This window comes from Malaya genurostris, chromosome 1 (genome assembly GCF_030247185.1).
Source record: "Malaya genurostris strain Urasoe2022 chromosome 1, Malgen_1.1, whole genome shotgun sequence".
NCBI lineage: Eukaryota > Metazoa > Arthropoda > Insecta > Diptera > Culicidae > Malaya > Malaya genurostris.
Genome location: NC_080570.1, coordinates 161,383,908 through 161,500,624, shown reverse-complemented (window position 1 = coordinate 161,500,624; position 116,717 = coordinate 161,383,908). Strand labels below are relative to the sequence as shown.

Here is a 116,717-nt window from a genome sequence, read left to right as displayed (position 1 = left end):
TAACGAACCAGTCAGTACAAGTTCGCCATCACGAGAATATACGCGTTTCAGAATCACAGAAAATAAAACTACTTCTTTTCAAACTAAACCGTTGTGAATCTGTTTGAAATTACGATCTCTGTCCCCACATTGGTGACCCCGACGAAAGCAGTAATTCATTCGTCCGTTTCCGCAAGGAAATTATCGATAACGTCGTCACGTGAATTATAAAAAAGACGCGCTGATTCTAACCTCAAAATGGAACAACAAGCTGAGACTGCAGCAGCCGTGTCGGTTAAATTACCCGAATTCTGGAAGAATGACCCCCACATGTGGTTCGCACAGGCGGAGGCCCAATTCCACCTGGCACAAATAACGAAGGACGAAATGAAGTTCTGGCATATTATCGCTAGGGTTGATCAAGGTGTTATATGCCATGTGTCAGATTTGGTAGCAAATCCTCCGGCTCAGAATAAATACGCGGCTATTAAGGAACGACTCATTGCTCGTTTCGCGCTCTCGTCTCAAGCCAGACTGGAACAATTGCTTGGCTCATGCGATCTTGGAGACCTCCGTCCTACTCATTTGCTCGCCCGAATGCAAGATGTTGCCGCTGGGCTGAACGTGGACGAGAATCTCATGAAAATGCTATTCTTGCAACGTATGCCGGTCAACGTACGAACCGTATTAGCTATAAGCGACGGTAGTCTTTCCAAGCTGGCCGAGATGGCCGATAGAATGATTGATTCTGCGCTTAATAATGTTGCTGCTATTAATGTTCCACAAGAACCCGCTAGTACTGGCAACAGTTTGGAGGCTCTGAAAGAAGAGATACAAGTACTCAGTGCGGAGCTTCGTCGCCTAAAAGCTGGACCAATACGAAACCGAAGTCGATCTGCGTCGAGAACGAAGACTGGAGCAGATATGTTTTGCTGGTACCATCGCAAATACGGATCTGATGCACAACACTGCAGAGAGCCCTGCTCATTCAATCGGAAAAAAACTAGAAATTCGCCCTCCTGACTCGGCGCAGGTGGGCGCTAACTTCACGAGCCGTCGTCTGGTGATTTTTGACAAAACACTCCGCACAAACTTTCTTATAGATACAGGATCCGATGTATCTATAATTCCCGCGATGAGAAATGACAAGATAAATGGGACAGCGTCGTTCTCCTTACACGCTGCAAATGGAACGAAAATCAATACATATACAAGCAGATTTATTTCTATCGATCTCGGGCTTCGTAGGCCGATTCACTTGGCGCTTCATAGTGGCTGACGTCAGCAAGGCGATCATCGGTGCGGATTTCTTGGCGCACTTCGGACTGCTGGTGGATTTAAAATGCAAGCGGCTGATCGACGGGACAACCAAACTCCGCTCACAAGGGAATCTTGTTCCGGTCGATATCCATGGAATCCGAGTCATCGATTCCCAAGACCCGCTCAATAGTATTATGGCCGAATACCGTGAAATTTTGGTTCCGTCATCAATCCAGAAAGAAGTTATGCACGACGTAACCCACCACATTGTAACTCATGGACCTCCCGTGGCATCGAAAGTTAGGCGAATGCATCCGGAGAAGTTAAAGGCAGCGAAGGATGAATTTCGAATAATGTGCGAAATGGGAATTTGTCGTCCATCCTCTAGTAGCTGGGCCAGTCCACTCCACTGCGTTCCGAAACGAAATGGAGGTTCGTCGGTGACTACCGCCGTCTAAATAAAGTCACTGTTCCAGATAGGTATCCCGTGCCACACGTCCACGACCTTCTCAACCGTTTCGAAGGTAAGACCATTTTTACAACGCTTGATTTAGTACGGGCCTATTACAACATACCTGTAGAGGAAAAGGATATAGAAAAAACAGCCGTCATCACCCCATTTGGTCTATACGAATTCGCAAGGATGCCATTTGGCTTGTGCAACGCAAGCCAAACCTTTCAACGGTTTATGAATAAGCTGTTTGGAGATTTGGACTTCGTCATTGTTTTCATTGACGACATATGCATTGCCTCAGCAAACGACTCGGAGCACGGTGATGACGTACGTTTAGTTTTGGACCGTTTGAAGGAGAATGGACTGATGATAAATATTGATAAATGCAACTTTTCCAAACCTGAAGTCGAATTTCTCGGATATTGTGTCAACAAGGATGACATTCGTCCGACGTCATCTCGAGTTGAAGCCATTCTCAATTACGAGCTTCCCACAACTGTTAAGGACCTTCGTCGTTTCCTCGCATTGATCAACGTCTACAAACGATTTATTCCACATGCGGTAACAGTTCAAGAGAATTTACGAAAGCTGATTCCTGGTAATAAAAAAACGATACAAGGGCAGTTGCATGGGAGCCCGGTGCGAAAACATGTTTCGACAGATGCAAACAGTCACTTGCAGAAGCGGCTTTACTTCACTTCCCGGACGCTTCCAAACCACTAGGCCTCATGATCGATGCCTCAAATTTTGCGGCTGGTGCTGTTTTACAACAATTTGATAGCAGCTCTTGGCAACCCCTGGGATTCTTCTCGGCAAAGTTCTCAACGAGCCAGCAGAAATATTCGACATTCGGCCGTGAACTCACGGCAATGAAGCTGGCAGTAAGATATTTCAGATACCTTGACGAAGGACGTAAGTTTACGATCTACACGGATCATTATCCACTCATCACTCACGCATTAACTACCGACCCTAGTAGTCGTTTGCCGCATGAAGAGAGATATTTAAGATACATTGCTGAATTCACGACTGATATACAACATATTAGTGGGAAAAACTACATTGTAGCGGACACTCTATCGAGAGTGGGCGCGCTTGTGGGAAACATAGACTTCCACCGGATTGCTAAGGATCAAAGCAACGATCAGCAACTGAAACAGTTACTGGGGTCAAGAAAAACATCACTGAAGTTGGAACTGAGAAATTACGTAAATAACCCTATTTATTGTGACGTTTCAGCCAACCCTCGTGTACGACCATACATTCCTGAGTGTCATCGTTCGGAAATAATGTCACAGCTTCATGGACTCGCTCATCCTGGTGCGAAAGCAACAAGAAAACTCGTAACAGATCGATTCGTTTGGCCATCAATGAACAAGGATATTAACCATTTCGTTAAAACTTGCCAACAATGTCAGCTATCCAAGGTCACACAACACACGAATGCACCACTCGCGAAGTATGAGGCACCGAAAGCACGTTTTCGTCATATACATATGGATTTGGTAGGTCCTCTTCTGCTGTCAAAGGATTGTAGATATCTGTTGACCATAATCGATCGTTTCACGCGGTGGCCCGAAGCAATTCCGCTTCAGGACATGACGGCACCCACTGTAGCAATGGCACTATATTCGGTGTGGATTGCACGATTTGGTACCCCAAAAACCATTACAACCGATCAGGGACGGCAATTTGAATCAGAACTTTTTAAGGAGCTGGCTCGATTATTAGGTGTACATCACATTCACACAACAGCCTACCACCCGCAGGCGAATGGTATGGTGGAGCGATTTCATCGCACGTTGAAGGCTGCTTTAATGTGTACAGATGCAAAAAACTGGTACTATCGATTACCGTTGGTACTGCTTGGGCTGCGGTCTGCATATCGAAATGAATTGCTGTGTTCATCTGCCGAACTAGTGTACGGACAGGCACTAAGAATTCCTGGAGAGTTCTACGATCCGCCAGATTTTAATGTTGATCGAACGGAGCTAGCAAATAATCTACATCGTACATTCTCAGAACTCAAAGCACCAGCAGCAACCCGGCACATAAATGAACGCGCATTTGTGCATCCCAATCTGAAAACATGCACTCATGTGTTCGTCCGAGTTGACACCGTCAGAAAACCACTTCAACAACCTTACGAAGGCCCCTACAAAATTCTTCAGAAGAACGATAAATGTGTGGACGTCTCAATTGCTGGCAAAAGAGTGACCATCTCAATAGATCGAATAAAACCAGCACACATCTGTGGAGAAAGTTTTGCGAATCATCCACAAGACGTACCAAAGTTACCCCAAGTGGCCACCGCGTCCGTTTCTTGGTGTAACTGGGGGGACTTATGTGGCGCTGCTTACGAGCCACCCTGTTGCCATCCTTCCGAGAGAGAGAAAACGATAGACTCCGAGAGAAAAATAACGAACCAGTCAGTACAAGTTCGCCATCACGAGAATATACGCGTTTCAGAATCACAGAAAATAAAACTACTTCTTTTCAAACTAAACCGTTGTGAATCTGTTTGAAATTACGATCTCTGTCCCCACAAGTTGCTTAGGAGCTAGTATTATTATTATATCGTTTAGGTGGAGCTAGTAAAGACTGTCCCAGAAAGTATGGACGCACTTTGATTTCGCTGTAAATTCATTCACAAGTGTTAGATATTCAAATTTTATTCGATATACTGATCATATTAGACTACAACGACAGAATATTATTCTCAACATTTGCTACTTAGCCATTGTAGACTAGCTGGCGCACCTTCTTGTGAACGTTCCTCATTAAATTCCGTACAGTGGCGACAAGTTTTGACACTTTTTTCCAATCTTTTTCGAACTGTTGAATGGTTTCATCTGCCGAGACATGTTTCCTAAGCTGTGCCTTCGTTAATGCCCAATTTGGTGGATTCATGTCTTTTGGGACGAAAGTGACATTTTTGTAGTATACCATTCTACCGTTGATTTCGAGTAGTGGCAAGAAGCAAGATCGTGCCAGAAGACAACAGGATCCTTGTGAATCATGGGTAGAAGTCGTTTTTGTAAACATTCCTTGATGTATATTTCGCTGTTCATTGAAGCAGTAGTGATGAAGGGTTTCGAAATCTTACCGCAGCTACAAATTGCTTGCCAGACCATAGCTTTCTTACCAAATTTTTCGACTTCTATCGATGTCTCGGACTGGTTTAACATTTGCCCTTCTCGCACCGTATAATATTGTGGTCCCGGCAAGGATTTGTAATCGAGTTTCACGTAGGTTTCGTCGTCCATGATTATGCAGTTCAAATTTCCAGCAAGAATCGTATTGAACAGCTTTCGAACCCTCGGCCTGATCGATGCTTCTTGTTTCGGACTACGTTTTGGTTGTTTCTGCTTCTTATAGGTTCGAAGATTCAAACGTTCTTTAGCACGAAGAACATTTGACTTCGAAGTGCCCACTTTTTTTGCCACATCCCGAACTGAAACCTCTTTCTTTTGCTCGAACGCCTTCAGTATACGTTTATCCAACTGAGGGTTAGCAGGACCTTTTTTTCGACCCGTTTTCGGTTTATCCTCAAAGGTGTTATTCTCACGAACTTCCTGATTGCATTTCGCACGGCTTTTTCACTTACTCCATCCATTTTTGCTATCTTTCTCAGTGACAGTCCACGTTCTATGCACCATTTTTACACAATTTTTTCGACGTTGTCCTGCTGAAAGTCCACGCATTTCGAAACAAACTAATGAAAACGAATAAACAACTGCACAAGTGGTTAGAGAAGAGTGTAAACAACAGGACGCAGCCATAAAAATTGACAGATTCTGAACCATTGCGAAATGGCAGCGGTTTTTGGTCGCGTCCATACTTTCTGGTACAGTTTTTAAGAAGCTCCCCAATTACTTAAAACATCCACTTTCTTGCTGCTTAAAAGTACACGCTGAACTTTTGGCTACTGGAAAGTACAAAACAATTTCTGCGTGAACATTCCCACTGCATAGAAGTTGAACAGTGCAACTTAGAAACAGCTTAGAAGTTCATTCAGTTGCGTCGCGTGAACTTGTGGTCCAAGTGTGGATAAATATTTGAAAAACGGGATGCTAACAGATCGGCTGAAAAGTTCGTATCGTTTCTATGAGAGGGCGCCACTAGAATTAAATCCATACCATTTTCAGTTAGTACCAACCTTCAAAAGATACGTGTATAAATTTGACAGCTGTCTGATTATTAGTTTGTGAGATATTGCATTTTGAGTGAAGCTACTTTTGTTATTGTGAAAAAAAATGGAAAAAAGGAATTTCGTGTTTTGATGAAACACTACTTTTTGACGAAAAAAAGTGCCGCCGATACCAAAAAATGGCTTGATGAGTGTTATCCAGACTCTGCACCGGGCGAAGCAACAATTCGTAAGTGGTTTGCAAAATTTCGTACTGGTCATATGAGCACCGAAGACGATGAACGCAGTGGACGTCCAAAAGAGGCTGTTACCGATGAAAACGTGAAAAAAATCCACAAAATGATTTTCAATGACCGTAAAGTGAAGTTGATCGATATAGCTGACACCCTAAAGATATCAAAGGAACGTGTTGGACATTTTATTCACGAATATTTGGTGTGAGAAAGCTTTGTGCAAAATGGGTGCCGCGTGAGCTCATAATCGATCAAAAACAACAACGAATTGATGATTCTGAGCAGTGTTTGGAGCTGTTATATCGAAATAAAACCGATTTTTTTCGTCGATATATAACAATGGACGAAACATGGCTCCATCACTTCACTCCGGAGTCTAATCGACAGCCAGCTGAGTGGACTGCACGCGATGAACCGAACCCAAAGCGTGGAAAGACTCAACAATCGGCCGGTAAGGTTATGGCGTCTGTATTTTGGGATTCGCATGGTATAATTTTCATCGACTACGTTGAAAAGGGAAAAACCATCAACAGTGACTATTATATAGCGTTATTAGAGCGTTATTAGAGCGTTTGAAGAAAGAAATTTAAAAAAACGGCCTCATTTGAAGAAGAAAAAAGTTTTGTTTCATCAAGACAATGCACCGTGTCACAAGTCGATGAAAACCATGCTGAAATTGAACGAATTGGGCTTCGAATTGCTCCCTCATCCACCGTATTCTCCAGATTTGGCCCCCAGTGACTTTTTCCTGTTCTCAGACCTCAAGAGAACGCTCGCTGCTAAAAAATTTAGAAGCAATGAAGAGGTAATCGCTGAAACTGAGGCCTATTTTGAGGCAAAGGAAAAATCGTACTACAAAAATGGTATCGAAAAGTTGGAAGATCGCTATAATCACTGTATCGCCTCTGATGGCAATTATGTTGAATAATAAAAACGAATTTTGGCAAAAAAAATGTGTGTTTCTATTAAACGATACGAACTTTTCAGCCGAACTGTTAGGATTCAATTCATGAACTTGGCAAGCTGCCTAAGTCAAATCAGTCCCTTTTATCTGCACTTTCGGTTAGTTGGATTAAGTTGACAACAAGTTCACGTCAACGAAGTATCTGTAAGAACGGCTACTACCATTAATTCGAAAGCACACAAGTGCTGTGTTGTTTTGGTCTGATTTGGCTTCTTGCCCATCGTGATAAATCGGCTCGGGAGTGGTATGCGGGAAACAACATTGAAATTATTCCATAGGACTGCAATCCTCTGAATTTCGCAGAACATCGTCCATGAGCAAAGATATTGGACCATTGTGAAGTGAAGCTTTAGGAGATCGAAAAGATAGCAAATAACGAGAAAGACTCTGTTAAAAAGTGGAAAAGGCTTCAAAAAACAGGTGACTTAGGAGGAATCAAACGGAAAGCTAGAATAAGAGGACGAAATGATGATTTTCGTCGGATTTCGAAACAAATAGAAGTAATTTAAATACTGCGAGTATTTTTTTGTTGTTGCTAAATTTTATTGTGCGTATACTTTATATGAGAATGTAAACGGCATCCACACACCAGTAATCCGTTCTCTAGAAAAGCAATGATCATAGTTCGCTCGAGTCAAGTATTCTACAAACACATCAACCGCCGGTAATTGCCCGGTTCCACTCCTCCGACCTTGTTGTCGGCCACACCGAACCGGGCTGCACGATCGTGAAATAGAACGTTCTTACTGCCCGGTTTGAACTCACCGAACATATCGAACACGACCTCACCGTTGGCACCGTGTCCAAACTTGTCGGACAGAGCGACGAAAGCATGCGCAATGTTGTCCTCGATCTGTCCGGTTACCGTTTTGCGCACGTAGATTCCGGCCGGCAAAGTGTAGTCGATGTTGCACGAGGCAAAATTAGCGATCGGTTCCAGCTGAAGATTTGGGCAGACGAGTCGAACCTGGTCGGAACCGAGCCGCGTCAGATCCTGGGCGGAGATAATTTTGATCGGTGAGTTCGGTGTAGAAGCTAGCTTATTCGGGCAATCCTTTCGTTGTCGTTTGTCGTTCAGAAACAGCGCCGCTGAAACGGCCCTTTGGTCCGAAACGTCAAAATCGCTGCGATGAAAAAAAAAAACAAATTAAATCAAAATGTTTTTGAGCTAATTGAAATAGTATTCACTTACAGTGGTGCCTTCAGTAGTTGATCGCGGGTGGTTTCCTTGTCAACGATCGCGACCATCACATCGTCATCGTCGTACTTTTCGAACAGTATCGGCTTCAAGCCGTGGACGTTCGGTTCGGTTTGATGTTCGCCTTTGAGAACTACAACGTCAGCCTCGCCTCGCCGGACCGCGTCCACGCAACCATTTTTACCCTTCAACACACATGCGATCTCCGGACGAACATCCCGCGACGAAGCTGCCCTGCTCATGACGTCACACTTTTCCTGTTCCAGTTCGGAAGACACACACAACTTTATCTTGTACTCGAACGGACCATCGCGTTCGATCACGTCCTTGTATTGTGCCCGATTCAGATGATCTCCCGGCAGTACCGGAACTTCCCGATCGACCAGAACATTCTTCCGATCAACCCACATTTTAGCGGCCTCCGCTGCATTGGCACTATTTTTCGCATCTTCGTAGAACTGTTGCAACCGTTTCTGCAGCCGCTGGAACCGACTGTTGATATCGCCGTTGCCCATGTATGCCTGCCAGGGACGTTGAGCCCAAGAACAGGCTGGACCGGTGATGGGTCGAGTGGTCCCGTTCTCGCAGAGATACACGAAATCATTCGCACGGGCAGCTGGATTCAAGGCCGGTTTAGCTGGGCCATCACCAACCGGTAAACCAAAATACTTGTTGACGTAAATCACCTTCGTAAACGCAACGTCTCCGTTGTTTTCCACCAGACAACGAATGGATCCATCGTAACCGGAGTACTTATCCGGATAGTCACAAATGTCCGGCCGTTCGCAGAGTGCACACAGATTTGAGTAGCGCTTTTTCAACAGCCGGTTCACCTCATCATTGGGAGAGTACTTTCCAACCAGACACGAGCTGCCAAACAGTTCCGACAGACCCTTCAGTTCCTTCTCCAACGGAGACAGTTCCGGATCATCAGCCAGCTTGAACAAACCCAGCTTCTTGAGTTTGGTAATTGGAATTTTGTAACCAACATTTCGACCATACCCGGTGTGACATGATTTTTTACCTTTCAGATCGGCCATACTCCTGAAATTGTCACTCTTCCGGACCAAAACTATTCCCTCGTAGCGGAATTCGGCTTTCGGTTCCTCCACCGTCCTAAACTCGGTAAACACACTGAAGTCTTGATTGGCCATGTGATAAGCCACGTACATATCCTCCGGATCGACGGCTACGAAATCCGCCTGGCGTGTATTCACCTTCTCCAAGCATTCCATTCGATCCCGACCGGCAACACACTGAACCTGCACCGTCGTCGCGTCCGGTTTGGCCATCAAAGCTTTGCACGCGTCCATGATTTGATGCGGAACGCACAGCTTAAACGTCTCCCGTTGGGTCTCCTGCTGTTGTCCGGTGGCAATGGCAATAACGGATGCCACCAGCAAGATAACGTTTCGAAGCAAACCCATCCTGCTGACTGATAGTGGAAACCTCGCTCACCGGGCAATTTTATACACTTGCACTGGGGGAATACCCGCCAGACTGATCGCGAACAGTGTTGACTCTCAAAAACAGGAGATAGTGACCGCATTGTTGACTACTTGCTTATGGCGGTAGGATCGTGTAGTTGAGAATCGGGTCTTTTACCCTGAAAAAAAGAAACGATCGATAACGAACACTTTTAATGTCATTCCGCGGTAGGTGTTCTGCGAAAAACCACCGATTTTACGTCGGCCAATGTGCGGTTCGTCCACCACCGATCTCGATAGGGTGGGCATCGTTACATTTAAGCTATAGAAAATTGATCGCGTTGCTGGAACTTACCACCCCATCAACAGCACAAACGAGACAAATATATTCATAGTGCGTACTTAACTGCTTGGGTGTGATCATTACTGATCAGCACTAATTCTAAGGGTACTTTATAATTAAATCGTGATTGCATTTAGCAAAATATGGCAGTATAACAGAGAAAAAAAAAACCTCTTCGGAATCTATCTAGTGAAATAATAATGCCTTTCTCATAATCGCTGATATGAGAATCATTTTCAGTTTTTTTGACACTACAGAATCGGCAAACGACTCAAACTTAAACGACTTTGTACGTATTTTACATTGATGCTTCAAATGTTTAACACTCTTCACTTCACTGCGAACTCTGGTACCGGAAATCGGATCTAGATAAAATTTCTCTGCAAGCTATGAGGCCATAAGGGCCCCTTACACGATCATTTAAAGTGTCATTACTAAAAAGTAATGTCATTTTTAATGAACGTGTAAGGGTATTAATGGTGAATTTTCCATGCAAATCTGGAAAGTCATTACTCGTGTAAAAGTCACTTAAGACCTGTCGTTTGAGTTCAAGTTTCTGGAAATTGGTTCTACTATCCCAGAGAAATCAAAATGAGTTCCTTTTTTTTCACTGTTTTCAGCCAAGACTAAACAAGTATTGTTTATGACTTTGTAATAAAAAAAAACGTCCAACGGATGTCCGTTGTTGGTTCGGTACGTTAGGCCGTTGGTCCGATGAATGTCCAATAAATTGAGATTTTTGTTTGCCGATTTCAAACTCATGGAACCGCGCTCCATTTTTTTTTTTCTGTTTAACAAATTCGACAAACCGAGGTCGATTGCTTAGCCATTTAAAATGTGAGGAGTTGGAGCCCTGTTGGACTAGTTTTACTGGAGAATTTTTTATTCTAACCAAATGAGTATCTCCAGGGATTAATTGTTAACTTCATTGGCATTGAATTCCCAGATGTTCAGTACGGGTTCGATTTTCAGTATTGCGCAGCGAGAACGTTATGACTGTTCTACACGCCGGGAACAGAAGCATGTTTGAAATAACAAAACTGTTTGTAGACTTTTAAATTTGATTATTGTTTATTTCTAACAAGAATGTGATTGTTTTGAACAAATTTCTCCCTACAAAATAAACAATGTTCTCTCTTTGATTTGAATCAAAATTTTGGTCTAGTCAAATGAAAGAAGTATTTGTGATTTTAGTGTTGAAATAAACCGTTTATTACATGTCAACCAAAGTTGAGTTGATGATATCGGAAATGTCTATGTTGATGCAATCCTGCTTATTTGTGTAATGATACAACATAGTTTACTATTTATATGAATCATATTAGTTTTATTTCTTCCCTGGGCTTTGGTTGACCCTGGGCTTTGGTTGATGAGTTACAGGGCGCGTACCCCCGCTTGGCGGATGGGGGTGGGAGTCAATTTACACTTCGCGTATTGACAAAGTCGGACCATACCGAGATCGATCGTTCGCTTATAAATGTAAAAAAAAAAATGAAAATTATTATGTAGTCTGGATCGACCACGGAGTGGACAGGACTAATAGTGCTTGAAATTGACAATAGGTCATTAGGTGGTTTCGAGCATTCTTATGCCTGGAATTGGTCACCAATTTGAATTATCTTGATCCAGTTGGGATTAATGTTAATATATCATATTCGTCCTGAACTTGGTGAATTTAATTCAAAAAGGAGGACTAGTATTATCAGGAATAGGAGTAAATTGACATCTTATGAACCGTTAAGGAACTCTTAAACCTTTCTGATCCGTTTCGGTATCGGTACTAATGTTTACAAGTTGCAATGACGGCGAAACTGTTTGATCAGGTGTAAATACACGCTCAAATCGGGAAAGGTTTGAATGTACCTAAATTTCTCCAACTTGGACACAGATGTCACCTTCTAACTGAGAGTGTGAGATGTGTGTTTCTGGTGGAGAGCGGTTCACGTGGACCATTTCATACGGACACACCTAGTATTTCTTTGCGAAATTGTTGGAGACGTGACCATCCCTACAACCCAATAGTAATTGCTGGGCTCACTGGTGGCAGCCCGACTGTCACTCAGTTGATGCACCGACCAGCATCCGGTCTATGTGTCAGAATCAGAATGTAATATGTAGTAGAATAAGGAACACGCGTTTTTACCTCTAACTGTGCGTCTATTAATAAAGTCAGTTTTTAATGTTTGGGTCGTGTTATATTCATTATCGGTCACCTCCGAACACACCCACAACAGAAATACATGTAGTTCTTGTTCCCTGGATGCGTGCTCAACACTAGAAGGCCCAAAACTTAGTATAGACCTAAATTGCTCAAAAGCAGTTAAAATGATTGAAAGAAAGAAAGTCATTGACAGACTAACTAAAAGCTAGTGCAGAGCGTCTTAGTGCTTATAGCGTTAAATTAAGAGTTAAATAAAGATCACAGAATTTTAAGCAATCCGTCCATTGTGTACATAGTGTGACTTTCTTGGGCAATCTAGTGTTAAATGCGCACCCTTACATTATATAATTTAACGAAATTACTAACATCTGATTTTATTTTATTTTATGTGCATCATGAAAAACTAAATTAAATGAGACTGCTGAAGCAGAGGATTGTCATCGAGGATTCAAGGGCAAGAAGATGTGAGAAGGAAGACCCATAGAATGTACCACGATAGTGATAAAGGATGAATATGTTAGGTAACAACCTAACTTTAGGTAAGTTATGGTATGCTGAAGGAGAAAGGTGAGTGCAACACTATTTTTATAAATTCACTTTTATTATTATTATTATTATTATTATTATTATTATTATTATTATTGTTGTCAATCTTATTATTATTCCTTTATTCTTGATAATCTATTAGCTTATGATATTAACAGGTTCTTCCGGTATAGTAAAAAGCAATGCAATGGGGCAAAAGGAAACGTAACGTAACATCGACAAAGTTAGAAACAATCAGAATATATTAGATTGGATAGTGTTAGTAGACCAAACATATCAACATTGATTTAGGATCTTTAAAGTAATAATCGTAAGTACCGCTTCAGACATAAAAGACTATATAGGAAAGCAAGGCCAAGACCGAAGCGGATACAATGCGAAATTTTCTAAAGTTTCATCGACGAGAACATTTAAAACACAGAAGCAGCTGGTAGGATGACAAAATACCAATACAATACAGACGCACGACTCAATGATTGACTGGTTACAGGGTGAAGCACACACTTCCTGCTCAAGTGACAAATTCTCTGGCGAACTTGCAATAGAAGATATTCGTATCTTTCGATGCAAATTGATAGCCGTAAAGGAATCTGTCGCTTGGGTTACATGCTGGAGGATTTCCTCCTTCGTTACTAGTGTTCATTTGGGCACCATAGCCTAGTTCGTCTGGTATGGAAAGTGTGGATCGTTGTAACCACTCCCCTCGGCCACAGCAGCCTATAAAGGGGGAAAAAAATCATATTAGTTTTATTTCGGGGCTGTCCATAAAAAACGTCACGCTTTTTTTGACGATTTTTGACTCCCCATCCCCCCTTTGTCACAAATTGTCACAGAAACAAAGACCCCCCACCCCCCCTATGTCACATGTCACGAATAAATCGTCATGTAACGAAATTCAAATTTTCAATATGTATGACAAACCATACAAATATGAGGGAAAAATCGCATGCTGTCATTAGATTAAAAAATATCCTACAAAGTCATCGGAATTATTTTATTAATATCAATTATATAAATTAACAAAAATTGAAACATTTAAATCATCTGTTTTAGTCCTCCTAGGGGTACACAGATATATTATTGTTTTAGGTAACGAATAATATTTCCTTAGTGTAGCATACAGGGCTGAGAAAATAAAGACCAAAACCTCATCAAAACGAGATCACTGCCGAAGAATCTTTTCAAGATCAGTTGATCAGTGAATTTTAAATCACATCGATCAATATCGGTACTGTTCTTCCGTCACACAATGGGTGGTGATTTTGAGCTAAAATGATTCTTGATTTATGTAAGTTCAATCATTGGATGATTCGATAAGCTTTGATGTTGGTGGAGGAAAATCACATGTGATCAAGATAAGACATTACATGATCTACGTCTGAAATCGTTGATCTCCCGCCCTTTTTCAAATGGAGAACAATTGAATAAACTGCATCAGAATCAGATAAGAGAAATTCTTATTATATACTATTATGAATGCTAGAAAATCAAATTATTGAAAAAATTGTCAGTGCATAACTTAAGTTAAACCGTTTGAAGGCATCTTTTTCTTTTTTACTCATATTAGGCAAAATTTATTAATTTCGCTAATTTACTCGCTCCTCCGTGCACTTTTGCTGATCACAACAGAAATGATTTCCTGCATCATTCATTTCCGAATTTACAAGAAGAAGCTTTTACATCAACGAATCTACAAGAAGAAGCTTTTACATTGTGGAGATTTTTTCAAGAAATAGGACAAAGCAGTAATATAATTAGGTATTTCAAAAATGCGCTCATTGAAAACATTGGACGTCACATTCCGAAAACCTCCCCCCGTTCCCCCTGTCACAAAAGGTCACGTTTTATGAAACACCCCCCTCCCCCTTGCGGCGTGACGTCTTTTATGGACAGCCCCTTCTTATGAACCATTGGAATTTTTTCTCCCGCGGATAAATTTTGTGCGCGTTTTGTAAGTAAAATTTCATCTGCTTCTTTCATTTCCTAGATGAATCAATCTAAACATATGTATTTATAATGTTATTGAAAACTCGCTGACCCATCGAACTTCGTCTCGCCAAACTACTTGGACTAAAATGAACGGATTACAACGAATTCAGAATCAACGACTTCGTTTCGGCTTGAAAAAGAAATATCACTAAAATTTAATGTAAAAATGTGCCACTTGTGTTACGCAAAATCGAAGCAAATAATCCTATTGTTTTCTTATCCTTCAAGTTGCATGTGAAGGATGAATTGTAGACTCAAATTCAATGGCAAATCTTTTAATCGGGATAGAAATTAAAAAAAATTAAGATCGGTTATCCGTAAAAATTGGTGATATTACATAATCATGTTTGATAAGTTTTCGTAGCAAACAAATTTAGATTGGTAATTTAACGATAAAACGATAAATTCTGGAGCATTCAATAATTTAAATGAACATGAATTAAATATAATGTCCATTAACTTGTACATTAACACTGAATTCGTCAAATTACCATACCAACAGCTATCTACGTCCGTGTATAAATAATTATCTACACTTGAAAATTCACCCAACCCATCTGAATGAATTGAGCTTACAAACAGCGAGAATTTCGGTCTGAGCTTGTTCTGTATCTTCAAGTTGCCGAAAATTCCACGTCTATTTAGAGCAGCAAAACATTGATTATCTTTCAGGTACTGTGGAACTTTCGGTTGCTTTGAGAGACCACCAATCTCACCAATCGATTCATTATGGTAACCATCATCTAATCACGTGAATGACTCTTAGGATTGAAGCTAAAAAAACTGATAAAAATATTCGACCAATCATTTGGTTTTTACTGTCACTTGATATGTGCACTTAGCTAAATAATTAGCAAGAATTCAAACAAAATCTCTTAGTTTGACCTCATGAAATCAACGGCATAATCATATTATCGATTCGTTCAATATCGTTTTTTGTTCAACTCGGACCCACGATGACCTATATTATTCTCCAAACTGATTCCATTGCACACAATGCATTTACTGGTAAACGATAACAGAACTTTTTCTGCTGCCTACGGTATTGCTATAATATAGCGATATTGCTATAACAGTCATATGAATTACGTCATTGTCATTTGGCAAGCAATGATTTTGATCGTAGTTCAAAATGACGAATCACATTGATCAAGCATGCATGTGAAATCTCCACACAAAACAGCTTGTTGCGCGCCAAAACAATTTTTCCAACGATCTAGTATTCTTTTCTGCGATGGCCGAACATTTATGCAACTCGTTATGCGCCAAACACCTATCGATGATCTAGCAACCATAGGCAAAAGAAAAATTCCATTATCCATACAAAATAACTTTATTGGTTTTTCCCACTTTTCCGGTAAGTTTTCCTAATTTTTTTGATGTACGAACCCGGTGGGGGTAAAAACTGATCAAACAAAAAAAAAGCATCTCAATCCGTCCATCCGTTCTTACGTGATTGCGATTACAAAGAATGATCTCTGCATTTTATATATATATATATATATATATATATATATATATATATATATATATATATATATATATATATATATATATATATATATATATATATATATATATATATATATATATATATATATATATACTACTATACTATCAAATATCATCACTATACCTCTACTCACTCTACTCCTCTATAGCTTTCAGGCAACCTACCCCCTAACAATTTCTCGCCCAAAACCTCTATCAACTCTATCTCTACGTTCATCATAACTCGTCAGTGCATAATATTTTATGTTGAAAGATAATGAAATTGGTTATGTGTCCTAGCACAAAATAAGGTTAATTTCTAAATGACTATCTGAATCGGCCAGTATTAGTCGAAACTTGTTTTCGTTCGGCACGTCAGGAAGGGTTTCGTACTACGGTGCTAATTATAAGTGCATTGCAAATACCAATAACTTTACGCGGTTTATGTTAAACTGCAGGCTAGTGAATTGACTACAGAGATGCAAGGTCGACAGATTTCTCGGTAAATCTGCAGATTTCTTCAACAGTACACCCCGATTCTGCAAATTCGTTCGAATAGGATTGATTCAATCGAATGCGAAATTTTTCATTATGTACGAGGTCTGTTCAAAAAGTACCCGTAATTCTCATTTTTCTAAAATATTTATTTATTCGTCTACATCTATATGGTCCCCTTCAAAGTAATCCCTCCCCTTCAAAGTAATCCCCCCTAGATATAATACACTTATGCCAGCGTTTTTTCCAGTCTTCGAAACACCCCTGATAGTCACTTTTTGTAATGCTCTGTAGCACTCTCAGCGATTCTGCCTTTATCTCTTCAATCGATGAAAAACGCTGTCCTTTCATGGGTCTCTTCAACTTTGGGAACAGGAAAAAATCACACGGAGCGATATCTGGTGAATAAGGAGGTTGGGGCATGATTAAAGCCTTGTTTTTAGCCAAAAAATCACGAATAAGCAACGATGAATGGAACGAATTTTGCTGCCACTCGTTTCATGCCCAAAACATTTGAAAAAATATGATGGCATGAGCCAACTGATATGCCAACTTCATCAGCAACTTCTCTAATAGTGATTCGGCGATCATCCATAACCTTTTTTTCCACTTTTCTCACATTTTCATCGATTATTGACGTGCTGGGTCGACCGGAGCGTTCGTCGTCTTCAACGTTTTCGCGGCCATCTTGGAAACGCTTATACCACTCGTAAACACTTGTTTTTTTCATAGCAGACTCACCGTAGGCTCTCTGTAACATTTCGCACACTTGGTTACACTTTATTTCATTTTTCACGCAAAATTTAATACAAATTCTTTGACTCTTCAATTCTTCCATTGTTTAAACTAACAAAAATCGCCGAGCTCAAAAAAACACGTCTACACCAGCCGCTACAAGACAGAATGTAAACAATGAATACAGCTGAAAATTTCACCATACATTAGGGACATATGTACCAACACAATAAAAAAAATTTGACCACTGGACTCTCCAGACGCGCGCAATTAAAAAATTCCGGGAACTTTTTGAACAGACCTCGTATCTCGAACGAGTTCGAGTTTTCCATACAAAAGTAGAAATATTCCGATGCGATCGAAGTACAGAATAGGAGTGATAGACACTTTCAAAAACGCACCGTATTTCACCGATTTTCGCCAAAGTTTTCAGACTTATACAATCGACGAGGTCTTTTTTTATCGCTCGCTAATCCTACACTTAAAAAAATAATCACAAGCAACGTGAAGTTACATTTTTCAGAAAACTAAAAGATAAAACTTGAAATATCAATGGTTCATGATTTGTGGTCTAGTGTAAAATAACATTTTATTCGCATTTCCAAGAATGGGAACCGCAAGCATCAACTAACAAACCATTCAAACTGTAACACGCTATACCAGATGTCGAGTCCTGCTAAAATTCAATAGCAGCTGAAGAGATTGTGGGAGTGAATTTTGCAGGGTCTCAACTGACCAAACCAGCAAAGTTGGAAAATTTGGACCTTATTATCGGTATCACTTCACGGTGAAAATCGAGTGAAGTGAATTTAGGTCCTTAGTACGGAAGTCGCTTCAGAGATAAAAGTAATTACTTGGATCAACTTGATGTCATTATGAACATCACGCCACCATTTTGTTGAAAAAATGAGTTTTTCCCACTACAATGGAAGTGAGAACGGTAATAAAGGCCACTGTGGAGTTCATACGTTGTTCGTATGAAAACTATAATAGTGATAGATGAGATGTATATTGCAGAGTTATAAACATTATAATAGAGGTATATTTTTCATATTAATTTTTTGAAATGGTGATTTTGGCTATAATTAAACAATATGGCTATAATTAAATTCAACCCTATATTTTATTACACAAATTTTGTTTCACAATGTTATCGAATATAATTTTCATTTTATAATTATACAACCTCATCATTTAGTACGAAAAGTTTTAAGCAATAAGATAAAGCTAGAGACTAGGCGTTGCGTTTTGCGATTGATAACTGATAAGGGCGAGAGGAAATGTTGATGCGTTACCTACATTCCGGAAGTACGACGACTCATTCTCCTCTTCCATAGGTGCCGCGGAGTTTTAGATTTTGGGTGGGTCTGCCGTCTAGGATTTACAGCGTTGGTACCAAGAATGAAAAGTTAGGGTAACAGAGGTATTTTGGCCACTTCATATATTTTGGCCCACCTAACAAACTTTATCGATTTCATCGGATTTTATCGATGTTAAGTAACTCATTTTGCATCAATTTGAAGAATCACATTAAATTACCTATTGCGGAAGGGGTTTTTAAAGATATTACAATATTTGGTGGATATTTTTATAAAGTGGGCCAAAATAAAATCAATCCTAAAGTGGGCCAAAATACCTCTGTTACCCTAGTTCTCATCATGAGGTGCGAAATAATTGAATGCAAATTAGACCAATTTCATCAACTACATTATTCCTGTAAAAATCGAATCTTCATGATCACTAGGTCCATATAATCACCAATTTAACACACAGAAGATCGGTAATGATGAAAAAATTTCATGAGGCAGTCTATATAAATTTTTCGTAACACGAATCCTACGCTTCTACACAAAAAATAAACTAAAATTCCGTTCTACTTAGCGTAAAATCACAATCACAAAGACTCCATTTGCTGCATTTTCAATTAAAATGAGAAAAGGTAGTTTAAAATATTTTTAATGGAGCGAAAATTTTTGACGTTCGACGCGCACGCCTACTGCGATTATTTTACATATTCTAGAGACTATCAGAATGACTTGAATTTTCGAAGAACCATATCAAGAATGCTCAATCGTAAAATTCCTTTTCTGTTTTGGCTCATGAACGTGCTCATAGGTTACATACCCGAGCCTAACGCCCTTATTCTGAATAACGACGTATTGGTTTTTCGATCGAATATGGTTCGGTCGAATCCTAGCTACCTTTGATTTTGCTACCGTTATTAGGAATACCAATGAAATGCGATCAAAAAACGATACGTCATTATTCAGAATAAGGGCGTAAACATCCGTTTGCCTATGTTGTTTTTGCTTGAAAAAACTGAAACTGACCCGGGGTAGTTTCATCAAGCAAACACTTTTCATGAAACTCAGTTGGGTGAGCAATTAGCAACGGAGTTACGATCAAACCTGATATCAGAAGCTGGATTAGGTTTGGCATCATACGAAAACAACATTAGAGTACAATAAATACATTCTGCTAAAAGTTTCGACCGGGAAAATTGAATCGGCCTCGAGATTCGAATCCGGTATTAATTCTGAATATGAGAAGATGAATCTGAGTTACTGGAACACGTTTGCCTTATAACAATTCTTGCTACCCACCTGTTTATAATTTTTTTTGTAGAAATAGTAAGCTATCGATAACCGACACACTAACATATCCGTATCTACCAGATGATTCCAAGTTTGTAACCAGAGCTACCGTATCAATAGTCACCTCATTAAAGAAGCCGTACGGGAAAAGAATATTTATCATAAACTTCAGTGATGGAAGCATTCGCGCGCCGCTCAGTATGTTCCGGTCTCAAGGCATTTATTCATTAAATCTCGTTATTGGATTCACAGGTGTTAAACGTAGACCAAACGAAAAGTTATAATTGCCGTCGCGAAACGAACAGGAGCTTCCAAAAACTTTCCTGATTAAAATAGGTCTTCTGGACTACCAACGGGTGATTATGATTTATGCGATCCGGTTGATTCATAGTTCATGGATAAAGGTAAGCAGAATTCACGAGCGTCACGATTTTCTACTATGACCACTATTCTCCTATTACCACGATCCAGACGGGATAATTGCTTGTATTGGTTTGCATTTAAATTAAAACAACACAGAACTGAAAGCATAAAACAATCTTGTACATCATAAATGCTTCATACATACGTCCGAATTTAGTATCCTCATCGGCGAAAATGACAAATAAATCTGACTGGTTCCGGATAACATTGTTCGCCACAAACAGTGCAACTCAATTTATACCTAATATTTTGAATTTGAACCAGACATTTCAATTTTCAGCTTGACACGAAAAGCCAATACACGTCCATACTAGACTCTTCCATTCGTCCGGGATATTTAAAAACAATTTTTAAAGTTATAACTACAACAAACCCATTTTTAGTCACTATTCGAGACATAATTTTGATCATACATTTCACTTTTAGCTTAATAATTGCACACGAAAACAAAAATTTTTGACGTCCGTCTTTAATCGTCGCCTACTCAGAATATGCTTTTTCAAAAAGCTTGTTTTACTTGCTGCCAAACCAGTCCAGTTTCGACTCTAACTGCTGTCAAACATATGAATTTGACAGCAGTTGTGATTGGAACTGGGTTATGTTGGGTATCAAGCAAAAACGAAATTAGAGAGCTGGTCACGAACGATCTTTTACAACCTGAACTCAAGATGAGGTGTGTGATACCCACAAACGGCTACGGTGCACAGAACAATCTCTCCCATCATGCTTAATAATTGCATACTTTTATTTTCTTTGCATTTTCATGTTTGCAAGTTTACTCAGTACGATATAGTCTATGAATTAAGAATATTAACATGTACGATTTCATTTTTTATATAGTTCACTGGAAATCGAAAATCTACGACCTCAGATGTGTCAATGGTTATTTCATTAGTGGTGGAAGGACAGGCAGCTATCCGACGACTAAAGTGAAATTCAAAGCAAAAAAAATTACTTTAAACCGAAAACTAAATATAGAACAATAAGAACATTATTTGTTTCGTTTACAAAAAAAATATCTTCCTCACAACGCTTACTTATGTTTCATGGTTTATGATTAGTTTAATCCCGCAAATCGAATCGTGTTTAACAAATATGCGTAAGTAGTCAGGTAGTCACATTTCGTGTCGTAGCATTTGTTTTGGTAATGGATAATGATGGACGTATAAAAAAAAGAAGATCAAATTGAAGCAAATGGAAGGAAAAAAAACTATCCGCGCAGTACCAACTACTTCTTACAAACCAAATCGACGGAAAAAAATACTCTAATACTCTGGAGATGTTCTCCATTTGGAAAAGAAATTCTTTACTTTTTTCACTCCGAAAAGTTTCATAAATTCTGAGGCTACATCAAAGTGCGGTGAAATCACACACTTTTCTATACCGGATTTGGGGCCGCCTATCGAAAAAAAATAATCAGGAGGGAACAAGAACAAAAAAACAAAATCTGAATCTACACTCGATGGCGTGGTGGGTTATGACCGTTCCCTACATTGATTGATGCTGTCCTGTAATGGTCTATTTTTTTTGCGTTTTGTTTTTGACTAATTTTGTTTTTGCACTCATGAATGTGATTATTTCATATCCTGTCAGTGTTCGCTTTGCGTTATCGCTTAGTTTTTAGATAATAAATATGCTCAAATGGTTTAAGTAGATTGTTTTTTTCTTTTGTGGGTGATTATTCCTTTTTCTGTTTTCTCCTTGCCTCCGTCTTCTGGCTCAGGCTCAGGCTCGACGACCACCGAAGCAATACTTGCTAGTAGCAAATGATGTAAATCGCATAAAAGAGATGTCTACGTTTGCCTTATTGCTACTAAAACAAGAGTGTTCTTGTCCTTCATTCTTTCGACAGGTAGATTGAGTACACTAAGTATAGTAATTTCTGATTGCTGGTTTGTCGGTTTTCCTTCAAATCCCTCTTCGAACTATCCGCGGTAAAGACAAACCCTAAGCAGCGTTATCCCTCCTCGTGTTGTACGCGCGTGTAGATGGTGTTGTATGCATTTGACCGTGTGAGTAATAGATGTAGCATAATGACGTTACATTTTCCCAATCCAAATTTTAGTAGTTAGGCAAAAAAAATCTGAGGTGTCGAATTGTTACTTTAGCTGCTGATGCTGCTGCTGCTGTTGGTGGCACTGCGACCGGTTTGCCAAATCGGTTCTTCAAAAGTCACGGGCACACAGGTTGACCGGTTTAATGCGACCACCGTCACCCTCGGAGACGAAGCGTTTGCGGCCTCTGAAATAGAAATAGAGAGAAATGATTAGTTTATTCATACCGTTTTTGTTTATTGATCAGAGCAGCCCGAAAGCTGACCCAGAGTCGCCCAAACAACGTTTGATATGTTTGTTTTAGCAACCTGAGGTCGCTCTAGATCGGACTCCAATCGCGTAGTTTCGCTCTGAAAATTTTCTCGGGTCGCACCACGCATCCAGCCGAGTTTGTTTATTTTTATTTTTTTTCATGAGTTGTTGTTTAGGGCGCGTACCACGTGTTCGTTTTACTCGGAGTCAGAGTAGCCCGCGTCTAGGTTCAAAAACGAAAACGGCATTAGAGTCACATTTCAAAAGTTTCATAACCTAGCAAATAAAGGTCGATTGTTACTAGAGCTACGAGTCATAGCAAGCCGTGGTTTCTTGGAAACGTCAAAAACTACAGAAAAAAAGTTATTCAACCGATACAAACATTTCGGTGTTTGATTTGCATAAACAGGAAGCGTGCAGTAACAATCTCATGAAATCTGTGAAATTTCGGACAAAACTCAAAATTAATAGACCTTTTCTTTTTCAGACAGCAACGTTGAGGTCTATTCGGTAATTCTGGTTGAATAACCGGATGTGTTATATCATTTTTTCGTGAAAAAAAAAACAAGTCTTGCTAAGCGTTTAGTGACAACGGATCTTTTAATGGCGTTTTCGCTTGAAGCGAAACCTAACCTGGTTTCGACTCCAAATGCTATCAAATGGAACTTGAGGTATCTCAACGATTTGCAAAGCAAGCTCACAATTGACGGATAGGACTCTCCGTGTTAAGCTCGACTCTGTAACGTCTTCAAATGGATATTTCGCATTCATTCGAAATACAGAATCGAGGTAATTTTCTTTATACTAGAATTACCCAATTTCGAAATCATCGGCAAACAAATGATCATTGATAGAAAGGTTCAACATAACTGGACCTAAATGGCTACCTTATGGAACACTACACACAAAAACGGCCAACCGATTTCGAGCAAAACTTGGTCAACTCCGAGCGCTTGAGCCCACAGGTTCCACATCGAACAACGTTGCCACGTTTCGTCAACTGACACTGATTCTTTGCCGGCCATCAATCAAAGAGAGGTTCGGCTCGTCCGAAAGTGGTGGTGAGTTCGCCGCTTCTCACATCAACAGAAAGTTGAAAGGACGGGGAATCGTCGCAGCTACTGGAGCTACCGTGGGCGCTTGCTGAAAATAATATGTATGTGCAGCAGGCGCGTACCCAGAAAAAAATTTCGGGGGGTGTTTCAGAACATGTTGATCAATTTCCATACAAATGGAACTTTTTACATAATTATTTGAAATTTTTTTTATTGTGGAGTCGTTTGTTGAAAATTATTCATTTTATTTTTTACTTATTTGAAAAAAAAAGTTTACATAATATCATACTTTTTTGAGTTTCGGAGGGGGTTTGAACCCCTAAAACACCCCCTGTATACGCGCCTGATGTGCAGCATACCAGTGCCCCCTTTTGCTCCTTCTTCCTCGTCCCGGCGGCATGTAGAAACCGGGCGGCATCAAAAATTTTGTTTGTCTCGCCGGTCTCGACCGTGTTTTGTTATTCCGAAGCACGCAAATTTTACTGCACTCGTTGAGAAACAAAAATGCAAATTTGTGATTGCCGTCGCTACACACATCAGCAACCGGTTTCCAGTCCCCAAACCGCCAGGGTGTGTGAGTCCGCGCGATTATGTTTAGTTGCGATCTGCTGCAGCAAACCAACCTACGAGTACAGCTTTGAAATTTCCTCTTTCCACTCGTCACTCGCGAGACGGTGAGTGTGTAAGTGAAGAACCGGTTAAGATTTCTGCCCTTCGCTCCACATTTATCCTAGACCCTCCTCTTCCTGTTGTTGCTGCTGCTGCCAGGTCCAGTCTTTCTACGGGTGGACTGTAAATGCAGAAACTAGTTCCGCACATCATTCATCGGACTCTCGCTGTGTAGAACGAGGGAATTAAGCGAAGCAACAAAACATAATGACGGCTGATTTGTAATTACATAACTTTTGGGAAGGGGTTTGTTGTTGTTATTTGTTTTTCCCGTCTTCTGCTATTTTGTTTTTCGAAGCGTAAAATAGCTGTTCCATTGGAGGAGGACTAGAGTCGAGGTAGTTACAAAAAATGTTTAGTCAGGTTCTAGCTTAGTTTACCGAATTAGGAATTGTTTCAAAGCACGTGTCCGAAATACGGACAAACACTGCTTTGCTTCCTTCTTCCTGGTGCCCTTGCTGGCGGCAATGACATATTTTAATTTCGACGATTTATTGCTTGACGCGCGGTCAAATGAAACGAACGAATGTCATTTGTATTCTCAGTAATGATTTCCGCAAAATCAAGCGTTTGTCAGATTTTTCTTTTTTCTCTGGTTTTAACACAAGGAAGTCTGATCTCGAGCTTCACCAATGACCTCAATCACATCATAAATATATGAAAATTCTCTCCTAAACAAACGAACGATCTTTAAATTACATTGTTGAAGGCATTTTGTGATAGACTGAATGAATCCAACAAAATGAATTACAAAATTACTATCGATTTGATACTGTTTGACGTTTAAAATTCTATAGTCCTGAAAAGGACCATTCGGTTTCGGAAGATTGCGTTTGTGTGTATTCTAGGAATAAGAGCAGCAGTTTAAGAAAGTTACTTTTGGGGTCCTGAAAAGAACCGTTAGTGGATTTAGAGTCTTGGGACTGACTATTTGGTTTCGGATGATTACGTTTGTATTCCAGGAAGTAGGGCATTATTCCAAGTCGTACAATCGCTCATATATTTCAATATTTCAAACATCTCAATATTTGAGTGAAAGAAACTATCAAAAAGCTATACGAGATTCATTTCCGCCTTTCAGAAGGGCCAAATCAGAGAATTCTCTACGATACTAAACACTTCTGGAACATTTCTCTCGAACGCGAAGCAGCCAAACGTTAGCTTTATTTGCGCTCGTATGGTGCGAATTCCGCACTACGAAAAGTGCACAAACCTAATCAAATTATTCTAGATTTGCACTTAACTGATGATTTTTTACTCCGATTTGCAATGGAGTAATCGTAATAGTTCGACAGACAACACATGAAAGCGCGTTTACAAAGTCAATCCATGGAACAAAGTAAGTGCGGGGTATAATATATTTAAGCTAAAGACTGTCCCAGAAAGTATGGACGCAACCAAAAACCGCTGCCATTCCGCAATGGTTCAAAATCTGTCAATTTTCATGACTGCGTCCTGTTGTTTACACTTTTCTCTAACCACTTATGCAGTTGTTTATTCGTTTCCATTTGTTTGTTTCGAAATGCGTGGACTTTCAGCAGAACAACGTCGAAAAATTGTGTACAAATGGTGCACAGAACGCGGACTGTCACTGAGAAAGATAGCAAAAATGGAAGGAGTAAGTTAAAAAGCCGTGCGAAATGCAATCAGGAAGTTCGGTGAGGATAACACCTTTGAGGATAAACCGAAAACGGGTCGAAAAAAAGGTCCTGCTAACCCTCAGTTGGATAAACGTATACTGAAGGCGTTCGAGCAAACGAAAGAGGTTTCAGTTCGGGATGTGGCCAAAAAAGTGGGCACTTCGAAGCCAAATGTTCTTCGTGCTAAAGAACGTTTGAATCTTTGAACCTTTCAGCAAGCAGAAGAAGCAGAAAGAATCAAAACGTGGTCCGAAACAACAAGCATCGATCAGGCCGAGGGTTCGAAAGCTGTACAATACGATTCTAGCTGGAAATTTGAACTGCATAATCATGGACGACGAAACCTACGTAAAACTCGATTACAAATCCTTGCCGGGACCACAATATTATACGGTGCGAGAAGGGCAAGTGTTAAACCAGTCCGAGACATCGATTGAAGTCGAAAAAATTGGTAAGAAAGCTATGGTCTGGCAAGCAATTTGTAGCTGCGGTAAGATTTCGAAACCCTTCATTACCACTGCTTCAATGAACAGCGAAATATACATCAAGGAATGTTTACAAAAACGACTTCTACCCACGATTCGAAGCCACGAGGATCCTGTTGTCTTCTGGCGAGATCTTGCTTCTTGCCACTACTCGAAATCAACGGTAGAATGGTATACTACCAAAAATGTCACTTTCGTCCCAAAAGACATGAATCCACCAAATTGCCCACAACTTCGACCAATTGAGGAATTTTGGGCATTAACGAAGGCACATCTTAGGAAACATGTCTCGGCAGCCGAAACCATTCAACAGTTCGAAAAAGATTGGAAAAAAGTGTCAAAACTTGTTACCAAGAAGTCTGTACGGAATTTAATGAGGAACGTTCGTAAGAAGGCGCGCCAGCTAGTCTACAATGGCTAAGTAGCAAATGTTGAGAATGATATTCTGTTGTTGTAGTCTAATATTATCAGTATATCGAATAAAATTTAAATATCTAACACTTAATTATTTAATAAGTGAATTATTTACAACGAAATCAAAGTGCGTCCATACTTTCTGGGACAGTATTTATTAAAACGAAAAATAGGCACTGGTCTATACAGTTTTTAAAGCGGTTTCGATACCATATCGAGGTGATAAGTGTTGAAGATTTCGAACCAGCATTTAGAGTGACGATGCGAAGAACGTGAAGACTCTTCGTAACCAAGTTAATAACTATTCCAATTAGCAGTTCTTGTTAATTGATGACCAATCGAACCAATTTCGGCAATACCGATTTTCAATGTCTGGTTACGAAAATAATATACGCCCTTATTCTGAATAACGACGTATTGATTTTTCGATCGAATGTGGTTCGATCGAATCATAGTTACCTTTGATTTTGCTAGCGTTATGGGGAATACAAATGAAATACGAGAGAGAAAACGATACGACGTTATTCAGAATAAGGGCGATAATAGTGTAAAAGTTATCAAATATTCCTCAACAGAACTGACATAGATTTATTCGAGATTGCTGAACCGACTTCGTCAAACTCAGATTTGAATAAACGGTCTTATGGTCCCATACAAATACTTCCGATTACGGAATTACAAGCTGATGAGGGCCTGAACTTTTAAACCACCGTCGTTCAGAACGGCCATTAGACCGACATCGACTAAACTGGTCCTCGTATTCTGGTACCGGAAGTACCGAAAATATAGTGGTCAAAAACTCTAAAACGGAACGCACTTACGTTTTCTTCGAAATTGCTGTTTACAATGTTAGGAAAACAACCGTTTTTAAATAACTCAAAAGGAGTTTTTACCGCTGCCGTTGAGTGGAAATAACAGAATTAAAAACGGTTTCAATTTGTAGGTTTATGTGTAAGTGGACTTTCAAAAGTTAAAAAAAAGTATTTCATAGAATATCGCATTATTAAAAGTAAGACTACAGAGTAACTTCATGGTAAAGGCAAGTACGTTTTCCTTATCCAAGTATTTCCAAATTTCCAGAAGTTTTGTTGCACGAGCCAATTAGTCGCTTTTCCCCTAGTGCTCGCATTAAACACACCAATGAATGTTCTAGAGGATCTAATTCATTTCCCCTAAACCGTGAGAGCTGGACTATTTTTAGGTTTCACCGAAATAAAGCCACTGAGGTTTGAAAAAACTTCCACAAACACATGGTTCAAATGATACTGAAACTAAAAATGAAATCTGTTTTGGTCGTTTCAAAATTTCGTATTCTTGTTTTTCGAATGAATTTCAGTTTTTCCTCATCTCCATCAGTTTTCAGTAGGCTGAATAAAACCGTCCTTTGGCAATGTTGGATGAATATAGACGCTATTGTCCTAATTCGAAAGTATCTCATAACAGTTATAAACATGATTTTTTTCTTCTTTTCGCCATCCATTCTCTCCATTAGGCGCGGCGGCAATGTCCTTGGGCATTTTACTACGATTGCCGCAGGCGCCACGCGTAAACAAACAACAAACAACCAGCACCAAAACAACAAACCCACGTTCCGTCGGTCACGTAGTCCACGACACCACAGCCCCGTAGTTCGGTGCCAAATATTGCGTGAAGAGGCATCTGCGTACAACGCAACCACGGACGTTTCTTTTCAATGCATCTCGACAGTGGAAAATTCCCAAAAAAAATGCAAAACCCGAAGTCGGCTCCGCTCAGGGCCTAGAGCTCTACGAACGGACCACGTGTTTTTCGTTTCGTATGTTTTGCGCTACGTGCACGGTTTCATGGAAGAAGGTGTTGCTCTAGCTGGCTGTCGCGCACTGATATGCTACTAGGAAATAGACAGGTCACGCACACACCTCTCCGCAACCATAAACGGACAACAACCGGCTGACTGCGGTTGTGCTTTTTTTCGTGGTTTTGTTTTTATCCAACCAACATTCAGTTCTGAGACGCATTTTCTGCCTTTCCGTTTGCTTACTGTATTCGTTGTGATAATGGACGTTTATTTTGACTGTTCACTGAAGGATTCGTGTATGTGTTGGTTGGTTTACCGGCTTCCTATCACAGCGTCGTTATCAGGAGGTACCGTCCATTGTTGTGTTCGTCGGGTCGATCTACTTTATCGACCGTATCTCATCGACGAAATTTCTGTCGGTGTTGGTGTACCTTAACGAAGTCAGGTACAATTCCGATTACCGAATTCGCGTTTGCAATGTCCAGGGGCTGATACACGCTCACACCAACACAGATGGTAGCAAAGGGAACCATAATATTTATTATTGGCCGTCTCCTCGTCTCTGTCTCTGTTGGTGAACCCAATTTTCAACTTTGCGGCAAAACAACAAACAAATAAACTGCGAGTCTGCGCGTTTGTTTACCAGTCTGAAAAATATGGTATTATGAAAATATTATAAAAATATCTTATCGCATTGTTACGTAAAAAAAACATTCGATTTGACAAATTGGCTAGCCCTGTTTTTTCTTTCACTGTACTTGAAGGTAACCGATAGTTACCAATGTAGGCCATCATCTCATGGCTATCTACGATTAGCGTTTATCAGTGGAACATTTTTATAAACAGAACTACAAATACGACCACTTGAGATTTTTTTGACATATCGGCCACTCAACATCAGTTTCATTATCGAGCTTGATGGAACTTTTTATGATGTTTACCAAAATTACCGGAAATTATATACGCTTTTTATCACGCTAATAATGTTTTCAGGATTGCATCAGACGTTCACTTATTTGTTTGTTTACTTTGCACTGTACTTCAATAATTATGGAGTTGTTTTGTTCTGCTAGAATCGGGGAGGACAGAAAAAAACAAGCCTAGACGGTGTACGGTGAATGTGAAGGCGGACTGGGACATAAAAATCGCCGATAGCGCGAGCACCGAAGCAAAAAGAAAATATTCTAGAACATACGACGATGTCGGAGCAGATTTCACTAACACGAGCACACACACGGCCGGTGGCAGGCCTGGATTCACGTATCGTTAGGTGAAAGTCGATACACTGTGCAGTTGGCAAATTACAACGAATAAAATCTATATCTATATTCTTGACAGTTTTTATTTTTTCGTTCGGATACAGAAAAAAAACAAAATGTTTCCAGTCATCTGAAACCAACAAACAAAGTAAACAGGAAAAGACAATTCGGTTTCCTCGGTGACTGTTTTTCGTTGTTGGCAAGTATTTTGAAGTTGCTGTTGTAAGCAATACACTAGAGAGCTTATAAATTTATGAAAATCGAAAATTGAAATGCCTGCTATTGAATTTCATTTGAATCCGCCTTCCGGTTTCGGATTTATAGGGTAATATGTAAAAATTAAGGAAAAAATATGCACTCAACTTTCTCGGAAATGGCTTAACCGATTTTCACAAACTAAGATTCAAGGGAAAGTTCTTGAAGTTAATTTCTAGAACATTCCATCTGGATCCGACTTCCGGTTACGGAACTAGAGCGCAAGTAAAAAATTTCCAAGTGAGTGTTTTTCACAAACGATGACAAAAACAGATACAAATCCCATACAACTGACTGATAATTTTTTCTAGTTTGCAGAACTTGTTAGTTTGTCGGTATATAAACTTAATTCGTCACTACTGGTTCCTCAATTCCTGTTCCGGAAACACCCAAAGTAGTGAAGAACAACTCCAAAAGTAGAGCTCAATTCGATTTCTCAGCGATGGTTGAACAGATTTTCACAAATTTTGATTTAGATGGAAGCTGAATTGTTTTTTTTTTTTTCGAACATCCAAGGAATTGTCGTCAGACACTAGAACCGAACTGCAAGATTTTGCATCGACTTGTCACGGTCATACAATTCTTCCAGAGTTACAGCATTCGTTGCTACTACATCAAGAAATACTGAAAATCGTATTCCGATAAAGACGAGTAATATCAGAGACATAACTGGATGAAGCGAATGTTGATTGATTGTGTGCATTTATAAAATTTTCTATGCTTCACTTGCAGACTTGTATTAGAGAAAATATCAGACGGAACACACTAGAGCGAAAAATTATAGAGTTGTGTACGAACCAGGACCGATTACGATGACATTAAAAATGCAATGTTCAAATTAATAAAAAAATTGATCGAATAAATTGACCGTCTTAAACAATATGCCCAAATGTGTTTCGCTCATGTTAGTCAATTAAAAATACTCATTATTTAGAATCAAACATGAAAAATGATTGTTTTACTAGCGAAAAGAATGTGTCGTAAGCTCGTGTAAATATTCCGATTAATTTATTTTTTGTAACTTTTTCACACATATGACGCTCTTACAACGGAACCGGCTGTCAGATCCAGATAAAATTCTACACCGTTCTATGTGAAAGCATGACCTTTCATATGAATCCGTATGAAATATGAATATGAATTTGTGAGAATCCGCTCAGCCATCTCAGAGAAAATGGAGTTCATTTTTGCCTTTTTCCGCACATTTCTCCCTATAATTACGGAACCGGAAGTCCGAAACGGATAAAATCAATTGCGTTCTGTAGGACCATAAGATCATTCCGTTGCGAGCAAGCAAATTGGGTGCTTATTTTCTTTTTTACATACCCACAGACATTTTGCTGTTATATTAAACTCCGTTCAAAAGTCGGTTTACACAACGATTGCATAGACTTCTTATAGAAGAAAGACAACAACCTCCTGTTAATACACCTACAATCTTTCTCTTGCCATTCAAAGTCTCATTAAAAAATTTCGGCCACGAATTTGTGCTGATTTTTAACACAATTTCATTCTGATTGTTTCGATTGATTCAGAAAAGCGTGATTCAACGTTTACGTCGCATATTTGACATTATTCTGTTTTAAGTTAATACTAAACTTTAAAAGACAACTGTTAAAAATTCATTATATTCTATTCATTAGTTTGTGAGTTATTTTACTAAAAGTGACACCACTTTTATTATTTTTAAAACAATAGATCAAAAACAATTTCGTGGTTTAATTTTACACTGCTTCTTGATGGGGAAAAATACCGTTCATGCGAAGCAATGGCTTGAAAAATGTTATGAACACTCCACTCCATCAAAAAAAAAACAATGAAACGTTGGTTTGCTGACTTCAAACGTGGTCGTGTAGACACCGATGATGCAGAACGCATTGGACGTCCACATGAGGTGGTAACACCGGAAAACATAAGAAAATTCACAAAATCGTTTTGAATGATCGAAAAGTGAAGTTGCGTGAGTTAGCTGACTTTCGTAAAGATATCAAAAGAACGTGTTGACTTTATATGGCATGAGCATTTGACTATGAGAAAGCTCTGTTCAAAAAAGGTTTTGCGTTTGCTCACTGTTGACCAAAAATTGATGATTCTGAGCAGTGTTTGGCCATGTTTAAACGTAACAAACCGGAATTTTTGCGTCGATATGTGACAATGGATGAAACATGGATGGATTCATCACTTCACGCCGGAATCAAAACTATCGTCATCTGAGTGGACAGCAACTGGTGAACCTCGTCCAAAGCGCCCGAAAGCACAACATTCGGCTGGAAACATTATGCCCTTGGTATTTTGGGATGTGCGTGGTGTCATATTTATCAACTATCTTGAGAAATCAACTATCTTGAGAAATACCATTAACAGTGAATATTATATAGGGTTATTGAAGCGTTTGAAGGCTGAAATTGCGAAGAAACGACCGCATATGGCAAAGAACAAAATTTTGTTTCATCAAGACAACCACTCCGATTCGGTATTTCGTTCGAATCAGATTGTTTCGATCGAATACGAAATTTGGCATTCTGTAGCTCGATCGAGTTTGAATTTTTCCATACAAAAGCATCACTCGATCGAATTAGAGAATGAAAATTTTTACATTCGTTCGATAAAATCCGATTCGATCGAAATACAGAATTGGGGTGAACGTACCGTGTCACAAGTCAACCAAAATAATGGCAAAACTATATGAATTGAATTCCGAATTGTAACCCACATCCACCAAATTCGACAGATTTGGCTCCCAGTGGCTACTGACTGCTCGCCGGTAAGAAATTTCGCACGAATGAAAAGGTAATCGCTGAAACTGAAACTGAGAATAAATCGTTCTACAAAAGTGGTATTGAAATGTTAGAGCGGCACTGGAATGATTGCGATTGAATAAAGTAGATTTTGAACCAAAAAATCGTGTTCTCTTTGTTAGGCTCGGTACTTTTCAGCTCATGTGTTACCTCCGGAACCTCGAACTTCATCCACAATCTAATAGAGGCTCTCTAACGATCCTGAGTTTGTTGAAATCGGTTCAGCCATCTCCGAAAAAATGAGCGTATAGAATAAATCTTCGAAAGGTAAAAAAGGAAACAAACATTTTCCGATCTCGTCGAGCTGGGACGTGTGCGGTTTATAACACTATGGGTCGCCGCAGTTCCAATAAAAAGTCGGTTTCTCCAGCAATTCTCTTACCTTTTCCGTTCTACGCATAATTGTCTCATATTCTATGTGATTTCCCATATTTATGCGACAGTTATGCGTAGAACGGTAGTATAGACAAAGGTTAAAAGAGTGACGAATTGGTCGGAAAAGTTCACGCAGAAAATATTATAGTAAAAATGAATAAATTCCGGGTAATTCTAACGATTTTTTTTGAAACAACCAACAATTGTTTTGAATAACCACATTCTATTCGAAAGCAAACACATTTTTTTTAAATCTTCGATATCACGGTTGGAAGCAACCATTTTTTTTTGGTTTGATGGACAACTGATCGTTTTGTTGTATTAAACAACCGGGATTTTTCTGCTTGAGCTTGAGCTTGAGCTTGAGCGACCACCCCTGGTTGCTACTCCGTTACTGATCGGGATTAGCTGAAACTGTACAGGGAATTTCTAGATGATCCAATCTGGGACTGATAAATCATCCTTCAATGTACATCTTCTGGTAACCCTAGAATTCATTCATCAGTACCGGCGCCGGCCAGGCCCGAACATAGATCGTTTAAGGAATGGAGAGGGATGTTAGTCCAACACTTGTTGTCACTAGAGGTCGTATATACTACTGCGCACTCCACAAGTGTCACGGGAGAAGAATATTTGTTAGTAAAAATTTCAGTATTGGCATTACTTGCGCGCGACTCAGTATGTTCCGGTTTCAAGATGCTCAGATGCACCACTAAACTCACTGACCTCCCGAGTTAACGTTTCAACAACATCCTATATTGAAATCCCGGCAAGTCTTGATTCACAGATCGTTTTCGAAATTTCACAGCTCTTTATAAATGAAATTACGTGATACAAAATAAACGAGTGAATAGGATTTAGATAAAATAGTTGATTCATTGCATTGAAATATTCTAAACAGTTGTTATAAAATCATTTTAAATCACCAAATTAAGGTCAACAGAATTCACGCACGTCTTGATTCTGTATTATTTCCGCTTTATTATTTTAATTATTTATTGAAATTATTAATTGGTTATTCCGGTTGATCTGGGCAACCGGCTACCGAGAAAAATAGTAATTTATTGTTTGAAATATTAATATCAAGTATTTTTTACTATGTATTCAATACACCGATATATGTAATCTCTGTTATTAACTTTGTAATATCAACGGATTTGCGCAATAGTTGATTTTTATCATTCAATTTATAATCCTGAAAGACAATCAATAACATGGAAGAAGAAAACATTCCAAATAAAACTTTTCTCCGAAGCTAGACGGAAATTGATAGGTTAAATGAAGAGATAATTTAGTAAAATAGAGTAATCAGAAGTGAAACATTGAAAATATCTGATAACTGTAAGGAAAAAGAAACTCCTGCATTTGTCGCCTTTTACGACATGGAAGCAGGAACCCAGTGGATCTATTCTTGGTTCATTTTTTTCCGCCGGATTCCACACGGCATCTAGGCTGGTACTGTCCGGAGAGAGCTAATAGGTACTATCAATCTCCTAGTGGACCCCAGCCCCTAAACAACCGGGATTTTTCTGCGTGCTAAAAAGATTTAATTTACAGACAACTTTCTAATATAACAAATAGTCATAATAAATCAAATGCACAGAAGTGAATAACTAGTTTCCTTACTTTGCAGCTTTGAAAAAAGTACTGAAAACCAAGAGCTGCCGCACCCGAAATTAATATAATAAAAACAAACCAGTCTACTATGTGTTCTTCCACACGAGTGCGAGAACGAGGACCCACAACAAAGTAAGCAAGCCAAGTTTGTTGATAATAAAACGAATCTACCCGTGTGCTGCTGCTGCTGCTGATAACAGATGAAGCACATAAACTTGCATTTTCCACAATCTAAACATAGCGACGAAGGTTGTTCAACGTTATCAGCTCTACAGTGTTGCAGAACTTCGTAACGCAAAGGGACTATTTTCCGAGAAATATATCAATTCGTCTCTGACGGGTGGTATTCTATTTCATTTCCTTAAATCAGTTGCTTGCTGCGAACTGTCCCGATATTCCACACACTCAAAATCGATAAATCAGAAACGGTGGCCGGTCATACAGAAATTATTCTATTTCTGCTATCCGACCTTGTAAAACCACGCCATAAGCCGGCTCAGTCGATGCCCTGGAAGTTGCAACCGGCAAACGTACGACCGATGCAGCAGCAGTACATATTCATTAGAGAAAACACACCCACCCGCCTTACCGAGTGTTGCGGTCTATCTCCACTCTAACGCAGTAAGTATCCGATGTCTTGCCACTTGCGAAAATGACACTGTTTATACAAACGGTGCAATCCTATTATAGCTCCGGCCAGAATGCAAAAGAAAAACGCCATTCTTCGTTCGTTCCATCTCCGTCGTGTGGTCGTTGTCGCCACCGCATCGTGACATGTTTACCAAACGAGTAACAATGAAAATTTATGACGTGACAAATGTACCGGTTTCCAGGCAACGCTGTCGGTCTACGGATTTGTTATTGCTATTAGCTTTAGCTGTGAAGTGTGTTCAATCAGTCAGTCAAACAGTCTTACAGACAGACAAGGGTTGCTTCGATCTATACGCGAGGAAACTCATTTCGTTCATTGTCTTGGAAGTCTTGGTAAATGGGAAGACTGTAGACTGCCTGCCTGCCTGCCGGTGCGCTTTGCTATTTTTAAACACTATTTCATGCAATATTACTTCAAACACCGGGTGTAATAATGTTGTTGTGTTTACGTTGAACCCATGCTCTACGGGCCACCACACGCTAGGGAACCGGTTTTATTGTTATTTTGACTCGACTCGGAATGCCTGTCAGTCCAGTCCTTTGTGTCATACGGCAATCGACAGACAGCTAGCTAGCTAGAGACAGTATTCCTGAGCTAGGATTTCCTGATGATGATTGTTGCTGTTGAACAGCTTTCCACCAGGAAGCACAGGTTGAAAGATATAAATAGCAAACTCATGAACGCGGAAAGCGTGACTTTGTTGAGAGACGAGAACTAATTTGTGAAAGATTTTCGGACGTGACACATTTCAACAGGAGGAAGAAAGGTGACTCTTACCTGGAGGGCAAATCTTTGATGACGGCATCCGTGAGGAAACCGGCGCGCTGGCAGCGTTGTACAAACCTATCCAGGATGGAGTAGGCAAGTGGAATGTCCAGCACGATGTCGGTCATGTCGTCGTAAACGCGACGGAATCCTTGTTCCATCTGCTCCGGCGTAACCATGCAGGCTTCGTCCAAGGTTTTGAACAGCGTACAAAATGCTTCTTCTGTAGACTCGTTCAGCGCTTCGAGCGCAATTACGATGGCCTGCATGGACAAAGCAAGAAAAAACCGTTGTTGAACTACAATTGATCGAGAAATTCAGTGTTACGGTCCTTCACAACTTACCTCGTAAATCAGTTCATGGTAGAAGTGCGGCACCTCGAGCTCCCGGATCGAGCGCTGCGCTTCCTCGAGATCGCGCGACAGCAGGTACTCCTGCAGTAGCATCGCCATCTGGCGCGTGATGGTCTGCACCGGTCGGAGAGCACCACCGACGCCCCACACGTCATCCAGATGACCCCAGCCCTGGTGCATCGAGAGTAACCCGTTGGCCCGGGTTAGGGCCTCCCGTGCCGGAGCACTCAACGTACCGCCGTCCTTTTCGACGTCGTACGCATACTTTGGCGGTATACAATCGTCCGCGACGGCACGGGCAATGAAGTTGCCCAGAATGTGCGGCGCTTCTGGTGTGTCCAGAATCAGGTCCGGCATGTTCTCCAGAAGTGTGTCGAAACCTGTCGAATGGAAGTAAACATAATCGTATGAACCGGAGACATTTCGATGAGTTTCGAAACAAATGAAAAGCGACGACGATTTGATGGAAAACAAACATAAACAAGACTGATCATAATCAGTGATGCCAAATCGAGTGGAAATTTTCAAAAAGGAATGATTTTTTATAAATTCTCTGGATCCGTGGATGATTACGTCTTTCGATTCTTGAACAAGTCAAATCGGAGAAATGAAACTTGGGCATCTTAATAGATAATACGATCTAATTATTTGAAAACCCGCAGGTGATTTTTATCCCTCAATCTCTAGGCAGCCGGTTACCGAGATAGAAATATGGAGTTATTCTAATTGAAGACGACAGTTCGCTTATTTCGAATTATATTTGATTTTGTTTTTATTTTCGAATGAACCTATCCTGACGAACAACTACTGCTCTAGTTTGGTGATCATCGTTCCGTCTCACGATGAGACTATATGTTCTGTAGCGACTCTCATCCTAACAGTTTCTGGCATAGATTGGTGAATTGAACTCCGATTTTCTGCAACCTTCCTTCTGCGGCCCTTTCCAGAAGCGCTTTCGCTCAAGGTCTTGAACCTTTTTCTAGATATTTCTTGTAGGGCTTGGTCTGAAGTTCAGCCTTCAGAATTAGGTGGAGACTTTGACCCGACATGAAGCCATAGATCTTCTAGTTACTTTTTTACGGACATCCCAACGCGCAAAATTGGTGCTACAGATCGCCATTCCTCTGGCTGCGGCGAGATTAATGAACCTTGACATTTTCTTAAGTTGGTGCGAACGAAATCAACTAACACTCAGTGTTTGGAAATGTTCTTTGATCTCTTTTATTTTTTTGGCGTGATGTTCGACCCCGAATTAACTTTTAAAACTCGTCAGTTCTCCGTTATTGCTCATGCCAGAAGTAACATAGGATTCAACATGAGAATAGCCAGAGTTTACCGACCCGTACTACTTGTACGTTTTGTTCTGGAAAATGCACCTATCATCTGGAGTGGGTGTTTTCCTCGGGCAACACGTGGTACCTGAACAAGCTGCAAGTAAATTCCACATTGCCTTTCTTGGAAGCAAGAAGGCAGGTTCCAACAGGGCCGTAACGTTCCAAGTACCGATTTTCTAATTCTAATTAATGTTCCATCCTCTATTTATTTTTCTTGTTGTTTTATTTTTTATCGTGATGGTGCTGCCACCTTTGTTATAGCTGACGAGACACCGCGTTTCATCATCGTCAGCCACCCGCTTCGAATCGGAGGCTGTTTTGAGCCACACCTAACATGAGAAAAATGCGTTCGTTTGCCCCTTCCTTGCCTGCATACGACCATAGCTTCTACCGTGATTGGTTGCTGGACCATGACATAAACAAGACATCTCCGTGCTGGATTCATTTTTGACGTAGGACTACGTCTTTGTTTTCTATATAGGGGTACGAATTCAGCACAGTGTTTAGGTTTCGATGTGGAACACATCTTTATTTTCTATATAGGGGTGTAAATTACAAACTCAAGGAAAAATACACGTAGAAATGGGGTCAGGTTTCAAACATTCACAGCTCAGTATATTTTGTATCAATTATCAATATTATTTCATTAATCGATTGGAAATATTTCTAAGATTCGATTTGAATGTATCAAGCCACGTATTTTCAATTATAAATGATTGAAATTTTGATTAGTAGCGAGCAGTGTCCTATTTTGTCTGCTAAAAATCTCCGGCATATCGGATTTCCCTGACATAGACGACGGTTTTGAAGGAGTAAGCGATATATCAAAGGGAAAGCATCGCTATGATTGGTGCAAAAGCGAAGTTGTTGGAAGCACGCGAATCTATAAATAGAAGCAAAATTATAGCTAACGTTCAAGTCCTACGCGTAGCATGCTAGAGGTAGGTTGTTGCTAGACAGCAAGACAGGAAGAGCTATAAAACGATTTGAAGCTTTAATTGGTATGCTTTGTTCTTGTGTCATGCAAGCTCGAATGAAATTCTATGTAATGTCGTTTCGCCTGAGAAATTGACATCTACCCCAGGGTAAATTTTGAGTGCTTAAGATTAATTTCTAATTTATATAAGATGAACTCGATTGATAATGAGAAAAAGTTTATCGCTTCAACCGAAATCCCAGAATGGTTGAGAAACTTAACGCTATAAAAATCACTGCTTGCATACAAAACTTGAACACAAGCTTGACGAAGGAAAGCTTTTATATCAAAATCCGTACCGCAAGTATGTACAAAGATATAATTGCATACATTTGAGATATTGGTGTAATTTCGTCGGCTATAAAACAAACAATGTTCGGTGTTGGTTCAAAATAAAAATCAATTTACGCTGACTCTCGTGCAACTGCGGATTCAAAAGTGTGACGATTGACGCACCTTCTTGCAAACGTTCCTCATTAAATTCCGTACAGACTTCTTGGCGACAAGTTTTGACACTTTTTTCCAATCTTTTTCGAACTGTTGAATGGTTTCGGCTGCCGAGACATATTTCCTAAGATGTGCCTTCGTTAATGCCCAAAATTCCTCAATTGGTCGAAGTTGTGGGCAATTTGGTGGATTCATGTCTTTTGGGATGAAAGTGACATTTTTGGTAGTATACCATTATACCGTTGATTTCGAGTAGTGGCAAGAAGCAAGATCTGGCCAGAAGACAACAGGATCCTGGTGGCTTCGAATCGTGGGTCGAGGTCGTTTTTGTAAACATTCCTTGATGTATATTTCGCTGTTCATTGAAGCAGTGGCGATGAAGAGTTTCGAAATCTCACCGCAGATACAAATTGCTTGCCAGACCATAACTTTCTTACCAAATTTTTCGACTTCAATCGATGTATCGGACTGGTTTAACACTTGTCCTTCTCGCACCGTATAATATTGTGGTCTCGGCAAGGATTTGTAATCGAGTTTCACGTAGGTTTCGTCGTCCATGATTATGCAGTTCAAATTTCCAGCAAGAATCGTACTGTACAGCTTTCGAACCCTCGGCCTGATCGATGCTTCTTGTTTCGGACTACGTTTTGGCTGTTTCTGCTTCTTATAGGTTCGAAGATTCAAACGTTCTTTAGCACGAAGAACATTTGACTTCGAAGTGCCCACTTTTTTGGCCACATCCCGAACTGAAACCTCCTTCTTTTGCTCGAACGCCTTCAGTATACGTTTATCCAACTGGAATCAGGAATCAGAACAAATTGGCTCAAATGGCACGTTCCCCTTGATATTTGGAGATTTGTGCGGCTTTTTCACTTACTCCTTCCATTTTTTGCTATCTTTCTCAGTGACCATTTGCGTTCTGTGCACCATTTGTACACAATTTTTCGATGTTATTCTGCTGAAAGTCCACGCATTTCGAAACAAACTGATGAAAACAAATCAGCTGTTTTTCAAAGAACGGCGAATCTAACATTGACAGCAAATGGAGAAAATCATCGATGAATGTTTCGACTTTGGTTTCAAATCGTGTTTAGAAATTATCGTATATTCTCTGATCAATTTATGATTAGTCTATGAATTGTTAGTTTATCTTCAAAAGGCACGCAAATGTTACCACTTTCCTCCTATATCAACTGAATAAATCAACATAAAAAGAGTTTCGCCCTTTTTCGATTTGTTTACTTTTATACTTCCTGTGTGAATTATAAAGATACGCCCTTGCGCATTTTTCATGAAATTGGCTGGTTTTCGCTACTAAGACAAATCTGTGAGTAGTTTTATTGTTTCTTTTACTATTTCCAGTAATAAAAGGTTCGGTAACCATCTAAAATAAAGAAAATAAATAGTTTCGCCCTTCCTTACTAGCAATTGAAGTATCGCCCTGTTTGTTGGCATGGAACACGGAGGGCGAAACTTGCGTAAACAAATGGAATGACAGTTTCGCCTTTTATAGTTCTTTGTATTACTAAGATTGAGATTCTTGTAGAATACGAATTTTCAGACAAAATTGTAGGATTCTGAAGCATTTATTGGTAGGAGAGAGAACCTCGATTTGTTTACTTTTGTAAGATACGTCCTTCTTTGAAAAACAGCTGAAATAAACAACTACACAAGTGGTTAGAGAATAGTGTAAACAACAGGACGCAGCCATAAAAATTGACAGATTCTGAACCAGTACGAAATGGCTGCGGTTTTTGGTTGCGTCCATACTTTCTGGGACAGTCTTTACTTGTCTATTTCAAGCGCCACTAGCCAGCTAAATCAGTTTCTGACTTTCCTACGAGGCTGGTGCAATCGATGTCTGGATCCCAAGCCCGAAATCACAAAAAATCTAAAACCATCGATTCCGGTATGCCATGGAAAGCTTTGGTATTACATTTTTTGTGGAATTTGACCTTCTGTTTCAACAGACTTCGCAGCCGAAATAGAGTGTACAGAACCATTGCATGGCTGGTGCTACGATCCAACTGACAACTACGAATCCTTCCAAGGTCGGGGCTCGAACATACATTCATTACTCCGGTATGCCATGATTGTCCCATATTTTCTTTAAATTTTTTGAAATCACCTTGAGTTGTTAATAAATTCTAATAAAATCCTTCCGATAAACAATTGATTTGGTAAGAGATTTGCAGTTATGGAAAAAGCACAGTTTTTGATTAGTCAAGAACTTAAAGAAGATCATCTCCAGAACGAAATGTTGAAACATATCAATTCTAGTGAAATTCTGAACAGTAATCTAAAATTCATTAGAACAAATTGGAACTAACAAAAATCCTGATACTTTCAATAGAACTATATAGATTTTCGTTTTGTCCAGTGAGTCGTCGATGTGACAATCTGGCATCGCTGATTCTATGACCTTGAGGAAACCAGCCGTAACTGGACATTGACATCCTCGCTCTGCGTCCGATTGACATCAACCTTTTTGTGTATCAATCAAGCAGCGACCACCTGTGTTTAGGCACAGGTACTCTATTCTTTACTTTTTTTTATTGAAAGCTGCTCGTGTTAGTAATGAATTTAGCTATATACTAGTTTTACCCGTGCTGTTTTTTTCCTGTACTTTATGAATTAACTTAGAACCAGATCTTTGGTGATTCGGTAAGAATATTCTGAATTGTTCTAAGGCCTATCAAGGCTGATGGCAGTTCAAGAATAGACAAGAATAAATGCAAATCACTCTAGTACAAATGAAATGTGATGCGGTTTTTTGTTTTGAGACGAAGACTATGACTGTAAAAAACTGTTTGCTCACGATTATAATATTTTAGGCGAAGATTAAAATAAATACCAACAATTATCCAGCCTTACCTTTGCAAATATCCCGGCTGCTGATGGTCCTGCCATACAGGTCTGAGATCAGAACCGACGTCATCTCCCGCTGGGATTGTTTGTGCTCGAAGGCCATCTCGACGGCAATCTTGGTCACCAGCGTTCGCCGCTCGATGCTCATGATGTCGCTCAAACTTTCCGCCACCTCGTTGGTGTCACCGTGCTCGTAATACTCCAGTATGATCGGTTCCACCTTCTTGGTGAACTCCTCATCCGTCATCTCCGGGATGACCTCCTTCAGTTCGATATTGTGCATACTGTTGAACGCATCCAGATCAAAGTTCGGATCGTTCTGATCCTCCTCTTCCAGTTCTTCGTAGATTTCCGAACCGGGTTTGCCCCAGACACCTTTGCCACCGGCACCACCCTTCTTCGGTAAACCACGACCGTAGCCGTTGCGAGATCGTCGACTGTTTTTCCACTTTCGATGTGGTGCTACAAAGTTCGGGGTTCCGGCGACTCCCAGGACACCGTCCTTGCTGTTCGAGCGCGATAACTTGCGAGCTCGCTTCTTATGCTTGTCATCCAGTATGGCAGTCGGTTTTTTCATGAGCCCCAGCGCGGACCCATTGGTGGTGGCTTTCGGACTACCCACCGGACTGGAGGAACCTTCGTGGTGCCCGTTCGTTCCATTGTGGGCAGCATGATCCCCGTTAAACTGCTTCTCGACCTCCATCATTGCAGTCGCTCCCGGGGAATACTTCACGGATTCCTACTTTTTTTTCACCGCCTGCTGAGAACGCAATTCACGCACACTGACGCACCACCACTAAACTAGCCTACTTTACTAGTGCTATTTTCAGATTTTCTTCACTGCCACAAGTTTTTACGCAATGTTCACCTGAGTACAATTTATAGTCAATTGGTAGAAACTTTGCCTAAATTATACAGTTTTATTGCTAGAAACAGTCTTGCCTCTGGTTGAAAACAAAATGTCCTCCGGCCTTGAAAAACAGAAGCCGGCTGGGGGAAAACGTTCCAGCAGCTTCTACCGTTCTGCAAACAGAGCACACCTTTTTCACTTTGTTCTCGATTGAAAAAAAAACGAAACCAACTCCACTTATCGAAAGCCAACCGAAGCTTTTCGATATCACTTGTTTTGCACAACTGGAATCCAAAAGAAGTTTACTTTTCTCTTGCAAAAAAAAATTCACCAACGAAGAATATTACTGCGTAATACCAATCGTACACCGCACCGTTCTACTTCTTGCTGCTCAGCACAGCATACTACTTTTTCAACCGTACCACTGAACAAAACAACACACCCTAAAAAGTGTGCAAGAAAGAGAGAAGAGATGTCAAATCACTAAACAATACCGTTAGATCAGCGCAAAACTTTACGTCCAACTCGATCGACTGCTGCCGAAGGATTGAACCGAGCGGTCGAACGACTCGGGCGGCGAAGCCGGTTTCTGAACTCAGCCAGCCAAGCTATGCGATGCGAGGGCAAACAAGAAACCAACACATCACCACTGCTAATAGTTCAAAATCGAGTACGCGCGCACGCACACCACTCACCATGGTAACTATGTGTAAAGTTGTTTTGTTTTCGTTGGATCGGTTCGGATTTGTGTGTGGAAACGGGTGCGTGCGAGTGTGTTGAATCGAAATTTCCCCTACCATTTTTGGTTGATTACTTTGTTTTTTTTTTCGATCCTCTTTCTTCTTTCTTGTTGTGCTTTGCGGTAGCAGCTGTTATTACGTGTTAAAATTTTGCCGGCTCGTAAATAACAAATTGGATAAAAATGCTTTCCGCTCGAAATGTCAAATGGTAAGACGACGAGCGGCTTCATTTGCATAATGATTAGATAATTAAAGAATGAATTTCTATTAATATAGATATCATAACAGAAAATAAGTTCAGGAAACGCAATAACGGTTTTCGTTGTGTTGGTGACCCTGAAAGTCGGATACAGCCGGCATAGAAAACAAAACAGAAGGAATCAATAATTGCGATGGTTTTTTTCCCCGTCAAGATACATACAAATGAAAGGTTGCACCAAAATTTTCCGATTGGTCGAGAAATTTCCAAACATTTCTCGAGATATTTTCTGTTAAAATTCAGCCGATTGCTACATAATGAAAAATTCAATGCAGTGTGGTTGATACTTTTTGTGTCTAATCGGAACAAATAAAATGAGACATTTTGGTTAAAAATAACCCGCACAAATTATGACTACGTTGACAGCCGTCAGTATCTGACGGGCTAGACGACTGTCAAATCTAAAATAAAAATACATGTTTTGTAATTTAACATTCTATTTTAATCACTTCGCAAGTGGATGACCGCCACTCTGCATACGGGCTGGGAAAAATAGGTCAGTTATTTTTTGTATCATTGTGCGAAAAATATTTGACAATTGTCGCCTCTTTGTGACAACATCTGCAGGATTTCACTTCCGCTCGATTATGAAAATCTTAATAGTGACTTCCAAATAATCGAGGGAGAAAGAGAACTAACTGTTACTGCAGGCATTTGATAAAATTACGAAGAACTTTGAATCAATATATGAAAAAAACCTTTTTTTCAAATCCACCTAGTGGTTTAATGATGCCTTCCTCATATTACTTATATTTTCAAAAATATCTCTAGAATATCTGTCGAGAATTTTTTTTTCAATCTTGAATAAAATAAAAAATTTACTTTGGGTGTGAACTAATATAACCTTTCCAATTTGTAAATAGTTATGTCAAGTTAATAAGAATTTTCCTGTATTTTGCATCATCGCACTAAATGATTAAACACACTAAAGATCTGGAACCGGAAGTCGGACTAAACAGCAACCTATGAGACTATAGGAACTTTTATTTGAGCCTACCCGTATAGCGTTTTGGCTACCTGGGCAGCCATGGCTACCAGACGGCTACCAAAATTGATTCAGTGATGGTTGTCAAATCCAATTTGACAAAACAAAGTCGCCTGCATCTAAGTTAGCCGAGCGTTGTTATCTTCTAACCTTCGCTGAAAATGTCAAAGATTTCAATGTGGAAAATTCCTGGTGGATACAGTTGTATCGTTTGAGTTGTATATCTGGCAGCGGTGAGGCAGTCGGTCACCAGCACCCATCTGACACCGGTATGTGAGCACCAGCCATTTGAAAGTATATCGATAACGTTGAGCCCCTCGCGTTTCGAGCCCCAAACACTGCGATGTTTTGATACTCATCGCGACTCCCAAATTGTGAAAATTATCTCCACTTGATGTCCCAAAACACTGTTTGCTGTATTTTAGGTAAACCGACAAGTTATTGTGAGAGAGTCGACCCAAAATTCGCTAATTTTCGTGCACTAAACAAGGTAAACGTGTAAACCAAATGTATTACTGTTTGTTTGTTTACGTTGCACGATTTTGAAGTTCCGATTTTGATCTCATCAAGATGGCGTCGTGACAGGGAGCCGGTCACCAGAATGTATGCCAGCCATATTTTTTCCAGCTGGCAGCGTTTCTTCAGCCATCTGACAGCCATGCGTATGGGGGTAAGTTTGTGGAAATCGATCAAATCATCTCTAAGAAAATTGAGTGAGTGTCGTTTTAGAGTTTTTGACCACTATTTCCAGTACTTCTGAAACCGGGAACTTGGAACCAGTATAGCCGAAGTCGATTCGTTTATTAAGTAACTAATATAGCCTACAAATTAAATCAAATCTAGAAGAATTTTACGCGGTACCAGCACACATACACGCACAGACACATACATTGCTCAGCTCGATGAAGTGTGTCGAATGATATAGAACACTTAGCCCTCTGGGCCAATTTTCACTAGTCATTTTTTTAAGTGATTGTATAAATCTTTCTATATCAGAAAGGCAATAAATGTACTTTTATAGAAAAGCATCGTTATCATGATTTTGTGATAACACTAGCAAGTAGGTACAAATTGAATAAAAAATTAACAAACTTACATATTTTTCACCTAAACAATATATATATTTAAACGTGGCAACCCTGCACGCTATACGAAAGTGAACAGAGCACGTACCGACGCGTACCGGTTTTGCATCGTCATTTTGAATGACGATTTAAATGTTTTGACACTCATCGCCCTATAATTTCGGAACCGGAAGTCGGATCTGGATGAAATTGTACAGTATATTTAAAGACAATCGCCCTTATTCTGAATAACGTCGTATCGTTTTTTCGCTCGTATTTCATTTGTATTCCCCATAACGCTAGCAAAATCAAAGGTAGCTATGATTCGATCGAACCACATTCGATCGAAAATTCAATACGTCGTTATTCAGAATAAGGGCGAATAAGAGTTTTAATTTGAATCGTGATTCGTGAAAATCGGTTTGACCGTTGCTGAAAAAGTTTAGTTTTTGTGGCTTTTCTTTACTATTATCGGTACTTTCGGAAGAGGAAACCGGGGACTAGTAGTCCCAAAGTAGTTTTACATATTCACCAACTAACAAGATCTGCCTACTAGATGAATTTAGCAGTAAGTTTTATAAAAATGTGCACCTCGATTTGCTTTCGCTTGTAAAAAAGACGTGCCTTATCCACCTAGCAGTGAGATGATACCTTTTTTTATCATCCGCATGTGTTTTTTGCATGATTATTCTTCGGTGTTTTAGTTCTCATGACATTAAGATTTTAATGACCGTCGTTTTAAGCGGCAATTTGTGATTTTAATCACTCAATACCCTGTAATGTCGAAACTGCAAATCGGATCGAATTTGAATCTAAACGTGTAATAATCGATTGAACATTCCATGAGATGTCGAAATAAGTTTTACTTTAGAGTTTACGGTTATTTACGGTACTACCACAACCGGTATTCAGGAACCAGCATAACCGAAAACGATTCGTATGGCCATAAATTAATATGTCGAATAAATTTCAATAGTTTTGAGTTCAACTTTGAAGCTTTTTTTGGATTGTCATCTTCTATATCGGTATGAATTTTAACAACTCATCACCCTGTAATTCCAAAATCGGATAAAATTCATTAATTTTGTATGGGACCATAACTCTTTGTTTTTGAAATTCGATTTGGCCTTTTTTGAGAAAACGATTAAGCTTTGAGAAATGATTCGATACTGGAACCGGAACTCCAAATCAGCCGGTGTAGCCGAATTCAGTTAAATTTACTTGAGAAGTTTGATTAAAAATGTTTAAAAATCAGTGTAGACATCTGTGAGAAATCGTGGCGCGAATTAAATTTCTGAATACCTTCCGAATCGAAAACTGAATATCGCTAAAACTGAAATAAGTTTATTTGGTTATCGACTATCCCAATCTGCAAACCTGATTAATTTATGCGAAATAGACATTTTTATATTAATCACCTTGTATCCCATAAACCGGAAGTTGGATCTGACTAAAAAGCAAGAGGTTTTTATAGGATCTTAAGACATTTCATTTGAATCTTAGATCGGCCCAGCCATCTATAAGAAAAATGAGTTACACTATTTTAATATCGTTTGACATATCATCTACAGAACCAGAATTCGGATCCAGACTTAGTCCAGGAACTTTGTTTGAGAGCATATGACTTTTCATATGAATCTGAGTTTGTAGAAAATGGTTGAGTCATCCCCGAGAAAATTGAGTGAAATTATTTTCCACACACGACATTTGCTCAGTTCGTCGAGCTGAATCAATTGGTACATGACATTTGCCCCTCCGAACCTCGGATAATTTTTCTGAAGTTTGAGCGAATTCTATAACTACTTTTTATATTTATAAAAAAAGTAAAACTAAAACTTTTCACTAATCGCACTGTAATACTGGAACCGGAAGTCGGATCTGGATCAACTTTTCGGGGACTTTTTAAACAATTCAGAGACGTTTTTTTGCATCTTAGTTTGTGAAAATCGGCTAAGAAATTTCCGAGGAAATTGAGTGCACATTTTTGCATTAACTGCACAGATAAAAATAATTTGTGAATTTACATCTATTTTCATGCACATATTTGGAGCAGGTAATTAAACATGAAGTTACTTTACAATTCTGTAGGTTTCAATATAATTTAATCGCAAACTGAGCGTTAATTTAAAGATGCGGTTATATTCATTGAAAATTCAATGCAATCCGATTTAGTTTTGCATCGATGAAAGTTTTCAATCAAAATTTCGATTCAACCCATGTCTATTCCATGTTACTATTGATTTACATGTCGTGTAAATTTCATTATTTTTTTCTGTGTGAGTCGAATGGTATATGAAACTCGGCCCTCCAGGCCTCGGTTGTAAAGTCGGTTTTCACACCGTTTGCATAGCCTTTCTTTATGAGCAATGCAATAAAATAAATATCTAAAATTCATTCCAAGTCCAAAGCTTGCACCTCGAGAGCACCACATTTGACTAAATTATCGGATCTCATTCCCTAGATTGAAGCAATGAGCTAGGATATCTTGAAGCGGATCTACACAGGAACAGCATTTATTCTATAATGCAATTAAAATATCATCCGTTCTAATCTGTTGATGTCAAACTCTTCAAATGTTAGTTCAAACCTACCTGATTTCCAGTGTTAAACAACAACAGTTGCAACAATCTGTTGAGCTTTCCATCGCACCTACAACTGACCGGGTACCAACGAACGAGCAACCAAAACATCACCACAAGGTTGGACACGGCTTAAATCTTATCCAACCTCAATCCCATTAGTTGATTTCAGGGACAATGCAGTGGCGTTGCTTTAGAATGGCACTGAGCTGGTGTCCCGTTCTCGAAGTCTATTCGAACCACCCTAGGCAGGAAGCATTCCACCGCATCGGTTGGACACATTTCCATTCACTACGAAAAAAACCGGCGCTAGTACTCCTTCATCAACACACTGTGATACTACAGGTTCGTCAGAAGTTAAAAGACGAGAGAAAACACTGCAAAATCCTCGATAAACTGATAAGATAGCTCACTCGACTGGTACTGAACCGAACAAAAGGGAATTTCTTCAGAACCGATCGCAGTGCAGAGACAGCGCTTCCTTCAGCACCATGTCTTGTCCGGTGAGTGAATCCAACGAACCAATTCTGACGGTTGTGAAAGCCTCAAATGTGAACAAGTACGAACGATCGTCAACATCTTCGACGCCGACTATGGAACTGCCGGGTCCCGACCCGGATGGTGGTCAAACGGACAAACGGAAGGCCATAATCTGTACCGACGGAGCGTTCAGCATCACCTTGCACCACTATGACAGCATTGTCAGTGAACTGAAGTGCCCGGGCTGTGCTCAACCGTTACATGGACCGGTTTACCTGTGTCAAACGGGGCACAGCGTCTGCTTGCGTTGTTCCAGCAGAATTAGCTGTTGTCCTCTGTGTCCGAAGAAAATAACCGACATGAGAAACTATTCACTGGAGGCGATTGCCAGCAAAGTCCACTTTCCATGCGACAACGCCATTCGGGGTTGCTCGGCGCGATTACCGCTGGATTTGCTGTTCTGGCACAAGGACCGTTGCGGATATAAGGTGAGTTTTCTTTTGAAGGTAGTCAACGTACAGTAGTTGATTCGGGCACGATTTTTATATTCAGCAAATCGAATGTTTCATGGGCAAAGTATGGGAGAACTGTCGGTGGAAGGATTGCGAGAAGGACTGGATCGAGCACTGTATATCCGAGCACCAGGATAAGGTGTACAGTTCACCGGATATCGTTCTGACGTGGAACTTCGCTGCCGACAGTCAGCGATGCATCCAGCTGCAGTCGGTCATCGCCTACTACATGATTCGGGCCTACGGGGAGTACTTCAACGTGTACCAAATCTACGATCAGAACAGTCACCGAACCATTTGGACGGTAATTTGTTCGACCAAGAAGGCCAAGGTCAGCGGCCAGTTCGCCTTCGAGCTGGAGCTGTATTCACCGATCGAAAGTAGCAAACTGTTGGTGCAGCGATTTCCCTGTCACTCCGAGAGCGATTCGGACTTTCTGAAAGATGGCCACTGCGCCAAAATTTCCATCCAGGAGGCGATGCGGTTCATGACGAAGGAGAAGGTAAGCGTGTGCGGGTGTGGATGGGACTGATAGCGGTTTTTTATCGCGTTGGATTATATTGAACCCGTTATCATCGGCAAGGGAATGTTCGATACCGCCTACGAAAGTCACCTGATAGTAATCCAGTTCGATGTGTAGATACAGGGTTTATTTTTATTTGTCGTGATTGTGACTACGATGATGAACTTCAGGCTCTTTACTAAGTAAGGTTAAGTGAACTTCGAACATGCATCCCATTCTAATGGATAAAAATAACGTAGTTTTTCGGAACTGATTTATTGGTCCCTAACTGAACCGAATAATTGAATTTCTTGGTGTGGTTTTTGTGTAGTGCCATTAATACATATCATTGGCACATCCATTTTTAATTTTGTACACTTGAGTGTGACTTTTTGACGAACATAGGTTATGCTTCTTCGTGGTTAGGATTAGCAACGAACTGCGCCCCATACAAAAGTAAGACGTATTCACGACGAAGGGTAAAGGACTTAAAGTACACCAAACAATGTAACGAAACGAAACGGAAAAGGCCACACCAACTGTAAATTTTAACAAATGTCTGCAAAATAATTGTTTCACAGAAGTCTGTAAACGAAAAAAAAAACATGTCTGCAGATTTACGAACAAAACTGCAGAGTATCTGGCATCTCTGGTTGCATGTAAGAGATCAGCATCACTGCACACTGTCAACAATAAGGCCGGTGCTAATGTGAGCTAATATATAACAAATCGGATTGTTCTGTGTGATAGGAAATATCGCAATCAGAACCGACATCCAAGCTAGTACAAACTTTTTCAAAAAAGCTGTGTGAATGCAAGTAAAAATCTGTTAAAAACCACCTTTGTACACGACTTTGCACGCATGAATTACCAACGCAAGAGCCCATAAGGGATTACTGAGCTGCTCGAAGCGCCTCTACAGGAGAACTGCTACTTGGTGATTGCTTTTTAAAACAACCGTTAAATTTCTTACACCAGTTGAAATCTCTACTTGGATGTCTGTTCTCTGTGCCAGTTCCTTGGACACGGAGAACAGACATCCAGTCTTGTACAAACTTTTTTTTCAAAGTTGTACATAGCAAACAAGTGAAAATTCGTTGAAAATCACCGTTGCGTACGATTTTGCATCCATCAAATATCGATTTATGCAAGTTTGAACACAAGAGCTAACCCACATTGTAAGTTTGAAATGAACTCCGAATCACATCCGAGTAGGCGAATAATTTTTCTTCGCGTTTCGCCTTCGGCTCATCTAAGCACTGAAAGCTAGCCTAGACAGGCTCGTATAAGCATGATCAAAAGAAATAATTGAATTCTATTAAGTAGAAGGGAAAACTTGAGGGGGTCGTGATTCAGATTTCAAGCTGAATTCCACATGAAATTTAGAATGAAAATTATTCGAACATTTAGGGGTTTTTGGTTTATACAAAAAGTACATATTTCGTTTCGATTTCTTCGCGTTTCGCCTTCGGCTCATCAGTGCTTAAAGTAGTTCAAATTGAACCGCCATCTCCGTCTAACAGTTTTCGCCCGAGACGTCAGATAGGATATGGTACCTAGTGAAATATCCTTAGAGGGTCATATAAAAGATATGAACTTTGCGTCTGCTTAGCGGTTCAAATTGAACTGTTGGACGAAGATGTCTTTCTCTTCATAAAACTGTCTTTTCTTCTCAATGCATTCAACAGCTGAGCTCCAGTCACAAAATTTCTCGAAAGAAAAAAAAACGGCAAAGAGATTTCCCCTATTTTCTTATTTTGGTATTCCCGTCAAGTTCAACAAGAAATTTTTCGATACTTGAGAAAGAAATAAAAACTCTCTTCAATGTGTTTATGAAAAAAAATCTGGAAGACAGTTCTTCTAGTGATAAACATCAGTAAAACTATTAAAAATTTATTATGTAGGAGACATTATTTCTACAAGAGAGTAACACCGACATGAGAAAATTAAGCTGCTTCATCACCGTCGATTTTTTAAGGGATAACAGCAATCTGTTTGATGTACCGGGTGGTAATTCCGAGAAACTATTTCACCTAAAGGCTAGGCTCAAAAGTTTATTACCTCGTTAGATCAACCTTTCAATGCGATTCCTCTAAAAGATGGAAGAACTACAATAAAACCGATCAATTTACAAGTTCTTACAACTTCAGTAATATTCTAGTAGGGCTAAATCGGATTTAATGTCTTTGCTTCGGTTATAAGAAGCAATACCACAGATAAAAAATAATTCGAAAATTGTTCAATACTGCCAACGTGAAAATTCGAAGCGAATGCACTTATTTTCAACTTAGGGTGAAGCCAGAGTGGGAGCGACAAGCGACGCAAGTAGTCATAGTAAAAGCAGCTAGAAGCGATGCTCAAAAGCACCAGAGGAAAAAATTAACATTTGCATTCGTTGTTAAAGTTTCAAAAGAATGGATTCGGACGAAGAGTTTTTATGTCCGAGGGCGTACGCAACTATTTTTTCGGAAATCATAAAAGAGTTCGGAATTCATCTTATTAATCGAAATAGCAGAAAGTTCTGTGAATATCACCATCTGTATAAAGAATTGCAAAAAGATTCTCAAAAATTTCATGACTACTGGTTAGTGTAGTTCCTGATATTTCCAAAACTTCTTCACAGGAACCCGTTTTCGTTAATTACGATATTGTTGATTAGCGATTAGCGCTTCAAAGCAAAGCCTTGGCATTACATTCCTGTAGTGGAATTTGACCTTCTGTTTCAACAGACTTCGCAGCCGATTCAGAGTGTACAGAACCATTGCATGGCTGGTGCTACGATCCTACTGACACTATGAATCCTTCCAGATCGGGGCTTGAACATACGCGCTTCAACATCAATCTAATTATCTTGTTCCGTCATGACAAAAATCAATTCAACCTCTGTTCGCTCGTAGATCGCCTGAAAAACTTTGCACGTGGTGCTTGGTCGCTTGTCGCGCTGAAAATCGCTCGTCGCTACGCAACGTATCGTGTTTATTGTGGCATGTATGTTTTTTTTTAAATGGACGAAATTCGGTCGTGCTTCGCCATGCGGTCCTTTGATATTCGCGTCGCTTGTCGCTCATACTCTGGCTTCACCCTTACTCTTAATGGCTGAGGCCAGTGTGTTTTAGGGCGTTTTAAAGGGCTATTTTCACGCTTCAAATCTGATTTCCTCAGAAACGGTGACGAATATCCAAAAACCCAACTGACAATCTCTTAGAAAATTAGTTTGGATTACTCTGTGAAAATTTCAGAATGATTAATTGAATTTAGCGGTCGGGAAATTCTTTTTTCCTGAAGGAAGAATTCCATAGCTGAAAACGCCGTCTTTTAACTTGTTCATTGAGTATCTCGCCTTTAAAAGCATCGATCAAAAATCTATCCTGACAATGTCTAGATAATTTAATTTAGATGCGATTATCGCATAAATCATAGGTGTTGTCACTATAAAAAATGAAGTGAATGTTATTTTCGTGACGGTGAGTCGATTTCTATGGCGGCGCCATTTTTTCTGCTCCAGTTTCCTGGTAACGTAACGAAACATCTCCGTTGGATGACTTGGATAGTTTTTTCAACAGAAGCAATACAAATAAAGTTTGGATACTCATCCGTTAACCGGGCGCAAGGAAAACATATCTTGATGTATTTGACGGGAATTTTAAATTTAAATAGGAGACAACTCTGCAATTTTCTTTTCTTTCAAGAAATTCTGTGAACGGGCATTGGCTGCTGGTGTCCATTAACACGTCGTTATTACAGACTCTCGCTAAACACAAACTAATCCACTCTTCCTTGCGCGATCCTCTTCTGCAGCGCCTTCGCTATTTTTACCAGTTCCTGTTTCTATCTCACTGAAAGGTTTTGAACCTTTCGGATCTTGCTGGGTTTAATCTGGAGTTCCTTTTTCAGAGTCCGACAGAGACTTTGATACGATATGATGAAGTCCTTCGTCAATTTAGTGGCTCTACTTTGAGTATTTCTTGTTCTCTCTGTTTTCATCATGCTCGGTGTCACCACAGTATTTCGACGTCCCGGTAATCGGCGCATTTTCCTTACTTACAGATACTCTACTACCGCATCCGCATCATCGAGGTGACTCCGTGCCGTAGTCGCAGCTTGGTACTGATCAGTCAAGCACAGAAGCTCGCACCGGTACCGACCGCATTTCAATTACTTCCGGTTAACTATTCGGCTCGAAAAACACACCCAGTTAACGGGAAAGTCACCGCTTCCGAAAAGGGCAGCACCGTTGAAAACGAAACCGAAACCACCGGCGAAGCCAAAACTGATCCTGATCACACGGATGTCCATTCGCCGACTTCATTCAGTTTGTCCGGTTCATCATCGTCGTCATCATCATCATCGATAGCAGAAGACAATTCGGTGCAGGCGGCACTGTCCGATGAGGATCAGAAATTGAAAACCAACGGGGTTATACCGAAAGCCATTTCGACTCCCGTTCTAAGCCGGGTGAATTCTTTCCCTAAGCCACCCCGCGTACACATCCAGAACAATCCAACGGTGCTGAACCCCGCCAAGGGCTGCTCAGAGCAGAAATTGGTGCGCTGTCGGATTGTGGACAATCAGGAGAACATGAAAATGAAACCCATCTTCAGTGGAGAGGAAAAAGCTGGTTCCCGGGAAAGCTTGAGTAAATTGCAAAGCCTCAAGCTGTCAAAGTTTTACAACTTAACGACCTACAAAGCAGCTTCCAAAATTTGGACCAAAAAAGAGGTTCCCGTCAATAGTGGCTGAAAGAAAAAAAGGTTATAATAGAAGTCAACTGTTTCCGTTGAGTGGGTTTCGGAATGGTTTTAGTTCTAGAACATTTACCAAACTTGTATACTAGCAGAGAAAGAAAAAACAATTTAATAAATTTCCTAATCATATTCCTGTCGTTTAGGACTGATAATTTACAGTTCGTTATCATCTGGATGGTATAGTTCACTCAGCAATCGGTAGACGTAGGACGGAGCATTACCTCCCCTATCGAGAAGATAAAAACAATATATAAATAAACTTCCCTAGTTTCAAGGTAATTCGTAAAATACATACGTGTTCGTAATAAACAGCGTCACCAACTCCGGCGGCACATAGTCAAACACGGGATTGTACGCCTTAGCGAACCGAGCCGCCGGCGAGCTGTACGGAATAACGGCTTCGGGGTTGGCTAAAATGTTGAAATCATCCTGATTGTAGTTGGAAAGATGTACGGGCGTCAATTTGTAGGTCGGAGCCAGAACAATCACCGGTACCGAGTAGTGTTTCGCAGCCAACGCCAACGAGTAGGCACCGCAAATCGCCCGCAACCCACCGTTAGCCAGTACACTATGCGTGCCAATAATCACCTTGTTCACGCGGGACATCATTGCGAAAATGGCCGAATCGGGAATGACCGTCGTCTGGATTTTTGCCTTGCCCAAACTGACCGCCAACTGGTGTCCCTTGCAGACCGGAGCACATTCCGCCACAATCACCTCAATGGTACGATTTTCGGCCGCTTTTTTCAGAAACTTTTCCACCGATCTCGAATGCCCGATGGTCATAATCAGTTCCGCCGAGTGAATGTGTTCCGTTGCCTGCGAGGTAAGATTATCCGAACATGTTTCCAGCTCCGTTTCGATCTCACTCAAGTGCTCCAGCAGTGCATCCTTCAATCCATCCTGAGGCTTCGAGTAGTCCCATCGCTTCTGTTCGCTCGTTTGCGTGACCAATTTGTGCAGTGAGAGGGAGGTCTGTGCGTCGTCAATATGCACCCGCAGTTGGGCCGAATCATACTCTTCCCGAACAATTTTCAATATCCTGCGTACCGTGTTGGCAATGACGATATCTTGAGGAAGCGCTGCCACCAACAGTCGTCCTTGATGACGGATCCGGGTCATCAGTTGTCTGATGGAAAGGGTGAAATTAAATTACAATTTGGAATAGCAAATTAAACTCACTCAGCAGTGGTCCACTCTGTTTTAGATATGAAATTCTTCAAAATAGTCATAATTTTGGAGGTAAGTTTGTGAGAGCCGGTAATTTTGCTGCAACAAAACAATTTTGTGAAAGTAGTGCTCGTGGCAGAACAAAGCTGTGATTACTCAACCTACCCCAATCTGACATCGTGTATAAACTGGGCAATTTCTGGGGTCGGGTGCTCTTTTGGTGCTCCCGTCATTTTTTTTTTAAATGCTATCGTAAATCACCAAATAATTGACAGGTTATAGTGCGACGATAATACTTGTTTAAAAATCTTTTGAACTATTTTCCATAAAACGAAACGCTTCTGAACAGAGAAAACGGAGAAACACACATAAAACTGTCAAAAAACGTCAACAAAACCTTTGTCTGTAGGTGACTGTAAAATGACAGTCTGCTTTATCGACTAGACACGATTGGGGTGGTATTCAGCTTATTTTTATTTAGACTAAACACATATCCAGTTCCTGAATTGACTGCTCGATCAACCCGATTGACAGTGACATTATAAATGTCTAAGACAAGCAGAGATGCCATTTATACAGATTTATCTGTATTATACAGATTTTTACATGCGCATACAGATTTAATACAGAGTACAGATTTCTTACAGATTTCTTAAATTTAATACAGATTTATACAGATTTCACCATAAGTATTAAGGAAAAAATAAAACTATCTATTAGTATTTGAGCTATCTATTAGTATTTGATTGCAATGACGAGATAAACGTATAGGAATTAACGTACAAATCACTTTTTAAAATATATATTTTTTGTGCAGATATTTAATGAAGAACACTGAAATCCATTTATATTAAAATTTGTAACTAAATTGAACTTAAAAGTTAGACAAGTCTTTGCATCATGAAACATTATTGCCAGACTGACAGTTGTATTACCTGACTTAACATTGCATATTGGGTTTTGGAAATCCATCTCAACTTATGAAGTGAACATTTCATTTTCAAATTAGACAAATATATAGCACCATAATTCAATTGTTGTTGATAGGAAAAAATTATAAAATTTCGTCGATGAATATAATATAAGATATGAAATTTAATCTACCACTCTATAACCATAAACTATTGGAATAACACATTTTAACATAATTGTATTGTAGAAATTTCATTTTATTTGCGAATACAGATATATACAGATATTTTATATGAATCAATACAGATTTTCTATGAAAATATCTGGCATCTCTGAAGACAAGACCTGATAACTGGCTTCTTATTCTTCCTTTCGAATCATCCTTCTCGTCATTTTCGCCCTGTGGAATAAATACCAACATTCGGCTACAGTGTAGCCATATTCACAGATTTTTTAATAATTTTATGTTAAGAAAAAAATATATATTTAATTTAAATTTTTATACTCGGTTTATGATTTGCAATAAACATGAAAAATGTTTTGGTTAATGCATTTTTTATTATACATTAATGCTTAAAAACAATTAATTGATCTTTAATGACAAAACACGAAATATCTCATGTTGAACTCAAAATCGATTCCATTGTTGACGTATTACCGGATCTTTTGGAAACCGGAAAAAGTCAAGTTTGGATAGAAATGCTCAGTGCGACCACAGTGTGGAACACAACAGTTCATTCTTCTCGTAAAACTAAACACACTTTCGAGTTTACCCTAATTTAACAAATCTTTTTTGCTTACACTTTAATTTACTAGAAAGAAAAAGGCTTGATGCTGATTCTAATTACACAGTGCAGCCACTATAAACATTTATTACGAATGAGATTGTAAAAAGTGAAACATCCACTGAAAATTTTCATTTTCATTGGTGAGCTAAAATTATACATTTTAATAAACTTGTTTTCTGATTTTCTTTATACTTGCCTTCATTGCTCGCGTACCCTGCAAAAGTTTTTTCTTTTCATAATGTGCAGCAGCATCAGAATCAGCCGGGTAGCAGCATCAGAATCAGCCAATCCGAAACTGGTCCATTTTGGAATGTGTAAAATTTAGACGACTTAAGCCATTTCACTACACTCCAGTTAGTGGAATGGATGATGCTGACTAAGGTAGGCCGTTTTATTAATTTCCAACAAATTTCAACAGTTTATGTTGGAATTCTAAGAAGAACTGGTTATTTAGAAGTTCTGTATATCCGAAAAACATGAAGATTTAAATGTGTATATTCTGTTATGTAATGTTTTCATTTAAAAATAAACTGAAAATCAGCACGAAAACGTGCAAAATCTGGAAAGAAGAAGACAAATTGACAATTCAGTCCGCATCTTCTCACTCAATTCCGACAGATTTCCGAATCAACCGGTTGTAGGCGAAATTCATTCGGAAACGGTTGTTGCACTGGAGTTGGAATTGATTGAAAATTTCTCGCCGATTCAGAATTTGTTCGGATCTGATAATGTGGGATTAGGTTAATTTAACTACTCGATAAAATATAGCTGCTCGACTGTCAAATTTTAATTAAAAGTTAAAATAATTCGCGAGATGGTCCCTCTAGCTTAGCAGCTTCTAGAAAATATTGTTCTGATATGAATCAGTGAGAAAGTTCGCGCGGAACTTGTGTGAAAGTACACAGTTATTAGAATGTATATGTAGCACAGACTAACAGACATGACAGTATGAATAAATTCTTATAAAAAATAATTTTTCGTGATGCACTAGCTCCATCTATATTCTACTGCGCGAACTATTTACTATCTGTACACCCCTTGTGTTATGTAAAAGTTTTTTTACTAGTTGGTTTCCCCTCGTTTGTCAACACCGATCAGCTGCTTGCAGGGATGCCTGATTTCATCGAAATATTTGAAAATGAATCGTCACAATAAATTATTGGATTACATTGATAATATATTTAACTTTTTCGGGATGTTGGAAGGTAATCATTTATTTGACTCAACGTTGTTCATCTAGACTATTTTTCATTGTGTTGGTAGTTTTCACCCGAAATTAAGTGGCGGCAGACCAGAAGCAAGTAAATATTGTAACAAAACGGGTTCGATTTTGTCTTGCGTTGGAGGATGAGAAGTAGGCACAATTATGTATATAGTTTTGGCAATATGTATTAAATCTGTATCCTGCATGAAATTCGCATGGACGTATACAAATCAATACATTACAGGTAATTCTGTATGAATGGCAACTCTGTTGGTAAATGAACAAAATAAACACAGTCTAGATGACAGACAGGATGTTTTTGATAGGGTAACGTGGCGCCATCATGACACATGTGAGTACTGTCCCAAACAAAGGAATATTCGAAATGACCGTTAATATGATTGAAGAATCTAATTTGAGTGTCCTGTCTGTTAGTCTGTGTATGTAGGTTATTTCTTCGATTTTTGATCCTTTTTAGTTTTATTTCTAGTGTAGTGAACCAACGCCAGATCCATCGCGTCTTCTCCCTTATGGTATTTCTTGATGAACGACCCCAATTTCGGAACGCATTTCGTTCTATAAATTTCCCCGTTCACGGCCAGTCCGGAGCGGCTTTGACATCATCTTCTCGCTGATTGTCAACCACAGCAGCATCTTTTTGCGGAACTTGGTGTGTGAAATGAAGTTTACTGCCTTCGTGGAAGAAGTAAAATACGAAATGTTCTGCCAGTCGTTGTCATTAAGAGTAAGATAAGTCTCGTCGTCCATCACCACGCCGTGATTCACCCGGAAAATCGAGTTTATCTTCTTATTCAGCCGCATCCGCTACGTCATTGTCTGCAGTTCCAAAACCAGTGGACGCGACATCCGCTTCCTGACATGTATGTTCATGTTCGTCTAAAACTTTTTCACTATTTGACCGATTGCTCCGATCTCCAGGCCAAGCGCGCGCAATGATGTAGCCACTTTTTCCTCGGTCCTTCAGCTTCTTTTGGAGCTTCTTGTCGCTCAGGGTCGTTGGCCGTCCGAACCGGGCTTTCTTTCGATGCTCTGATTGTTGTCTAACAGTGCCAAGATGTTGTCGATACCGGAACGGGTGTATCCGGCTTCCACAAAGTACCCCACAATGTCCGTTTTCGACGGGGCGGAGGGCCGTTCGTTGAACGCGCACATTTTTGAATGGAGTTGTTTCACTGTTTTTGCCTTCACGGATAGAGTTCGACTGATTGAGCTGTCAAATTTTGTCTGCCAACTCATGGGTTACTATGATTGATGCTGCATGGGTGTAGTTTCATCTGTGCGGATGAGGGTAAACCCATGAAAAAACGGCAATTTTTGTACATTTTCTAAAATGCAAACGTCATCGGAGAACTTTGAATAAACTTGAGGGATGGATTACTACCTATTTTGGTACATTTTATGTTGCTATTCGATGTTGTTTTCAACGAAAACTTTTGGTGAATATAAGCATTTTGGTGATCTAAATGCATTTTACTTACCTCGAACTAGTTCCTATGCGTCACCAAAACCCCTAATTAACAACTAAGACAGTGCGGTATGAGAGACGTATTTTTTATCATTACCTACGAGTCATTCGACATTTGATAACTGATGGCAAACAGATTATTTAACCCTATGAGCTTCGGATGTTTTAGGAACGACAAAAAAAAACTTCAATTTAACGACTGTTCTGTCAGTGAATAGTTTTCGTCAAATCATTTAATAGTATATATTTCAATATATGTTATAATAATAGTAAACTGGTATTCCATATTGATTTTTGTACATAACACACATAACTTACTGATGCGTAGATTTTGTTTTTAAATAGTTGTTTGTCAGTGTTGCTCGTTTTACTTACGGAAAGATCAAAATATGAATCCAGTCGTGGTTTACGTGTTTTGAATTTGTAATATGAGCGATAAATTGGTGATTATTTATATAGTTTTCCCGAGTGTGTGAAATATCTGCTATTATTACTGATGCGAAACATGTAGAGACTTGATAAGTGTACAAGAGATGTTTACCATGCATTAGAATAGACTAGTGTTGTGCAGTTGAGAAGGGTGATCTCAACGAATCAAATAAACCGGACAGCAACTCCTCGCGGAATATTTTAACGCAACTGTGACGCTAATCAAAATTGCATAACTGTGTTCAAAACAATCAACTTTGCCTCCCTATACTATATATATACTAATAACCAATACGTGTTTGTACGGCACTACGAACCTCTAAACAACGTTCAATTACGGCGAAAACTAAGTACATTTATGTGAAGGACTTTGGATTCATATGCTCCAGTAACTCGTTGTCTATTTTTTTTTATTTATTTACTATTATAGCATTAGTTTAGCATTGCGCACAATAAATCGCTCGATCCACTCTTGGTTCGCCACCGGGCCAACTGTGGGAGAGGTGCGCTGTCCAAAAGCTTTCCAGTCATCTTGTTCCATAGTTCATTATGATTCTGTTACATCTGATATCTAGTTGAAAATCATAATGAATCCAGAATAAATTTCGGAAAGCTTTCACTGGGAAATAATGTTCCTGTTTATTCTTTTTCTAAAAAGGATATTGTTTCGAATTTTAGCAAAATATTGTCGGTTTAAGTTGTTTTTCTCTATATTAGTCAACAGTACCAACTGTAATAAAGAAACTGGTAGAGTTTGAACACAAATTAGAGTTTTTTTTGCGATTTAATATTAGTTTCAATCAGGAGTTTTCTGATTGAAAATTGCAAGACTTTCAGTAAAATAATAGAGCACTGTATATATTTGGCTACCAATAACACCAAGGTCGTTAGTTCATGTAAGACAGTTCGCTAGCTCTGTTTACATGGACATTGTCTCATGTTAACTAAGATATATCTGTGAACAGGAATGCAAGGTCATTTTTCTAAAAATTTGAGTTCATCGTAAAAAAATGAGTCATTGCAAAATTTGTTCTAAAACCACGAAAGAATATCGTGAAAGGGACGGTTTTCACGAGCAACAGAAAAAGGTCCCCACTATTGGAAATGTTAGAAAAGGAATATGTGCTTACTTTCAGCAATCTGTGAAAAAATGTATGTAATGTGGCATCACTCGTCAGTCTTTTTCCAGTCTGTTTGGTGTCTGTAAACAACCCGTGTGGAAATGTGGAACAATGAGTTCGTTGGGATCTAACATCAAACAAAAAAGAGCCGCACGGTTTCTGTACGAGGCCAAAATTCACTGGTCATAAAACCAAAGATAAACTCAAGATTACGAAGTCCCATATAAATTAAAGAAAAAAACTTGTTCGGTAATCGTGAACCCGAGAACTCAGTAATGGTATACTTTTAGAAGCCCCTTGTTAAAAAGCGTCGATAAACATAGAAATGCGTCGCAAAAATACCATGGTTACGCTACAAAACCAAAAGAAAATAAACAAAAGTTTGCAAGTTTTGCGTAAAAAATTTTTGGATCTGATTGCTTCTAAAGCAGATTAAACCGTCTTAAACGAATTAAATATTAGGCCAGTTGAATATAATAAATTACTTCTACATTCAAATACAAAGAACCGCAGAAAGTGTTGTGAGATTGTTCGATATGTTGCATATTTGAACATGATTTGTTACTAATATGAAAACAAACATCATCATAGTTACGACGTATAGAGCGACTGAGCGTTTGTTGTTTCGGTTCAACTAATCATTGAACTCCGACTGGCGGTGAACCGATTTCATCGAGGGGTCATATTTAAATGGTGTATAAAAAATCATAGACTATTCCATCTTGAGTTTATCTTTGATAAAACTGGGTGTACTCAGTAATAATGTTGCCCCTCGTCGATGTGTCAAAAGAAAACAAACAAGTTTCCATGACTACGAAAAAACTTAACTCCATAGTAATTTTGTTTTTATCTTTGGGTAACCGTAAATTTCTACTTTACCGACAGCATGTTTCCTAACGAAAGCGATTGGTAGCCAAAGGCAAAATGGAAAATTATCCACAAATTTGACAAGAATGAGCGGTAAAGCCAGCTACTGATGAACCAAGTTAGAATAATTTTAAAGCAAAAACTTATTTTTTCATCTTATAAATACATATTTTAATGGAATGTACTTTTTTTCCTAGTATAGCTACTTTTCCTGCCAATCCGTTTTTACTGCTCCAAAACTACTCAACAAATTCGAGAGAGCTTAGAATCGAATTTTCCTCCCACAAAATAAAAAACAACTGTCATCATCCCTCACGCAATTCAGACGCAACTAAAGTAGCGAACAATTGTCAGCCGTTTCTGCTTTCCCGTGCTTATTTATTCGTGCGCTTCTGATTCCTGCTGGACCAGCTTGAACCGCCGGGGGGATTTGATGGAGCTCGGAATCGCCGCCAGACTCTTCAGATGGCCCGCCTGGGCTAGATGTTTGCGAATCAATCGCGATACCAGAATCTGCGGACGCTGTTGCCACTCGTTCATCACTTCCTTCGGCGACATTACCTGATCACCCTTGAGACGATCCAGCAGCGTGACGCACACGATGGCGGCTTTGATGCCGGCATGATGAGTCAGGGCGGCAAAGATGGTGCACTCCATCTCGATGTTCACCACGCCAAAATCTCGCAGCTTTTCCAGATAGTCCATTTTGTCCTGCTCGGAGAACTCGCAGAAGGCACCGTCCAGACGGCCTTGACCTATTGGAGAGGCGCAAATTATTGGAGAGGCGCAATTATCACTCAGACTCGACTGTCACTTCGGTCTCTTTGCTCACCTTCATAAAAGTCCGAGGTACACATTGTTTTACCCGTAATTGTATCGTAAGGATCATCCTGTGAGGCGAGAGATTTCAACTCTCGCACTAACCGCTTATCGAGAATAGCTGGACGGTGCACAATTTTACCCAAGATCGCCTGGAAAATAAAACCCCGAATTCAGTATCGAGATCGAGACAATTGAGCAAACTCCATCACCCACCAACTCGTGAGTACTCCTGAGCAATCCATCGACGGCATCCTCCGTGATCACGACGGTTCCACCCTCAACCCCAACTCCACCGCACGTTCCGATCCGGATGAAGATCGGATTCTTGCACTTGGCGTGGTACATCAATTTAATCATCTCGTGCAGTAAAATTCCCAGCGAAGGCACACCCATTCCGTGACTGATCGACAGCACGGGACCAACCTGAAAGAGTCTGTACTGTAGAATTCTTGCGACTACTTCCCCGACGTACCATCGGGTCTCACCTTATACATCGAATAACGATATGAGAACGCACTGATATCCTGCAGCTGCGTTCCGGCGGGCAGTTTGTAACCTATTTCGTCCATGATGAAGTGTGCGAAGTTTTCCATCCGCTTCGGGGTTCCGCCCATGCACACAAACTGCAATGATATGAAAATTGAATGTGATTGTATTCTAGGATGGATCGAGAAATCGTGTCTCGAGTACGGGGCTGATGCGAAAGTTGCAAGAAATGTCAATTCCTTTATAACGCTAGCAAAATCAAAGGTAACTAGGATCGAAATTTTGGAAATCCAGTTTGTACTTTTGAAATGGCTCAATCGGCTAAATATCTGATGATTAGTTTCATTCTTAAATTTTTCCCATAACGGTAACCGATATCAAAAGTTTTCTTTTTTTTTCTTTGCTTATTGTTTTTCGTCTTCGACTCTCCAGTGCATAACATTTCAAATAAATTTGTTAGAGCAATTTATGCAGCTTAGAGCAAATTCGGCAGCTAGAAGTTCTATATGGAAGATCTATAATAGAGCAGAAACTGGAACAAACGTATCCCCAGCAAGCCGTTCTAGTTTTATTTATTCGACCAGTTCTTCTGTCAAATTTAAAACTGTTCTACGATGCCGTTCTATTTTTTGTATTTTTGAAACACGAGTAAAACACTGCTGGGGCCAGTTTTTCTTGTTATAAAATTCAGATTTAAATTTTGTAACTGGCATAAATTATGCATCTAGAACTAGAACACTACTGAATATGCCCTTAGAGTGCCTATAACCATAGTGACCACAGCTGTTCGTTTGGAATGACAGCTTTGTTCCAAACGAGCAATCGACCTGTCAAGTACAATGTAAAGCTAACGAAACTGCCAACATTTCAGATGAAATGTTTTGAACTGTTGCCAACATTACGGATGAGATCTCGTCACTCTGGTTATAGGCACTCTAATGCTGCTCAACTTGAAGGAATCTTTACTAGAGATTGAAAATCAGATCCTTATGTAAAAAGTATGATGAAATACCGATTTTGGACTTCACGAATGTCGAAAGCATTCAACACTTCAAAGAGTATCGGAAAGTCGAAATTTTTTTGCACACTTGAAACTAATATTGGAAACCGTCGGCGTCTCTCTCTATTTTGGTAAAAAAGGAGATGAGTAATATTACAGGTAGTATCCGACAGAAATTAGTACGATTTGGACGAGTAATTAAAATATTCTAGCATCAAATAGACAAAACAAAATGTATGAACAAAACAAGATACTAATTATTATTACCAGATGATACCTGACAATCTGTAAGACACAATCCGTTTGTCTAATTTCGATCGCATATTTTTCCGTTAAGGCGAAACTCAGAACGGATGCTGAATGTGAAATAATTGATGGTCCTGAAAAGGGCCACTTATTGGAGTTTCTTCAATATTCCAAAAATTTGCGGAAGATCATTTGACATAATTATTACTTGCCGTTCAGCGTTTTCTTGAAAGTTTAGGCTGTATTGTGAAGAACTGGATATATTTTTCTATTCAATTGGCCTCTAATTTTTCGATTTTCCAAGCAATTTTTGTGATTCCACTAACAGAAAAAATCTCCTTTTACGCTTAGGAAGGTATCGGGTCAAAGTTAAATTCCCTTTGCTGCAGTTAAAAGTATTCCAGTGAAATATTTCTGTATCGATCAAAACAATCGCTCGGTAGTCGGGTGGGGTCAAGTCCAGACTTGAGTCGAGTTTCCTATTTGTTGTTTTACAAACAGTTTTCGGAGAAATTTGCAACATGTGACCGAACGTTTTCTGACTGGAAAGTTATTCTGGGTGGGTTACCCTTTTAAAACGAATTGAATGAACTCGGCACATTTGTGAGCATTTCGCTGTAGTTTACATTTGTACGGCTCTCCTACTCTGACTTATAGTTTATAATATTTCTGATAAGTAAGTGATACGTTTTCGATCGTGAATATCTCTTGTCATATCTAACGTATTAACATAATTTTTGCTACATGCCTTCTAAAATATCGTCAGCAATTTATGATAAAATTTTCAACTGTATGACCTAACCACAAATGATCTCGAATTTCAGAAATTTAGGGTATAAACGAGTATCAAAAAGAAAAACTCATGAAGCGTGTTTGCCTTTTTCGTACCTTTTATACCTGATTTAGGTACTTTTTTTCTGAATATAGTTACAGGCTCAGCATTCAGTTTCAAAGGAATATTCTGCTGTTCCAACATTATGCATTCGCACGGAATGGCATCAATATTGTGGATCATCGCAGTGACTTAATTTTTTTTGTGCTTCTCAGAGCCTGTATCATTTTGACGTGAATATGTCTTGCTTAACTATGAAGTGCCTTTGAAAAATTCATGTTTATGATCATGAATATCTCTAGTTTAATTAAAGTATCATTATATTTTCTTCTCCGCGTCATCGGAGATGTGATCAGTAATTTGTGATAGAATTTTCAGTAGTATGATGACTTCAAAAAAACTCTTGATGCTTGATGAGGTAAATGAAAGTAAAAATGTTATGCTTCATTCATTCTAGCCTGCGTAGTTGGTTTGATCATTCAAATCAGTTCAAATCAGAATCCAATTTTGGGATCAGTTCTGAAATTCAAGATCTGATTTTTTTTTCATTTCCAAAAGCCAGATCTAAAATTCAGTTCTTCGTCCAGAATCGAGTACCAGAATTGTGTAACTGAAACCGTTCACCAGAACTTAATTCTAAGTCAGGTTCCCAAAGCCAAATTCTGGATCTGAGATCAGGATCTAGAGTCTAGACCTACACTTTGGAACTAACTTTCGGAAATGAATTCTGGACTTGGATCTTAATATTGAAAGTAAATTTTTGGAACTTAAATTGAGATTTAGACCAGAATTCAGTTTCAGAATTCCCGACCTGGAACCTCACACCGAAATCCAGGAACAGAAGTTAGATCCAAAATTAAATTGCATTTTCACGATTTATTAATTTTTAGTTTGACGTAAAGCCGCCATGACTATGTTCAGTTTTTGCAATGACTGAGCGGAAATATATATTGGAGAAGCCAAGTGAAAGAAAAACTAACAGAAAAGATGAATTTTTGGAAAAAGATACGCTCAGAGACAGGACTCGAACCTGCGTTCTTATGCATTCCGTGCATACGCGCTACCATTTCGCCACTCTGATCTTGTTTTAGCCACTGCAAAACTCGAAACAGACACAGTAGCAACGTACATCGAACATGGTCTACATCCTGGCCGTCTCACCCGACCGATATCTCACATCCAAACATCTTCTCTGTTCATCAAACACTAGTCCTCTCGCTTTATACCTATTTCTCCGATCAAGCATTGAGTAGGAGAGTGTATTTATAATCGCTTGTCACCTTCTTAATGGTGCCAGTCGCTGGCTGGACATCGTCAGCGACAGACCCCTATGAAGGTTGTATTGATTGTCTGCCCTTTCCTACCAGAAGCAGATTGTTACGGAAGATCAAACCGCAATTGTTTTTAACGATTTATTAATTTTTAGTTTGACGTAAATTTGCATTTTCATAATTCAGTGCCAAACTGCATTCCAGAGTCCAGGTTCGGAATTCTAGGCCAGAATGCAAGTCTAGAACTTGGTTACATAATTCAGTTCTACAATTCTAGAAGAGTAACTGAATTTGGGAATTACACTCGGAAGATTTTTGAACTAAATTCCGGTTCTGAATTTTGGAACAGATCTTCTTGCTGAATTCTGGCTCCGATTTCGAAAACGTAATCCTGGATCGAAATTCTGTAACTAACAGATCGGCTGAAAAGTTCGTATCGTTTCTATGAGAGGGCGCCACTAGAATTAAATCCATACCATTTTCAGTTATTACCAACCTTCAAAAGGTACGTGTATAAATTTTACAGCTGTCTGATTATTAGTTTTTGAGATATTGTATTTTGGGATTCACATGGTATAATTTTCATCGACTACCTTGAAAAGGGAAAAACCATCAACAGTGACTAGTATATAGCGTTATTAGAGCGTTTGAAGGACGAAATTTAAAAAAAACGGCCTCATTTGAAGAAGAAAAAAGTTTTGTTTCATCAAGACAATGCACCGTGTCACAAGTCGATGAAAACCATGCTGAAATTGAACGAATTGGGCTTCGAATTGCTCCCTCATCCATCGCATTCTCCAGATTTGGCCCCCAGTGACTTTTCCTGTTCTCAGACCTCAAGAGAATGCTCGCTGGTAAAAAATTTAGAAGCAATGAAGAGGTGAAACTGAGGCCTATTTTGAGGCAAAGGATAAATCGTACTACAAAAATGGTATCGAAAAGTTGGAAGATCGCTATAATCGCTGTATCGCCTCTGATGGCAATTATGTTGAATAATAAAAACGAATTTTGGCAAAAAAATGTGTGTTTCTATTAAACGACACGAACTTTTCAGCCGAACTGTTAGGACTTTGGCCGTTTTTTTATTAGGGCTCTTCTTATCTTGAAGATAACGGTTTCTGCTGATTCATACTTATTTATAGTGAAAATGCGTAGTTGATTCGTGTTTTCACTTAATTGCGCCACACCCACCGGATAGCTACACTTTGGTCTCTTCGTTATCACTATCGTTATCTTATTCGATAGACTCGAAATTATATCATAACTGCCATTTGCGATAAAATCAGTTGCCGCCGCGATTATGGTTTGCCGCCAATGTTTTTTTTTTCGATAGTGAACCGTAAAAAGCATAACCAGGGTACTACATTTCGATGGGGAACTTGATCTTATATTTTGAGTTTATAAGGCTCAGTGTACTCGACAATTACACAGATATGGGGGCTACGATCTTACAGATGATTACAAATTTTCCAGCCTGGGGTTCGACCGTGCGACCTTTCCTAGGGTGATGATGCAATGTGTCACACCATTAAAAAAATACCATTTCTACGAACCGAATGTTTATTTGTTTATGATTACAAGTTCAATCGTATTTTCCCCGTTCGATTGACGCAATTGTGACACATACTTGTTTATTTGTTTGTTTGTTTAGTGCCACTTTGAACGTGATTGACTCGTGAGGCAACGACTATGCGCGTGCTTCAGGGCTATATTTGGGTTAAGTTCGCAGCTGATGTTTTTTGTTTGCATTGCATCAGTTCACTATCGCTTCGTCCAAGTTCGCGCAACAGCTAAGCTAAGCGAAACGACTCACTATTTATGATTAGAACTATGAAAACAAAGGGAATTAGCTAGAAATGGGAATTCCGAAACGCTTAGAATTGTGTGAATCATGTGAGGATGCTGACCATAACTGCGGATCCTCTTCATCACTTTTTGAAGCATTTCAAATCGGATGGAAATTTGCAAATAATATTATAATGAATTTAAAATTTAACAATGATGTTAAATAATTATTTGAATATTTTAAATTGGAATGCTCGATCTTTGAAATCGAGTGAAGATGAATTTTTTAATTTTCTCAAAGTTCACAAAATTCATATTGCCATTGTGACAGAAACTTTTCTTAAACCAAATGTAAAATTGAAAAGTAATTCACATTATGTGGTTCATCGATTTGACAGGTTTACTGGAATTGGTGGTGGAGTTGCCATTTTTGTCCAACGGCAAATTAAACATCGAATTTTACCTTCTTTCAATACTAAAGTTATTGAAAGCTTGGGAATCGAAGTTGAAACCATTCATGGAATTTATTTCATCGCTGGAGCATATTTGCCATTCCAATGCACCGGCGAACAATTAAATTTCTTTAAAGGCGATTTGCAAAAACTTACAAGATATCGATCGAAATTTTTCGTAATAGGGGACTTAAATGCTAAGCATGTCCAGTGGAATTGTAGGCAAAATAACAGTAATGGTAAAATACTTCATAATCAACTCTCAGCTGGTTACTTTACAGTTCTTCATCCCAGTAATCCTACTTGTTTCTCTTCCGTGAAAAACCCGTCTACAATTGATCTGGTTCTAACAGATCAAAGTCACATTTGTAGTGAACCGATTACTCATGCTGATTTTGACTCAGATCATCTTCCTGTAACATTCAGACTTTCCAACGAAGCTATAATTAATCCAATTAGTTCTATTTTCAACTATCATAGAGCTAATTGGTTGGATTACAGATCTCACATTGAAAATCATGTGGATCATGAAACTATTTTAGAAAATTCTGCGGACATCGACACAGCAATTGATAATTTGAATCATTATATTATCGAAGCTAGAAATCTTTCAGTTCCCAAAGCTCAAACTAAATTAAATTCTCCTATCATCGATGACAATCTTCAACTGCTCATTCGGTTGAAGAATGTTCGTCGACGACAATATCAACGTTCTCGTGATCCTGCTATGAAAAACATAGTTAAGGATTTACAAAAAGAAATTAAACATAGATTTACTCTTTTGCGAAATGAAAATTTCGCTAAAGAAGTTGAACAAATTAAACCATATTCTAAACCTTTCTGGAAACTTTCTAAGGTTCTTAAGAAACCTCAGAAACCAATTCCTGCTCTCAAGGAAGGAAATCAAATACTTCTTACAAATGGTGAAAAAGCTCAAAAACTTGCTCAGCAGTTCGAGAGTGTCCACAATTTTAATTTAAACGTTGTGAGTCCTATTGAAAATGAAGTCTCACTGAAATATGAGCATATTTCAACCCAAGTGTTATCACACGATGACATTATTGAGACGAATTTTGATGAAATTAAATCAATTATTAGGAAACTCAAAAACATGAAGGCTCCTGGTAATGATGGAATTTTTAATATTCTTATTAAAAATCTTCCCGATGTTGCCTTGAGACTCCTGGTTAAAATTTTCAACAAGTGTTTTTCATTAGCTTACTTCCCAAAAAGATGGAAAAACGCTAAAGTAATTCCTATCCTAAAACCTGATAAAAACCCAGCAGAAACATCAAGTTATCGACCAATTAGCTTACTTTCTTCTATCAGTAAACTTTTTGAAAAAATTATCTTGTTGAGAATGATGTCTCATATAAATGAGAATTCAATTTTTTTACCAGAGCAGTTTGGATTTCGTCATGAACATTCAACTACTCATCAACTTGTCAGAGTAACGAACATGATAAAATCAAATAAATCTTCTGGGTTATCCACTGGAGTTGCTCTTCTAGACATAGAAAAAGCATTCGACAGTGTTTGGCACAAAGGTTTAATAGCAAAAATGTCTGATATCCAGTTTCCTATTTATTTGATCAAAATGATTCAAAATTATTTAACTGATCGTACTCTTCAGGTTAGCTATCAGAATTGTAAATCTGAATTGCTACCCGTACGAGCTGGTGTTCCGCAGGGTTCGAGTGTAGCTCCAATCTTGTATAATATTTTCACTTCTGATCTCCCAAATCTACCCGTTGGTTGTCAGAAATCGCTATTCTGTGACGACACAAGTCTGTTAGCCACAGGTAGAAATCTAAGAGTGATCTGCAGTCGCCTACAAAGAAGTTTAAATATTTTCAGTGATTATCTGTCAAAATGGAAAATTAAACCAAATGCAGCAAAAACGCAATTAATTATCATTCCTCACAAGCCAAGAGCTTCTTTTCTTAAACCAAACAATAATCACATTCTCAAATTGAATGGCTTGGAATTGACATGGTCTGATCAAGCTAAATACTTAGGTTTAACGTATGACAAAAAACTCACTTTCAAGGATCACATTGAAGGAATCCAGGCAAAGTGTAATAAATATATTAAATGTTTATATCCTCTTATAAACAGAAATTCTAAGCTCTGTTTAAAAAACAAATTGTTAATTTATAAACAAATTTTCAGACCAGCCATGCTTTATGCGGTACCAATTTGGTCAAGCTGTTGTTCCACCAGGAAGAAAACGCTTCAAAGGATTCAGAATAAAATTCTGAAAATGATTCTGAAGCGTCCTCCCTGGTTTAGTACAAATGAGTTACACAGACTCACAAATATAGAACCATTAGATGTAATGTCACATAATATTATAAGCAAATTCCGACAAAAATCGATGCAATCTTCAATTGAATCGATTCGCTCTCTGTATTAGTTAGTAAGTTAGTACATAAGTTCCTTTTCCCCATTACACACACGGAACGCCCGAAATTAGCTCTGCGCCTAATTCGTATTATTGTTTTTGAATTAGTTGATTTTAACAACAAAATTTCCAAAATAACTATAAAATTAGTTAAAATTTAGAATTTACTGTGCTGAAAAAAACTCTTATTTTTAGAGAATGTGTTTAGTTGGCGAATATTCTGGACACAAACCAGTAATATTTCAATCCAACACGAAATTCTCATTGACAACTAATTTCGTTATTAAAATCAGAAACTTTGATTCTATTTATCTATCACCGTCATTACTGAAGGACAGCAGTGTCAAAGCAAAACAATCCATTCAAAAGCTAAAATGGACAGTCTTGTTGAAACTGCTCGCAAATTGTTTAGATGTTTTTCGCATGTGTTACGATATATCCCTAAATAAATTTCTAAACCGATATGTAAAAATGACGTAAACTGTTAGTGGAAAGTGTATTTATTCAGTATTGTGCGCAGTTGAAGCGATTGTGGGTAATAATGTTTTTACGCGAAACAGTGAAGTGAGTTTCGAATGTTGCACTCTAATTGTACACGTCAAATGATGTTTTTTTGTATCTTCTCATTCCGGGCTACGCCTTCCGGTGTACTACTTGTATTCGGTTTTTGTTTTCCGAGTGCTCAAAGTTTTCAGTGAAAATGAAGAAAACAGTGATTTAGAAGAAAAAAATTCAAAAAGATGTTTATGTTTCGTTTATGTCTTTTTCTCCAATACAACATCGTATTTATACCTGCCAATATAGAAAAGACAACCGCGTCAGAAATTTTTTCGGCAGTACTGTGCCATCTAGTGGCTAGTAGTCATTACGGTGTTACCGCTTCGGTGACAGGGCGCCACATAGCTGCAGATTGCAGAAGCCAATTCAACCATTCATATTGGTTGAAAACAACATTTTATTTCTTTAATTCAACTAAAAAATTAGTTGAATGGAAATGAAATGTGCCTTAGCTAAGAAATGACAGTACGTTTAATTTGTGAATTCAACTAAAAAAAATAGTCATTTCAACAAATATTTTATTATTATTAAGGGAATGAGAATAAAAAATCTAAATTAGCAAAAGTAAGATTTTTTTAGTTGTCTCAAAAAATAACTAACTAAAATCAGCAAATCAACTAAATTTTTCGCGAAAATGCTGATTTCGGTCGTTCCGTGCAATACAAGTAGGTTTAGAATTTTCCCTACACAAAAATCTCAGAATTGCGGAAGCAAATGATGTCTTCATGGTAATAACCAAATCATATATATATATATATATATATATATATATATATATATATATATATATATATATATATATATATATATATATATATATATATATATATATATATATATATATATATATATATATATATATATATATATATATATATATATATATATATATATATATATATATATATATATATATATATATATATATATATATATATATATATATATATATATATATATATATATATATATATATATATATATATATATATATAACAGGGCTGAAAAGTCACCACTTGTGGCTGAACACCCAATTTAAATCTTAATAATTTAATTTTAACTCATATTCCAATAAATAGTTATTTAAAAAAAAAATAAAAAAAAAAAAATAAAACTGCGGATCCTGACTGTTGGACCCGGATAAAATCCAATAGTAGCTTTTGAGACCATAGAGATGTCTTCGATTGAACCTTCCGGTTCCGGTGGCTTTGTTTGATTGTCTATAACTACGATAAAAAAATTGAAAAAAAATCGTTTATTTGATTCCATCCATTGTTAACGCCTCAATTTATACGGTTTACTTGAAATGGTTACACTCATCCATCCTTAACTCTGGATCTGAGATTTGAATTTTGACGTGAGTACGTCTTACTTAACTACTTGAGGCGCCCCTTTTCAATTCAGTTTCATTTTTCTCACTCGATTCCGACAGATTCGCAAACCAATCAGTTGGAGGCGTTTTTCATTCGAAATCAATTGTTGCACTGGAGTTGGTTTTGATTCATTCATTCGGGATTCATTCCGAACTGTCAACGTAGGAGGCTATGACTATGAATATAATTTCGTCGGATACAAGCCAAATACGAATCAAGGCAAACTGAGTTCATATAGTTGTTTCGTGTGTTTGATGTTCTTAGATTTTTCGTACAATTGCACATTAGTAATGAAGTATTATGACGACTTTTTGAACTTTCTCATAGCAAATATCGATCATTCGAAACTTATTTCACATCTATAGTTCGAATGGGGCTGATCCTTGCAGTTTTTTTTTTCTATACTCACTTTAACATCACCAAACATTTCCCGTAGGTCATGACTTTCGCTTCCTAAGGCCAAATGATACAGAATGTCCTGGTCCATCAGTTCGATGTTGGGATTTCGCAGCTTGACAGATCCATCATTGTATCTAGAAGAAAGTAAAAAAAAACTATATTTACTAAACAGTAGATACTAGAATTCAGTTAGAATTTAAATTCACTCGTATATTATAATATCACTGTTTTCCGTTCGAATTGTTATTGTTATTGTTTAAAGATTGCTTCCGTAGCACAATGTCGGTGGCAGAAAGATGAATGTCCGTTTTGATCTGATAATGACCGGATTGTTGGGGTTTCGATTAACAGAAATAGCACATTTAGTGTATGAAACCCAGTTGCCATTATCATGTAAAATTCACTCAGTGATTATGGTGAATCAATTCGCTCACGGCGAACAGCTGACCATCACAATATAAAACTACAGCCGGGGTCATCTTCCAACTAGACTATCTGAATAATAATTACTTTTCTTTGCAAACTGTACGGAATTCGAAGAAAAAATAACCTTTATTTTATTTTATAGTTTAACTGTTGAACTAACACTAACGTGTATAATTGCATAAAATTTCTGTATCCCTATTACCTCGTATCCTCAGAATAGACAGTGTCATCCTCATCCTCACCAGCAGCGTGGCTACCGTTGGTATGGTTACTGTTTACGTACGGCCGGGTCACTCCGTTCTGATGCACTTTATCACTCATTTCGGCCCAAACTACCCTAATTTCACTGGTCACGATAATCCCTTTTAGTCTTTAAGTCTAAAGTACTTTCGCTTCTTACTATTTATTTACTAATATCACACTTCACTTGTGGTTTGAAAACTAGTAATTGAAAGTGATTAGATAACGTTAATTAAATATTCGGAAACGGTAAATCGAGCATTTGTGATTCCAATTTGAACTAATTGGTGGTTAGATTTGGGCTTCCCTGGTGCAGTTTCTAATCCGCAATAAATTCTCTATTGATAGGTTAATATTCGATATCAAATGGTACGTTGAAGGCTAGCCAATCTACATCTACATCCTTCCGAAGTTCAACGACTCGAGTCAAAATTGTTTTGTTGTTTGCAGATTAAAACCCCTGCGTTAGAAGTTATCCTTCAGCTGCCGAGCTCAAAAACCAGCCTGCCAATTATGATAATGTACTTTGCGGTTGCTGCAGCTAGATTGATCTTCCTATTGGTGGTTATTTCCAGTTATGAATTCAGTCAAGATTGTCATTTTAGACAAAAAAAAATGCTTTTCAAGTTGCAGTCATCGATTTGGTCTTTCAATGACAAAGCATTTAGGTTTTCACATCAGTGTAGGCAAATTTTCCTCTCCCGAGAAGATCAAAGTTGGCGACGCCGTACCGATTTGCAATTGGAACAACTTGACAATCGGTTGGCATGAGACTGTTGACAAATTGAATTACGCAAATGGTTCTCGTTAAATGGTTTTTGGAACAGGACTTTCGTTATGGAAAGCATTCAGGAGCGACAATGTGCAATCCAGTTGAATTTAATTTGTCGTGGAGGTGCTCTAATGCATTCATCTCCGTCATCACGAAGGATTTCAAGAAGTTCTACCCAGTTCAAAATATTGTATGAATTTACATATTTTTTCATGCACGTGTGTACTTTATAAGCAAAACCTAAGCGTTAGTTTAAAAAAAAACAGTTTTCCTAATTAGAAAATCAATGCATTTCAATTACGTTTTACATCGATGATTGTTTTCAATCAAATTTTCGATTAAATTGATGTATATTTCATACACTGGGGTCTCTTTTTACGCGGTTTTTTTTAATACGGTTTCGCAGATTTCCGAAGTTACGCGGATTTCCGAAGTTACGCGATTTTTTTACACGGATTTCCAAAGATACGCGGTTTTTTTTACGGCATCAAAAAAAAATTTTTCGATTTTGCGAAGTCAACATTTTTTTATGTCCCAAAGTTGATTTTCACAAAAAAAAATTTTTTGATATTACACCAGATCTGGACGTTTCATGCATTTCTAAGATATTTGGCATCAACAAATTTTTCTTCTTTAGTTTAAAGGTTTTTTTTACGCGATTTTTATGCGAATTTCCGAAGTTACGTGGTTTTATTTTACGCGGATTTCCGAAGTTATGCGGTTTTTTACGCGGTACGTATCCCCCGCATAAAAAGAGACCTCAGTGTACTGCTATTGATTTACATGTCTGGTAAATTCCACTATTTTGCCTTTTACGGATCTGCAAAGAAATTATTTTTTGACTTGTAATACGTCTTACTTTACTATGGGCGCCTTTTCAAAATTTAATCAGTCCCGATGTTCTACTGGACGATTATAAACGGTCGAGATCGATCATTTTTTCTTATGCTTTGGTCGGTACTGGACATTCTACCAAGAGTAGCAACAACAGACCTGATATATAGCCTTAAACGCTCAGGTCGCACTGTAATTCGCTTTCGGACGTCGTGGTGAGCAGTCGCCTTTTCATCCAGTAACAACAAATCGCATTCAACTTTTGAATACTGCATCTAGATTCAGGAGCTGAATATTGGATTGGATTAAGAAGCTCCATTCAAAGCCTGGATCCTGGTCCACCTAAATTATTAACCTAATTTCAGGTTTAGAATTTAACTTCAGAATTTAGTTCCCGAACACAGGTCCAGAAATGAGAACTAAGGATCCGGAACTAAATCCTTATTATTCTGAATTCTGTAACTGATTTCATAACTTACATTTTTGGAATTTGTTACTTGACTAAACTATAGTGCCTGAATTCATATTCGAACCCAGAATTCTGATTCAAAAATTCAACTTCTGGAACAAAATTCAAGATATGAAAATTTCATTTGAATTCTGGAACTAAATTTTGAATCTGAGCAGCGAATTTGAACTTCGGAACTGACTTCTGAACTTCAATTACTGAATTCAGTTTCAGTTGAAAATTCAGAATTCAGAACCTGCCTCCTGCAGGAACTAAATTTTTGGAACTTAGATTTCGGAACTGAATTCAGTTCCACAAATTCAGGTTAGGCATTGCACTTCAGAATCCAATTTTTAGAACTAAATTTGGAATCAGGATTCTGAAAATGAGTTTAGCTACAGAATTCCAGAACTAAAATCATGAACTGAATTCTTGATCTGAACTCCGAATCTGAATTCAGAGCCTGTCCAGCTTTGAGATGTTTGAATTCAGTTCCAGTGCTTGAATTCTGGAACAGAATTAAGCGTCTGGTGAAAATGGAAAAATCGGCCACAATCTTTTAAGAACCAAGAAAATATTCCCAAAGAACATATATATTGAAGAAGCCAAATGAATGAGAAACTCACAGAAAAGATGATATCTTGGAAAAAAAGATACACTCAGAGCCTGGACTCGAGCCCGCCCTTCTTATGCAATCCGTGCATACACGTTTACCATTTCCGCCACCCTGAGCTGTGGTAGACACAGTTCTACAACAGCATCGAGTTGGTAAGCGTACATCGTACAACTCGGTATGCACGAATTGCATAAGAAAGCAGCCCAGCCTCTGAGCGAATCTTTTTCCAAAAAATCATCTTTTCTGTGAATCTCTCATTCATTTAGCTTCTTCAATATATGTTATATATGAACTTGGTTACGGAAAGTTTACGTCAAACCATATAAAAATTAAAAAATCGTTATTCCCAAAGAAGTTTTCCCTCCACTGAAAATTTCAATCAACAAAAAAAACTATGACATTGTTTGTTGTATTTTAACATGAACATGTCTTACTTTACTATTGCGCACCTTTTCAATATTTACTTTGTACAAAAACGGGTAAAACTTAATCGTGAATATCTCTTCTTGTACTTGACGCTGCAACATAGCTTTTCCCTATACCATCGAAATTATGATGATATGAGTTACTTATGATAAAGTTTTTCAGTAGTATCACGGAACGACCGAAATCAGCATTTTCGCGAAAAATTTAGTTGATTTGCTGATTTTAGTTAGTTATTTTTTGAGACAACTAAAAAAATCTTACTTTTGCTGATTTAGATTTTTTATTCTCATTCCCTTAATAATAATAAAATATTTGTTGAAATGACTACTTTTTTTAGTTGAATTCACAAATTAAACGTGCTGTCATTTCTTAGCTAAGGCACACTTCATATCCAGTCAACTAATTTTTTAGTTGAATTAAAGAAATATAATGTTGTTTTCAACCAATATGAATGGTTGAATTGGCTTCTGCAATCTGCAGCTATATGGCGCCCTGTCACCGAAACGGTAACACCTTAATGACTACTAGCCACTAGATGGCACACTACTGCCGAAAAAAAAATCAGACGCGGTTGTCTTTTCTATATTGGCAGGTATAAATACGATGTTGTGTTGGAGAAAAAGACATAAACGAAACGTAAACATCTTTTTGAATTTTTTTTCTTCTAAATCACTGTTTCTTCATTCTCACTGAAAACTTTGAGCACTCGGAAAACAAAAACCGAATACAAATAGTACACCGGACGGCGCAGCTCGGAAGGTTTGAAGATACAAAAAAACTTCATCACAATTAGAGTGAAACATTCGAAATTCACTTCACTGTTCCGCGTAAAAACATTATTACGCACAATCGCTTCAAGTGCGCACAAATTCTGAATAAATACGATTTCCACTAACAGTTTACGACATTTTTACATATCGGTTTAGAAATTTAAATAAAGATATATCGAACACATGCGAAAAACATCAAAACAATTTTCAAGCAGTTTTAATAAGACTGTCCTTTTTAGCTTTTTAATGGATTGTTTTGCTTTGACACTTCTCATGAGTTTTTGGCTAATAAACTTGTTAATAATACCCATTTCAGTTTTGTTTTCTTTGTGCTGTCCTTCAGAAATGATGGTGATAGATAAATAGAAACAAATTTTCTGATTTTAATAACAAAATTAGTTGTCAATGAGAATTTCGTGTTGGATTGAAATATTGCTGGTTTGAGTCCAGGATATTCACCAACTAAACACATTCTCTAAAACTAACAGTTTTTTCAGCAAAGTAAATTCTCAATTTTAACTAATTTTATAGTTATTTTGGAAATTTTGTTGTTAAAATCAACTAATTCAAAAACAGTAATACGAATTAGGCGCAGAGCTAATTTCGGTCGTTCCGTGTGAGATAATCACAAATAAATCAAAACCGAAAAAATCAGTTCGCTCGTACATCTCAACCAAGTCAGTCGATAAACCAAAACCGCTTACGTTCGGGACAGGAGAAATCAAGTACAGTATTGTGTAGTGAACAATAGAACGACCTCGAAAAGGAGTGAACAAAACGAACAAAAGCTACCGCCGACACGAAAGAATACAATTATTGTTGACTTCAGACAGTGCAAAATTCGACCTTCGATACGAGAACTTGAAGGTGGTTTGCTTAAGGAGCAAATGCATCTTGTCATTAAACGTGTGCATTTACTTCAATGCAATAAGACAAATAATGTTATTTACATCCAGTTTTATAAAGAGTTGAATGCAATTCAATTCGCAAATTACAATAACAATGTGCACTATGTGGAGCACGAGAACTTTCGCCCTTATTCTGAATAACGACGTATTGATTTTTCGATCGAATGTGGTTCGATCGAATCATAGCTACCTTTGATTTTGCTAGCGTTATGGGGAATACAAATGAAATACGAGTGAAAAAACGATACGACGTTTTTCAGAATAAGGGCGATTAAGTACAACACCAGTATATATGGAAGATAGTGCTATAGAAGTGCGTGTGCATGATCTTCCCTCAAGCGTCACCGATTCTTATATTCGCAAGACTATGCCCCAATACGGAGAGATTCTCTCTATCGAAAAAGAAAAGTGGAAGAACTTTTTCCCCGGTATTCTAAATGGCGTACGTTTGTAACGCATGCGCTTGAAGAGGCCTATACATTCTTATGTGACATTCGATCAGGATACAAGAATACCGTGCAAATCACTTGTTACCTATGACAATCAGATGGCCACATGTCAATATTACCAGAAAGCTGTTCACTACGGTAAGCCATGTGATAAACTGGACAAGGAGACAACTACACCAAAGGACAACGTTGCTTTCTTCACACCAACCCCAAGCAACCCCAGTACACCTGTGACAGCCACCAACAACAGGGAAGTATCCCCTTCAACGAAACCATCCAACGTAACCCCTATAGAACAAAGTACACCAGCTGCAGTCAACAGCTTACCATCCAACCAACCAGCAACTGCAAACAATGTACAACAAGGCGCATCTACAGCAACTAGCAACGAAATCAACAACAATACCACGGCAATGGATGACGAGACGAACCACGAACAAACTGCCCCTCAATCCTCGCAGGAGGAAAACGGAAGCTCCTCTCCCCCTAGTGACAACGAGATCCAATACAAAAAAAAATTTATCTAAAAACTCAGCTAAATCGGCCACGTAAAGCTTGTACGCAAATAGGCCTGAATAAAATATTTTTTAAATAATAATAAAACCGAAAAACCGTCCATGTAGTTCATATACTACTTAATTTCAATCCGTAAACGCAGGCTTCTAGAACGGAGTAATTGGAGTCGATTAAGTCTATGGTAAAGAAAACCGGAGTGAAAAATATTAATGAATGTTTCAATTCTTTTTAATTATGCAGAAAAACTTTTGCTTACAACTGAATATTGTTTTACCATTTATAATAAGTTCCTAAAGGAATAATGGGAAATTTGTATATTTCAATTTTTGTAATGAATACTATAAACACTTTTTAACCACAATTGACGAGTAGTTTGATTTTAAGCATTTGTAGTTAAGGAATTCTCAACATCGAAGATAGCAGCTTTCGTTTTTTTTTTATTTTCCCCAAATTGCGAAATAATTTATGTTTTCGGAGCGAGTTTGACGAGTAAGTTGGCAAAGAAATTTGAGATTATTGTGATATTCATTTCTAGCTTCAATTTAGAAATCCTAGTTGATAAACAGAAAATTGCGGGGTATTTTCAAAATTTGATTACATCTGAGAATAAATTCGGAGATTTCATTTTTAATGTCATCGTAATCGGTCGTGTCTCGTAAACAACCCTGCATTATTTCGCTCTCATTTGTTCCGCCTTATTTAATAATGCGATAGAATATGTTTGTATCTAAACCGCTGTATTTTAGTATTATAATTCGAAAGCTTCACAGATCTTCCGGTAATTTGCACGATGTTTTGATATTTGATTAAACCTTCGAAAGGCGTATGTCTTTAGAATTCTAGTCCGAATTGTCTTGAAATTTGTTCATACAATATACTCTGATGACTCACTCCGAAATCTCGACCAGCTCCGTATTCTTTTTTTTACATGTTCATTAATCTCCGGCTCTCCGTAGTCTTCAAAAACTTATATGGAATGATTCATCAGTTTTATTTATCAGAACATGATTCATTATCTCTAAACGTTTTTAATATTGAAAGTAGAAGTTTTGTAGCTCTGAAATAAATTTTTGTTATCGAAAGATAGTTCATTTCACTTCAATCATTATTGTTGTAATTTCCAAAAGCTGTTTGAATTCTTTGTAAGTCATTAGGGTCTTTTGGAAGCTGCAGCTGAACATCATTCTTTTCTTATATATTACATTATGAAAAAAAAATCGATTAATAACAATTATGGGACTGAATCCTAGATCAGATTTTACTCTAGCCTATTTGAACATGATATTGGACGGTAAGGATTTTGCGAAAATTTAAAGGGAACCCCAGCTACTCACGATCCGTAATATGAAAAGAAGAGTAAGAGAGTAATAGTTTGTTCTTGGAAAAAAATCACTCTCAAGTTAATGATTTGACGAAGCGTCTGCAGTTTCGGAAAACCATCTGAAATTTTGTATCTAATTCTTTCCTTCGGAGGTCTCGAATAGTTCTGGGGCGTTCAATTTAATTAAGTAAATGGAAAACCCCTGAGGAAATCCACTCAGCAATGTCTTTCTCATCGACGTTCATATGGAAAATTAATGTAAGTTATTTCCAGTCTACCAACAATCTATTCGCATTGTGACAGGCATCGGCATTCCAATGCCTTTACAATTGGCAGATAAAAAATGTTTCAAACTAGCCCTTCTCACGGTAGTTGAAACTGTACAGGTTCCATGACTATCTTAAATCAATCGATACGATCGAAAAATAATCACTCGACTAACTAAATTGCTCACGACGAACCGGTTTCAGCTTCCGAGCTTTGAATAAAAATGATAGCAAACGAACAAGTGTATATTTCTAGAAGTTTTTTTCGAAACGGCTTATCAACAAACATGAGCCTTCTCTCTTATTGTTATATTTTCATTGCATAATTTTTCGTTATGAATGAAAGTTCATGGGAAAACCATTCGAAAAATCAACGAACGTAGAAACGAAACGAGTGATCTGTCGACATGTCGATATGACGTTTCCAACAAAAGATCTGAATTCATTTCATTCATTCCGCCTTTACTACTCTACCCGAACCACTCCCAATTACTGGAATGATGCAACCGGTTTCGCCATGCCTGCTTTGATCGACAGAATTGGGGGCTCGTTCGCTCGTATTGAATAATATGCTGTTTTGCGGCCGTTTGTTTATCGATCGATAACCGGTCGCCAGGGGAGAACATACTTGAACTTGACAATTGGGACGATTGAATTTCGAATGTTTTGATCGGTGGCGATAGGTCGGCAGCGATTTGGCAAGGAGATTGACAACAATGTGTTATCTTTATCGAGAAAGGTCCTTTGTGGCTGTGTTGTATTGTGTATTTCATGTTGAATACTGGTTCAAAGCTTGACAAGCAGTCTTTTCTAAAAATCACTTCAAAATGATATGAACGAACAAATCAAATGATTCTTGTAATGCACTGCCAGGAATGTGGTAATTTAAAATAAACATTTTTTTTGACTCGAGGCGAATGATCTCATAAATTAAAATCTCTATAATCAAAATAACAAAAAAAAACTGCCCTCTCATGCACGACAAGATCTATTTCAAGTTAAGTTCAAGCAAATTTCAAAACTCTGAAAACTGAACATCTGGCAAGGAATTCGCAGTGGCGAACTCAGAATTCACCAATCAAAAGTGTATGAAGAAATATAGATATAGATATTTAGATTTTTTAAAGATGCCGAAGGCAGCAATAAAAAAAATGTTAAGCGAACAGTCGAAAGATAATGACCGGGACTTTGCAAGCAAAGTCTTTTTCAAGGTCACCGATAATCACCGAAAATGTATTACATCAGCGGATTTCCATCGACTTTGATAACGGTCTGATTTAACTGATAATTGATATCTAAACGACCAACAACAGTGAAAAAAATCTGAATAACAGATCAGACATGAGCATGTTCTTTCGGAATATTCAATCAATTTTGTTCCAAACAAAGATAAACAAATCTTTTGCAAACGATTCAAAAGAATTTTCTCTTCAGAAAGAATGAGTAAGCAGAAGTTCTTTCTCAAAGAATGGAAATCCGTGTGAAAGAACCGCGTAACTTCGGAAATCCTCGTAACATCGAAAATCCACGTTAATTCGAAATTCAGCGTTAAAAACGGCGGAAATTCGCGTAGAAAAAAAAGATGCGTAACTTAGGAAATCTGCGTATCCTCAGAAATCAGTAAACTTCGGAAATGAGCGTAACGTAGCTTTGGAAAACCGTGTAAAAAAGCTGCGTACATCGGAAATCCGTCGAAAATCCCTGCAAAAACCGAGTACACTGAAGTCTTTTTTTATGCGAATTTACGTACCGCATAAAAAAAAACCGCATAAAAAAAACCGCATAACTCTGAAAATTCGCATAAAAAAAAACCGCATAACTCTGAAAATTCGCATAAAAAAAACCGCATAACTCTGAAACTTCGCATAAAAAAAGACCGCAGAAGGGCAAACCGAATAACTCTGAAAATTCGCATAAAAAAAAACCGCATAACTCTGAAAATTCGCATAAAAAAAACCGCATAACTCTGAAAATTCGCATAAAAAAAAAACCGCATAACTCTGAAACTTCGCATAAAAAAAGACCGCAGAAGGGCAAACCGAATAACTCTGAAAATTCGCATAAAAAAAAACCGCATAACTCTGAAAATTCGCATAAAAAAAGTCGCGTAAAAAAAAACCGCATAAAAAAAGACCTCAGTGTATTTTCGGAAATCCATGTAGTTTCGGAAATCCGCGTCAGTTCGAAATTTAGCGTGAAAACAGCATATCCAAAAAACCGCGTAAAACTAGAAATTTGCGTAAAAACAAACATAAATTCGGAAGTCTGCGGATTTTGAGAAATCCGCGTGAAAATTGCGTTGCTTTAGACATTCGAGTAAAAAACAAGTAATTTTGGAAATCCGCGTAATTTCGAAAATCCATGTAGAAAAAAGTATAGAAACTGCGCAAGTCCGCGTTAAAAAACGCTTTATTTCGAAAATCTCCGTGAAAACCGCATAACTTCGAAAATCCACGTAACTTCGGACATTGGAGTAAAATAACGCTTAACTTCGTAGATCCGCGAAAAAAATGTGTAAAAAACGGGAGATTTCGGAAATCCGTGTAAAAAAACTGCGTAACTCGGAAACCAGCATAAAATAACGCGTAAAAGAAGTTGTTGTTGTTGTTGTTGTTGTTGTTTTATTAGCAGTTTAACCTTCCGGTCATTCACTGCACTTAAATTAGAAGAGTGTGTATTTTACATGTCATTTCACAATAATCGATACAATTCGTTTATTTTTTTTTCTTTGTTATTGTTAGAGATAGAGGATTATGATGTCGTTTTAATGGATTGTAAAAGAAGTTGACTAATCCGCGTTAAAAAGCGCGTAACTTTGGAAATCCGTGTCAGTTCGAAATTCAGCATAAAAACCGCATAACCTCGGAAATCCGCATAGAAAAAAATAGCTTTACTTCGGAAATCGGCGTAAAAACACACGTAACTTCTCAAACGTGGTTAAAGCCGCTAATAAACGACAACAACAACAACAACACGTAACTTCGGAAATCCGCGTGTTTTCAGAAATCCGCCTAAAAAACCACGTAGCTTTGAACCTTCGAGTAAAAAAACGAGTAACTTCGGAAATCTGTGTAAAAACCGTGTAAAATAACGCGCGATTTCGAAGATCCATGTAAAAAAAATTGAATATTTTCGGAAATCCGCTAAAAAACCTTGGACCTTGGAAATCAGCGCGAAATAACGCGTAACTTCGTAAATCGGAGATCCGTGTAAAAATCCGTAATTTCAGAAATCCGCGTAGAAAAAAAATTGAGGAAATCCGCGCGAAAATAACGCGTTATTTTGAAAATCTCCGTAAAAAACCGCGTAGTTCGGAATTTAACGTAGAAAAAAGGTCTTCAAAAATACGCATAGAAAATCACCAAATAACTTTGGAAATCCATGTAAAAAATCACTTAAGCTCGAAAATCATCGTAAAAAGCGTAACTTCGAAAATCCGCGTAAAAAACAGCGTAGAAAAAATGCGTAACTTCGGAAAGTCGCGTAGAAAAAAAACGAGTAACTTCGGAAATCCGGGTAAAAAACTGCGTAACTTTTGAAATTCGCATGAAAAAACAGTGTAACTTCGGTAATCCGTGTTTAAAACTGTGTGCGTTCAGAAATCTGCTTAAAAAACGTGTAACTTCGGAAATCCGCATAAAAACAGCGTAGAAAAAAACGACTAACTTCGGAAATATTCATGAAAAAACGAGTAGTTTTAGAAAGCCGCGTAGAAAAACTGATCCACGTAAAAAACAGCGTAGAAAAAACCGACTAACTTCGGGAATCAGTGTAGAAAAAATGAGTAACTTCGGAAAGCCGGGTAGAAAAAAAACCGAGCAACTTCGGAGATTCGCACAAAAAAAACTGTTGAATTTATTTGATGCGGGTGCGACCAATTAAGTTTGTTTCAAATAAAGAGATGGCTTTTTGGTCAATTGGTTTCTCGTCAAAACATTTATTTTTCGTTAAAGGCCAACGTTTCGAAGATTATACCTTCATCTTCAGGGCAAAACGACGAAAAATATTTTTCTAATGCCAAAATCGAACAAAAAATCCGTTTTTTTGTACTGTGCTAATTTTAGCCGATTTTGTCGCCCTATAATTGTGAACCGTTTTTATCTTCCGGGTGAAATGTTTAGAAATTGGCCGATGCACTGTAGCACCAACTGCAACCTCCTTAGGTATTCTTTTCATATACATCGATGTTGCGGCAGTTTAAGAAAAAAAGGGAGAAAGATAAAACGGCCGAAATCATTCTGATTCATTCTCCGCTATTTGCTCTCGAAATTGTCAGCCTACTACGTTCATCACTTACTGCTACGACCCTCGTGTCGTGCTTTTTTCTTTTAATTTCTTCTGACATATGCTTCACTCTTGCGAAATTTGACGTGGTATCTTTGGGGCACCGTGTTTGATTAGATGTTTTTTTTTTATCGAGCTGTGTTGCGTACGCAAACATGTCACATATTGTACATAAGTAGATACGTAACCTTTAAATGCGTGCTTCTTCCCCATCTAGATTCGTTGGATTGATTAACTGCACAGCGTGCTCCCTGGACTAGTTTTTACCCGTTCGGAAATTGCTAAATTACGTCTGTCATTTAGGTTAATAGACAGACATAGTTGGATGTTCGCTCAATCGAATCAATATGATGCAATTTGTGACACGTTTCAAAATACCACCCGCAGTCAATCTAGCCACCATCGGTTACTATAGAAGCCCAACAAAACAAAAACAAATGCCACGCTCACACAATTTCGAATCCGGTCTAATTTTAGAACACTCTTGCCGTGTTTGCCACGAATGTATTTTTTCTTGTCTATTCAGCTGAATGCTAGCCAAACCTATCGATCTCTTTTCAAGCGTCACAAGGTGCATTAAATCCACCACAAATGTAATAAACTTTAAAATATTCGATTTTTGCTAAAACTTCACTGGTTCCAATGCCCGAAAATCCTGTAAATAACTTATCCGAACCGCACAAAAATGAAACTGACTTCCCACCAGTTCGAGGGCAAACAGAAAACTAACCAGCTGGCGAGGTGAGCTTTTATTTATTTGATTGGAAAGAAGGGCGAGACCGGCTGTTTCTCCGATCTCAAACCAAACAGTACCACAGGCATCGTGTCAGAAGAAACTAGTGCCAGCGCGTGTTGTGTATATGCGCGAGAGCGAGAGCGAGAGAATTAAGCGGTAGCCTCTCTCATAACGTTGCATCCGCATTTAAAAAACCTCCACGAAAGCTTAATCAAAATGAGACAAAAAAAATAGAGAGCGAGAGAGTGTTTCGTCCTGTTGTTCGATGTTGAAGAGCAATCGGCTATGAGTACTTGAACCTCTCTTGCAATCGATCCAAATTTCGATTTTTCTTCCATTCGACACCTGAAGGGACATAACCCGATAACCCTTGGGTCAATTTCCTGATGACCGTTTCTCTTTGTTTCACATGCCGTTTCCATGGCTACATACCAACTCTTCGTGTGAAATGATTTCGATCAGCACTGACAAATCTCAGGAAATTTTAAAAATCCACCGATCAGAAGAAAAAGTAAACAAAGAGAGAGACTGTCACGTGCGAATGCAATTTGCGTTGTCAACAGTGATGGCATCTGTTTCAAAGAATTCAGCAGAAATCGAAGTTTTGCGTTCTCCCCATCCCTCGTCTGTCCACCATCTTCATTGGAACTAACAAGATCTTTCTGCTGTCACTAAATTTTCTGCTTCCCCCTCCCACGTTTTTTCACCATCTCGATGTCAACTAATTAGATCTTTGTCGTTCTTAGTCATTTTGTTCCCATATCCCCTTTTTACTCTGTTCTCCGTAATATTTACTTCTCTGTATATTTTTTTTTCTCATTTTCCTCCGTAACATCATCATCATTGCCCACGGACGGCCGCTGTAGTCTATGAGATGAATATGGGCCACCCGCCAGGTATTCGTAGCCTGGGGGTGTTCCCCGCGAACCCACACGGACAGAAAAAAGCGGCTAATACCAAGATACTTACCAACGTGTTACATTCAGTACGCCGGCCGGTGCCGATTGCCAGCTGAAGGCGGGATCTGCCAAAGTCATTACATTATCTTAATATAAAGGGTGATTTTTTAAGAGCTTGAGAACTTTTTTAAACAATAAAACGCATAAAATTTGCAAAATCTCATCGGTTCTTTATTTTAAACGTTAGATTGGTACATGACATTTACTTTTTGAAGATAATTTCATTTAAATGTTGACCGCGGCTGCGTCTTAGGTGGTCCATTCGGAAAATCCGCTTTTTTATCGACAAATTTTGTTCAGCGATGAGGCTCATTTCTGGTTGAATGGCTACGTAAATAAGCAAAATTGCCGCATTTGGAGTGAAGAGCAACCAGAAGCCGTTCAAGAACTGCCCATGCATCCCGAAAAATGCACTGTTTGGTGTGGTTTGTACGCTGGTGGAATCATTGGACCGTATTTTTTCAAAGATGCTGTTGGACGCAACGTTACAGTGAATGGCGATCGCTATCGTTCGATGCTAACAAACTTTTTGTTGCCAAAAATGGAAGAACTGAACTTGGTTGACATGTGGTTTCAACAAGATGGCGCTACATGCCACACAGCTCGCGATTCTATGGCCATTTTGAGGGAAAACTTCGGAGAACAATTCATCTCAAGAAATGGACCGGTAAGTTGGCCACCAAGATCATGCGATTTGACGCCTTTAGACTATTTTTTGTGGGGCTACGTCAAGTCTAAAGTCTACAGAAATAAGCCAGTAACTATTCCAGCTTTGGAAGACAACATTTCCGAAGAAATTCGGGCTATTCCGGCCGAAATGCTCGAAAAAGTTGCCCAAAATTGGACTTTCCGAATGGACCACCTAAGACGCAGCCGCGGTCAACATTTAAATGAAATTATCTTCAAAAAGTAAATGTCATGTACCAATCTAACGTTTAAAATAAAGAACCGATGAGATTTTGCAAATTTTATGCGTTTTATTGTTTAAAAAAGTTCTCAAGCTCTTAAAAAATCACCCTTTACTATCCTAGTTTTAAGTTATTTGTTAATTAAAATTAAAAAAAGCCCTTGGCATCTTAGAGCTTAAGCAGTGTGCCTTAATAAATTATATAATTGAAAAAAAAAAAAAAAGTTTTGCGTTTGAAAGTAAGCCGTCAAATATAAAATCAATCCGGTAAATCGTAAAAGAGAAAGTAGACAAAGAGAAACTGTCGCGAATTATTTTAACTTTTGGTTAAAATTTGACAGTCGAGCAGTTGAAAAAACTATCGCCCTTATTCTGAATAACGACGTATTGATTTTTCGATCGAATGTGGTTCGATCGAATCATAGCTACCTTTGATTTTGCTAGCGTTATGGGGAATACAAATGAAATACGAGGGAAAAACGATACGACGTTATTCAGAATAAGGGCGTATATCACTCTGGTTGGGCCACCACGACTAACGGAAATTTTTGTGCGTCAGTTTAAAGTATTTCTGGAGGAAAAATTAGTGCTAACAAAAACAAAGACGCGATCTGTCAACCATTAGTTCCTCTGGCAAGTACTGCACAACGGTGTAGTCTGTTATCCTTACCTGATGTCCTAAAACAACAGAGGAAGAAATTCTACATGTTTGTTTCGATTTTTCGTGATTTAGCCAATTACTACAGAACAAACGATAAGACGAATGGAGTACAGCTACCCTAGGTGTTATATTTATTTTCCCGATCCGCTAAGCCGGCCGTAGCACAATACGGTAATTAGTCTTGACTTCTCGTTCCAAACGATTGGAACGAAAAGTCGCGCACAGCAGATTCAATGTTTACAAATAATCTTCCACATTTCTTATCAGCTTTACATTCAACCACAACAACAACACCAACAACAAACTCCTCTGAAAGGCCCGATCCGTGTGCTGCTGTAGGCTAAATTGAATGCCATATTAAAGAAGAATCACGTACCGGAAAAGTTCCCTGGAAAAAAATCGATGCCACCCACAATTTTTTTTTCTGGAGCGTTGAGTCAGCTCACATTCAGGTTGGTGTCGGATATCGTAATGGGTTTTCATCAGTATTCGGTGCGGTATGCCGATGACAACGGAATTAGGCGGTGCCACGCAATACCGGTTTCCTAATGATGGATTAAATTTATGAAATAGAATTTGTATCCCTCTTTCTTGTGCTTCAGCTTTCTACCAATTGTTATTAGATTATGATGAAATATGATCTAATTGTATCGTAGTGTATCTCCCGTTTTGCCTTTTCCTTTTGAAGCTGAATAATAAAATCTTCTTCGTTCTCGTGTGGCGCTGAAATTTCATGGTTTTATGGCACAGCAAGTTCCTATAACGACATCAAAAGGGTCAATAAATTTGCTTTGCTTTTCTGTCGATATTACTGACGATAGATAGCATAGATTACAGCATTGTACAATTTTCAAAGCAATCCAAACGACAAGTCAGAGGAAGAAAACACGGTAAAGCAGCTTTGTGATCAGGTATCTTGTCGTTTGGATGACACACGCCGCTTTGGCAACCGCAGGAAAACTGAAAAACTATCGTCTGACACAATCGAAAAAGTTCGTCCGACGCGTGAGCCTACTACGATTGTTTATCGAAAATATTCGTGCACGCTTACTACTGCTTGACTATTTTTAAGTGGAAATCTACCGAAAACAAATTTATGTTGTTTTCAATCGGAATATTTGAAACACGACGATTTAGAACTGAGTTACTGATAGGAAGTTATTAAAGTAAATCAATAAATTCGCGAAATAAAAACTCCCGAAAAAGCATCATTCCAAAGGAGAACTCGAACATGCAATTTTTTTTCAACCGGTGAAACTGTTTTGCCAATTGAACTACTTTGGAGATGCGATTAAACACATGTAGGAAGGTGATCCAATTGAGCAGAACGATTTATTGTTGTTGTTGTCGGCCTGTTAGTAGTTTTTTTTTCACAGTTGACTGTTCCGACTTTCAAAAACTTAGAATGAACTAAATGGTCATTCTGACTAGGCAGGGACAAAATCTGAGATAAATAACATCAAATTACTTCAATTTTACTGGTCTATTGGACACATCAATTTCCGATATGAGACATAACAAATATCTAAGAATCGAAAGACCATGTTTTATCAATCGACGTCGGATTTCATCCGGATCTGAGTTCTGGTGACAGAGTGTAATGATGCCTTTCTCATCATCGGCTATATGAGAATTCGAAGTAATTCCACTTTTAAAATACTTTGAACGCCAACGTAACGAGTTTTTAATAGTTTTCAGATCAGTTTTGAAGATTTCGTGCGTTTATTGCATCGTTACTTATACAACAGTTTTGAGATGTTTAGACTCATGAATTTGTGTAATTCCGGAACCAGAAACCGGATGCGAAAAAAATCAATACCGGGCGATGTAAAAAACGCAACAGCCATATCCGACAAATCGAAGTGAGTTCCATTCGCGTATTTTCTGACCCAGTATTTTCCATTGTTCCAGAAACGAAAATTCGAGACCAATATAGCAACCATAAATTAATAAGACCTACAAATTAGAATAATTTTTGACCAGTTTTGCAGATCTCGTATCATTTTCGCGTTCTCACTTATAAAGGGTGATTTTTTGCTGATTTTGGCAACACTGTTTCTGACAGATCACGTGTAAGAAGATCAACTTTTTTATCGAAAAATGGGTTCAGTGACGAAGCTCATTTCTAAATGAATGGATACGTCAACAAGTAAAATTGCCGCATCAGGAGTAAAGACCAGTCAGAAGTATTGCAAAAGCTACCAATGCATCCCAAAAAGTCACTGTCAAACCCATAATCTACAGGGCCGGTGGCATTATTCAAATCCTATACCTCCTAAAAATTACCCTTTATGATGATCCTAAGTTTTTTAGCTGGATCAGGAAAAAAATTAATAGCTGATCATGGTAGGCAAAAGATCTTTCGCTTGAATTTGAGTTTTTGAAAACCGGTTCCATCATCCGAAGTAATAAACATCAGTTCAATTTAGAAGTTGTCCCGGGTTGGCGGTTCAATGCATAGGGCGCTGGTCTTACAAACCAGTTGTCGTATGTTCGAGCCCCGACCTGGAAGGATTCGTAGTGTCAGTAGAATCGTAGCACCAGCCATGCACTGGTTCTGTACACTCTGAATCGGCTGCGAAGTCTGTTGAAACAGAAGGTCAAATTCCACTACAGCTTTGCTTTTCAATTTAGAAGTCCAATTCCAGTCAGGTACTTCCAGCTCCGCAAACCGGGATATGCGTTACGCCATCTGAGTGAGTTGTGTAGGCCATCTAGAAGAATTTACCGAACAATTGAAGTGTGTGAGATTGCAGAGATAGTTAACACATGGAAACGATGTTACGCTAAAATCTGGATTTAGTATTGATTAATAACAGCAAACTGAATTTCTTGCGTCGGTATGTGACAGTAGACGAAACATGGATCCACTACCTTGAAAAGGAACGAACCATCGAATGCGACTATTAAATTGAGTTATTGGTGCGTTTGAAGAACAAAATTGAAAATAAGCAGCCTTATTTGAAGAAAAAAAATTATCCTTCCACAAGACAATGCTTCGGACCTCGAGTCAATGAAATCAATGGCCAAATTGAACGAATCGGGCTTCGATCTGCTTCGATGCTCACCCACCGTACTCTCCAGATTCAGCCCCAGCTACAACTGGCTCTTTGCCGGTTTGAGAAAGATGCATCAGGGAAAAAGATTTCGCTCGATGTCGCTGCAACTGAAGCCTATTTTGAGTCCAATGACTAAAAAAGCATGGCATCGAAAAGTTAGAAACTTAGAGCGCTAGAATGATTATATTGCACTTGAAATATATTTTTTCATTTTAATTTTGCAAAAGAAATGTTGTTTTCTTAGTTAGTCCCGGAGTCTCTCGAACGATGTACTATTCGAGACTAAATTCGAGCGTCAGTCAGCCAGCGGAATAGAGAGCGCTGTAATTTTTTCGTAATTTTCCTCCTAGGTCCAGTGTTTTGATAGACAACTATTGAAAATCCTAGTAAGTGATTTCGGAAGTGAGAAAATTTTCGAAGGTTTATGTCTCAAAGTATTTCGTCAACTGTCTTAATTGTGTTTTCGTTCAGTTATTCGTCGAATGACAGAATCTATATTTCATGTTTGGAATCCAATCAAAGTAAGCTGCGACATGCACTGAAAATAATTTGCCCGCTAGCACCATGTGCAAAGCATTTGATCTATCCCTGCTTGTAGAACACATGAAATTCATGAAAATATACACTTTACTTATAAAATGAAGTTAAAAATTGTTGATATTTAGTGGAAATCATACTATGTTTCAATGAAATGCACATAAAAACGATCTATTTGCATTTCATGTGAATTTCACATTGTTTTCCACATAGATTTTAACTGAAACGGAGTTGACCGATTCAAGTGTTTGGCACCTACATTTGTGCTGTACTCATTCCCACTAGAAAATGAAGTGTTTAACACATGTAGTTCGATTCAATAGCAAAAAACATCACATCCAAAGGAAAAACACATCAAAGCTAAATGAAAAATATTCCAATCTCGCATCTTAGTGAATTTGCACATGAAATCTTAAAACAAATCGTTTTGGTTATTTTTTTTTTTTTTAATAACGTATTATAAGGCACATTGCGTTAAGCTATAAGATGCCGAGGGCACATGTTTAAACTACTTAAACTAGATTTTTTTTTATATTCACATCATATGAGCTTTGGGAGATCTAGTCTTCAACGGGTGGTCGGCAGTGGCTGGCTGGATCTTGTACGCTGGAGTAAACTGGCACGACGTTGGTACGTATCACTGTTGGTCGCATCTTTTCGTTCGTGTGGGTCCGCGGAAAACACCCCCGACTACGGGGAGGCGGCTGATGGCCCGCATAATCATCGACTTGAGCGGCTCTCCGTGGTGGTGAATTTTGTGGAAGAGAAGGAAAGAAACAGAGAGAAGTTTATGTTGTTGAAAAAGGTGGTAAGGGAGCGAAACTACTTAGGTCAGCGATAAGATCTAATTAGTTGACATCGAGATGGTGAAGAGACGGGGACGGGGGAGCAAAAAATTAGTGACAGCAGAAAGATCTTGTTAGTTTTTCGATGAAGATGGTGGACAGACGACAGTTGGGGAGGTTCGAGCGGATGTTAGGTACGAGGTTGAAGGAGGATGTTGTGGAACCCTTCAGCAGATCAGACTTGTAAGTTAATGTTCTTTATGAACTGATATAATAGCAGCATATAGGGAAGGTCTCGATGGGCCAACACGTCTCGTACTGGGACCATGGGTGATATACCTCGGGCCCGAAGGGAGTCAATTAGCTGTGATCTGGCGCCACAATACTCGGTACATACCCAGACAACATGTTCAATGTCGTGATAACCCTTACCGCAAGTGCAGAGACCGCTCTCCACGAGGCCGATACGCCGGAGGTGTGCATTCAAGATGTGGTGATTAGACATGAGCCGGGACATCACACGAATGAAATCCCGACCCACATTCATCCCTCTGAACCAAGGTTTCGTCGATACCTTTGGGATAATGGAGTGTAACCATCGTCCCAGTTCCCCATTACTCCATGAAGTTTGCCAACTTTCGAGCGTCCTTTGACGAGATACACTGAAAAATTCGTTGAAGCAAATTGGTCTTTCATAAATTTCACCTTCTAATGCGCCCACCTTAGCCAACGCGTCTGCCTCTTCATTGCCTGGAATGGAACAATGTGATGGGACCCAGACTAAGGATATTAAATAAGACCGACCAGATAAAGTTCTCAAATGTTCCCGTATTTTCCCCAGGAAATATGGGGGATACTTTCCTGGCTTCATTGCCCGGAGAGCTTCTATTGAGCTTAGACTGTCCGTCACAATGAAGTAATGGTCTTTGGACAAGGTTTCAATGATCTCGAGGGTGTACTGAATAGCAGCTAATTCTGCGACGTAAACTGAAGCCGGATCACTGAGTTTGTAAGAAGCGGTGATGTTTTGATTGAAGATGCCGAAGCCTGTGGACCTGTTGATGTTTGATCCGTCAGTGTAAAACATCTTTTCACAGTTGACTGTTCTAAATTTATTATAAAAAATATTAGGGACCACTTGAGGGCGTACGTGATCCGGAATTCCACGAATCTCTTCTCTCATGGAAGTGTCGAAAAACACAGTAGAATCAGAAGTATCCAAGAAATGAGCACGGTTGGGAACAAACGAAGAAGGGTTAATATTCTGAGCCATGTAATCAAAATACAAGGACATAAAACGGGTCTGAGAATTGAGCTCGACAAGCCTTTCGAAGTTTTCAATCACCATCGGATTCAAAATATCGCATCGGATTAGCAATCGATATGAGAGATCCCAAAATCGATTTTTCAACGGTAAGACGCCCGCAAGCACTTCGAGACTCATCGTATGAGTCGACTGCATGCAACCTAAGGAAATACGCAAGCAACGATACTGTATTCTTTCCAGCTTAATGAAATGCGTATTCGCGGCGGAGCGAAAGCAGAAACACCCATATTCCATTACGGACAATATCGTTGTTTGGTACAGCCTAATCAGGTCTCCTGGGTGGGCACCCCACCAAGTTCCGGTTATTGTACGAAGAAAGTTGATTCTCTGCTGGCATTTCTGTTTCAGATACCTAACATGACATCCCCAGGTGCCTTTGGAGTCGAACCAGACCCCGAGATATTTAAATGTGAAGACCTGAGCTATGTTTTCACCCCCTAGTTGAAGCTGTAGTTGTGCTGGTTCTCGCTTCCTTGTAAATACAACCAGCTCAGTTTTCTCCGTAGAGAACTCGATACCCATCTGAAGAGCCCATGTTGACAAGTTATCGAGGGTATCTTGTAATGGTCCTTGAAGATCGGCTGCTTTGGGTCCTATAATAGACACAACGCTGTCGTCGGCAAGTTGTCTTAGCGTGCAAGATGGATTGATACATTCATCAATGTTGTTTACGTAAAAATTGTATAAAAGGGGGCTTAAGCATGAGCCCTGAGGAAGACCCATGTAACTGAATCGTATGGTCGACAAATCACCATGCGCGAAATACATGTATTTCTCGGACAATAGATTATACAAAAAGTTATTCAAAATTGGTGAAAGACCATGCTGATGCAACTTCTCAGATAGGATGTTTATTGAAACTGAGTCAAAAGCCCCCTTGATGTCTAAGAAAACTGATGCCATTTGTTCTTTACGAGCAAATGTCATTTGAATTTCTGTTGAGAGCAACGCAAGACAATCGTTCGTTCCTTTGCCCCTGCGGAAACCAAATTGTGTATCTGAAAGTAAGCCATTAGTCTCGACCCAATTGTCTAGACGAAACAGAATCATTTTTTCGAACAATTTCCGGATACAAGAAAGCATGGCAATCGGCCGATACGAATTGTGATCGGAGGCTGGTTTTCCTGGTTTTTGAATGGCGATAACTCTTACTTGTCTCCAGTCATGTGGGACAATATTATCCTCAAGAAGCCTGTTGAATAAATTCAATAAGCGTCTTTTAGCAGAGTCAGGCAAATTTTTCAACAAGTTGAATTTAATTTTGTCTAACCCCGGAGCTTTATTGTTACACGACAAGAGCGCAAGTGAGAACTCTACCATCGAAAAAGGTGTTTCGTTTCTGTTTGATGAGGCGACGATCGTCTGTTCCGGAACAGAGTCAGGACATACTTTTTTAGCGAAATCGAATATCCAGCGGTTAGAATATTCCTCGCTTTCGTTCATGGTGTTTTTGTTGCGCATTCGTCGGGCTGTGTTCCAAAGAGTGCTCATCGATGTTTCTTTTGCTAATCCGTCAACAAACCGTCGCCAGTAACCTAGTTTTTTTGCTTTAACTAATGGCGTTTTCGTTTTTAATTTGCACTACACCGGTGCAGTGCTACACTGAGGCATGAATAAACGAACAAAAATGACGAAAACATAAACAGTAACCATTGACTACAGTAAACGATTCCATTGCACAGAGCTACACCAAACTTTTAATGAGTGCTACACCAGTGGTATCGGGGCAGAAAAAGTGTAGCACTGGTGTAGTGCAATTGGTAAAAACGAACGGTTTAGGTGCAGCTTTCGCTACACCGGTGTAGTGCAATTTAAAAACGAAAACGACATAAGTTCTTCATTTGCTTTTCTAGCGCCGCGTAATTGCGATAATTATCAGGTGTTCCATATTTTCTGAACTTTTTGAATGCTAAAGATCTTTCCGCGTTCAATGATGAGCACTCTTTGTCCCACCACGGATTGGGAGAACGGATGTTAGTTTTCGCGCCGGGTACACGTTTCGTCTGAGCTTGAATCGCGGAGTCGAGAATCAAGCCAGCCAAAAACGTGTACTCTTCCTCCGGAGGAAGTTCTTGTGTTGTTTTGAGTTTCTCAGACATCGAATTAGCGTATTCTTTCCAATCAATATTTCGTGTGAGATCATACGAAACATTGATTGTCTCCGATGGTCGTAATCCGCAGGTGATTGAAATTACGATAGGTAGATGATCGCTACCGTGGGGATCAGGGATCACCTTCCACTTGCAATCCAGCCGTAGTGATGTCGAGCAAAGGGATAAATCCAGCGCACTTGGTCTTGCTGGTGGTGCAGGAATCCGTGTCATTTCTCCCGTATTAAGAATTGCCATATTGAAGTTATCGCAAAGATCATAGATCACGGTTGATCTATTGTCATCATGAAGACAACCCCAACCCGTACCATGTGAGTTGAAGTCACCTAAAACTAACGTTGGTGCGGGAAGAAGCTCAATGATATCGCTTAGCCGCCGATGCCCAATCGAGGCCCTCGGAGGAATGTAGATGGAAGCAATGCAAAGGTCTTTGCCTTTAATTCTGACCTGACATGCGACAACTTCAATACCTGGTATCGATGGGAGGTTAATTCGGAAGAAGGAATAGCACTTTTTGATCCCCAAAAGTACTCCTCCGTAGGGATCATCTCGATCCAGGCGAATTATGTTAAAATCGTGGAAGTTGAGGGTTACATTTGAGGTCAGCCAGGTTTCACACAAAGCAAATGCGTCGCATTTCGAACTATTTAAAAGAACTTTGAAGGAATCAATTTTCGGGAGGATACTTCTGCTATTCCACTGTAGTACAGTGATTGCATCCTTAACCTCGTTCGATGTATTAGCCATCAAAGGATACAATCTCTGAAAGGAGGGGCCATTTTGCAGTCAACTGCTTCAAAAATGCTTTAATTGTTGGCATAAATGTCATCAACAGACTCTTGAGAGGATCAGTGACGTTGAAGGTTCTAAGAATCCAGTCCACAATGTTAGAGAATTTCAGTATTCCAGCACTTGATTGATTCTCAGTTTGTATTTTAGGGGTACTCGGGGTTTTTGGTGTACCGGGAAGTGCAGGAAACTCTTGGTCTGATGCTAAGTTCGCTAGACCAGGAGCCTTTTGCTTCGGTTTTTGGGAAGCACTTCGAGTATTTGTAATTTTTTTGGTCCCCGCAATGGATATCCTTGGGCCTTTACAAGGCAGTTTAGGAGATGAGATCGTTCTTCTTTTCCTAGAACCGCTAGGCATAGTAAAGGATGATCCCTCTTGAGGGTCATCGGAATCATTCTCGTCGGTAGGCAAACAATCAAAGAGATTCATCGATTCGACAGGTGGCATGGTGTTCTTCAGCATCTCTGCGAAAGTTCGTTTGGAACGTTCTTTAAGAGATTGCTTCAATTTTTCTCCGCGCAGTTTGTACGCGGGACATGAATTCAATTCATGTGGGTTTTCCCCACAGTAAAGACACTTTGAAGCTTTTTTGCCACATGATTCGTCTGCATGTTCCCCTCCACATTTAATGCACCTTTGCTTATTGCCGCAGTAGGTGGCTGTGTGACCCAGCTGCTTGCAATTGGTACAATTCATTACCCGCGGGACAAATAAGCGTACAGGTAAGCGAACCTTGCCCAGAAGGACGTAATTGGGAAGAGCAGATCCAGCGAAAGTTACCCGAAATGAGTCTGATGAAGAATAAGTTTTTGTCTTATCTTCTGCAATTTTTACTGAACTCAATTGCTTGCAGTCCAGTATTTTAACATTCTGAAGAGCAGGATCTCTGAAACAGCCAACCCCACTCTTCAGAAGGTATTCGCAGGTCAAACTCGCCTCACTAACCACGCCGTCAATCTCCACTTCCCGAGCTGGTATGTAAACGCGGTAATTCCTCGTAAAGGCCTCATGGCGAACGATCTGATTTGCCTGCTCGAGGGTTTTCACGACAACTTTCAACTTTTTCGCTCGAACTTTTGCTATCTGGATAACGTCCGAGTAGTACTTAGCCAGCTCACTTGATATTTGCATCAAATTGAGTGATTGTTCTTTTTTGGACCGGAAGTATACCACATAGGGCCCCGCAGAACCGGTTGGCCACACGCGTGTGCGAGAGGGGTTATCAGGGGAAGATAAATTATCCAGGAGTTCTATGCCATCCATTTTTATGGAGAGATTATCATTTGAGGGAGGACGCCCTCCGCCCTCGTTCATAGTAAAGTAAACACAAGCTTTATTGAGATATGTTGAGATAAACGGGTAGAATGATAAAAAGAAAACACTAGGATTATACTTAGCTAGACACCACTAATCCAGTTCAAGGTCAGCAAGATGATTGTCTCTGCTGCTAGTGTGCGGAACCTTCGCACGGGAACAATCACTAGCACCGCAACAAAGAGCTAACCCTCTTGGATACACAATAGAATAACGGCAGTTTTTGATGATAGGCACCGTCTGATCACTATTATACCAGTCTGGTAAACTATGGAATGTGTGAGAAAAAAAACCTTTAGCAAGGAAAAACACACACGGCACTGCTTAAGAGCACGAAATAACGTCCGATCGATCCGAGAGATGCGGTACGAATGAAATCGTTTTGGTTATGTATTGGAATGAAAAAGCACATTAAATTGAAGTGCTGTTTACATATGAATTGAACGTTCAAATTTTTATCAGTGTAGGAAACGAAAACTCTGCGTCGTAGAAAAGCAAACTGGAAATTGTTCCCTGTTCCGGATGTGATTGAACGATTTAAAGTTTCTGATAAAGTGTACTTACTCGTCACGTTCCTCCTCGGACAACGATGAAGAATGATAGTTCCAAGCCGACATGATTAGCTGCGCTGATGTTTTTTCACTACGCGCTTTCACTACTCTGCTTCTCGGGCACGTATCACGAAATACGCTTGCACTATCACGTTTCACTTCGAATCACGCGCTTTCGCAACTCTGAAATTTTAATATGTTGAATGGAACTTGATTATTTTTGTTGCGATGAAACTTTAGAACTCTAATTTAGAAAAACTTCTGATTGCTCAGTACGTGAGTCATGCAACGGAAGATTGCACTGTGAAATTGTGAACGAGGTACAACAGTAAACAAAACCTTGAGAAAATGTCGACAATAAAGTTCAGCGAATTTGGTAATGAAAATTACACGTAGCAATTACTCTAACAAAGTGTAAACTTGATTCTATTAAGTTTTCACTTGACGAGTTCGAGTGCTGTTGTCATTCTTATAATTCTCGACAATTTCATCAGTGCAATCAGTTCCGAAGTAGCACGGTTCCCTGTCGACTCCTATCAAACAAACACATTCAGCCCGCAATTACGCTCAACACGTCCGGAACACTTCCGGGCCTATCCTGTCAATCGCCGGGAAATCCGAAGTGCAATCGTCTTTAATGGAACACAAAGACTAAACCAACTCTTGCCACTTAGTCACAGGCACGGAATCGAATCGAGACCACTTCAGATTTCCACAATTCAATTCCGTTCGATTCCGTCAATTCACTTGCCCACTTCCTTACTTTTCGGTGACCGCCCGTGTCGCGTCGTTTCACTCGACTTGCTGAGTAATCCCTAATCGTATTTCCTATCGATCCGGGTTTCGTTTTTTTTTCTCTTTCTTTATTTGGGGGGTGATGCTTGGTGTCAGGCAGAGACGACGTCTTCTGTTCAGTTCACTTAAATCACTCAGATTCTAGCGGGGGAACGCGGACTGCATGGGTGTGGGCGACCAGCCGTTTCTTGTACGAGTCGATGTACGTCCGTTCGAAGGCTTGGTTATGAAAATTTACTGGAATGAAAAAAAGTGAGAAAATATATACAAACGATTAGAATGGAAGTGAACACGATAATGCTTCTGAGTTGTGAAGTGGGCTTCGATTAGGTGGCTTTCAGTGGGAGCGAGACATGTTGATGCGAGTAATAGAATCAACACGGTGAAATGCTATTTTGCTGAAGGGCTCTTTGAATATCAGCTCGGCGAAGCATCGACACTTTTTTGCTCGGAATCTGTACTGCTTTGTACTTTCAAAGAATCATATGAATCTTTGATGGCGAACCCTCTGGTTTCAATTCAAAACTAATTGGGTAAGAAAAACACCTCACTCTAGAGTTTACAGAATATGAAGTCTTCTTACAAATGGAGAAACAAGCTTTGAAATAAATCCGACATGATTGTCGAACGGATTGAGGGTTTCCGATCTCTCCGAAATTCCGCCGCAAGTGACAGGTCTGTCCCGCAATCGACGTCCTTTGCCACTTACGCGAGACTTCCGCTCTCTTCCAGAGGCTTTTTCTCTTCTTTCTAGATTATACTGATTACTGATCTCTAAGCATGTATGGTGAATTATTCTTGATCGCTGTTTTTTTCCCCTTTAATGATGTGTCACCGTGTTTCACGACTTATATTGCTGTCAACCGATAGTAAGAATCCAAAATGAAGGAATTTTTCCATTACCTCGACAGTATCCCCATGTATCGAGATATTACTTCACAATCATATATGTTATTTCTGGGCATTCATCATCAGTATAACTATCGTTGCTGTGTGTTTCAGGCGGTTGTACAGCTTCGCCTCCCCTCCAAATATTCTGACGATATGGTCCATGTCGCTACATGGGAGGGAAGGGGGGGAGACGATATGAGAGTCCGTCACCCTTAAAACAGTCCTCTAGAGGGGCCACCGATTTGCTAACAGTTTAGTATAATCAAATGCATTACATAAACTTGGTATTAAGCTTACAAAAAATATATCTGATGGATTATTGTAATCTGTTGATATAAAAGACGAGGAGGTTTTATGCTTGCTGGAAAGAGAGGTTGTGATACTACAACCGATGGAACGATTTGCTGTTAGATATTCAAATTTTATTCGATATACTGATAATATTAGACTACAACAACAGAATATTATTCTCAACATTTGCTACTTAGCCATTGTAGACTAGCTGGCGCACCTTCTTGCGAACGTTCCTCATTAAATTCCGTACAGACTTCTTGGCGACAAGTTTTGACACTTTTTTCCAATCTTTTTCGAACTGTTGAATGGTTTCGGCTGCCGAGACATGTTTCCTAAGATGTGCCCCTTCGTTAATGCCCAAAATTCCTCAATTGATTGAAGTTGTGGGCAATATGGTGGATTCATGTCTTTTTGGACGAAAGTGACATTTTTGGTAGTATACCATTCTACCGTTCATTTTGAGTAGTGGCAAGAAGCAAGATCTGGCCAGAAGACAACAGGATCCTTGTGGCTTCGAATCATGGGTAGAAGTCGTTTTTGTAAACATTCCTTGATGTATATTTCGCTGTTCATTGAAGCAGTGGTAATGAAGGGTTTCGAAATCTTACCGCAGCTACAAATTGCTTGCCAGATCATAGCTTTCTTACCAAATTTTTCGACTTCAGTCGATGTCTCGGACTGGTTTAACACTTGCCCTTCTCGCACCATATAATATTGTGGTCCCGGCAAGGATTTGTGATCGAGTTTCACGTAGGTTTCGTCGTCCATGATTATGCAGTTCAAATTTCCAGCAAGAATCGTATTGTACAGCTTTCGAACCCTCGGCCTGATCGATGCTTCTTGTTTCGGACTACGTTTTGGTTGTTTCTGCTTCTTATAGGTTCGAAGGTTCAAACGTTCTTTAGCACGAAGAACATTTGACTTCGAAGTGCCTACTTTTTTGGCCACATCCCGAACTGAAACCACTTTCTTTTGCTCGAACGCCTTCAGTATACGTTTATCCAACTGAGGGTTAGCAGGACCTGTTTTCGACCCGTTTTCGGTTTATCCTCAAAGATGTTATCCTCACCGAACTTCCTGATTGCATTTCGCACGGCTTTTACACTTACTCCTTCCATTTTTGCTATCTTTCTCAGTGACAGTCCGCGTTCTGTGCACCATTTGTACACAATTTTTCGACGTTGTTCTGCTAAAAGTCCACGCATTTCGAAACAAACTAATGAAAATGAATAAACAACTGCACAAGTGGTTAGATAATAGTGTAAACAACAGGACGCAGCCGTAAAAATTGACAGATTCTGAACCATTGCGAAATGGCAGCGGTTTTTGGTTGCGTCCATACTTTCTGGGACAGTCTTTATCGACATCAGGCCGGGCGTTGTCATGCAGAAGAATAACTTTATCATGTCAACATCTTTTTGATCCCACCAGATGCACTACACGATCTTCGAACCATGAATATTCGACTTTGGTGTTGATGTTGAGGTCGATGGCAAAAATTGACCGGGAATAGCGTAATATTTTTCTTTCTTGGGTTTATCACAGGATATCCATTTTTCATCTCCAGTAACAATTCGGTGTAGAATAAATAGGATGCACTTTAGCTACACTTTTCTTCTAATTAAAACAGAAAACTAAAACTTCCCGCAAAAACTGCTCATAATTAATACAATGAAAAACAAGGTTTGTTTTGAAAAAAAAAAACTCGCAACAATATGAACTGAATATTAATGATAGATATCTTACCAACTTGAACATCTTCTCAGCCAGAATAGCTTTTATCGTATCAAAGAACGCTCTCTAGCAACTCTTCACACGATTCAATCAGTGCCATCGAAGAGAGACGGATATCATCTCAGCAATAAAAAATCGGCATGTTTCATTTAACATAGAAAGGACACCAGTGCGAAAACGAATTTCTCTCGATGACCCGTCTGAGCATCACGGGTTAGCACCCTGCTGTAGGGCCGCCGATTCTATACGGTCAGTGGATAATTGTCATAGAATCATTTTACTGTCGCTTATTCTAACTATGTGCATATAACCTTTGTATGAGTTGTGTCTATGGAAATGTTTGTGAATGCTCATCAAGTCGAATCATCGATTAGATTTTCTGCGATAATTGTCGAATTGCGATTCTCTTTTGGTAAATTCCACACAGCGCCGATCATTGCAAAACTGTATCTACTTTGGTAAAGGCCGTGAAGTATGAGGTGGAGCGAAAAAATGTAGAAAGATTCTCTCACGGTTCATGCATTGAGAGGCAGCGAGTTATATCTAATTGCCACTTTTTATGTGCGCTTTGTGGAATCGAAATCATTCGAAAGCAAAATGCAAGGAAAATCTCTTAGTTTGACCTTAGCGCTTCTACAGCACGAACTTTTCATTGATTTAGATTGACCAATATTATTCATCTGACTCCATTACACACAATTCATCAACTGGTGAACGATATCTGAACTTTTTCTTCTGCCTACAGCGATATTTCCAGAACAGTCATATGCATTCCGCCGGTCATTTAGTAATCAATAATTTTGATACTCAATTAAGCACGTGGTTCGAATTGACGAATCTCGTGGATTAAGTATGTATGTGAAATTTCCAAACAAAACATCTCGTTGCGCGCCAAAAAAAATTTTCAACGATCTAGTATTCTTTCCTTCGACGATCAAATACTTATGCAACTCGTTATGGCCAAATACCTATCGACGATCTAGCAAGCATAGGCGACTTTTTCAACGGAAAATCATATTTTCCATACAAAACACTTTTTCCCACTTTTTCGATGAATATTCTTAATTTTTTGATGTTCGAAAACGGTGGGGATAGAAACTGATCAAATAAAAAAAAGAATCGTAGAAATCCATCCATCCGTTCTTAAGTGATGCGATTACAAAGAATGATCACTGCATTTTTATCTATCTAGATAGATAGATTAAGTTCGATTCAAGCTACAACTTTTAGAAGAGAATAAAGAGAATTTACATGTCTTATAAGTGTCGGAAACTTTGTCAGCTTCACGTATGATTTTTGACATTCCGCATATCGACTGTACTTTGTAAACAATCAACATGGAAGCCGAAAGAAGTGAAAAAATTGTGCACAGTTATTTGGAAAATCCATTGTGGTCTGAATCTAGGCTAGCTAAACAGCTGAAATTACCCAGAAATACCGTATGGCGCGTTATCAAACGGTTTAAGGAAACATTGACGAAGATTCGGAAGACTCAAGCCAATCGGCGGAGTGGAACTGTCGAACGGAAACTGGGTGGTTAGATTTTGAAGACGATTAAGAGGAATCCTAATATGTCGGACCGTGATTTGGACAGAAAATTCGGTGCTGCCCATAGTAGCGTGAGAAGAACTCGACTCCGGGAAGAAATTAAGTCGTATCGAGCTAGCAAACAGCCAAATCGGACCATAAAACAGAACAGTGTGAAACCTATGTCAAGGCTGACTTCGGGCTAATCCCAGGTCAAAAATTTTACTTGGCAACGGCTCGGGGAGATGTTCCAGCCAAATCTAAATTTGTTTTTGCCGACAAATTTGCAAGAAAATTTATGATTTGCAGCTGTGGTAAAAAAAACGAAAGTTTTCGTTACAAATAAGACAATGACATCGGAACTATACCGAAAAGAGTGTCTTTCCTAATCATACTTTTAAACGCTACATTTGTATAAAAAAAGATCTTGAATTCAATAATAAATAACTGAAATACAGGCAATTGTATTTGTTCCAATTCTATCTGAAGCAAGCTTTGTCTTTCTCGAATTTTATGAAATTGATCGTAGTGATTCAAGTAGTTTTAAAATGTTTGTGAAATTTCTCCTACATGTACTCATGAATGATACAGTCCTCGTTCGAAAGCGGGTTTCCTAACTCAAATTTGTGAGATGTTTTGTGCCTTAGAGTTTAGCAATGCCTACTGCTGATACGAAATTTGTAAACATCTTCCTGAGTCTTCACTTGATTACTCTGAGGGTCAGTTTAGGTTAATTAATTATTAACCTTATCATTTGACGGGATACGAAAGCAGCGCCATCAACACCAGAGTGGTCCCGCGTGACTGACGAAATAATCTTACTTCCAAACTCAGAAAATTTAGACGTTCTTGATGACCTTGAATGATTGCTGTCATTGAATTATTCTGTTCGAATAGTAACATCACAGATGACGGACGTACAAGTAATCATTCTGATTTTTCACTTGTTCTCTATGGTAACATGTTGCTTTTGTTCAACAAACAACCGAAATGATGCTACCCCTTTCAAGTCATCTTCATGTTCAAGTCTTTTGACGTGACCGTTGTTGATTAATCTGCCGCATAGTCCGAGCATAGCTGCTAAGAAAACAAAAATACAAACGACCATCCGTCTCCAGCCGAACTACGACGTCCAATGGAGCCGCTTGATTATTGCACATAGTCAACCAACAATTCCCGTCGGCGCAATGAAGCAACAATGCCTAACCTTTGTGTGGCCGATCAAGTGTAGGTCGCGTATCGCAGCAGCACGAAACACATGGGACAGGCAAACCGATATCAACTCCTGAATGCTGTATTTTTTACCTTTTTCCTCCCAAGCGAATAGTTTGCAACCGAATGAACCCCGACCACCGTGGGGTGAGAAGGGGATGCGAGTGACGCTATGCGGGTGGCTAAATTGGTTGTAAAACAAAACACGCGCGCCCTGGTACGGCTACAGCCACCGCCTGCTTTGTTTCCGGCTTCTCTCTCTCCGGCCGTACTGTCACAAGCTGACTGGCTGGCTGGCTGGCCTGTTTGCTTTCCACCGCTTGCTTTGCTTAGCAGTGTGTATGAAAAGTGTACTTACAGTGGAAAAGCGAGAAAAAAGCATCGTTGCTAGGTAGAACCGAACCGCACATCTATACATGCGGGAAAAAGGCGGTGGATATCGATTTTCTTCGGAATGTCTGCCTGGCTGTGGTGTTTCAATCCAGTCACTGTTTAGGGCTAAAGTTTTGATGACGGAGTCAATTCACTATGTCCAACAACGGAACCAATTCCCCTTTGCAGTCTGTCCCGTTCCGATAGACACGATTATTCGCTAATGCTTAAACCGAGACTACTGTCACAGTTTCGTTACGCGCTAGTAAAAAAAAAAACACTTCTAAAACGTCGCTCGTGTCAACCAATCGCATTCCACCAATCCAGCAACGCAACATTTGTTGATTTTCACTAACTTCTCAGTGCAAGAAAAAAAAGACACCCCGAAAAGTTTAGCTTACCTCTTTAGCACTGAACCGGGCAGGACACGTGACTATCCTAAATAACGGCACTACGAAGACTGAAAATACTAGCCCGACTTCGATGGTAAACGAGGACAACATCAAGAGCAAAGCGGGAGTGCGCAGCACATTAGTTTGACAGCAGGAACAGCAGAAGAACGGGAAGCAACATATTCAACGACTCAGACGGTGGCGGCGGTGGCTTCACTGTTACTGACACGGTAGGAAGGGAACCCAAGAAGTAATCAAATTTCTTCCGCATCGTTTGATGTTCTCGTCGCAAATTCATCCATGTGCTACATATTCCGATAACAGCGAATGTCTTCGGCGCACGGAGTCGAAATTCAAACGCACACACACAAACATACTTCGGGACTATCACATGACAGAGTGTCAGAAGCGGCAGCTTTCCGACCAAGAATGTGCTTCAATGGAGACGCATGGTTTTTCATCGTACCGCCGCCTGAAAGTAATATAGAAAAAACGATTAGAACGGCAGAACTCCACGTCGATCTCACATAAGACGCACACTACCACACCACGCCATACCGAACGGAGTCCTAATCGTTTCCGAAGTTGCACGAAATTCGACACGCAGACTCGTGACGCACGGCGACCGACGCTTTGGCATTGCTGCATCGTTGATTGTTGAATCGACACCCATCAATTAATTAATTAATAACGAACTGACTGACACTGTCTTCACTGCTGCATCGGTTTTCGATCCATATCGGAAATGCCTTCCTCCCCTGAAGCACAATCGTAATCGGCCTAGTTGCGTAATGTCAGGGAATGGTTTTCCACTGACAACAGACAGGTTACTGCGATGAAAATAGAAGGGTAAACTCGGTTTTAATCGACCTTGTGGTTTGATGATTCCTTTCTCATATAATTCCTATTTTCTGTTCGTTTTTCTGAATCTAGAATGAAAACAAAAATGAATAATTTGTAAAAATCGGTTTAGTTATCTTCGAAGAAATCAAGTACATATTTTTTGCACATACACACAACAATATATTTTGCGATCTCGACGAACTGATTCGAATGGTGATTGTAGGTTTTTTCTACAAGAGAAAGGTAAAAACGAAAAAAAAAACGCAGTGATTATTCAATCTTTTCCTGGTAACGGTTGATTTTTTCGCTCGAACAAAAAAAAACAGCACCCAATTCCTGATAACACTGCATCAGCAAAAATTTGTCTTAATTTGCATACGGGTCAAGACGAGAGGCTATCGCCGTGTGTTGTTTAATCTACCGGGAAGTTGAGTTCGCTGGTGATCCTCTGTTATTTGTTTAGCCTTATCTAGTTGATAACTGGTGATGTCATTAGGGTTCGGGTTAGTATTTTTTTATGGACGGTTATTATTACCGGTATACGAATGATTTCATTTTTTCCGCGCACGTTGTTCATCAGAAACGTTTCTGATACTAACTAGAGAAGAACTGTAACAATAATCTGAAATACATATGGTGAATTCATATACACTAAATCGACTAGCACTATTGTTTGACGTAGGACTATGTTATTCCTCAAAACAGTGAATCCATGTCGAATTTCCTATAGTGGGACCAAATTCCTTCATCTATTCACCCGTATGCTGAATATCGACGTATTGCTTTTTCGAACATATGTGGTTCGGTTAAATCAAATCCCAGCTACCATTGATTTCGCTAGCGTTATTGAGACGTTATTCAGAATAAGGGTGATTGAGTTCATATCAGGATCACAAGAACGTTGATGCTACTATCGATGAAGTTTCTACGAGTGGCTGAGCAATTGTTTCCCCAACAAAATTCTTTTCTTGTATAAACTACAATTATTTTACAGTGCTTGTGTTACGCTTCTTAACACCTTTTTAACTAACAAAATAAGTACCGCATGTAACGCTTCGCAACACCTATAACTTATTAAAAAGTAACGCATGTAACATCTCGAAACACTTGAACATACATAATAGTAACACATATAATGTTTCGTAACGCCTATAATATACAGAAAAGTGAAGCAAATAACGCCTCGTAACACACAACTATCAAAAAAGTAATGCAAGTAACACTTCGCAACATCTACAACTTACAAAAAAGTAATGCAAGTAACGCCTCGTAATACATGAAACATAAAAACCTGTGACTTAAAAAAAGTAACGAGAGTAACGACTCATAACATTTCAAAACAAACAAAAATGAGGGGCATGTAACATGGGAACGCCGATATTTTACAAAAACTAACGCATGTACCGCCTATAACATACAAAAATGTAACGCGAGTAACGTTTATAACATACTAAAAAGTAACGTGTGTAACGCCTGTTGCATAAAAAAGTAACGCGTGTAATCCTTCGTAACAGCTATGAAATACAAAAAAGTAACGTATGTAACACCTCGCAACAACTGGGACATACACAAAAAGTAGCGCAAGTAACGCTTCATAACATCTTTAAAATTCAAAAATGTAACGCCAGAAAAAAGTAACACAGGTAACGCTTCATAAAGCCTTTAGCATACAAAAAGTAACGCTTCGTAACACCTATAACATACAAAAAAGTAACGCATGTAACGCTTCGTAACGCCTGTAACATAAAAAAGTTACGCATGTAACGCCTAGAACTTACCAAAAAGTAACGCATGAAACGCTTCATAACACCTGTGACTTAAAAAAAGTAACGAATCGTAACGTTTCAAAACAAACAAATATGAGGGGCTGTAACGTGGGAACGCCTATATCTTGCAAAAACTAACGCATTTATAACTTACTAAAAAGTAACGTGTGTAACGCCTATAACATACAGAAAAATAACGCATATAACATACAAACGAGTAACGCATGTAACACCTGTAACACGTAAAAACGGAACGCTTCGTAATGCTTAGAATATACAAAAAAGTAACGCTTCGTAACGCCTATAACATACAAAAAAGTAACGCATGTAACGCTTCGTAACGCCTGTAACATACAAAAAAGTAACACATGTAAAGCTTCGTAACGCCTGTAACGTACAAAAAAGTAACGTTTCGTAACGCTTAGAACATACAGAAAAGTAACACATGTAACGTCTCGTAACGCTGGGAACAAAAAAAGTAACGCATCGTAACACCTATCATATTAAAAAAAAGTGCCGTATGTTACGCCTCTTAACACCTTTAACTTACGACAAAGGAAGGCAAGTAACGTCTCCTAAGACTTGGAACATATAAAAAAGTATCGCATGTAACACTTAATTTATAAAACGTTAGAATGCGAAGTTTTTGAAAAAAAATTAAAATGATTCGTTCTCATAGACGATGCAATCTATACCGAAATGGATTTTGAGAAAAATCCCGGGAAAATTGTCATGTGATTAACAGAGATGATTGGATAGGGGTTACCGACGGTGAGGCGGCTAGTATTAGAACATGTTCGAGTCGTGCCTCTGAGTGTAGCTTTTTCCATAAAACCATCTTTTTTGTGTTTTTCGTTCATTTCACTTTTTCAATCTTTGTTTCCACTCAGTCATTGCAAAACCGAACTTACGTTAAACCAACTAAAAATTTATAATATTAGTTATTATGAGTCTGTACAAGATTCTAGAAAAATTGACTAGCTCGGAATATTCTCATATTTTCAACCAAGATGACAAATGAAACCATTCACAGCTTACAGACCTTATTTTATTAGTAGTATCGACTGCCATATATCTAGTTTTTTTAATATACTTCGCCATATCAGAAGATTGTAACAGAATTTCAATAAAACTAGCTATTGCGATAACCGCGATATCGATTGTAAATTTGTTATTTTCTTCTGACTGGCTACAGTTACCAGCATTCACACTGTTCCGAATCTATTCTTTATTTTCATTCTAAATTTACACCTTGAGACCACTAGTTGTCTACAAACATTTTGTTACAGTAAAGTGAGCAAATCAAACAGAAAATAACATCCACGGTTACAGCAATTTACAACAGCCAACATCACCATCTACTAGCAGGTGGATAAGCCAATTACATTTTCTATTGGGGAAAAAAGCTTCAATCGTAACGCTCTGGTCTAGAGTTGATCGCCAGAATCAGAGCTAGACTATTTCGTTTGCTTGATTTACAGTGCACAGTTAAATAAGTGATTCGATCGAGATACGATCAGTTTGGGAACGAAGCTGTCTGTTTAAACTGTCTTCAATTATCTTTGGATTAATCACGGAAACATGAATAACTGTTTGAACGGAATTATTTCTATTACTTTCTGTAGTTCAGTAGTTGCATTTTAAACTATTGAGAATACACATTGAACATTTGCATTTTTTAAACTGTTTCGATTGTACATTTATCTATTGCCTATGTAAGAAAAAGTTGAAAGGTGTTTGAATAAATAATTGCGATACTTCTACTCTAAATGGTCTGATTTTCTTTTTTTTTCAGCATATACAGATCTTTTTGTTTGTTAAACTGAGAAAAAAAAATTTACTCGAGTCAAGTCTTTCTGCCTTGCATTGAAAACTGCTTAGGTGAAGATACAAGATTTTTGATTTTCAAAACAGCTCGTGGTAATTCGATAAAGTTTGACGGTTTGCGTTGAATTCGCTAACACAGAATATTAGCTAACTTTGACGTTACATATGGGAAATCATAGGCTTGGGCTTAGCCATCGTTTAGATGGCATTCAAACTGATTCCTTCTAATCACATCCTTGAATGATTGTATACATATTTCAGCACTAGGCATTGTACAAATATAATAACAAGCACTTGTTTAACTGACTGCTGTTATTTCCGGGTTTCAAGAGTTGTGTGTATTTGGATTAAAATGAGTCCAATATAAAATAAACGTGGTAGATATTCCCTTTTATCGATTCAAATCTCTATTATGCACCCAACCTTCTTGACAATCCAGATTTAACCAAGATTTTTTTGGGAAGTTTCTCTTACAGGATTTGGATTGGTTTTCTCAATTTTTTTTGTTCACTATTAAATTCATCATCCAATATTTTCAGTGTTAATTTGTGTGCATGAGACTGGTGTCGAAATGATCCTTTCTATTTTAATTCCTACAAAAAAAAAATGCAAAAAAATTATGCAACTAAATAATATAGAATGTTTACATAAAACCAAACAATTTCAGCTGATATTGAAAAATTGCAATCTAATTTTGTTTATTTAGGAAGAGACTACATGACATAGACAAGCCCAACAGTAACTAGACCGAACAGACTAATTTCCCGAATATCATAACGTCAAAGAAGCTTATCTGTGCATAACCACCATTGATAATAGTAATAATAGTATTGAGACTCTGATTTTTTTCCGCATAAGCATAATAGTAAAACGTTTCATCGAGATTTTAGCTTGAAATGAAACTGAAATAGCATATATTTCCTTCTTTTTACGTATACACCGATCGTGCGAAGGGCATACCGGATTATTTATTTCCTTCCTCGTGAGAACCTTCCTCTTTCCACCAAAATTGTGACCTAATGAATTTCTACTACTTCTGATAGAATTGGGAAGCACGGCAAATTAGCAACACGATTAGGTGAAGAGGCATTAAAATTAGTTTCAGTATGACAAAGCTTTTTTTTTTGGTTGCACACTCGAGAAATTATTGGTATCACATTTTTTCTAGGAAAAGTAATCCTTTTTAGAACAAACGTTTGAATATTACTTAAAATAATTCCTGATTCTTACTCCCGAAAGTAACACCGATGTAAAAAAAATAGCATCTTAGATTCTACTACAAAATCGAAAATACAAAAATAAAGCTAATGTAAACAGTGGATTTAGAATAATTAGCACAACCATTGTTCTGTCGATTCAATTAATCAATTATACTAAAGAGCGACAAAATGAGTATTATCCTTGTTCTCGTTTTTTTTTCGGGTTTTGGTCATTGCAGAAAGTCAATATTCTAATTTTTCAGACGGAGACTAAGAAAACCAGATAAAGACTAACTAACCCTGTCCGTTACGATGACCCGTAGCCCGCAGCATACCTCAGTCTGACTCTCCCTGAACACTGTTCTGTGTTTTCCTGTCCTCAGTACACATAGTTACTTTGGGGGAAAATTGCTCTTGCCGGTAGGTGATCAGGATCTTGCTGATTGCGGTAGCGGCGTGTGAGAAAAACGGCAATAATCTTTGGTTCGGATTGTTCAAAATTCAAATTCGAATTTAGGAAGAGACAAGAAGAAAGATGAACATTCAATTAGCTGAGGTATGGGAAAAAATCATTTTATATCTAAACAACCGTGCATGGAACAACAATCAATTGCAGACGAAATGTGTTGAAACAATAGATGTAAAACTACCGAAAGTTGAGGAAATACAAAATAGCACAAGAGAAGATATTTTGTCGGTCAAATACGACAATAGTTGTTCGGGAAAATCTAGAAGAAACGTTCAAGCAAGTCAACTAAAAGTTTTCAAGCTAGCAACGGAAGCAACTAAAAACGATGCACGACGATGACGACAACGACGACGACGAAGGCCAGTACGCACATACACACATACATACACATAAAACGGCTCCAACAATTGAAATTACCATTAAACTCGCTCCATCGCTCGTTGTGCTAACTTTTTTTTTTTTCAAATCCATCAAATGCTAGAAAACTAAACCGGAAGCCAACGAAACAACGAATTTCATCGCTTAAAGATCAGTTACGGGGTCCTCCCAATCTTAGAGGAAAGCACTCGGGTTGCCCCGGGGGTCTTTCTGATTGCGATAGCGCACGGTCAACCAAACACCGATAAACTAGTGAGCGTGAGCGGGGTCGGTTTTCCCCATTCAGAGCAAAAAGGAAAATTGATCGTCAATTTAAAAAAGAAAACAGAACGAATCCATGCCAGCATGAAACGAGTAAAATTTTGAGAACGGAGTAGAAAAAAAAAAGAAATAACGAGATGATTATTTCCAACGAAACGCAAAACGAAATCCGGAGTTCAATTGGTTGCCTAAAAACTACGAGTATTATCCACTTGGTACGTACCTCCGTAAAACTGAAGAACAACCCAATTCCACCGGACAAATGGAACGCATAATCGATGGTACTCTCCAGTTTTGGCATGCAGGGACTACACTGGCAACCTTCGGGAGCTCCTTCCGGACAACATTTTGCCTACAACAAGAAAAAAAGCCAAAGTCACTACACATTCTGTGGGGGAATCCCGTTTAAGCCACTCACATTGACCGCCGCACAAGACGGATGATCATCGGTGGTGGTCGCATTGAAACCACAACAGAGGAACTCTTCCTGAACCTGCTGTTTAATGTCCACCGGTGCCAGAGACCATCCCTGCTCGGCGAACTGACGTTGTTGTTCCTGGTTTACCGCCAAACACGAACAGGCAATCGAAAACTGGATCAGGAACAGCATGAACAGAATTATCATGTACTGCAAACGATAACAAACAGGTCAAAGCTTATCACCTATCGCGACAGACAGCAGATTGTATTGATCGACACTTACAAAGAACAGCATAACCTGATGATGTTTCGCAGCCCCGATCAGACCGAGAACCGAGATCAGTATCAAAATGACACCGCAGGCCAAAATCCCGCCGATGATGGGCAGATTGGTGACGATCGATGAGGCTCGCCCGTAAACACCGACCCCGATCAGCAGAAAGCCGACCATCTGTAAAGAAAAAAAAACAGCAACAATGCGTCATTTGGGCCTCTAAGCAAGACAAAAATAATCTAAAATCGATACGGAAAATGTTCAACCATCGGCTGCCGTTCGTCAGGAGAAAGGTGAACAAAAATAGATGACGGTGGTACCACCGTTATGAACGGAAGTTGCAATCGATTGAATTCGAAAGAAACATCTTGATTTAAAAATTACGAAATTTTCACCAAACACGTAGATTGACCTCCAGAAAAATTAAAACACTTACCACATAGAGGATGTTCAATGCAATCAAGGCATTTTTAGAGCAGCTGAATCCACCGCACATCTTGCAAGAAATAGCCGTCGTCGTGACCTTCACCACTGGTACAGATACAGATTTTTATCACCTCTCAACTCAGCCAGGTAACAGTGGGAACCAATTTGACACCAAAAATTCGATTTTCGTCACCACTTTTGCGGAACGATACAAGCAATAATTCTTTTTTTTTCTCCACTCAGCTGCAATTCGCTCCTTCGCAAAATTTTCTTTTGTTCGTCTCTCAATGCACTGACATTTACACACGGAGAAAAAAGATTGATGTTTGGTTGGTGGGATTTTCGAAAGGGCGTGAGATGATCAACACACAGAGCCATTTTGATTGTCGCTTGCCAAATCTAAAAAATATATATAGTTTTTTTCCAACCGCAATCCCGAGTTTGTAAGTTCACAGGAATGGTATAAAATTTAGATACCAGAGAATTACTATTTTATATACTGGTTGAAGTCAAAAGGGAGATTTCAGATTTTTATATAAATCTAGGAAATGAAAAATGCCATGAAATATAAAACATTTATTTCAGAAAATTAGCATAGAATTTTAACGGCTGAAAATAAAAAGCAACTAATAACGTCGTGGGATCTCGAATCGACAAGCCTCCAGAAATCGTTTTGTTGTCACTGCCATTCAACCGAAGCTGAAGTCGAGATCCGAGAACTCCCACAACACTACCGATGCAGGTTGAGTTCGCATTACATGGGTCGTTTTTCGGTGGGCTAACGGCCTGTTTGAAGCATTCGGCAGGAGCGGGTAA

At 38.9% G+C, this 116,717-nt stretch overlaps 6 protein-coding genes and 1 long non-coding RNA gene across 15 annotated transcripts; 1 reads left to right on the top strand and 6 right to left on the bottom strand.

The window, feature by feature from the left end:
- Nucleotides 1-7,559: 7,559 nt before the first annotated feature.
- Nucleotides 7,560-9,697, bottom strand: LOC131426537 (transferrin). Its single transcript, XM_058589349.1, has 2 exons — nucleotides 8,233-9,697; nucleotides 7,560-8,164 (listed from the first exon to the last, which is right to left on the bottom strand). Exons 1-2 carry the CDS (start codon nucleotides 9,663-9,665, stop codon nucleotides 7,684-7,686), a joined length of 1,914 nt encoding a protein of 637 aa, XP_058445332.1. The 5' UTR covers nucleotides 9,666-9,697; the 3' UTR covers nucleotides 7,560-7,683.
- Nucleotides 9,698-21,163: 11,466 nt separating this feature from the next.
- Nucleotides 21,164-43,899, bottom strand: LOC131426534 (programmed cell death protein 4). The gene is made up of 4 exons (XM_058589345.1): nucleotides 42,494-43,899; nucleotides 36,854-37,242; nucleotides 36,522-36,772; nucleotides 21,164-22,683 (listed from the first exon to the last, which is right to left on the bottom strand). The coding sequence occupies exons 1-4, from the start codon at nucleotides 43,191-43,193 to the stop codon at nucleotides 22,608-22,610; spliced, it is 1,416 nt and encodes a 471-aa protein (XP_058445328.1). The 5' UTR covers nucleotides 43,194-43,899; the 3' UTR covers nucleotides 21,164-22,607.
- A 5,264-nt stretch (nucleotides 43,900-49,163) lies between these two features.
- Nucleotides 49,164-55,341, top strand: LOC131426529 (uncharacterized). The gene is made up of 3 exons (XM_058589334.1): nucleotides 49,164-49,932; nucleotides 49,997-50,458; nucleotides 54,506-55,341. The coding sequence occupies exons 1-3, from the start codon at nucleotides 49,456-49,458 to the stop codon at nucleotides 55,196-55,198; spliced, it is 1,632 nt and encodes a 543-aa protein (XP_058445317.1). The 5' UTR covers nucleotides 49,164-49,455; the 3' UTR covers nucleotides 55,199-55,341.
- Nucleotides 55,289-56,751, bottom strand: LOC131426532 (translation initiation factor eIF-2B subunit beta). The gene is made up of 4 exons (XM_058589344.1): nucleotides 56,539-56,751; nucleotides 56,386-56,472; nucleotides 55,499-56,332; nucleotides 55,289-55,429 (listed from the first exon to the last, which is right to left on the bottom strand). The coding sequence occupies exons 1-4, from the start codon at nucleotides 56,604-56,606 to the stop codon at nucleotides 55,357-55,359; spliced, it is 1,062 nt and encodes a 353-aa protein (XP_058445327.1). The 5' UTR covers nucleotides 56,607-56,751; the 3' UTR covers nucleotides 55,289-55,356.
- A 4,203-nt stretch (nucleotides 56,752-60,954) lies between these two features.
- LOC131426530 (uridine phosphorylase 1) lies at nucleotides 60,955-108,351 on the bottom strand. 8 transcript variants are annotated; one of them, XM_058589341.1, is made up of 8 exons: nucleotides 108,048-108,351; nucleotides 101,573-101,853; nucleotides 100,835-101,004; nucleotides 74,819-74,942; nucleotides 64,488-64,625; nucleotides 64,216-64,425; nucleotides 64,013-64,151; nucleotides 60,955-63,935 (listed from the first exon to the last, which is right to left on the bottom strand). In XM_058589341.1, exons 3-8 carry the CDS (start codon nucleotides 100,885-100,887, stop codon nucleotides 63,559-63,561), a joined length of 1,041 nt encoding a protein of 346 aa, XP_058445324.1. In that variant the 5' UTR covers nucleotides 100,888-101,004; nucleotides 101,573-101,853; nucleotides 108,048-108,351; the 3' UTR covers nucleotides 60,955-63,558. The 8 variants fall into 8 exon arrangements, with proteins under 8 accessions (XP_058445324.1, XP_058445322.1, XP_058445326.1 ...); XM_058589339.1 differs by having other exon boundaries at nucleotides 101,585-101,853; nucleotides 108,048-108,350; XM_058589343.1 differs by lacking the exons at nucleotides 101,573-101,853; nucleotides 108,048-108,351 and adding an exon at nucleotides 101,387-101,501.
- Nucleotides 89,939-94,290, bottom strand: LOC131426533 (uncharacterized). The gene is made up of 3 exons (XR_009229105.1): nucleotides 91,164-94,290; nucleotides 90,958-91,104; nucleotides 89,939-90,892 (listed from the first exon to the last, which is right to left on the bottom strand). It is a non-coding gene; the product is annotated as an uncharacterized LOC131426533 (long non-coding RNA).
- A 3,322-nt stretch (nucleotides 108,352-111,673) lies between the features above and the next one.
- LOC131426528 (tetraspanin-13) lies at nucleotides 111,674-116,202 on the bottom strand. 2 transcript variants are annotated; one of them, XR_009229104.1, is made up of 6 exons: nucleotides 115,912-116,202; nucleotides 115,485-115,652; nucleotides 115,200-115,409; nucleotides 115,005-115,133; nucleotides 114,560-114,769; nucleotides 111,674-114,151 (listed from the first exon to the last, which is right to left on the bottom strand). XR_009229104.1 is itself a non-coding variant. In XM_058589333.1 (5 exons), exons 1-5 carry the CDS (start codon nucleotides 115,969-115,971, stop codon nucleotides 114,053-114,055), a joined length of 666 nt encoding a protein of 221 aa, XP_058445316.1. In that variant the 5' UTR covers nucleotides 115,972-116,202; the 3' UTR covers nucleotides 111,674-114,052. The 2 variants fall into 2 exon arrangements, 1 of the variants encoding a protein (XP_058445316.1); XM_058589333.1 differs by lacking the exon at nucleotides 114,560-114,769.
- Nucleotides 116,203-116,717: the final 515 nt, after the last annotated feature.

What these genes read in the sequence shown, in the direction of transcription:
- LOC131426537 (XM_058589349.1), bottom strand. Translation starts at nt 9,665, where the DNA reads ATGGGTTTGCTTCGAAACGTTATCTTGCTGGTGGCATCCGTTATTGCC. An exon ending in CAACTACTGAAGGCACCACT is followed by an intron (nt 8,165 to 8,232) that starts GTAAGTGAATAC and finishes TTTTCATCGCAG; the next exon opens with CGATTTTGACGTTTCGGACC.
- LOC131426534 (XM_058589345.1), bottom strand. Translation starts at nt 43,193, where the DNA reads ATGATGGAGGTCGAGAAGCAGTTTAACGGGGATCATGCTGCCCACAAT. An exon ending in CAGCCGGGATATTTGCAAAG is followed by an intron (nt 37,243 to 42,493) that starts GTAAGGCTGGAT and finishes TCCATTCGACAG; the next exon opens with GTTTCGACACACTTCTGGAG. An exon ending in ATCAAAGATTTGCCCTCCAG is followed by an intron (nt 22,684 to 36,521) that starts GTAAGAGTCACC and finishes TTTCTATTTCAG; the next exon opens with AGGCCGCAAACGCTTCGTCT.
- LOC131426529 (XM_058589334.1), top strand. Translation starts at nt 49,456, where the DNA reads ATGTCTTGTCCGGTGAGTGAATCCAACGAACCAATTCTGACGGTTGTG. An exon ending in AGGACCGTTGCGGATATAAG is followed by an intron (nt 49,933 to 49,996) that starts GTGAGTTTTCTT and finishes TTTTATATTCAG; the next exon opens with CAAATCGAATGTTTCATGGG. An exon ending in GGTTCATGACGAAGGAGAAG is followed by an intron (nt 50,459 to 54,505) that starts GTAAGCGTGTGC and finishes CCTTACTTACAG; the next exon opens with ATACTCTACTACCGCATCCG.
- LOC131426532 (XM_058589344.1), bottom strand. Translation starts at nt 56,606, where the DNA reads ATGACGGGAGCACCAAAAGAGCACCCGACCCCAGAAATTGCCCAGTTT. An exon ending in ATACACGATGTCAGATTGGG is followed by an intron (nt 56,473 to 56,538) that starts GTAGGTTGAGTA and finishes GTTTTGTTGCAG; the next exon opens with CAAAATTACCGGCTCTCACA. An exon ending in ACGCTGTTTATTACGAACAC is followed by an intron (nt 55,430 to 55,498) that starts GTATGTATTTTA and finishes TCTTCTCGATAG; the next exon opens with GGGAGGTAATGCTCCGTCCT.
- LOC131426530 (XM_058589335.1), bottom strand. Translation starts at nt 75,555, where the DNA reads ATGAGTGATAAAGTGCATCAGAACGGAGTGACCCGGCCGTACGTAAAC. An exon ending in GTCTATTCTGAGGATACGAG is followed by an intron (nt 74,943 to 75,436) that starts GTAATAGGGATA and finishes ACTTTCTTCTAG; the next exon opens with ATACAATGATGGATCTGTCA. An exon ending in TACCTCGGACTTTTATGAAG is followed by an intron (nt 63,936 to 64,012) that starts GTGAGCAAAGAG and finishes CCTCTCCAATAG; the next exon opens with GTCAAGGCCGTCTGGACGGT.
- LOC131426528 (XM_058589333.1), bottom strand. Translation starts at nt 115,971, where the DNA reads ATGTGCGGTGGATTCAGCTGCTCTAAAAATGCCTTGATTGCATTGAAC. An exon ending in CATTGAACATCCTCTATGTG is followed by an intron (nt 115,653 to 115,911) that starts GTAAGTGTTTTA and finishes TTTTCTTTACAG; the next exon opens with ATGGTCGGCTTTCTGCTGAT. An exon ending in ATCAGGTTATGCTGTTCTTT is followed by an intron (nt 115,410 to 115,484) that starts GTAAGTGTCGAT and finishes TATCGTTTGCAG; the next exon opens with TACATGATAATTCTGTTCAT.